Genomic DNA, 144,179 nt, shown 5'->3' on the forward strand with positions numbered 1-144,179 from the left:
AGTTTTTCTTGTGTCTTAATACAAAAAAAAAATAACCTACAAACTTTTTTTTTTTTTTTTCATCGCCATAATCTGACCCCTATAGCTTTTTTTTTGTAGTTGTGTACGGAGCTGTGTGAGGGCTCATTTTTTTGCTGGGCGATCTGTACTTTTCATTGATAACAGTTTGGGGTGTGTATGGCTTTTTGATCACTTTTTCAATCACTTTTTCTTAAATTTTTTGTGGGAAGTGAAGCAAAAAAAATAAAATAAAAATAAAACAGGCAAATTGGTCATTTTGACTTTTTTTTCCCCCCGTTACACCATTTAGGATAAATATTTTTATATTTTGTAGTACGGCCATTTTCACACGTGGCGATGCCCGTGATGTTTCTTTTTCGAATTGTTTATGTATTTTTATTTTGGGGAATGGAGGGCAATTTGAATATATATAGTCAGGTCCATAAATATTAGGACATGGACACAATTCTAACATTTTTGGCTCTATACACCACCACAATGGATTTGAAATGAAACAAACAAGATGTGCTGTAACTTAAGACTGTCAGCTTTAATTTGAGGGCATTTACATCCAAATCGGGTAAACGGTGTAGGAATTACAACAGTTTGCATATGTGCCTCCCACTTGTTAAGGGACCAAAAGTAATGGGACAGAATAATAATCATAGGTCAAACTTTCACTTTTTAATACTTGGTTGCAAATCCTTTGCAGTCAATTACAGCCTGAAGTCTGGACGGCATAGACATCACCAGACGCTGGGTTTCATCCCTGGTGATGCTCTGCCAGGCCTCTACTGCAACTGTCTTCAGTTCCTGCTTGTTCTTGGGGCATTTTCCCTTCAGTTTTGTCTTCAGCAAGTGAAATGCATGCTCAATCGGATTCAGGTCAGGTGATTGACTTGGCCATTGCATAACATTCCACTTCTTTCCCTTAAAAAACTCTTTGGTTGCTTTTGCAGTATGCTTTGGGTCATTGTCCATCTGCACTGTGAAGCGCCGTCCAATGAGTTCTGAAGCATTTGGCTGAATATGAGCAAATAATATTGCCCGAAACACTTCAGAATTCCTCCTGCTGCTTTTGTCAGCAGTCACATCAATAAATACAAGAGAACCAGTTCCATTGGCAGCCATACATGCCCACGCCATGACACTACCACCACCATGCTTCACTGATGAGGTGGTATGCTTAGGATCATGAGCAGTTCCTTTCCTTCGCCATACTCTTCTCTTCCCATCACTCTGGTACAAGTTGATCTTGGTCTCATCTGTCCATAGGATGTTGTTCCAGAACTGTGAAGGCGTTTTTAGATGTCGTTTGGCAAACTCTAATCTGGCCTTCCTGTTTTTGAGGCTCACCAATGGTTTACATCTTGTGGCGAACCCTCCGTATTCACTCTGGTGAAGTTTTCTCTTGATTCTGTTGTTAAGGGTGTTTTCTTCACCAGGGAAAGAATTCTTTGGTCATCCACCACAGTTGTTTTCCATGGTCTTCTGGGTCTTTTGGTGTTGCTGAGCTCACCGGTGCGTTCCTTCTTTTTAAGAATGTTCCAAACAGTTGTTTTGGCCACGCCTAATGTTTTTGCTATCTCTCTGATGGGTTTGTTTTGTTTTTTTCAGCCTAATGATGACTTGCTTCACTGATAGTGACAGCTCTTTGGATCTCATTTTGAGAGTTGACAGCAACATATTCCAAATACAAATAGCACACTTGAAATTAACTCTGGACCTTTTATCTGCTCATTGTAATTGGGATAATGAGGGAATAACACACACCTGGCCATGGAACAGCTGAGAAGCCAATTGCCCCATTACTTTTGGTTCCTTAACAAGTGGGAGGCACATATGCAAACTGTTGTAATTCCTACACCGTTCACCTGATTTGGATGTAAATACCCTCAAATTAAAGCTGACAGTCTGCAGTTAAGGCACATCTTGTTCGTTTCATTTCCAATCCATTGTGGTGGTGTATAGAGCCAAAAATGTTAGAATTGTGGCAGTGTCCCAATATTTATGGACCAGATTGTATATTCACACTCCGGCTCCCCCGATCCTCATTAGGGGGGTAAAAGTATGCGATTGACATTATTGCTGACCACATACATTAGTCCCTGGTGTCTGCTCCAAAGGCAGAACATATTTTTTTTACTATTGGAGTTTTGGGGCCCACTATGGTTAGAGCCTGTACCCCCCGGAGGATCCTTTGGTACTCTGGTGGGCTATCTGACAAACCAGAACAACACGTGAACAATGCAGATGTGAACAGAGCCAAAGATAAACCCACAGATGTTTCCTTCCTTATATTTCCTCTTGGCCGAGATATGCCGAGCGGCTTGAGATGACCAGTTTTGAAAAATCTCAATCCAAGAGGAAAGGAAAAGTCTGTATGAGCAGTGCCCTATAAATGAGTGACTTCTCCTCCAGCTTATAGAGTGGTGTCCCAGGACTGGACATATGGACAGGCACAGCCACATAATTCCCATGTCCTGAACAGAAGTATGGTAGATTTATGTGTGTATTACATTACACGATGCCCAGAAACTATTATTCCAAATACTGTCAAAACCAAATCACTATCTTCATGAAATATTATTCCATTCAAAGTGACTATTTTTAATTGTATATCATCTATATAGCTTTTCCTAGAAGCTTTTAATACTGATCACATACTACAAGAACAGAAGGTTCCTAAAATCGGGACAGATAAAGTCACCGCCTGCATGGCTCTCATACACTTATAACTAATTAAATTGTCCCTATAACCCTAAATCATCTGTATCGGAAGTGGGTGTAACTGGAATATCGAGCAGGTACATGGTAACAGAACAGCTGCATATTAGGCACTACAGATCGAGTTTCAAATATACAGATGGCAATAGAGCAGAGCCCATTAGTGGCCATTCATAATAACCAAGATTAACCAATCCACAGGCCGCATTGTACAGAGTTGTAATAGAGGTCCGAGGCCTCTACTCTACCGAGTTGTAATAGAGGTCCGAGGCCTCTACTCTACCCCCATCGGGAGGACTTTCCTGCTTGGAGAAAAAATATTGGCGTGCTCCATCAGACTCCATATGTTAGGGCAACTTTCTCCCCTAAAAGCAATGCTCCCAGGAGGGATGAGCTTCACACCCGTGGACTCTGGAGGTATCGGTATGGCTCTGTGCATAATCTTTAAGCGCTAGCATTCAGCTGATTTTTCTAATTCAGTAACATTAAATCCTTGTTAAAATTAGTCGTAAAAGAGTTTTATGCTGGCAATACACCGAAACAGCTAATGTGTATTGGATCTTCAGTTGTTGGCGAGGAGAAAAGGGACTGTTCATGTTAAATTCCAACATGTCTGATGCTTTTTGTTTCCCCAAAGGAGACAAGACAGGGGTGTCAAACAGCAGCTTTCTCCCCTCTCTCCTTCCAGAATACATGCAGACTTAGCTGAACAGAGCAATCATATGTATGGGGAGGCTGGGAGGAATTCCGCCAACTGTGTATGGCCCAGGCCAGTGGCTTCGGGTTGGAAGGAAAGTCTTATATACACACGCACATAGCAGCCTATATGATGCAATAGATATCATACGTTGGGGGGGGGGTGTTATCAGTAGTGTCATTGGATGCAGGATCGGTTAAACTGTTCTCTCTATTCATTTTTTTGGATCACATCCACAATTGGCTTATGTAAACCAGCAGTGCTACTCCCCAGGAATTCTATGTATTACCAATTACAGATGTAGCAGGGTTAACACTCAAACTCTTAACTCAAATTTCTTAACTCATCGTGTTATCTTGAAACAAAAGCCATTGAAAAGCAATTGAAGGTGTCTGCTTAACGCATTTAGTTTAGATAAGTCATCTCATAAAGCATGAGTGTTAACTCTACTACATCTGTATGTAACCTATTCCTTCCTGTCTCCCAACAGTGACATGTCCAAAACCCCAATTACCAGCTGGGATATAAATTTCATATTTGATACAGACTAAATCTGTACATTGCATCCTAACATTAAAATAGGTTAGTCTTTAAAATACAGACCTGGAATTGTAAGGTCAGGCCTGGAAAGATATTGCATTTTTGGCATCCACTAAAAATGACGCTTATAATTATAAAAACAAATCAATGCTAAATAATATTAGAAACATGTAGTGCTGCTTAAAACACCCAATAAGATGTAACCATTGCAAGGCATTGATGATCATGCAGAGTATAAAACGGAACGGGTGCTCGGGGTCCTCTGAGACAAAGGCTTCACAGGTGAGATGAGGTGGAGAAACACAATTTCAGTGTGTAAGGATTGGAGCCATCTATGGAAAGAAAAAAATAATATATAAGACATTTTAGCAGCAACTCATTTGATCAATAGGCTATAAACCCCTTTCGGACCTAAAAATCTTTTTTCAATTGGTCTTTATTGTATCTGAAGACTATCTTGCTTTCTGTCAGGCAGCTGCTCTGACTGTTGTATGTGAAGCCCTTATCTCTGAACTCTTAACAGCTCAAACACTTATTTGAGCTAAATTCTTATGAAACTGATAAGAATAAAATGTAAAGATAAGAAAATGCCCCAAAGCGGCCTTTTTTTTAAAAATGCCACTGAATAGCGGCCATCAAAATACATGTCCTACTTTTGGCCGTTTTCACGGCTAAACGGGCTTAAACGGCCACATAGACAGGAGTGCACCCGTCTACTGGCCGTTAAAAACATGTACAATAGGACAATGTGACCTTTTAGGGGTTAAAAAAAAAGTACTCGCCTAATGCAATTGAACGCGCAGAGGCAGTCGCTCCTCTCTTGATTGAAAAGGAGCTGCTAAAGAACCTGCTGGGAGGTCTTTTTCAATCGAGAGAGGAGCGATGTGAGTTTATTTATTTGCTAAATCAAAACATTACAGCTGGGGGACACTATGGGGAACATTATGGGTCACTATGGGAGACAATATAACGGCTGGGGGACACTATGGGGAACATTATGGGTCACTATGGGAGACAATATAACGGCTGGGGGACACTATGGGAGACATTAATACAGCTGCGGGCCACTATAGCGGACATTACTAATGCTGGTGACCACTATGGGAGACATTACTAATGATGGGTGGCACTACGGGAGACATTATTACTGCTGGGGTCCATTATAAAAAAAAAAAAAGCCAATTAAATTCCTCAGTTTTTCATGGCCATTTTTAACGGTCTGATAAAAACGTCCGTTAAAAATGGACAGTCATGTGCATGTAGCCTAAGAGTGAAAAATACTGTAGGGCTGTAAAGCTGTTGCCCCACCCCAAATGAAATAGCGCCACTCTTATTCATAGGCTGTGTCTGGTATTGCAGCTCATCCATAGCCAACTGAATGCTTTTTGCTTAATCGCCACCAATTATTTTTTTTATAAAAAGCGATCAAAAAGTGTTATGTACCCCAAAATTATACCAATGAAAACTACAAGTCATCCTGCAAAAATTAAGCCTTCATACAGTGCTGTAGAAAAAAAAAAAGTTATGGGTCTTGGGATGCACATGTATTTGGTATTGCTGTAATCGTACTGACCTAGTGAGTAAAGGTATCATGTTATTTATGGCGAAAAATAAATGCCGTAAAATTTATAACATACAAACTCAGTGGCAGTATTGCTGTTTCCCCCCCCCCCCATCTCCCTCCGGGAAAGAGTTAATAAAGTTAATCAGTAAGTTATGTGAACCCCAAATTGGCACCATTAAAAACTACAACTTGTCCTGCAAAAAACAAGCTCTTATACTGCTAAATAGATGGAAAAAAAAAAAGATCGAGCTCTTGGAGTGAGACGATGAAAAAAACAAAAAACGCTTGGTCAGTAAGGCCCAAAACAGGCTGGTCAGTAAGGGGTTAATCTAGGGATGTTGTGGATCGCATGCGGACCCATTATTTTCCATGGCGCTGCATAAAATGCGGACACGAATGGTATTAGTGTGCTGTCCGCATCTGTGTGGCAAATTATAGAACATGTCCTGTTCTTGTCCGTTTGGGGGCAAAAATAGGCATTTTGACAGTGGGTTCCGCAAAAATTGCAGGATGCACATGGCCAGGGTCCGCAAAACAGATACGGTTGTGTGAATGTAGCCTTACCCTAATATTTTTATATTATTTTTATTTAATTCTTTTATATACCAATTGGCAACTGTCTGACCATGCTCCACCCTCGTACATCCACAAACACCAACATCCTGCAATCAAATTCTTTCAGTAGCCTAAAGCCAGCACTCCTCACGGCCAGACCTTCATTTTTAGGGCAGTTTTCCTGGCTAGAAGAGGATAAGGACATGCAGTGCTCCCATGAATGCACAGGTCCTACACCCAACAAGTAGCTCTGATGGAACCCACTGGCGTACAATTGATCTATGGGGTTCCTGACACGGTGTCGGTCATTTTGAAGGAACGAATAGGGTGCCAGGCTGCACAAAGTTCCTGTCAAATATGTTGGGATTTAAAGGAAATATGAACAGAGCCAAACTTTGTTTTCTGCATTGTACATATGCTCTAGGCAGAATGACACAGGTCCTGTCACCCGCGCCGTTGGATGTGCTTGTCTTTTCAGTACTGGTTGATCAGGCAATCGCAGACTGGATTTGACAGAACTTACTAGGTACTCTGATCTGGTAGTGGTTTAATACAGTGAGCGCTTCCACTGCGTCAGTCTTTGATTCCCATTCCAGCAGACCGGACAACGTTTTTGAAGATGCTGTAGAAGACATACAAAGTGTTCAAATAGGGAATAAAGGTGATCACCAGGATAAGGAGTAATATTAAAAATATCATTTTACTGAAAGTACAATACTGAGTACTTGACTGGAACATACATTAGACTGGGCTTACACTAGAGACTATTATTATTATTCCATAGGAGCCACTGCTCATTATCAGCTCTTCACTCAGATCCATATGGGGAGAGGGGGCTGTTACCAAGTAGGCTTATGGGGACCCCTTATGTGCAATACTATGCATGTATTACTGCAGACTACTCTCTGATAAGGCTGTGTTCACATCATGTTTATCATATACACTTGAATGGATGCCTCAGACGGATGCCACAACAATGGCACGTCACCGTAGGGTTCCAGATTGAAAAGAAAGTATCCGTTTAACATATATATTTTTTTCTGCTCTCTGCTGGATAGAAATGTGTAGTGCATCATTTTTTCTGCCAAATATAATGTGGAAAAAAAAATATGTCATGTGAACACAGCCTTAGGGCTCATTCAGACGGCCGTATGCTATCCGCAAAAATGCGGATCCGTTTTTTTGCGGATTAGATACTGACCCATTCACTTCTATGGGGCCCTTTTCTATTCCACGGTTCCGCAAAACAAATGAAACATGTCCTATACTTGTCCGTGAAAATCAGGAGATGGCCCCATTGAAGTCTATGGGTCCGCAAAAATACTGAATGCTATCCGTTTTTTTGCGGATCCGTTTTTTTGCGGATCCGCAAAAAAACGGATAGCATTCAGTATTTTTGCGGACAGCATACGGCCGTCTGAATGAGCCCTTAGGCTACTTTCACACTCGCGTTTTGGGCGGATCCGTCATGGATATGCAAAAACGAATCGGTTACAATAATGCAACTGCATGCATCCGTCATAAACGGATCCGTTTGTATTATCTGTAACATAGCCAAGAAGGATCCGTCATGAACTCCATTGAAAGTCAATGGGAGACGGATCCGTTTTCTATTCTGCCAGATTGTGTCAGAGAAGACAGATCCGTCCCCATTGACTTGCATCCGTTTGGCTCAGTTTCAACAAGCGGACAGCAAAACTCTGCAGGCAGCGTTTTGGTGTCCGCCTCCAGAGCAGAATGGAGACTTAACTGATGCATTCTGATTGGATCCTTTTCCATTCACAATGCATTAGGGCAAAACTGATCCGTTTTGGACCGCTTGTGAGAGCCCTGAACGAATCTCACAAACGGAAAGCCAAAACGCCAGTGTGAAAGTAGACTTAGATACTGTATATTTTTCTTATATTCAACTGTACTGTTGAAATAAGTAAAGTTTGTTGAAACGACAGGGACTACAAACATTTTACTGAATTTACTATAACATTAGCAATATTGAATTTTACTAACGTTTGGCATCAAATATTTTGTACTTGATGAATTTTGGAACTTGGTGATCCTCACAGAGCTGCAATAAGAGAAGAAAATAATCATAAAATGTTACAAAATAGGAAAAATGATTAAAGGACATAAGTACAACCACTAATGATGCATGTATTATTAGTGACTATCCTATATTTTGGTACACCATCTCAAAATACTATCATTTTAACTATTCTAGTTTAAGAATTCTCTGTTACAAAGATAGGTGCTCGTAGTCCTGCTCTCATGCCATATGCTACCCTGCCTTAAAAATTAGGAAGCTGGGCTGGGAAAATATTGTAAATCTAACTTACCTTTTGGAAGATACTTTCTTCCATGCATAATGGAACGTTATAGTAGTGCAGAACACAAGATGGCGGTTGGATTATGTTTTTCGAAGCTTGGCCAGCACTAGTAAACCGATTATTCTTGCTCATTGCAAAATCTTTATAGCTACTTGTACCATCCTCAAGTTCAAATATCTGACTTGGAACAACGGAGTGCTGTTTTGACACACTAAAAAAAAAAGAAAGGATATAAGCATTAGTTGAGATTTTTAGATGGGCCTCATCACTAAAGCCCGAAAATGGTGACTATAACTTTTTAGGCACAGCAAATGTTCTACTTCACCTTTGTTGATATTGAATACAAATACTCTATAAAACAGCAGGTTTTAATAATATAATTGCTACATTGATGCTACAGCAGGAATATGTTTGATCCTGTACCCCATGCAATATGTTGGATCAGGTGTGGTGGTCTATCACCTCCCTGAGAGCTAGACCTTAGCCCTCTACTACATCAGGAGGGGTCAACATACAAGCTGACGAAGATGAATTATTAAATGGAGTAGCATAGTTTACTGCTCAAGCAATGATAACAGCCTTTAACCACTTCCCATCTGGGCCATTTGCCCCCTTCCTGACCAGGCCTAATTTTGCAAATCTGACATATCTCACTTTATGTGGTAATAACTTTGGAACGCCTTTACTTATCCAAGTCATTCAGAGATTGTTTTCTTGTGACACATTGTACTTCATGATAGTCATAAATTTGCGTCAATATATTTCACCTTTATTTATGACAAAATCCCAAATTTACCAAAAATTTGGAAAAATTTGCAATTTTCTAAATTTCTATTTCTTTGCTTTTAAAACAGAAAGTGATACCTCATAAAATATTTATTACTTAACATTCCCCATATGTCTACTTTATGTTGGCATCATTTTGGAAATGTCATTTTATTTTTTTAGGACGTTAGAAGGCTTAGAAGTTTAGAAGCAATTCTTCAAATTTTTAAGAAAATTGCCAAAACCCACTTTTTAAGGACCAGTTCAGGTCTGAAGTCACTTTGTGCGGCCTACATAGTAGATACCCCCATAAATGACCCTATTGTAGAAACTACACCCCTCAAGTTACTTAAAACAGATTTTACAAACGTTGTTAACCCTTTAGGCGTTCCACAAGAATTAAAGGAAAATGGAGATCAAATTTTTAAATTTCACTTTTTTGGAAGATTTTCCATTTTAATCCAATTTTTTCTTTAACACATCGATGGTTAACAGCCAAACAAAAAATATTTATTACCCAGATTCTGCGGTTTACAGAAACACCCCACATGTGGTCATTAACTGCTGTATGGGCACACGGCAGGGCGCAGAAGAAAAGGAACTCCACATGGTTTTTAGATGCCATGTTCCATTTGAAGCCCCCCTGATGCACCCTTACAGTAGAAACTCCCAAGAAGTGACCCCATTTTGGAAACTAGGGGATAAGGTGCCAGTTTTATTGGTACTATTTTTGGGTACATATGATTTTTTGATCATTCATTATAACACTTTATGGGGCAAGGTGACCAAAAAAATTAGTTGTTTTAGCACAGTTTTTATTTATTTATTTTTACAGTGCTCATCTGAGGGATTCGGTCAAGTGACATTTTTATAGAGCAGATAGTTACGGCTGTGGCGATACCCAATATGTATACTTTTTCTTTATTTAAATTTTTTAGATTTTCTTATGTAGGGGCTCATTTTTTGCGGGATGAGGTGACGGTTTTATTGGTACCATTTTGTGGGACATACGCATTTTTGATCACTTGGTGTTGCACTTTTTGTGATTTAAGGTGACAAAAATATAATATCGGACTGGGTCGATCATGTGATATATTTATAGAGCCGACCGTCACGGACACGGCAATACCAAATATGTCTATTTTATTTTTTCTATTTTTAACTTTTTTTTTTATTCCTTACTTTTTTAACACTATTTTTTTATTTTTTATTTTACACTTTTCGTCCCCCATAAGATCATACAAGACCTTTGAGGGACATTTACTTAACTTTTTTTTTCTTCACTGTTGACACTACGCCGTCATGGATTAAAATCCTGCAGGGCACGCAAGGTCACCCTGCTCATGCCAGCATATGTCCACGCCCGACTGAAGTTTGCCAATGACTATCGGGATGATCCAGAGGAGGCATGGGAGAAGGTCATGTGGTTAGATGAGACCAAAATAGAACTTTTTGGTATCAACTCCACTCGCTGTGTTTGGCGGAAGAAAAAGGATGAGTACAACCACAAGAACATTGTCCCAAACGTGAAGCATGAGGGTGGAAACATCATACTTTGGGGGTGCTGTTCTGCAAAGGGGACAGGACAACTGCACCATATTAACCACCTCAGCCCCCAGTGCTTAAACACCCTGAAAGACCAGGCCACTTTTTACACTTCTGACCTACACTACTTTCACCGTTTATTGCTCGGTCATGCAACTTACCACCCAAATGAATTTTACCTCCTTTTCTTCTCAGTAATAGAGCTTTCATTTGGTGGTATTTCATTGCTGCTGACATTTTTACTTTTTTTGTTATTAATCGAAATTTAACGATTTTTTTGCAAAAAAATGATATTTTTCACTTTCTTTTTTCAATCAAATCGTTTTTTATTGTTCAAATAAAGTTGGTATATCACAATATATTTTGCATCACAATTTTCTTGGTGTTTTCTCCCCTCCGCATCTCAAATATACACAATTTATAAAAAAACATTATCATATGTCCATATATTTGTTACATCTTCTACAATCATTGTACATAATGAATATACCAAAATAAAGACAAATCATTTACCGAGACATTTGACTGTTATAACCCCAACAACACCCACCCCCCCTCCCCCAACAGCCAAACCCCCCCCCCCGCCCCCCCAGATCAGAGCATGAGTTTCCTAGACCTTTTATATTACAACACGAGTGTGAGACAGCCATTCATTCCACAACTTTTCAAACTTCAAAGGACATCCCCTCCTAACAAACACTCCCTTCTCTAATGTTAACATATCATGCACCTTTCTCACAAATTCATCCACAGTTGGCGGACTCCCCTGGATCCACCTAAAGGCAATCAATTTCCTGGCCACATACAGTAGTCTCCCAACTGCCACCTTAACCGCCTCTCCCCCACCAATCTCCTTCACATATCCCAGCACACATATCTTAGGGTTCTTCTGCACCCTCAACTCCAGGTTACGATTAATCAAAGTCAACACCTCGTCCCAATATCTACTTAGCACTGGACAAGACCAAAGCATATGAAATAGATCTGCACCTTCCGCCATACATTTTGGACAATTATCATCAGTTCTAATCCCAATTTTCCGTAAAAACACTGGAGTTTTGTAAACTCTGTGGATGATAAATAGTTGTGACAACTTGCCCTGTTCACTTACAGACACTCTCGGAATTGCCTCCAATATATCTTCCCACTGTTCCTTAGGGATGTCCCCCAGATCCTTTTCCCATTTTCTCATCCTAGTAAGGGGGAATTCTACCAGAAATTTATCTAAAAGCAGAGTATACACCTGTGATATCAAACCTCTCTTTCCTCCAGCTGGGAGAACCAGTTTATGGACCACATCCACTTTTGCAATAGTGCATCCCTTCCTTATCGTGACCTCATAAGCGTGTCTCAGTTGCAGATATTGATAGAACCACACTTTGGGAATGTTGAATTCCTGCTGTAGACCTTGAAATGATTTAAATACACTAGTCTCAATCAATTGACCTATCCTCATTACTCCATGGGATTCCCAATTTCGGATTCCTGATAGAGAAGTTAATTCTGGCAACAGGTTATTGTTCCATATTGGGGAAAGCTCTCCTACCCCACCAACTCCCCTGATCAATTTCACCTTTGCCCACACTTTTTTCATAAGCTCTATAAGCGTCGCTTTCTCTCTTCCCCCATGCATCCCTGCACCTTCCAGAATACCCATAAGATCCCTACTACCCAACCAGTGTTGCAGTATCTTCCCCGTCACATAGCTAAAATTCCATCCAACCCTTGAAATGTTGACACTGAGAGGCTAAGAAATAAATCCAGGCGTTAGGGACAGCTAAGCCACCTTCAGCCTTGGGATATTGCAGCGTCTCCAGCTTAATTCTAGCTTGACCATATTTCCAGATGAGATCTCTAAATATCGAGTGTATTTTTCTAAATCTCTCCACTGGGATCCATAAAGGTGCATTATTCAATATATATATAGTAACTGAGGCATCATTACCATTTTTAGGAGATTCACTCTGCCCACTACTGACAAAAAGAGTCTACCCCATGTCCTTGCCTTAAGCCTGAAGGTATTTAGCAAAGGGGTTAAATTAAGCTCTTCAAAATCTAGCAGTCTAGGTGTTATATATAGCCCCAAATATTTAAACTTGCCCACCCAGGGAATCAAACTATCTGCCCGCACACCAGAGAGTGCCTGTCCGTCTACCGGCATCAAGGCAGACTTCTGCCAATTTATCCGAAGTCCAGAGAAGCCACCAAATTTATCTATCAAAGCCATGGCCGCATCCAGAGAGCCCCCAGTGTCACCCAAAAATAGCATAGTGTCATCAGCATACATTGCCACTTTGTTTTGCGTCTCACCATATCTAAACCCCACAATATGAGGTGACAGGCGAATAAGGGCTGCAAGTGGTTCAATTGCTAACGCAAACAACAAGGGTGACAATGGGCACCCCTGTCTGGTGCCCCTGGCCAAAGAGAAGCTATCTGACAGCCCCCCATTAGCTCTGATCCGTGCTTTTGGGCTTGAATACAACACTTTCACCCACTGAATAAATCGAGTACCAAAGCCCATGACTCTCAATGTTTCCCATAGGTAGTTCCATTCAACACTGTCAAACGCCTTAGCGGCGTCTAACGCAAGTAAGGCCCTATCTCCTCCGTTATCTGCTGGAATATTCAGACTAGCATATACTCTACGGATATTTATAGCAGTCGATTTCCCAGGCATAAAGCCCGTTTGATCCGGGTGCACTATAGTAAGTATTACCCTGGACAGCCTGTTCGCCAACACCTTCGCCAGGAGCTTCACATCTGCTGTTAGTAGCGAAATTGGTCTATAGGAATCAGGAACTTTGGGATCTTTCCCAGGCTTAGGAATAACTACTATGATAGCCTCCTGCATAGAATGTGGTAGCGAACCCGTCTCCAGAGAATATTCAAGAACCTTAAGTAATTCAGGGAGAAGTAACCCTTGCAATTTTTTATATACCTCCACTGGTATACCGTCTGCCCCCGGCGCCTTACCATTCGCCATCCCCCCAAGAGCTACCTCCAACTCCTCCAGCGTGATCGGCTCTTCCAGTCTCTCCCTATTCTCCTCAGATAACACTGATAGCTAAGCCTCAGCCAGAAATGCGGACAAGGCCTCCTCAGAGCTAGACTCCTTGGAAGCATAAAGAGAGACATAAAACCCTTTTAGAATATCTAATATCCCTTTTGTATCCTGGCTACTATTCCCATTGCCATCCATTAGCTCTTGTATACAAGAAGAACCCCTCTGTGCCTGAGAAACCACTGAGAGCAAATGCCCAACTTTCTCTCCCTCCTCAAAGGATCTTTGGCGGTAGAAACTACGCTTCCTATCCGCAGCCTGTAGTAGGTGACACCTCAGTTGTTCCTGAGCTACCTCCAGCGCCTCACTATTAGCCATGGTGGGGATTCTACCAAACTCCCTTTCAGCCTCAGTCACTTGTACATGAGCTTTAACATCCGCCTCTCTGGATTTAGATTTATGCTTACTTATTTCTTTGATCAATACCCCTCTCAGAAACGCTTTCATGGCATCCCATACTCCGTGAATTGAAGCCGTCCCTCCATTAATAGAAAAGTACTCCCTGATCTCCCTAGTAATCTCAGACAGATCCCCCAGTACATTCAGCCAATGCGGGTTACATTTCCACAACCTCGGTCCCTGCCTAAGCACGCCCAGGCACAAATCAACCTGCACCAGGAAATGGTCAGAAAACGACCGAGGATGATAAATAACATCTCTTATCAATGGCAGCATAACATCATTAACCAAAGCCAGATCTATGCGTGATAGTGAATGATGCGTAGCAGATCTACATGAAAACACCCGCTTATCAGGGTTGCGCAGCCTCCAAACATCAAGTAAGCCAGTTTCCCTCAGAATATTCTTTAGAGCCACACTCCCCGGTGATCCACTGGCACCTTCTACCCGACATCTATCTAAGGAGTCATTCAATGTACAATTGTAGTCCCCCACTAACAGCCACGGCAGTCCAGGGAAGTCCGCCACAAAGGTCATAATATCCCTTATTAAAGGGGAAGCAAAAGGTGGAGGCACATACACTGACACCAACACCACCTGGATCCCATCAATCTTGCACACTACACACACATACCTGCCCTCAGCATCCACACATTGCTTCAAATGTTCATACCTTATACTTTTATGCACAATCATACTTACGCCCCTGGAGTGAGAGGAATGGATTGCATGTACCACATGTCCTACCCAATTTTTGTTCAGCCACTGCACATTATCATTGGACAAATGCGTTTCCTGTAAGCAGCAGATAGCTGGCTGAAATAGACTCAAATATTGAAATATACATTGTCTTTTTCGTGCATCAGCCATTCCCCTCACATTCCAGCTCAACACTTTAATCACCTGTGTCATAATGAAAGATTACATCATGTTTGAATCTCACACTCCATACTAAAGTCACTCTCGCATAATTCACGCCCCTTACCCATCTCTGACCCGTCCCCCTCCCCCCCCGTCCCTCCCCCTCCCCAGTGATCAGACTACTTTGAACAGTAACCCCAACCCCCCCCCCCTCCCAAACATCCAACTCTAACGCAGGGCAATCTGTAAGCACCATGCCCAATGCTGAACAAAAATCATTTCTGATTCCAACACTCTCCCTCAGGTAGAGAATCCTCTCCACAACTGGGAAATACATTTCTTATCCCAACTTCCTACTCCTGCATCAGGATCTACCATGTGGTAGCAACACTCAATACACTTTATAACTGGTGTAACATTAAAGTGACATTAGGGTGCAGTCCTATGCATATAAAGTGAGCACAAACTGCAAACTGTTTCCTTCAGGTGTCCAGGGCCCCACTTCTCAATTGCCTCTCGTGAACGTCCAGCCACTGTGTCGCTTCATCAGGGTCCTCAAAAAATCTGGTGGATCCCAATGCCACCACTCGCAATCTGGCCGGAAACAACATGGCGTATGGAACTTGTAGTACTCCGAGCCTTTTCTTTATATCTATAAATCTGCTTCTCCTCCGCTGTACCTCATTGGAATAATCCGGATAAATGGACACTCTGACCCCATTCATGACCATCTCATCATTGTCCCTTGACTGGCGTAGGATAGTGTCCCGATCTTTAAAGTGTAGAATCTTCGCCAGTATGGGGCGAGGAGGCCTGCCTGGCGGGAGCGGCCGCGACGGGACTCTGTGCGCCCGCTCAACCGCGTACAGGGAAGATAGGCCCTTCTCATGGAATAACTGGTGCAGCCATTTCTCCACAAACTCTGTAGCATTGGTCCCTTCTGTTTTTTCTGGCATTCCAACAATTCGCAAATTATTCCTCCGCGATCTGTTCTCTAAATCATCCGCTTTGGCGTATAAGGCAGCTATATCTTTCCCATTCATTTTTGACGCCATTTGCAGGGGCTGAATAACATCTTCCAGTGAGGACACCCTCTTTTCCAGATCTGAAGTGCGCTCAGAAATCTTGTGCAGGTCGTGCCTGATTATGGACACATCTGATCTCAGGCTGCCAACTTGTACTGCAAGCACTTTGAGGGTACTGTTGCAGCTTGCCACTGCCACCATTATATCTTTCAGTGTGGGCTCCCTTATAGAATCAGCCCGCAGGTCTGCTGGAACTATTTCAGGGACCGCAGAATTGGGCACCGGCTGACCGGAGAAAACCGGGTCATCACCGTCCATGGATCCGTCCTCCTGGTCAGAGGAGGTAGGTATATCAGTCCCTTTATCACTGGCCGAATCGCCCACTCCACCGTCCAATCTGGCATATTTACTAAGTTTAGCAGCCGCACTCTGGCTCACCATCTCCTGCCGCGCCGACCCCTCTCCACTTCCGGCGCCATCTTGGATTTTCTCCATGCGGTCTTGTTTCGCCAGTTTGGACGATTTCCTCGGCATTTTCAGGCTCCGACTTTGTCACCGCAATTACCGGGCACCTTCCTCTCCTTAGGTAAAGTAGTTTCAGGCAGTTTGAGTGCGCTTTCACTGTAAATGAGCAGGATCTTAGCAGGAGCAGTGAAACGTGCGTCTTACTCCATGCACTCACAAGCCACGCCCCTCGATATTTTTCACTTTCAGTTGTAAAATTTTGCAAAAAAAACGAGATCCATATAGAAATTTTGCTCTAAATTTATTGTTCTACATGTCTTTGATAAAAAAAAAATGTTTGGGTAAAAAAAAAAAATGGTTTGGGTAAAAGTTATAGCGTTTACAAACTATGGTACAAAAATGTGAATTTCCGCTTTTTGAAGCAGCTCTGACTTTCTGAGCACCTGTCATGTTTCCTGAGGTTCTACAATGCCCAGACAGTACAAACACCCCACAAATGACCCCATTTCGGAAAGTACACACCCTAGTACACACCCTTTATGAACATATTGCGCTCCCAGTGAATACACCTACAACATTTTCAGTGACATTCAGTTTCCCAAATTGGTATAGAGCGCTAGAAGATAATACCCCCTCTTCCCAAATAACAGCATATACTTGAAGTTTCTTTGTGTGATATATATTATTGAATTTATCGACACTATTGAGTCATATGAATATAGTGTTGATCATATCTACCACAATATGTGACTGTAATGTTGTATATTATTGCTACATTGTTCTTATAAATTTTATTACTTGTATTTTATGGGGATATAATAAATATTTTCTGCACATGTCAATCTGGTTGCCAAGTGCATGAGTGCTCGCTCATTACTCTATTACTACATTTACCCTAAGGTATTCGCTGATGGGCATAGTGAGTTCATAGAACTTTTTATTTTTTGTCACAAGTTAGCGGAAAATGATGATTTTTTTTTCTTTTTTTCCTTTTCTTACAAAGTCTCATATTCCACTAACTTGTGACAAAAAATAAAAACTTCTATGAACTCACTATGCCCATCACGAAATACCTTGGGGTCTCTTCTTTCCAAAATGGGGTCACTTGTGGGGTAGTTATACTGCCCTGGCATTCTAGGGGCCCAAATGTGTGGTAAGGAGTTTGAAATCAAATTCTGTAAAAAATGACCTGTGAAATCCGAAAGGTGCTCTTTGGAATATGGGCCCCTTTGCCCACCTAGGCTGCAAAAAAGTGTCACACATCTGGTATCTCCGTACTCAGGAGAAGTTGGGGAATGTGTTTTGGGGTGTCTTTTTACATACACCCATGCTGGGTGAGATAAATATCTTGGTCAAATGCCAACTTTGTATAAAAAAATGGGAAAAGTTGTCTTTTGCCAAGATATTTCTCTCACCCAGCATGGGTATATGTAAAATGACACCCCAAAACACATTCCCCAACTTCTCCTGAGTACGGAGATACCAGATGTGTGACACTTTTTTGCAGCCTAGGTGGGCAAAGGGGCCCATATTCCAAAGAGCACCTTTCGGATTTCACAGGTCATTTTTTACAGAATTTGATTTCAAACTCCTTACCACACATTTGGGCCCCTAGAATACCAGGGCAGTATAACTACCCCACAAGTGACCCCATTTTGGAAAGAAGACACCCCAATGTATTCCGTGAGGGGCATGGCAAGTTCCTAGAATTTTTTATTTTTTGTCACAAGTTAGTGGAAAATGATGATTTTTTTTTTTTTTTTTTCCATACAAAGTCTCATATTCCACTAACTTGTGACAAAAAATAAAAACTTCCATGAACTCACTATGCCCATCAGCGAATACCTCGGGGTCTCTTCTTTCCAAAATGGGGTCACTTGTGGGGTAGTTATACTGCCCTGGCATTCTAGGGGCCCAAATGTGTGGTAAGGAGTTTGAAATCAAATTCTGTAAAAAATGACCTGTGAAATCCGAAAGGTGCTCTTTGGAATATGGGCCCCTTTGCCCACCTAGGCTGCAAAAAAGTGTCACACATCTGGTATCTCTGTATTCAGGAGAAGGTGAGGAATGTGTTTTGGGGTGTCTTTTTACATATACCCATGCTGGGTGAGATAAATATCTTGGTCAAATGCCAACTTTGTATAAAAAAATGGGAAAAGTTGTCTTTTGCCAAGATATTTCTCTCACCCAGCATGGGTATATGTAAAATGACACCCCAAAACACATTCCCCAACTTCTCCTGAGTACGGAGATACCAGATGTGTGACACTTTTTTGCAGCCTAGGTGGGCAAAGGAGCCCATATTCCAAAGAGCACCTTTCGGATTTCACAGGTCATTTTTTACAGAATTTGATTTCAAACTCCTTACCACACATTTGGGCCCCTAGAATGCCAGGGCAGTATAACTACCCCACAAGTGACCCCATTTTGGAAAGAAGAGACCCCAAGGTATTCGCTGATGGGCATAGTGAGTTCATGGAAGTTTTTATTTTTTGTCACAAGTTAGTGGAATATGAGACTTTGTATGAAAAAAATAAAAAAATAAAAAAAAGCAGCATTTTCCACTAACTTGTGACAAAAAAAAAAAAATTCTAGGAACTCGCCATGCCTCTCACGGAATACCTTGGGGTGTCTTCTTTCCAAAATGGGGTCACTTGTGGGGTAGTTATACTGCCCTGGCATTTTCCAGGGGCCCTAATGTGTGGTAAGTAGGTAAATGACCTGTGAAATCCTAAAGGTGCTCTTTGGAATATGGGCCCCTTTGCCCACCTAGGCTGCAAAAAAGTGTCACACATGTGGTATCGCCGTATTCAGGAGAAGGTGGGGAATGTGTTTTGGGGTGTCATTTTACATATACCCTTGCTGGGTGAGAGAAATATCTTGGCAAAAGACAACTTTTCCCATTTTTTTATACAAAGTTGGCATTTGACCAAGATATTTCTCTCACCCAGCATGGGTATATGTAAAATGACACCCCAAAACACATTCCCCAACTTCTCCTGAGTACGGCGATACCAGATGTGTGACACTTTTTTGCAGCCTAGATGCGCAAAGGTGCCCAAATTCCTTTTAGGAGGGCATTTTTAGACATTTGGATACCAGACTTCTTCTCACGCTTTGGGGCCCCTAGAATGCCAGGGCAGTATAAATACCCTACATGTGACCCCATTTTGGAAAGAAGACACCCCAAGATATTCAATGAGGGGCATGGCGAGTTCATAGCAATTTTTTTTTTTTTGGCACAAGTTAGCGGAAATTGATATTTTAAATTTTTTTCTCACAAAGTCTCCCTTTCCGCTAACTTGGGACAAAAATTTCAATCTTTCATGGACTCAATATGCCCCTCACGGAATACCTGGGGGTGTCTTCTTTCCGAAATGGGGTCACATGTGGGGTATTTATACTGCCCTGGCATTCTAGGGGCCCTAAAGCGTGAGAAGAAGTCTGGAATATAAATGTCTAAAAAATTTTACGCATTTGGATTCCGTGAGGGGTATGGTGAGTTCATGTGAGATTTTATTTTTTGACACAAGTTAGTGGAATATGAGACTTTGTAAGAAAAAAAATAAATAATTCCGCTAACTTGGGCCAAAAAAATGTCTGAATGGAGCCTTACAGAGGGTGATCAATGACAGGGGGGTGATCAATGACAGGGGGGGTGATCAATGACAGGGGGGTGATCAATGACAGGGGGGTGATCAATGACAGGGGGGTGATCAGGGAGTCTATATGGGGTGATCACCACAGTCATTGATCACGCCCCTGTAAGGCTTCATTCAGACGTCCGGATGCGTTTTGCGGATCCGATCCATCTATCAGTGGATCCGTAAAAATCATGCGGACATCTGAATGGAGCTTTACAGGGGGGTAATCAATGACAGGGGGGTGATCAGGGAGTCTATATGGGGTGATCACCACAGTCATTGATCACGCCACTGTAAGGCTTCATTCAGACGTCCGGATGCGTTTTGCGGATCCGATCCATCTATCAGTGGATCCGTAAAAATCATGCGGACGTCTGAATGGAGCTTTACAGGGGGGTAATCAATGACAGGGGGGTAATCAATGACAGGGGGGTGATCAGGGAGTCTATATGGGGTGATCACCACAGTCATTGATCACGCCCCTGTAAGGCTTCATTCAGACGTCCGGATGCGTTTTGCGGATCCGATCCATCTATCAGTGCATCCGTAAAAATCATGCGGACATCTGAATGGAGCTTTACAGGGGGGTGATCAATGACAGGGGGTAATCAATGACAGGGGGGTGATCAGGGAGTCTATATGGGGTGATCAGGGGTGATCAGGGGCTAATAAGGGGTTAATAAGTGACGGGGGGGGGGGGGTGTAGTGTAGTGTAGTGGTGCTTGGTGGTACTTTACTGAGCTACCTGTGTCCTCTGGTGGTCGATCCAAACAAAGGGGACCACCAGAGGATCAGGTAGCAGGTATATTAGACGCTGTTATCAAAACAGCGTCTAATATACCTGTTACGGGTTAAAAAAAACACATCTCCAGCCTGCCAGCAAACGATCGCCGCTGGCAGGCTGGAGATCAACTCTCTTACCTTCCGTTCCTGTGAGCGCGCGCGCCTGTGTGCGCGCGTTCACAGGAAGTCTCGCGTCTCGCGAGATGACGCATATATGCGTGACTGTGCGCAGCGCTGCCACCTCCGGAACGCGATCCTGCGTTAGGCGGTCCGGAGGTGGTTAAAGGGAGGATGGATGGGGTCATGTATCGTGAAATTTTGGCCAACAACCTCCTTCCCTCAATAAGAGCATTGAAGATGGGTCGTAGCTGGGTCTTCCAGCATGACAATGTAATTTTCAGGATTTTTTATTTAGATCCTGTCTCTCACAGTTGATGTGTACCTACAATATAAGGCCTTATGCACACGACCGTGGTGTGTTTTGCGGTCCACAAATCGCGGATCCGCAAAACATGTATGGCGTCCGTGCACGTTCCGCAATTTGCGGAACGGCACGGACAGCCTTTAATATAAATGCCTATTCTTGACAAGAATAGGACAGGTTATATTTTTTTAGCCGGGCCACGGAACGGAGCAACGGATGCGGACAGCACACGGAGTGCTGTCCGCATCTTTTGCGGCCCCATTGAAGTGAATGGGTCCGCATCCGAGCCGCCAAAACGGCAGCTCGGATGCGGACATAAACAACGGCCGTGTGCATGAGGCCTAAATTACAGACCTCCATTTTTTTGTAGGTGGGAAAACTTGCAAAATCGCCAGTGTTTCAAATACTTATGTTCCCCATTATATGTGATAATGTGTGAAAGGGTTAAAATGATCTCTAATCTATGAGATACCCAAACTGAAACAAGCCAGTAGTTGGTGTGTTAATTTCTTTCAACCACTTAACACCACATGACATACCTGTATGAGAGATGAGAGGGGAGGTGGAGGGGTGGGGCCACTGCACCACCAATGATAATTAACGTTTAATACATTACAAATGCAGGCAGCGGCAGAAACACATTGCCGGCACCCTGCCTCTGCTGCGATCTGTGGCAATTAACCGAGGTGTTTGGTGTTTTTTGTTTTTTTTTACAGTTTATTTAATAACTATTTCCCCTCTTAGGGGCTAGAACCTGGGATCTTTTAATCCCTTGTCCTATTCACCCTAATAGACCTCTATTAGGGTGACTAGGACTTCACACTCTCCCTGCTGCCCTGTGCATAGTACACACAGCAGCAGGAAGATTACTATGGCAGCCAGGGCTTCAGTAGCGTCCAGGCTGCCATGGTAACCTGTCAGAGCCCCAAGATTACACTGCTGGGGCTCCGATCACAAGCTGCCACTGCCACTAATGAAGAGGAGGGGACTCTGTGGCCACTGCCACCAATGACTTTAATACTGGGGGGGGCACACTGCGCCACCAATGGTTTTAATACTGGGGGGTGGGGGGGCGGACTGCGCCGCCAATGTTTTTAATACTGAGGAGGGCGTACTGCGCCACCAATGATAATTAACATTTAATACAGAAGGCGGATGTGTCGGCGCAGAATCACATAGCCGGCACCCTACCTCTGACAGGGAGCTGCGATCAACGGCAGCAGTTAACCCCTCAGGCGCGGCACATTGGCAGCGCAGCACAGGAGGGAGGGAGAGAGTGACTCCTTCTCCCCTGTGCTGCTGAGGGAACATGAGCGCACTGACAGCAGAGCGTTCATGATTCAGTGCGCTGGACGCATTATCGGCAAGGTTAGATGCCGATACTGATAGCTTTAAAAATCATGACTATCGGCTGATAATATCGGTAACGCTGATAATCGGTAGATCCCTAATTTAAAATGCTTCCATTTTCAGTGTCTGATGTGTATTCTCTCGTTTTAAGTATATTTAATTCAGCCACGGACAAATACAACAGTAACAATGGGAATACCTGCAGTTCTTGTTTTACTGAATTACGCACAATCAGAAGTCAGCACTCCCAGAAATGTTTTTGATTTCAACTAATAAAACTGATCCATTAAAAAAAAAAAAAAAATTCTACTGTACTTAAAGGGGTTGTGTCACTTCGCAAATAGCATTTATTATGTAGAGAAATTAATACAAGTCACTTACTAATATATTGTTATTGTCCATATTGCCTCCTTTGCTGGCTGGATACATTTTTCCATCACATTATACCCTGCTCGTTTCCATGGTTAGGACCACCCTGCCATCCAGCAGCGGTGGTCATGCTTGCACACTAAGGGCTCATGCACACGACCGTATGGCTTTTACAGTGTTTTGTGGTCTGTTTTTTACGGATCCGTTGTTCCGTTTTTTATTTCAGTTTCCTTTCCGTTTTTCCGTATGCCATATACATTATACAGTAATTACATAAAAAAATTGGGCTGGGCATAACATTTTCAATAGATGTTTCCGCAAAATTGGAACGGATACGGAAGACATACGGATGCATTTCCGTATGTGTTCCGTTTTTTTTTGCGGACCCACTGACTTGAATGGAGCCAAGCACCGTGATTTGCGGACAAGAATAGGACATATCTTTTCACGGTACGGAAATACTGAAACGGAATGCACATGGAGACACTTCAGTTTTTTTTGCTCAACCATTGAAATGAATGGTTCAGTATATGCACCGCATACTGAACTCAAATACTGTCGTGTGCATGAGCCCTAAAGAATAAAGCACTAGCCTATGTGCACTCCCATGGTAATGGCCACCAGAGAGACTGGTGCTTTTTCCTATAGTGTGCAAGCACGACCACCGCTGCTGGATTACAAGGTGGTCCTAACCATGGAAACGAGCAGTGTATAATGTGATGGAAAAATGAATCAAGCCAGCAAAGGAGGCAACATGGACAATCACAATACATTAGTTAAGAGGCTTGTATTAACTTTCTCTACATGAGAAATGCTATTTGCTGAAGTGAGACAACCTCTTTAAAGAATCTTGTTTTAAACTCCAAACAAGAATATGCTGGATTTAAATCTCAAATGAATTTCAATTGGTTACAGATATGTGTACAATAAAGGATACATAATACACGTACATGAAGGTTACACAGCCACGTCTGTCTTACCAAACATTAAGTCTCTTTCCAAAAACCTTCACGTTATTGAGATGAGTAACTGCTCTTTCCACAGCATACTCGTCACCCATCTCCACAAGGGCCGTGCCTGGAATAGTCTTCATGAACTTTACCTGCAATTCAAGAAAATGCTAATAATGTACCAAAGTCTGGATCATCATCCCGTCATTGGTTTTAAAATGCTGGATAAATGTATCTCCGTGAACATGACAATGAAAAAGACAATTTGATACAATCTGCACGTTTTGCCATACATTACAGCTATTAATCAGTAATAAACCTTATCTTTCTGAAGACTTATTCTCTCACGAGTGGTATGCTACAGGGTGGCCCACAAAAAAGTAGTCCCCCTCCAATATCTCCAAATCAAAATCCCTAATAGTAAATCAGTTTTAGTTGTCCATAGCAACCAATCAGAGCTCATTGTGGCCCCTCCAGGGTAGCAATGGCCATTGTGGCCCCTCCAGGGTAGCAATGGCCATTTTGGCCCCTCCAGGGTAGCAATGGCCATTGTGCTCCCTATGTATAAAAAAACAAAAATAAAAAAAACCCACAGTACCTACTCACCTTGTCCCGTTCCTGAAGCTCACAGTCCTCTCTCCTCATGCAGACACAGATGGCTCTGCAGCACGGTGTGGGCGGAGCTTATGCAGATTTTCGGCTGCAGGATCCTCCTACACAAGCCCGAAGTGCGATATGTGCCTGCAGGCTGAATAGTGAAGCAGGGAGAAGTCTCCCTGTTTCACCATTAAGTGCGCCGCCGGCCTGAAGGAGAGGAGGAGTGCAGGGAGCTTAGCGGGAAGTGACAGGGCCCAGCTCCCTGCGCTCCAGCAATGAGCGCTTCCATCTGTATTGATTGAAGCGCTCATAGCTTCTGGACTCTGGCACCCCCTGAGAGCCGGCACCCGGGTTGGACCTCCCCCCACCCCTCCCCTTAGCACGCCACTGCCCATCAGAAAATTCTCAGCACTGCTGACCTGTGGAAACTCACAAGATAAGGCTTCATGAACATGACCACATTTGGGATCCGCGTCGGATGCTCTTCCAATTCATTTCTAAGGGGTCCGAAAAAAACTAACAAACAAAAAAAAAAAAAACACAGAACGCGGATGTCATCCATGTCTTGTCTGTTTTGTGGACAAGAATAGTCATTTCTTGAGATGGGAGTGAGAAAATTGCAGAATGCACGTGGACAGTATCTGTATTTTGTGGATCCACAGCCTGCGGACCACAAAACTGATATGGTCGTGTGCATGCAGCTTAAGCAGACACCTTGCAGCCACCACCGTTCAGTAAAGGGTGTGGCAATAAGGATGACTGCTGGCTGTGTACTATTATCCTGGTTCAAAAGGTAAATAAATGGTAGTTAAGCAAAGTCCACCAGAGAGAAAGCTGCTCAAACTGCTCTGTTCTCCGATGCACAGTTGCTGCTCCAGTAGCAGAGGCTCTGCTAGGTGGCACAGGCAGATTGTCAGGGCCAGGTAAGATGTCTGGTGCTGTCAATCAGGCGACAGGGGGAGCCTCTTGAGTAGTGGGGACAGCCCCTCGCTGCTCAAGAGCTTTGATAAACAAATCAATTCATATGAATTCATTCACTCCTCTCTAGTTATGAGCCTTTCAACCTTTTTCTATACATTAATACATGAAAGATGAAATTTCATGATCCCATAGAAGTCTTTATTCACATCAATACTGTTCAGTACTTCTCTACAATGGTCTATATGGTGTTACATATTGCTGCATCTGAGTGAGAATTAGGCAGCAGAATCTCCAGTTTTCTCATGTGCAGTCTATGGGAGACATCATGTCAGCTAGTCTCGTCCCACTAGCTCAGGGAAAACTGACAATTAGGCCCCTTTCACACGGGCGAGATTTCCGCGCGGGTTGAACGCATTGCACCCGCACTGAATCCGGACCCATTTATTTCTATGGGGCTGTGCATATGAGCGGTGATTTTCACGCATCACTTGTGCGTTGCGTGAAAATCGCAGCATGCTCCTCTATGTGCGTTTTTCACGTAAAGCAGGCCCCATAGAAATGAATGGGGTTGCGTGAAAATCGCAAGCATCCGCAAGCAAGTGCGGATGCGGTGCGATTTTCACGCACGGTTGCTAGGTGGAGATCGTGATGGGGACCCGATCATTATTATTTTCCCTTATAACATGGTTATAAGGGAAAATAATAGCATTCTGAATACAGAATGCATAGTAAAATAGGGCTGGAGGGGTTAAAAATAAAATAAAAAATATTTTAACTCACCTTAATCCACTTGTTCGCGCAGCCGGCATCTCTTCTGTCTTCTTTCTTCAGGACCTGGGTAAAGGACCTGTGGTGACGTCACTACGCTCATCACATGATCCATCACCATGGTGACGGATTATGTGAATGACCATGTGATGAGCGTAGTGACGTCATCAAAGGTCCTCTTCCTCACAGATGAAGACAGAAGAGATGCCGGCTGCGCGAACAAGTGGATTAAGGTGAGTTAAATTATTATTATTTTTTTTAACCCCTTCAGCCCTATTTTACTATGCATTCTGTATTCAGAATGCTATTGTTTTCCCTTATAACCATGTTATAAGGGAAAATAATACAATCTACACAACCTTGAACCCAAACCTGAACTTCTGTGAAGAAGTTCGGGTCTGGGTACCACAGTCGGTTTTTTATCACACGCGTGCAAAACACATTGCACCCGCGCGATAAAAACTGAACAACGGAACGCAATCGCAGTCAAAACTGACTGCAATTGCGTACCTACGCGCGCGAGTTTGCCGCAATGCACCGGGACGCATCCGGACCTAATCTGGACACGCTCGTGTGAAAGAGGCCTTCGAGAGAGAGCCTGCAGAAGGGAAAATTGCTAAAAATGCCAGATACACACTTATTCCTCATGCACATACTGTGGATCCGCAAAATACAGATACCAGCTCTGTGCATCCTGCACTTTCCTCGGTACATATTGTAGAAATGCCTATTCTTGACCGAAAAACACACAAGAGTAGGACATATTCAATAATTTGAGGAACAGCCGCACAGATGTGGACGGCACACTGATGATTTTTTGCAGTCCCATAGAAATGAATGGGCCCACACGCGATCTGCAAAATACAATTTCCAATTGTCTTAGCTGTATTACTAGACCATCACATGCAGGTTTTTAGGAATTTTGGGCTGCAGCATAAACATAATGGGTAATTGCATCATGCACATGGTTGTGGCCATATTTTAGTCTGCAAAATACAGATACCTTCTGTGTGTATTCCATATTTTTCTACTTCCATCAACAGAAAGGCCTATTCTCATTCACAATATAGACAAGAATATAACCAGCTTTATAACTTGCAGAACAGCCACACAGATCCATAAAATACATGGATGTGTGCATGGCTCTATACAAATGAATGGGCCATTGTGCTAGCTGCAATAAAATATGGATAGCAGACTGAAGAAAAATACATTCGAGTGCATGAGCCCTAGTCTACAAATCCTTACTGTAAGAAAGGAAAGCTGAACACAGCTCCTCAGCCCGACCTTACCTTTTCAATGTTTCCATATAAGCAGAACAAGTTAAACACCCGAGAACAGTTCATCTTTTCTTGGTGGAGGCCACTAACCATGGCTACTGAACCAAGCGGAGGCCCACCATAGAGGTATGAAGATGTCTGAGGCAAAGGATAAGAAACCAGCTCTGGGGTATCTCTAGATCCCATTCTGTAGCGGTTTGGCAATGGTAACAATGAGCCATGATTTCCTATAAAGATACAGAGTTCCTGATTACTGAAAAATGCTTAGTGCACAATGTAGTCTACAACAAAGCACAAGTGAAATCAACATAATTGTGAAAACAACGCTTTTTATGTTATCAGCTGGCCAAACATACACAAAAATTGTTGCAGAATGCTCATTCAGCCAACCACTATTTTACCCAAGTCCACTATGAACATGCTCCTCCGGTCAGGTGTACATGTCTAGTTCAGTGAGAGTGGAACAAGCAACTTCCAGATGAACGGACAAGCTTGTTGATGCTACTGCTAAGCACCTTGAACGGGAGCTGTGCTGCGGGAACCTGGCACGGCCGCTGCACACTGGACAGAGCTGTGTTAGTTCCAGAGTCGATAGCTGCTGGCAGCAGATCATTAGGGTGCCAGGTGTTGGACCCCCACCAATCTCCAAAGGTCGAGATCTATAACCTGGAAAACCCCATTAACACTTATCTAATAAGATATAACAGCACAATTTCTAATATTTCTCCATTATTTAGACTGCTGACTAAATGGAATCTGCAGTGTACAGTGTAAATAGCGCCAATTATGTAATTTTTATCTTCATACTCACTTGCATTCCAATGCTGTGCTCCTACAAAACACATGTAAAATGCAGTCCTCTTTGAGTCCTCTATTATATGCATGAGCCTGGGAGTCCTCTCAATGCATTTTACTGCTGGCTTTAGGAGCACAGCATCAGAATGCAAACGAGTATGAAATGAAAAATAACATAACAATGACACTACACAGCACCTACTCTAGTTTAGAAAGTGTTACAGAGCTGACAGATTCCCTTTAAGGCAATACAGTTGCAAGAAAAATTAAATTAACCCTTTTGCCTGCATTTGGAATTCTACACTGATCACTAATAAAATGTGGTCGGAATAGGTCACAGTTCATTTTATTTTACTCACTTATTAGCGCTGACATATTCAGCAGCACATTACATACATTTCCAAAAAACCTTCTCCTTGACCCGTCCTCTGCCTTTGACACTGTCGACAACTCCCTTCTGTTACAAACTCTCATCTCTTGGCATCACTGACCTGGCCCTCTCCTGGATCACATCATACCTCACAGAGCGGACATTTAGCGTCTCCCACTCTGACAGCACCTCCTCGTCTAATTCCCTCTCTGTTGGTGTCCCGCAAGGCTCTGTCCTAGGACCCCAGCTCTTCTCTATCTACAGTTTTGGCCTGGGACAGCTCATAGAGTCCCATGACTTTCAGTATCACTTTTATGCTGACGACACACAAATATACCTCTCTGGTCCAGACATCACCACCTTATTATCCAGAATCCCACAATGCCTATCTTCCATATCCTCCTTCTTCTCTTGTTTTCAAAAACTTATGGATAAAACAGAATTCATCATCTTTCCCCCATCTTGCTCAACCCCCCAACAGACCTATCTATCACAATCAATAGCTGCACACTCTCCCCGGTCAACCAAGTCTGTTGCCTTGGAGTGACCTTGGATTATGCCCTTTCCTTCCGACCACACATCCAAGCCCTTTTCACCACCTGCCGCCTCCAACTCAAAAATATCTATCGCATCCACGCTTTCCTCAACTTTGAGTCTGTGAAACTGATTGTAGATGCCCTCATCATCTCCCGCCTAGACTACTGCAACATTCTCCTCTGTGGCCTTCCATCTAGCACTCTTGCACCCATCCAATCTATCCTCAACTCTGCTGCATGACTGATCCACTTCTGACCCTGTTACACCTCTGCCTCTCCCCTCTAACAATCCTTTCACTGGCTCCCCATTTCCCAGTGAATTCAGTTCAAAATACTAAGGCCTCTTTCACACAGGCGTTGCAGGAAAATGTGCGGGTGCGTTACGGGAACACCCGCGATTTTTCCGCGCGAGTGCAAAACATTGTAATGCGTTTTGCACTCGCGTGAGAAAAATCGCGCATGTTTGGTACCCAAACTTCTTCACAGAAGTTCGGGCTTGGGATCGGTGTTCTGTAGATTTTATTATTTCCCCTATAACATAGTTATAAGGGAAAATAATAACATTCTGAATACAGAATGCATAGTAAAATAGCGCTGGAGGGGTTAAAAAAAATAATTTAACTCACCTTAGTCCACTTGATCGCGCAGCCCGGCATCTCCTTCTGTCTCCTTTGCTGAACAGGACCTGTGGTGAGCATTCATTACAGGTAAAGGACCTGTGGTGACGTCACTCTGGTCATCACATGATCCATCACCATGGTAAAAGATGTGCTAACCATTGAGCCACCATGCTGCCTATCTGCTCATCTGAATGAGTTTGGTTTGGCAGCAATCACATGGATTTCTGCAAGCCCCATTCAAATGAACGGAACCGATTCTGCAACAAAATCTTCCACACGTGAAGGCACCCTTATAGACAAACAAAATCTAACTAAGCTAATACCACACAAACAATTGTCTTTAATTAAGCAACCATTCACAGTGCAGGGAAGAGAAAGCAATACCCCCCTCCTCCACAAAATGACTCCTGTAGATGCAAATACATTTTGTACAACATTGAGGAGGAATTTTAGACCATTCTTTCCCTGCAAAAGCTTGGCTTGGCTTTTGGAATGTGTAGAGATCTCCTATACCCTCTACGAATCCATACTCCACACACTCCACATACTCCAAGCCAAGTACGGCTGACAGAAGCCAAGCTCATTGAGATTGGCCGCAGTGGTTTTTTTTGGACAGCAGTGGCTTTCTTCTTAGTGTCCTTGTTGTTCAGTGTTTTTCTAATAATGGAACACTGAACAAAGGTTTTTGTAGTTTGTACAGTCTTTTTAGGTTAGGATTACTCCAAGAGCACAACAGGCAATTCTGAAAGAGGTGAGCAAACTAACGGGACACCCGCTTCTAGGGAGAGGAGCAACAGTCATAATTAGGGATGAACGTAGCGAGCTTCGGATCCAAGATCCCAAGTCGCTTTGCTCAAAACATCAGTTTAATGCTGTACAGAGATCGAAGCGAGTTATTCCCAAAGTCTAGTGAGACTTGGGTGAATAACTTCAGTATTTGGTTTTTAAACTTAAAAGCCATTTTAAAACTTGGATCCAAACTCATCTTCAGTTCCAGTTCAGGTACCAGCATTGTTGCCGGGAGTCAGCCCCCGCCGATCTGATATTCATGATCTATTCTGAGGTTAGGTCATCAATATTGGAAACCGGACGGCCACTTTAATGGGCAGTGATCTGCTCGTATCTACTTCCCTATATATATATATATTTGTGGTCCTGGCTACGGCACGAAGCCTGATGAGTGTGACTGAACCTAAACTAGCTAAAGTGGCTGGTGGTGTGCCTGTTGCCACGTGATGAGGGTAGGCCAAATAAAGGGGGCATACCCTGGGAGATGTAAGGAGAAGGGCCGGGAGGGAGGGGCGAGAGAGGACGTGCACCAGGGGAGCTGGGCGGCGGAGCTTAAGAAGCCCCCTACGCCCCTCCCACAAAAGCAGGCTGGATTCAGCCTGCTGAATTTGTGGTCCTGGCTACGGCGCGAAGCCTGATGAGTGTGACTGACCCTAAACTAGCTAAAGTGGCTGGTGGTGTGCCTGTTGCCACGTGATGAGGGTAGGCCAAATAAAGGGGGCAAAAATGCGAGTAGGAAAGGTTAGAAAACAACTCTTTATTGGAGAAGATGGAATTACAGAACCAAGTCAGAGAAAGCTGCGGCGATTTCGGCTTTTGGATGCGGGATGTATTGTGAGAAACAAGAGGACTTCCATCGACCCATTTTGCGTATGATGTGGGCCGGTACCCCATGTTTGGATGCGGCGGAGGCGGCTCCGATCCTGAATGAATGGCCCGTGATGGCCTGGGGGTTGAACCCTAGCCCTGACGCGAGGCTGCGAATGTGTTTGACGAACTGCGAGGACGTGAGTGGCCGTGACGGGAAAGGAAGGAGAGGGCTGGCGGGAGCCCGGTTGCCCAGGGTGATTAGTAACCTGTTGAGGACGGCCACGGGACACCAGGAGTTGGAGGTAGGGAAGTATTCTATGCGCACTGGGGGCCCGATTTGTGAAGTTTTGGAGACTGGCAAGGTGAAAGTGAAATGCTCGTGACTACGGGTGAGTTGGTTTAGAGCGGGGCCTGTGTTGTGAGGAGAGGTGCCGGTGAATTCCCCGGGCCGGAGAAAGCCGTAAAAGCTTAAGTAGAGGGCGGCTTTGAGAATGCAGCTTCTGAAAGGGCCAAAAGGACTGCCGTTTAGGGAGGATGAGAGTTTCCTGAACAGGTCCCCTGAGACAGGTTGCCTGGAGGGATCGGGTTTGTGAGAGCTTTTTTGAATACCCCGCAGTGTGGCTTTGATGGCGTGAGAAGAAAAGATTGGGTTGCTGTCTGGATGACGGATCATGAGGTGATGTTGGACCCCTGACAGATACGATCTGATGGTGCTGAAAGAGAGGTGTAGATCCTTGTGGCAGTATGCCAGGAAAGCCATGATGAAAGTGGTTTCGCTTACGTTGCCCCTGGGGTGAAGGTGACGAAAAACCTGGAAAGCTTTCCAACCTGACTGGTAATTTCTGGTGGAGTTTTCGGACAGGGACTTGCGGATGAGATTTTGAGCCATGGATAAGTGTCTGTCTAGTCCAGGATCAGGGAGCCGAAGTCCGGGGGGGGGGGGATCCCGATTCTCTCGGCTTGTGGCATGACCTGGAAGAAGAGAGTTAGATTTAGGCGAGACAAGGCATCCGCTGCGACGTTCCTGATGCCCTGGATGTGGGTGCAAGAAACATGAAAATTGTGTTTGAGGGCAAGCCAGGTGAGTTTGCGTAGGAAGCGCATGACTTTGGGTGAGCTGGATCTGCCTTTAGTGATGATGTCGACGACTGTATGGTTGTCGGTGATGAAACGTACTGGCATGTTACTCCATTCTTCGCCCCAGACTTGTGCGGCTGCCACGATGGGGTACGACTCAAGGAGAGGAGAGGACTGAATGGCTTGAGGGTCTGAGTGGATTTGGGAGGGCCAGGAATCGGCGAACCACTGGTGGCCGAACAAGGCGCCGAACCCGACGGATGCGGCCGCATCGGAGTACACGGTCGGACAGGTGGGACTCCAGCGAGGGACAAACATGGAGATGCCATTCCATGCCACCAGAAAGACCCTCCACATGTCTAGGTCGGCCAGGGCTTCAAGGTCCAGTTGAATCAGCGAGTCCTGGGTTGTGGCTGTCGGTAACAATTGGAGGAGTCTTGCTGTGAAGGATCGTCCTTGTGGCATGATGCGGGTTGCGAAGTTGAGAGAACCCAGTAGTGACTGCAGGTCGCCCTTGGTCATGGTTCTGGATCCTATGTGAGCGGAAATGGATGATTGGAGTCTGACTAGTTTGTCCTCTGGGAGTCTGGCTTCCATTCTGCAGGTATCTAGCGTGATACCCAAGAAGGTGAGGGCCGTATTAGGGCCATCGACCTTTGATGGCGCCACTGGGACTTGTAAGGCGGAGAAAATGCTAAGGAGACTTTCCAATCTGTCGGGCACGTGGTTGGGGTGCTCGATCAGCAAGAAATCGTCCAGGTAGTGTATGACTCTGGGACAATTACCGTGGTTTACCAGGATCCAATGGAGGGCCTGGGCGAACTGATCAAAGAGCCAGGGGCTGCTCTTTGACCCGAACGTGAGGCAGGTGGCGAAGAAGTACTGGTCCCTCCATTTGATCCCGTGAAACCCCCAGAGGTGTGGTTGGATTGGCAGGAGCTTGAAAGCGTCCGAAATGTCCGCTTTTGAGAGCCAAGCGCCTGCCCCAACCTGTAAGATGAGTTGGATGGCTTCATCCAGGGAAGAGTAGTGCATGGAGTATTCTTCTGACGGTATCAGGGAGTTGAGGCTCGGGACGCTGGATGCATGAGGCGCAGACAAGTCGTAGATTAAGCGTTTTTTATTGGTATTTTTCTTGCAGACCAGCCCGATGGGGCTCACCCTGTAGACCTGGAAGGGAGGGGTGGGAAAAGGGCCTATGATGAAACCCTTCTGCAGCTCGACCTGCAGAAGAGAATCCACCGAGGCCGGGTCCTCCATGGCCGACATGAGATTGGGGGTCTCCCAGGAATCCCGGGGCAGAGTGACAAGACCGGTGTGGAAACCTGTTGAAAAACCGGAACGCAGGAAATCAACGAAGGCGGGATCGTGGTGGGTATTGAGGAGGGAGACGAGAAGGGGGACATTAATGTCGGCTAGTCAGCTTTTGGCCGAGCGCTGGGAACAGGAGGACTAGGGATGGGCCCGGAAGCAGGTGGAACAAATGTGGAGCGCCTTACATTTGCTATAGTTGCAGAAGCTGGAATTGAAGTTATTGCATAACTGGTTTTTACCCAGGAACACAATTGGGCGACCTAATTTGTCCAGGAGCGGACCCGGCTTCTGGGGGGCAGAAGTGCTGGGCAACTGTTTGGGCTGGGATGAGGCGTGGGCGTTTGGGCACCAGTCGGATGCATGCAGAACTGACTGGCAGTTGGAGCAAAAAGGTGACCTGAGACCTGCAAAGTGTCTGCAGAATAGCTCCATGTCCAGAGAGGCCCAGTTGGTGATATGCCGGAACTGGGCGAGGGCTGCGGCTGCCTTCGCCGAGAACGACCGGTGATAGTCGTAGAAAGCGCATCCCCGCATGCGATGGTCCGATTTTACACCGTGTCATGCGTGGAGATGAGGACCGCTGCCAGGTTCACGTCCTTGCCTGCGAGTATGTCTCTGCGCAGGTTTTCGGGGACGAAAAAGGAAGGAGCTATTTCGGGAGCCCCGGACGACCTACCTGGGGAAGACGGCTGGGAAGTGGAAGGACCAGGGGCGGGACTGGAGGGAGCAGCAGGCGAAGCGTCCCTGCTTTCGACTGCCTGGAGCCTGGTGTTGAAGTCGCCCATGGCACTGGACATGTTATTGATAGCGGAGTGTAGTTGCGTCAGTGACAACTGTATGGTAGACATGGAGACCTGCTCCGTGGACTCTGTGGATGGCTCAGGAAACAAGAGTCGGTATAATTCGGCCTTTCGGGCTGTGGCCGAATGGTGGATTCCTCGCTTGTTCAGCTCGGAAATCATCTTGGGAATGGTCCATGTCCGATAAGAAGAGCGACTTGCTCGCTCCGATACCGCGGACTCTATGGTCGATAGAGCGTCCTCGAGATCGGAAACGTGGGACATGTTAGAGCTAAAAACGAAGAAGGAAAAAACGAAAGCTGGAGGGGAAGCGAGAGCGTCTGGGGGCGGCCGGAGGACGCGTGGTCCCCTTGTCGGGTGTGATTTATCAACTTACCTTAAGTCACAGGAGCCGTCTATGCCGCGAATAACGGGGACGGGAAAACTGGGGAAGCCGAGATTGTCACTGCTTCGCCTACAAAGAACGGTATATGATGCTACGATTGGCTATGCCGGGCGGCCAGAATAGCGAATCGTGTCCGTCTACTTACCTGGAAGATCGAAATAGATTTTTAAGGGAGCACTTCACGGAGTAGCTTAGCCACCTGAAAGAACAAGACCGGACGTGTTGATTTTGGAAAAACCATGGCTGGTGCGCGACCAGCGGTTTCCTGGGATATGACCGGGCCGGTGCCGGGAATGCCGCGTGTGACTGCTGCAGCAGCAAGCAAAGGGGTGGGAAGCGCGCCATGGGTGGGAAAGCATCCCGGCGAAACTGATGGAGTGTGCAACAAGGGGTCAGAGAGAGAAATGTGTGCCAGGGCGATCCTGGGTGGACGAGGTTAAGGAGCGGTTCAGGGTGTACCTTTGGAGAAGAAGGACAAGGTAGGGCCTGGGCGTACCAGGCCCAGGGTAGGTGTGTGAAAGCGAGGTGGGCGCACCACCTTGAAGACACATGGGTTGCGTGACCCGAGCGAAAAAACAAAGAGAGAGATGGACACAGACAGGTGATGCCGGATGGACGGAGGGAAACAGGTGTGGACAAGTGACCAGAGAGAGAGGAAAGAAAAGAGAAGAGAGCAGGGCGTTCCTGCGGACAGAAAGTAGTGGGTGTGCGAACCGGGTTTTGGGGGGGGGGGGGGGGGGGGGGCAAAAGCGGGAGGGACAGATGTCGGGCGAAGACCGTACTGTCCCTCCCCTGATGCAGGGGGTGGTTTTTTTTTTGTTTTTTTTCACTAAGCAAAAAAAGAGACCAGGAGGCGCACGGTCCCTGTGCTCAGAAGAAGGTCAGCTGGAGATACATTCTCTGCATTGGAGTCAGTGGGGGATGCGTATGTGCCTAATCAGCTGCTTGAGTATCCCCTGATCCCTGTGAGACTAGAGACCCCACGCACATCTAAGGACATGTTGGCGACAGGAGGAAGAGGGGGGGGGCAGCATGGCGGGGGAAAGATAGTTTACTATGCCCGGAAGGGAGAAGTAGCGCCACGGATTTCCGGTGGAAAGTAAACTGCGATACCATAGTTGGAATGTGTGAAATAGTGAGAATACCGTGCAGTAGATATATTGTGAACAAATAGACACATGCATTGCCGGGAGCTGGGCAGGGGCAAAAGCACTGAAGGCACCTCAGCATGCACGGAGACCGACGCGATTATGGGCGTTCCCTCAGTACCGAGCCATGCATGCTGATGTGACTGGGGTGATCAGGAATGTGATCAGTCTGAGCGGCTGCGTGGGAAACCGGCAATAGATATGTCTATGGCGTTTATTGGGGAATCAAGTGCGGTTATGTGGGGGCACTACACAGATATGCCCCTTGCATCCAACCTGTCCCCATATGCCCAATGTATACAGTAGTGGTGGGCCGCGCGGTTGACAGCGGTCAGACCGATAGCAGGAGTGAATGCTGGAGCCGGGCCCCACCCCGCCGACCCCTGACCCGCCGCGGCGCGATGCGTTCCACGCTGGGACGCACGGCGGGCGGAAGGGGCGGGAGTGGGGGACCAGACGCAGGCCGCAGCGATGGACCCGAAGGACGGAGCTGGCCGAGCGGTGCGTGGTCCTGCGGGGAGAGGTGGCACGGTGAGAGGGGGATCTGTGGAGACCCTGGGGACTGGATATGCCAATTCCGAGTGCGGGGGGGCAGGATGGATCGAGCCGGCGGCCCCTGCCGACTTCCGCCCTGCGGTCACGTGATGCGCTCCACGCTGGAGCGCATGGAGGCAGGGCGGGAGCGGCAGGCGAAGGAGCGGACCGGCGGGGGATGAGGTGGTGGCTGCGGGGTGGTGCGGACGCAGGAGGGGAATGAAAGGAAGCTGGGGGAACAACTTACCAGGGTAGCGGCGGGTTCTGTCGCGCAGAAACGCAGCACGTGCGGGCAGCTTGGCCGGAAGTAATGGACGGACGGGTGCAACTCCTCCTACCAAACGTAAAGGCGAGAGAGGACGTGCACCAGGGGAGCTGGGCGGCGGAGCTTAAGAAGCCCCCTAGCCCCTCCCACAAAAGCAGGCTGGATTCAGCCTGCTGAATATATACACAGGTTATTGGCTCTGTGATAACAATGAGACTACATTTTATTAGTGATCAATGAAGAGAGGCAGGTACTTCCAAAGGGTTCACTTACTTTTTCTTGCAACAGTATTTATGTAAGATGTATGTATCTACAAATCCTTTTTCTCCAAAATCATCTTTCGCCCCAAAATGTGACAGACTTTAGCCCTTCCCGTTTGCTCAAGGCTTCTTTAAGCATTATTTATACTGGCAGCAGCACTTATTAAATGGAAGCGGGAAAGCCAAAGCCTTGTCAAGAAAATTTCATAGTGGTAAATGTGGCAACACATTCTCATATACATATAATGTAATGACATTTTATTAATAGAAATACATACAACATAAATCAAACATCATATTAAAAATATAGCAGCAAATGCATAAAGTGCTATGACGGAAAAGAACTCCCATGCAGGTAAACTAGGTCATGGATATGAATATGCAAAATAAATAACCCAAGCCAAACTTGGCAAAAAGGTTTAATCCACAGCCTACTTCTACAAAAATATATATTCCTCTTGGGGTGCGAGGAGGCAAGGCGAAACGTGCGTCGGGGCGGTTGCTCCCTGCAGGTTTTGGCGAGTTTCTGATCTCTCTTCTACATGTATATACACTAATGTTTTGCCTACGTGTGTCTGGTGGCTAATGGATTGGATTATGTTCCTCCTTGTTCATGTGATTTATTTACACCAGGTTTGGGCATCTCATAAGGAGAATATATATTTTTGTAGAAGTAGGCTGTGTGTTAAATATTATTGCCAAGTTTGGCTTGGGTTATTTATTTTGCATATTCATATCCATGACCTAGTTTACCTGCATGGGAGGAGTTCTTTTCCGTCATAGCACTTTATGCATTTGCGGCTATATTTGAATATGGATGTTTGATTTATGTTGTATGTATTTCTATTAATAAAATGTCATTACATTATATGTACGTTGGTGATTCCTTGCATGGTGTCGCACATATTCAGCTAATTTGAAATTTGTTTGCATTGGATGTTCTAACATTCTCTTTCACCCCATACCAACCCCAAAAAAAGGTGACCCTAGTAGGACGTCTCATCACACCACTCACTGCAATGATTAGATAAGGATCTTAAAGTAGCATACCATATCCATCATATCTGTAGGATGACGGATGGTCGCCCAGAATGGCTTGTCGCTGGCGCCCCTTGCCCCGGTCTGAAAGAGAGCAAAATAAGTCGTGCATAGATCAACATATAAGAAAATCCTGGTTCTTTCCTCCCTCTTTAATGATAATCTCAATCATTAGGCGTTAACATAGGCTAAACTAACAGACCAATGGACTAGACATGGAGGAATACGGATCAATATGGATCTTTCCCATGCTGTTTTATAAGCATAAGAACATAAACAATCCCCGTTCCTGCACCTATGGTTCACTGAAGGACTACATTTTATCAGACAGAGCAAGTAGATATTTATAAGGAGTTATTTGTGGAAAATAGTCGCATTTTTACACCAAGACAAGGGATGAGGGCAGAGCGGGGGGTGTGTCAAGAGCCGTGGCCCGGTAGATTTACAACTTTTTGCCTGGAAAGGCAAAAAAGTAGATGAAAAACTACTATATTTTCACCTTTGCCTTGCACTGAACTCTCTGAATGCTTAGAGGGGATGTTCAGCTTGGAAAAAAAAACTCTGATCATACAGTAGATTCCCAAAAATAACCAACTGCAGGAAGCCCGCCATATGACAGGAGGATACACAAACTATACAACCCCTATAATACAGCCATCCGTGCATTCGTTTTCAGATTCATAACATACAAAGCAAATAGTGCCATCCATTGCGGAAAAATTACAAATTCGATACACAGGATGCTGAAGAAATTCGGATCTAACAATACCACTGAATATGGAATAGATACGGATACATTTAAGGCACAGAGATATACATAAGAGGAATACATTGTTCTCACATATTTTCTATAGTCACAAGTACATGAAGATGTAGTTTCCTTCATGGTGGACACATAACAGACTGGTGGGTGAGAATCAAATACACTTCAAAAATGTAATTTATACAGAACACGTAAATAAAGGGGGTGTGCTGCCCTATACCATCAATACCATGTCACTCTAAAGTGGACCTGCCAGCTTTTTTGACATGTCAATTTTAGGAAATACTTGTCCTTTGATAATATAAGATTGCTAAGATTGTGATTTTTCTCTTTTATTTCTCCTAGAAATAAATGAATACGCTGACAGTGGCTGTCCATTTTCGCACAGAGCTCTGAAGTGTAGTGTGCCAGCTTCACCCCAGATCCACCTCTGACCATTAGCCCTCCAGCCGCAGTGTGGCCATGCTAATCTCTACACTGCTCGGTACTTCCATTATAATCGTTGATCCAGGGAGTTATTCTGATTGCCTGATTGGAGTCGGGAAGGAATTTTTTATTCCCCTAAAGTGAGGAAAATTGGCTTCTACCTCACAGGGTTTTTTTTGCCTTCCTCTGGATCAACTTGCAGGATGACAGGCCAAACTGGATGGACAAATGTCTTTTTTCGGCCTTATGTACTATGTTACTATGTATAATCAGTCGTAAATAGCACTGTATGACATTGTGCCTGTTGGCCAGGCCACCCTCACCCAGCTTTCTGTCCTAATTGCCCCCGAAAGACCTGCCACCCTAGCTAGGCCCTGAGAATTTACTAAAACAGACACGTCAGGAGAGCCGACATTTACACTAGTACTGTATAACATTTCATATTAGCAACATAATATTTCAGGAATAGTAATGTAACAAATCACATGCTTCAAACAGTACCTTCTTCCTACTACAAGCGTCACCATTTCCAAAGAAGACTCCTTTCAAGAGGTCTCAGCATAATCCAATAATAACCTGTATTACATGGTTTCACAATTAACAATCCGCAGTTAACAATATAAAAGGTCAATGCTGAACAGAATTTATGCAGAAACAGGAAAATATACATTGTTTTTGTTTTTTTTCCTTCTAAAAATCAACCCAATAAACAATTTAAAACTGAACAGGATTACAGACAAGTATAAGAGACGTAAGAAAGGGGTCATATCCATTGACCAGTCCGGACACATTGGTAAGGACGGGTCATAGAGTATAAACTTCAGACTCGGCACAGTACCATCATTTTCTCGTCTGGATCTGACCCCCTTTGCTGAGATATGGCCCTCAATATTGGAGAGGTATGGCAACCACTGCATCCCATGGCCGGTGAGACCACTGCTGTGTGTACAAGTCCTTGTTGCCATTAGATGGAGGAGACTGAAGACAAGGCAGCAGGAACCAGAGCAAAGTGTAGTGGTGACGGCAGCAAGGACCTGTCTCATGACACCAGCCAGATCCTGCGAGATCACGCTGTCCCCTCCATCAGGGCCCAGAAGAAAACTCTACCTCTGGAGAGATGCAGCGGTTACCGCCCCCATGGCGAACCGCTGTGTATTTGCTTCTAGCGCACCTCAGCAGATGGGGGTCGGGTTCAGACAGAACAAGAAGGAAAATGCTCTGGGGGCCTCTGGCAATATGGTACTGTGCAGAATTTAAAGTTTATGTGACAGGTCCCCCTTAAAGGGGTTCTCATAATCAGCCTGTATCACCTATCCACAGGTTCAGTTATTAGTAAATTATCATCTGTCATGTGGATAGGTGATAAATGTTGAGTGTGGAAAAAACTGTTTGACTAAAAACTTTTTTTTTTTTTTTGTTTTTGTTTTTTTTATAGAAAATATCACACCCAGGTAAACTAGGTTGCAATAAGAACTGCAGACTTGCATTGCTTCATTATATCATTGTGTTTTGCCCTGATCTGTTGCTGCTGCTCTACACAACAATTACAGAAACACGGGATATGTGGATGCCATATAGATAGCACTACGAGGAGGAGGCCAGGCAATACAAACACACTGTGAACACTGGCTATTTCATGGTCAGATGTCTGAATGCTTGCTATGTGTTTCATCATACGCAGATACAGGGCTTGTTACAGTGTGATCATCACATGCCTGAAACAGCATAAAGATTCCCATTCAATGACTAGAAGCAGAGATTGTGGAAACGGTAAAGACTTACATGTCACTGTGCACGTCACGACACTGCGATGAGCGCGTGTGCGGCATGCGAGCGCTAAATTTTGTAAACAGCTAGCAGCAGCAGGACGACTGGACAAGAAACGCATTGGAGAAGGGTTGAGTAGAACACAATTTTTGTATTTTATACTATTGAAGGACTATTGAAGAAATTTTTTAATAAACTCTGACAACCCCATTATTGAGGCATACCCGAGGACCAGTAAGTTACTCACTTCTCTGGTCTCCAGTGTTGTCCAATGCAATACTTTTGGAATATGCTCACATCATTTAAAAAAAGGGTTTTCTGGGAATTAAGTATCCTCATTATAGGTAAGCACTATCTGATGGGGGTCTGACTCCCACTGATCAGCATGCCAAGCTCAGGGCTGTACACTGTATAGTGGCCTTGCTTGGTATTGCATCTCTCAATCCCATTCACTTGAATGGGACCGAGTTCCAGAAAGGTCACCGAAAGGGACCGACGTTACATTACCAGTCAGATATTGATGAACTACCCTGAAGATAAGTCAAGATTTAACTGTTGGAAAAACCCTTGAAGGGTTAGACTACGCAGCTTACACGTTCTTGGTTGCGCCCAAGTATCGCAGTGGGAAGTCACTGTAGTGGCGCTTGCCTAGAAATTAATGGGTGTCACGACCATGGTCATGGTCGTGACTCTGGACCCGCATGTGGTTGCCTGCGGTTTGGTAGTGGTCAACTACATGGTGAGAGCTACTTGTTTGTTGCCTCACGTGTGGTTGCCGCTGGCAACAAGATTGTGTTTGGCGGTATAGCATCCTGAGCGGTTGCTAGGCAGCTTGCTGCCAAGTGCATGCGGTAGCTCCTGGTTTGGTTTGTATGGTGTGCACTGTTACACCTTCCGTCACTTGTGGTTGCCCGTGGCAACGTGTAGTATAGTGTGCGTGTGTGGCAGTGTCTCGGCCTGCTGGCTGATTCCCAGGAGATGATTGCCACGCATGTCGTTGCCGCCGGTAAATGGTGCGGTGTGATATTTATGTGGGCACTTTCCCAGTTTGTTGTGTATGAGGTTTAGTTATGTATGCACTTTCCCATTAAGTGGTTTCACTTCCCTCCTTGGTGTTGGAAGGGTTAATTCCCTTTCCACTGTGTGTCTGTGGCCACTTTGGGCTATATAGCCTCAGTTGAGACCTGATGTCTGAGGGGTACTCCAGCCTTGTTTGTAAGCTGGAGGCACCCTCCTGGTCCCTTATACCATCTGCCAGTGAGGGCCACCCTTGTGGTCATAAATGTTTTTATGTGATGTTAAGTTGATGTGGCTTTCCTTTTGTTATTTAATGCAGCTATGGATCTGGGTTCCTGTCTGTATGTGTGTTGGCTGTGTCATTTTAAGTATTGTGTGGACGTCAGCGTGTCAGCACAGGGATCCAGTCAGCAAGGCTGTGGCAGGTAGGTGGAACTTGTGTAGTTCACCTGCCATATCCATAGGTCTGTTTTTGTATCCTGTTTCCTTGCAGCTTGGCCAGTGAGACTCCTGTTCCTCCGTGTCCAGGAGGAACGGGCTGTCTACCCACTTCCTAGCTCAGGGATCGGCAGAGGGTCAGTAGGGATCCGAGGTTCCTGAGCATGAGCCCTCCTACCTTCAAGGTCGGCTCATGCAGCTAGGAGTCAGGGTCAGATTAGGGAAGCTCTAGGAGGTGACCTGCTCCCTATTTCTGTCGTCCTGGCCGAGCAGCCACTAACATTTTCTGGCATCGCACGGCTGAGGGTTTTCCCCATCCTCAGCCGTGACAATGGGGTCACAGTGCAACTCACACGTTTGCCTCAACAGCGACCCCAGAATCTCAAAAAATTAAACACTTCTGGCTGCTACACTAAGATCCCACTGTGATCCGACTGATGTTTTGTGACTAAGATCGCAGTGTAGCCAAATCCTAATGGATACGGAATCATTGAAGAACATGCAGGGAACCGTGATATAAGTGAAGAAACTGGCACACCTATCCATCCTCCATTTAAAATTTAACATGAGTTGCTGGGCACGAATAATTTGTTTTTTTGTAATTGTTGTGTTTTATTTATTCTTTAGTCTTCCAAACTAAACTCAAATTGAGATTTGCAAGTCATGTAAACCACAAAGGAATAGGGATCTTGAGAAATGCATTTCACAACAAACCTAAAGAGGTATTCCGGTTTTAATTATTACATTTATTTACTTAGCGAATAGGATGATGAGCAATTTTCTAATATACATCTATTTAAAATTTTGCTTGCAGACTTTTATTTATATCCATACAGTAGCCTCTCCCTAAAGAAAAAAATGGTATGGCCCATTTTAGACCTGCAAAATGCAGCCATAGAGAGATGATAGGACTTAAAACTGGGTCAGGCATGTGAGCTATCATGTGACCCTCACAAGTATCATGTGACCTGGCTTTCAGTTAACTGCCCAGGTATCTAACATGTGAATAGTAGTATATTAGGGAGCAGAATATATTTTGTATTACTACCTGCAGCAGCACCTCAACAACATGTGTGTCAGTGTCTATGTAGCAGCAGATCTGTGTCTTGTGTTTTTTTTTCCACATTAAACTTTATTAATGACATGACATCACCTAGATACAGGCAGCCATTTTTTTCAACATCACAGCCATGTACATACACACAGTAATGTAGTTAAAGTAATACCCATTATAAAAATCATGATTCCACCACTAGTCCTATTTACTGATCACATGCATGTGTCCTGTGTGCTGACCCAGCACATGTATATCATGTAACACTGCTGCTTAATGAATGTCACAGATTAGATGATGTGAAGAGTGTCACATGACAGGCGCCATGGATACATTACATAACTGATACATGGGCTATGCCATTCTATTGCATATAGGGGTCAAATGCCTGATATAAGAAAGGTATGTAAGCAGCAGAATATTAAATACATGTATATTTGAAAATGTTTTGATTTCCTATTATATAAACAAAAAATTACAAACTGGAATACCCCTTTAAAGGGCCACTAGACTTACATACAAAATTTTAATTACATTCATATGTATGTTACATGTGCCAGTCTGTATTGAAATAACTGGACAAAATGATGCCAAGTCCCTGAAACTTATATGTATTTGTGAAGGCTACTGGTTCCATGGGAAAAACAATACAAATTAACTCATGTCACTCAAACAGAGACTCATCTGTAGACCGATGTTCAGCGGTTCTTGCCACTTGTCAGTACAGAGCAGGGTACTAGATGAGATTCCTTAGAAGCGGTCCAGGGGTACTGAAAACCCAGCAGGTGTATGGAGACTTATTCACAGGAAATGCTCCATGGGAAAAAGTATGCAAATATCCTCACGTCAGCCAAGTCAGAGGTCCTCCAAAAGGAAGAGAGACCCATCTGTACAGAACTGTTTTGGGCTTCTAGCTCCTCATCACAAGAACCCCCAACAAGCTGTCTACAGATGAGTCCCTCTTGCTTTTGGAGGCATCTCTAGCTTGGCTGATGTTTCTACCATTGAGCATTTCTTGTGAATAAGTCTACATAGACCCACTGGGTCTCTTCGATGGAAGCCAGTACTACCTGAGCTGCTTCTAAGGAATCTCACCTAGCACACCAACCCTGCTGTGTACTACAAGGGGTAAAAATGTTAACAAAACAGATGGGTCCCTCTTCTTTTTGGAGGAGTTTCTGGTGTGTCTGACATGAACTAATTTGGAGGCTACTAAAAATGTTGGCAAAAATACCATGGTATGATTACACATGCGCTCACATCTCCCATGAAGTCTAACTAAACAATGACAGAGGAAACATCTTAATAACGCAACATTGTAGAAAATAGAGAGCAGAAAATGACAGTACAAAATGTTCCCTCGTTTACGTCCCATCTACCTGGACTGCTTTTCTCAATGTTGCTAGAATTATACACCATAAACTTTTAGAAACCAGATGACTGTGCAGCTGACAGTCACATACAATGTGAAGATAAACCATTCCTCTAAAGTCCTGAAAATGCTGATTACTTAAGTCAATGTGCATCCAGGTGACAGCTTTCATCGAGCAATGACACCGTAATTCAATCCATGCAAGTATGCAGAGGGCCGTCAAAGGTCCATCTCTGGGAGCCTGTGGTGGTGATGATGCATGCAGAATGCAGTCAAAGTGAGTTGCAAGTCTGTGGTTTTAAGAAGGACATTTTCAGAGAGCTGATACCGATGTGGTGCATGGTAGAGTCAGCCTGCTGGAGGATCCTCCGCTAAACTTCTGAATGCCTTGTCCAGCTTGGGGGGAAAAGAAAGTCTTGTCCGTTGAGATGCAGCGTGCAAGTATATCGATTGAGAATACATTCCTTCCCTCAGCATACGCGAGAGGAGAAAACGGGGAATGAGCTGTTCAGAGAAACGGTACTGCGGGCAGGTCTGCGTGTGGGGGCTTCTCTTGGTATCTGAAAGGTTCACCACAGAGACCGCTACTAAACCACACCCTACAGGGCAGCTACCCTGGACCTTAACCAGATTGAAACCATACATTTACCCACATATGAAGCCAATATTCTGAAGCTCCTACCTCGTCTGTTCAAGTAGGGTTTGCTGTAATCCCAGCTATCATTGTCGTTCCGAATAACATTGAGGCGCGTGGGCTGTGTACAATGAAACGAGTAGTTAATGTCACAGCAGCTGCGGAAACGGAAAGGATGTAGACGGAGTAAACATGGCTTACCCTGGCATATTCTATCTTTAGTGTGCAGCATCCAGCATAAATGTCTGCTCCGTTCAGTGCAGCTTTGGCCTTCTGGGCACTAAGCACAGTCTCAAATGTGCAGTGGCGTTAAGGAACATGGATGCAGATAAAAGCAGAATCTTACAATAAACGGCAAGCTACAATTCATGAGCACGGCAAACTGCAATGTAATCAATCCTGGTAAATGATCAAATATTCAGGCCCACATCCTCACTAATTTGAAGGGAGAGTAAAAGTAGACAATCTAAGAACGCACCAACTTTATCACAGGGGCTGATGCTGGATGATAAATGTGGTGTCTCTCTATATTGTCTAGTCTGGTTTATACCACATATTGGCCGTCATTTATTATCCCCTTTAGGACCCTGCCATTTTTCACCTTTAGGACCAGTCCATTTTTTGCAAATCTGTCACTTTATGTGGTAATAACTTTAAAACGCTTTTACTTATCCAGGCCATTCTGAGACTGTTTTCTCATCACATATTGTACTTCATGACACTGGTAAAATAGAGTCAAAATATTTCATTTTTATTCATGAAAAAAATACCAAATTTACAAAAAAAATTGAAAAATTTGTACATTTCCAAACCTTAATTTCTCTACTTTTATAATAGATAGTAATACCGCCAATAGTTATTACTTTACATTCCCCATATGTCTACTTTATGTTTGGATCATTTTGAAAATTACATTTTATTTTTTTTGGGACGTTAGAAGCAAATCTTAAATTTTTTTTAGAAAATTTCCAAAACCCAATTTTTTAAGGACCAGTTCCAGTTATGAAGTAAATTTCTGGGGCTTAAATATTAGAAACCACCCACAAATGGTCCCATTTTAAAAACTACACCCCACAAGGTATTCAAAACAGATTTTACAAACTTTGTTAACCCTTAAGGTGCCCCACGAGAATTAAAAGAAAATGGGCATGAAATTTCAAAATTTCACATTTTTTTTTGCAGATTTTAAATTTTAATCAATTACCCTGAATCTGAAGTTTACAAAAACACCCCACATCTGCTCAAAAACTGATGTATGGGCGCACAGCAGGCTTCAGAGTGGAAGGAGCATCATATGGCTTTTGGAGGGCGGATTTAGCTGGAATGGTAATTGGGAGCTCTGTCGCATATGAAGACACGCTGAGGTGGCCCTACAATGGAAACCCCCAAAAGTGACCCCATTTTGAAAACTACATCCCTCAAGGAATCTTTCAAGGTGTGTAGCGAGCACTTTGACCTCAAAGTTGTTTCTTAGAATTAGGAAACACATGGCAGTGAAAATGAAAAATTGCATGTATGGGCGCACAGAAGGGCTCTAGAGTCAAACAGCAAAATATGGATTTTGCCAACCTGAATTGGCAGACATTGATTTTAGGTGCCATGTCGCATTTAAAAGATTGCTGAGGTCCCCAGAAATTAAAAACCCCAAAAAGTGACCTTATTTTGAGCACCCCCATACGAACATATTAAGTGGTGGAAAGGGCACTTTTGACCTAACCGGTGTTTCACAGAAATGAATATGTAGTGGTTGGTGAAAAGTGGATCTGTAAGCTATGCGTACTAAATCAGAGATGTAAGGTGGTAAAACTACAGGGTACATCATGGATTAAATTAAGTTAATACTCCATGGATGAGTGGTAGATTTTAAAACACTCCTGCATGCACAGGCCAGGTTTTTCAGGGCAGGTTTCGCAGTGATAAATGGTGTCTTTCCTTATTCCCCTTTTGGAACACATCTTTTTTGGGTCCTTCCCTTCCTTGCTGTCTGGGGGGCTTGACCCGGAAAATGTTGCCCTGGTACAACACGGCCACCATGACTTCCTGAAGTACTGGGACCCTTAGGGCCTTGATAACCACCTCTTAGAACTGAAGGAAAATTCCTGTGTGGCCTTCAGATTGAAATAGGACGTACACATTGCCATCTGTACAATGTGTACGGCCAGCTTTTTGTACCACAATTTAGTTTTTAGTGTGGCACTGTAGGGCTTCAGAAGTTGATCTGAAAGATCCACCCCTCCCATGTGCCTGTTGTAGTCCAGGATACAAACTGGTTTGGGGGTAGTAGTTGCGGTACCTCGTAAAGGAGCAGGGGAGCTAGTGTTAGTGTGAATGGTGGACAGTACAAAGACGTCCCTCTTGTCCTTGTACTTAACCACCAGCATCTTCTCATGGAGGAGAGCCCTACTTTCACCCATTCTCAGCGGTTGCCCTACCATGGATCTAGGGAGGCCTCTCTGATTTTTGCGCACTGTGCCGCATGTCACAGTACCTCTGGCAGTTAGGGACATGAATAGTGGTATGCTGGTATAATAGTTATCCACATAGAGGTGGTAACCCTTATCCAACAGTGGGTGCAGTAAGTCCCACACAATCTTCCCACTTACTCCTAGGATGGGGGGGCATTCTAGGGGTTCTATCCGGGAATCTTTCCCTTCGTAAATGCGGAACTTGTGGGTGTACCCGGAGCTACTCTCACAAAGTTTGTATATCTTACCCGTTTGCTAGGCAGGTACTGGCAGAATCTAATCCTCCCTTTGAAAAGTAATAGGGACTCATCTACACTGACATTTTTATCTGGGTTGTGCACCTCAGCAAACCTGGTGTTAAAGTGGTCAATGACAGGCCTAACCTTGAATAGACGGTCAAATGTCGGGTCATTTTGTGGTGGGCACTGTGCATTGTCGTTACAGTGTAGGAATTTCCTAATTCACTCAAATCGCTTCCGGGTCATGGTGTTACTGTAAATTGGAGTCTGGTAGAAAATGTCCGAACTCCAATATTGTCTAACGTTTGGCTTCTTTACAACCCATATGCAGCACGAGTCCCCAAAACTCATCAACTCTGCTGCACTTACTGGGGTTCAACTAAGGCTACATTCACACGTCCGTGGTGTGTTGCGGACCCGCAAATTGCGGGTCCGCAACACACCAGCCCGTCGCCCCCATAGAAATGCCTATTCTTGTCCGCAAGCTGCGGACAAGAATAGGACATGCTCTATCTTTTTGCGGAGCTGCGGACCCAAAATCGGGGCCGCGCTCCGCAATTGCGGCTGCAGACAGCACACTGTGTGCTGTCCGCATCCATTCCGTCCCCATAGAGAATGAATGGGTCCGCACCCATTCCGCAAAATTGCGGAAAGGATGCGGACCCATTTTGCGGACGTGTGAATGGAGCCTTAGGGGTCTAGCGTATGCTGATGTAGGGTTCTGATCAATGAATTGTTGGGTGTATAAATTGGTTTGGGCCAGCATTACATTTACAAAATCTTCAGAGAAGATTTTGAAAAAATCTAGTTCAGTGAAGCCTGCACAGTTTATCTGTATTCCGGAGCTGCCCACAAAATCCAGAATTTGGGGCTGATAATTGTCAGGGGGTGGGGTCCATAAGGGTTCACTGTGGGGGGCTGCCTCCGCTGCTACCCTGGGGCGCCTTCTAGAGGGTCCCTCATCAGCGGATGATGATGATGAGGGAGTAGAGGCATAGAGGAAAGTGGCATCCTCTTCTCCCTCACTGGCAGACTCAGTATCGGAGGCAAGCATGGCGTATGCCTTTTAGGCCTCTTTCACACTACAGTATGTCGATTTCAGTGTTTTGCTTTCCGTTTTTCACGGATCCGTTGTTCCGTTTTTTTGTTTCTGTTGTGTTTCCGTTTCGGTTCCGTTTTTCCGTTCCGTTTTTCCGTATGGCATATACAGTATACAGTAATTACATAGATAAAATTGGGCTGGGCATAACATTTTCAATAGATGGTTCCGCAAAAAACGGAACGGAAACGGAAGACATACGGATGCATTTCCGTATGCATTCCGTTTTTTTTGCGGACCCATTGACTTTAATGGAGCCACGGAACGTGATTTGCGGCCAAATATAGGACATGTTCTATTTTTCAACGGAACGGAAAAACGGAAATACGGAAACGGAATGCATACGGAGTACATTCCGTTTTTTTTGCGGAACCATTGAAATTAATGGTTCCGTATATGGACCGTATACGGAACGCAAAAAAACGGCCCGCAAAACGGAAAAAAAAAAACGGTAGTGTGAAAGAGGCCTTAAGCTGAGTATACTCGTTGGGACGGACGGGCCATTTTTATTTTATTGGGGTGTAACGTGCAAAATGTGTAAACCTTTATTTAGTGTGAGGGGTGTTTATGTTGTGTTTTCACACAAGAAGGGGCTTGTAATAAATTATAAATTAATTTTAGAAGATAAAAAAAAAAGGGGGAACATTTTTTGTAAAAAAAAGAATTTTTCTGCACAAAAAAAAAAAAAAAAAAAAAACAACAACAAACTTGCAGTGCAAACTAACTACCAATAACTGCAGGTCATTTTCACACAAAAAAATTAATAAAATTAAAAACCTCAAAAATGTGCAGATGTAAATGAGCACACTACTGATCTGTGCTCTGCAGCACGCATGCACACAGATCGTGCGTGCATGCAAAAACCGTAGTATAAAAATTCACTACAGTGTTAAAAAAGTGAACACTGGCTAAAAATTATATATATTATATAATTGTATGTATATATATATATATATATATATATATATATATACACACACATATATATATATATATATATATATATATATACATACATACACACTGTATATATATATATATAAGCCCTAACTACAATTTCTTCTTTTTGAACCCAAAAAAGGGAAAAATTGGCAAATAAATCAACAAAGATGTGAAAAAAAAAAAAAGCGCAAAAAATAATCCCCAGGTGCTGATCAGGCAGGTATGCACTGAACAGCTCTTAGTGGTCACAACTCGCACGCAGAAAAAGTGGTGGAGAGTTGGAAAATTGTAAAAATAAAAAATAAAATAAAATGAAAATGACCAAAAAAAGCACACGGACCAAATGGCGTTCTTCTTTTCTTCAGGAAAAGTTTAAATCACAGTGGTGGTGCACCACAAGTCCCAGCAAGCCAACAAGCAGCACAGAACCTCTCTGCATGCAGTCACCAGCTAGAATGGCTGCATGCAGGGAGGTTCAGCCTCTTCCTGTGCAGCTATAGCGTTGCCATTGGCTGGAGCGTTGTTCCAGCCAATCGCAGCGCTGGCAGGGGATGCCAAACACTGGTGTCCCCTGCCTCACCACGAAGGACACCAGAGTTGACCGGTTCAGCACCAGTCTCCTCCCCCTTACCCGCAGCTCCATACTGCTTCCGGTGATGTGATTTGCTGGTCTTCATTGACCGGCCAATCGCAGCGCTTGGAGCTGCAGGAGGGCCCGAAAGACACCATGCTGCCCTTACCTGGCATGGATGCCTGCCAGTAAGAGCAGCCATGGTGCCCCGATTTCCCTGCGATCCTGCCCCAGCACCCCAGCTGCGCCATACATGTACGGCGTCGGTCCTCAAGGGGTTAAGAGACTTGCGACTATTTTAATCGTAAAAATAGTTGCAAGTTCCTTTTTTTAATCAGCTGCACAGTAATATCTAGTCACGCGGCCGGTTTTACACAGTGTTTGGTAGTTGGGTGGGATGGGGTCGCAGCAGGGGCATGGTAGTCGCGGCCCTGGCAAATTTACTAACATTTACACCCAGAAACAGGGGCTGGAGCAGTTTCTCTCTCCAAGAAATTTTCGTCCACTAAAGCAGCTGTCCCCAACCGCCGGGCCGCGGCGATCAGGGCCGTCTTTATGACGGTACTAATGAAGCGCTTCCATTATGGAAGCGCTTCATTAGTACAGGAGGACCAGGAAGCGGTGAAGGATCTGTACTCACCGCTTCCTGGTCCTCGGCTCGGCTATCGGCTGTGCACAGCGTGAGGTCACTCTGTGCGCCATGATACACAGCAGACAGCAGGAAGAAGAGGATCGCGATGGTGACCAGGATAGGTAAGTGTTTTTTTATTTTTATTTGCGCTGACATAAGGGCTGATGGCTGACCTGGGGGGCTGACATATGGCTGACATAAGGGCTGGGGGCTGACATGGGGGGCACAAGGGCTGGGGGCTGACATGGGGGGCACAAGGGCTGGGGGCTGACATGGGGGGCACAAGGGCTGGGGGCTGACATGGGGGGCACAAGGGCTGGGGGCTGACATGGGGGGCACAAGGGCTGGGGGCTGACATGGGGGGCACAAGGGCTGGGGGCTGACATGGGGGGCACAAGGGCTGGGGGCTGACATGGGGGGCACAAGGGCTGGGGGCTGACATGGGGGGCACAAGGGCTGGGGGCTGACATGGGGGGCACAAGGGCTGGGGGCTGACATGGGGGGCACAAGGGCTGGGGGCTGACATGGGGGGCACAAGGGCTGGGGGCTAACATATGGCTGACACAAGGGCTGGGGGCTGACATAAGGGCTGGGGGCTGACATGGGGGGCTTATGGCTGACATAAGGGGCTGGGGGCTGACATGGGGGGCTTTTGGCTGACATGGGGGGCTGGGGGCTGACATAAGGGGCTGGGGGCTGACATAAGGGGATGGGGGCTGACATAAGGGGATGGGGGCTGACATGGGGGGCTTATGGCTGACATAAGGAGCTGGGGGCTAACATATGGCTGACACAAGGGCTGGGGGCTGACATGGGGGGCTTATGGCTGACATAAGGGGCTGGGGGTTGACATAAGGGGCTGACATGGGGGGCTTTTGGCTGAAATGGGGGGCTGACATAAGGGGTGGGGGCTGACATAAGGGGATGGGGGCTGACATAAGGGGCTGGGGGCTGACATGGGGGGCTTATGGCTGACATAAGGAGCTGGGCGCTGACATAAGGGGCTGACATGGGGGGCTTATGGCTGACATGGGGGGCTGGGGGCTGACATAAGGGGCTGGAGGCTGACATAAGGGGCTGGAGGCTGACATAAGGGGCTGGAGGCTGACATAAGGGGCTGACATAAGGGGCTGGAGGCTGACATAAGGGGCTGACATAAGGGGCTGGAGGCTGACATGGGGGGCTTATGGCTGCTGACATGGGGGGCTTATGGCTGCTGACATGGGGGGCTTATGGCTGCTGACATGGGGGGCTTATGGCTGCTGACATGGGGGGCTTATGGCTGCTGACATGGGGGGCTTATGGCTGCTGACATGGGGGGCTTATGGCTGACATGGGGGGCTTATGGCTGACATGGGGGGCTTATGGCTGCTGACATGGGGGGCTTATGGCTGACATGGGGGGCTTATGGCTGACATGGGGGGCTTATGGCTGACATGGGGGGCTTATGGCTGACATGGGGGGCTTATGGCTGACATGGGGGGCTTATGGCTGACATGGGGGGCTTATGGCTGACATGGGGGGCTTATGGCTGACATGGGGGGCTTATGGCTGACATGAGGGCTGGGGGCTGATGGCTGACATGAGGCCTGGGGGCTGATGGCTGACATGGGGGGCTGATGGCTAAAGGTTGGGGGGTTGATCTGAGGCATTGGGGGTCTGAATAACATTGGGGGTCTGATTGCTGGTCTGACCTGAGGTGTAATAAAAAATATTTTTTTCTTATTGTTCTACTCTAAAACCTAGGTGCATCTTATAGGGCAAAAAATAAGGTAAGGTGCAGCAGAGACCAGGTGCAGCAGAGACCCTAGTCAGTTTATATAGTCGTTATATAGTGTTATATATTTTAATATGCACCTTGTGTTTTGTTATGCGCGTGAGTCAGTCAGCGCCGACTAGCACCCCCTAAGCCCCGCCCCAGAACCCCTTCCCCTTCCCCCCCACCCGGTCCCTGGGAAAATGGTCTTGCATGAAACTGGTCCTTGGTGCAAAAAAGGTTGGGGACCACTGCACTAAAGGATGTTTGACCGCTTATCCATTCAAACAGGTTACGGGCAGCCTAAGAGAAAAGCTGAGATGATGTGCGTTATTAGCATTAGTGAACAGAATAAAAATACCGTAATATATCCAACCAAACTCCCTATGTATCTGCTGTCACATATTAATGTCCTTTATTCCTTCCATATATTTCAGAGAGCGTGTTTAAATGTAGCGCTGAAAGTAATGCAACATTTAGGGGGACATTTTTACAGCTATAATTTAGTAGTCGAGGTGGTACACTGAACATCAAACTTAATTAACCTTCAAACAAATATGTTTTTTTCACAATTACATTCAGTGGCTCCAGCATGACATATAATTTATGCCAACCATTTCAAAGCAACTGGTTATAAAGTAGTAATATCCAACCCTGTCCCAAAGGGCTACCTACTATATGTCCCTTGTGTGCTTGCTCTGTAACCTGGGCCCCAGGGGAACACAGGTTAATGATCAGGCAGGAGCCTTACCTTTGACAACAAGTCCGTTCTCATCTGTGTTCTGGGGGCACTTTGGTATCTTGATGGTAGGTTATATATGTATATATACTGTACATATGGGCTTGTAATATCTGTGACTTGTGTCCTCCTCATAGATATTTTGCAAAAAACAAGAACACATCCAGGGGTGGACTAGGAACTTAAAGAGGACCTTTCACCGATTATTACACTATGAACTAAGTATACAGACATGGAGAGCGGCGCCCGGGGATCTCACTGCACTTACTATTATCCCCGGGTGCCGCTCCGTTCTCCCGCTATGCCCTCCGGTATCTCCGTTCACTAAGTTATGGTAGGCGGAGTCTGCCCTTGTTCTTCTGTAGTGCTGGCCAATCGCATTGCAGAGCTCACAGCCTGGGAGAACATAACCTCCCAGGCTGTGAGCTCTGCGCTGCGATTGGCCAGCGCTACAGCAGAAGGGCAGACTCCGCCTACCATAACTTAGTGACTGAAATCTCCGCCTACTATAACAGTGAGCGGAGATACCGGAGGGCATAGCGGGAGAACGGAGCGGCGCCCAGGGATAATAGTAAGTGCAGGGAGATCCCCGGGCGCCGCTCTACATGTCTGTATAGTTAGTTCATAGTGTAATAATCGGTGAAAGGTCCTCTTTAAAGTAGCTCTGGAAAAAATACTAAAAGTGGCCCCTTTTTGTAGTCGGGTCCAAATTGATAGAAGGCAGGGCCAGTAATACCATATTGTGGCACATTATACCAGCCCAACAGAGCCAAATACCACAGTCCATCACAAAATACTGCCAGCAGCACAAAATACATCCCCGAAAAAATTCCACTGGCCAGCCGTGAGGAGGGCCCTGGCAGCCCCCTGGGCATCGGCCCACCGGGACATTTCCCTGTAAGGTCTATGGCCAATCCGCCCCCGAACACATCTCACAACTAGTTTTATAAAAGTTGTATTTTCTTTTGATAGGGCTTTTGTAGTTAAACAGAGACCACAAATTACGCTGTGTATGCAGGTCATGTGTGTATGTAGACCTACCCCTTGTCACATGGGTACATCCGAGGCCCCCATTAAATTTTAGGCCATAAAAGATTGACCACCACTTCTATAAAGGATATTCCACCATGGCTTGAATTCCATTTCTCTTAAAAATTACTATGCGTTCCACTTTTCCTACAGGGTTGCAGACAGAATAAAGGACATCCTATGGAAGAAAAAAAATACAAATTATTAAAAAAATGTATATATATTTATTTGCTGCTCAGATGTAAGCCTGGAGGTCTTCTGGCGTGTGATTATTTTACAGCCACTGTTTTGTAGTTAATGTTAATTCTGCGTGTGTCTTCTAGCTATACTGACACTACTATTTGCACAACACTCCTACTATAGGCACTGTGTGGAATATCAAGTCAGTGATGAGCACTACTGTTTGGAACAAATCAGACGTGTTAAGTGTGATACATGATCTGGACACTCAGATAACACAATTTTGTCTTGAGATTTGGTTTAAAGGTCCGGCTACATGGCGACATTAGTTGCATAATGCATTTCAATGGTGTCGCAATGCTACATGATATGACAGTCGCAAAAGTCCAATTTCTCTGCAACTGTCGCATTGCGACACCTTTGAAATACCGTACCTTATAATCACGTCGCCATGTAACCGGACCCTAAATGTGTGGCAAGTGTAATAAAGGGTGGGCCATTATCTAAAAAAATCTAATGCAGTTTCATCATTAAAAGGGTTGTTCAGTTTCAGGGCGAAACTGGACAACACATTGGGGTACATTTATCAAGCTTGTGTTTTTTTAGACTGCGATTAGACTGGAGTAGTGGATTCGCCTGTCAGGATTTTGCTGGCTATTTAATAAAAGCTGCAAAGCAGTTGATGAATGAGGCGCCTTTGTATTAGGCATCATGCACACGACCGTTGTTTGGGTCCGCATCTGAGCCGCATTTTTTGTGGCTCAGATGTGGACCAATTCACTTTAACGGGGCCGCAAAAGATGCACACAGAACTCCGTGTGCTGTCCACATTCGTTGCTCCGTTCGTGGCCCAGCAAAAAATAAAAAATAGAACATGTCCTATACTTGTCCGTTTTGTGGACAAGAGTAGACATTTCTATAATGGGCGGCCTGTTCCGTTCCGCTAATTGCGGTATGCACACGGCCGGCATCCGTGTTTTTCAGATCCACAATTTGTGGACCACAAAACACAGCACGGTCGTGTGCATGTAGCCTTGGTCAGGTCTATGGTGGTTCAATTTCAATTAGAAGGGTCTAATTAGCATAATTACCAAAAAGTCGCTCGTCTACCAGAGATTGTGACTTCTAATGCAAAAATAGTCGCACTTCACCATTCAAAACAGGCCAATAAAAATAAGCCTGCACTGCAGTGGAGTGAAGATTAGATTGCACACATTTCAGTCATAAAAAAAGGCGCACCTACATAAATAGATCGAAAAAAGTCGCAAAAATTAGACAACTGCAGAATTAGTCTAAATCTTCAAAATTGTCAAACGAGGTGCAAATGCCTCCAAAACAGGAGAACTCTCTGTAGTAAATGCGCCTAAAAAAATAGACTGCCTAAAACAGCATTTTTGCGACCCAAAACAGGCACAAACACTGTAATAAAAGTGCCCCTTTATGTAATGGATCATAACTTACCTGGCAGATCCCACCCTGACATTTTGGTTCTCCAGACCAGATTCTGTTTCCCTGGCTGCAGCGGTAAAACACATGACCACTGCAACCAATCTATGGCCTCAGAGGCCAGCGATTGGCTGCAGCAGTCACGTGCTGACGACTTGACATCACTGCTGCAGCCAGAAAAACTGATCCCAGCTGGGAGAACCACAGCAGCTGCGCCAGATCTGCCAGGTAAGTAATGATCACTTCTTTATTGCAGGGGGATATTTTGTGTCATCCCCCTACCCCTTAACGAGAGCAAACATTCATATCAACGGTCAATCTTGGTAACTGGCTCATTTGTAGGGTGATGCAGTTGTTTATGCGGCACATAAAACCGGGTGTAAACAGGGGCGTGCTGCTGACAAACAATGAAACTTGTATGGGGATGAACGACTGTAGAAACGATTGTTCATCCTCATACAAAGGGGATTGTTGATTGATGACTGCTGAATGTAAATGCAGCCGAATGAGTGGAAATGATCAGGAATGACTTCATCAGCCCATGTAAACTGTCCCTATGACTGTGAAATGGCAGCGAGCCCATAGCGCATCTCCCAGAAAGCGGTTAGTGCACCCCACCTGTTTGATGGTATAACACAGGGATGAGCAACCTCCGGCACTCCAGCTGTTCAGAAACTACAACTACCAGAGTGCTTCATTCAGCCCTACGGGGGTTAGCAGAGCAGCTGAGCATGTTTGCATGCTGGGAGTTGTAGTTTCACAGCAGCTAGAGTGCCGAAGGTTGCTGATCCCTGGTACTGTATAGCACATGTACTTCTCAGACTCACCACTGTAATTGGATAGAGGGGATTCTGGATGGAAAGAAGAAGGACTTTGTTGCCACCAGATGGGTCTTCAGTGTTCGCTGGTCTGGTAATCCGTTTGCTTGTGGAGTAGTTGAAAAATGCCTGTTGTCCTGCGATGTAGACTGGTTCTTTGCTAGCAAAAGTCACGCATTTCTTTGAAAATTCAGTATCCTCAAATTCAACCAGAGCTTGGCGCTTAAAGGGCATCATCATCACATAACTAAACAAGGCAAAAAAATTTAATAAAACATTAATACGATTATTAAGAATCTTTGGTTTAGTCATTTGTTCATTTATGGTTGCTAACTTGGACTGACTTTCTACATATTCCAGTAAATGGAACGTCCCCAGCAGCATATTTATGCCACCCAACACACTGCCATTCTCTATTACAATTAGGCAACTTGCACAGGAAAATGGGCATTAAAACGGGCACACATTTTTTTCATGGCCAATTTTCAACCATGTGTGCATCCATTTTCTGGCCGTCTGTTCATTTTTAACCACCTCAGCCCCCAGTGCTTAAACACCCTGAAAGACCAGGCCACTTTTTACACTTCTGACCTACACTACTTTCACCGTTTATTGCTCGGTCATGCAACTTACCACCCAAATGAATTTTACCTCCTTTTCTTCTCACTAATAGAGCTTTCATTTGGTGGTATTTCTTTGCTGCTGACATTTTTACTTTTTTTGTTATTAATCGAAATTTAACGATTTTTTTGCAAAAAAATGACATTTTTCACTTTCAGGTGTAAAATTTTGCAAAAAAAACGACATCCATATAGAAATTTTGCTCTAAATTTATAGTTCTACATGTCTTTGATAAAAAAAAAATGTTTGGGTAAAAAAAAAATGGTTTGGGTAAAAGTTATAGCGTTTACAAACTATGGTACAAAAATGTGAATTTCCGCTTTTTGAAGCAGCTCTGACTTTCTGAGCACCTGTCATGTTTCCTGAGGTTCTACAATGCCCAGACAGTACAAACACCCCACAAATGACCCCATTTCTGAAAGTAGACACCCTAAGGTATTCACTGATGGGCATAGTGAGTTCATAGAACTTTTTATTTTTTGTCACAAGTTAGCGGTAAATGATGATTTTTTTTATTTATTTTTTTTTTCTTACAAAGTCTCATATTCCACTAACTTGTGACAAAAAATAAAAAGTTCTATGAACTCACTATGCCCATCAGCGAATACCTTGGGGTCTCTTCTTTCCAAAATGGGGTCACTTGTGGGGTAGTTATACTGCCCTGGCATTCTAGGGGCCCAAATGTGTGGTAAGGAGTTTGAAATCAAATTCTGTAAAAATTGACCTGTGAAATCCGAAAGGTGCTCTTTGGAATATGGGCCCCTTTGCCCACCTAGGCTGCAAAAAAGTGTCACACATCTGGTATCTCCGTACTCAGGAGAAGGTGGGGAATGTGTTTTGGGGTGTCATTTTATATATACCCATGCTGGGTGAGAGAAATATCTTGGCAAAAGACAACTTTTCCCATTTTTTTATACAAAGTTGGCATTTGACCAAGATATTTATCTCACCCAGCATGGGTATATGTAAAAAGACACCCCAAAACACATTCCTCAACTTCTCCTGAGTACGGAGATACCAGATGTGTGACACTTTTTTGCAGCCTAGGTGGGCAAAGGGGCCCATATTCCAAAGAGCACCTTTCGGATTTCACAGGTCAATTTTTACAGAATTTGATTTCAAACTCCTTACCACACATTTGGGCCCCTAGAATGCCAGGGCAGTATAACTACCCCACAAGTGACCCCATTTTGGAAAGAAGAGACCCCAAGGTATTCGCTGATGGGCATAGTGAGTTCATGGAAGTTTTTATTTTTTGTCACAAGTTAGTGGAATATGAGACTTTGTATGAAAAAAAAAAAAAAAAAAAAAATCATCATTTTCCACTAACTTGTGACTAAAAATTAAAAATTCTAGGAACTTGCCATGCCCCTCACGGAATACCTTGGGGTGTCTTCTTTCCAAAATGGGGTCACTTGTGGGGTAGTTATACTGCCCTGGCATTTTACAGGGGCCCTAATGTGTGGTAAGTAGGTAAATGACCTGTGAAATCCGAAAGGTGCTCTTTGGAATGTGGGCCCCTTTGCCCACCTAGGCTGCAAAAAAGTGTCACACATCTGGTATCTCCGTACTCAGGAGAAGGTGGGGAATGTGTTTTGGGGTGTCATTTTACATATACCCATGCTGGGTGAGAGAAATATCTTGGCAAAGACAACTTTTCCCATTTTTTTTATACAAAGTTTGCATTTGACCAAGATATTTATCTCACCCAGCATGGGTATATGTAAAAAGACACCCCAAAACACATTCCTCAACTTCTCCTGAGTACGGAGATACCAGATGTGTGACACTTTTTTGCAGCCTAGGTGGGCAAAGGGGCCCAAATTCCTTTTAGCAGGGCATTTTTAGACATTTGGATACCAGACTTCTTCTCACGCTTTGGGGCCCCTAAAATGCCAGGGCAGTATAAAAACCCCACATGTGACCCCATTTTGGAAAGAAGACACCCCAAGGTATTCAATGAGGGGCATGGCGAGTTCATTGAAAAAAAAAAATTTTGGCACAAGTTAGCGGAAATTGATTTTTTTGATTTTGTTCTCACAAAGTCTCCCTTTCCGCTAACTTGGGACAAAAATTTCAATCTTTCATGGACTCAATATGCCCCTCAGCGAATACCTTGGGGTGTCTTCTTTCCAAAATGGTGTTATTTGTGGGGTGTTTGTACTGCCCTGGCATTTGAGGGTCTCCGCAATCATTACATGTATGCCCAGCATTAGGAGTTTCTGCTATTCTCCTTATATTGAGCATACGGGTAATGAGATTTTTTTTTTCCGTTCAGCCTCTGGGCTGAAAGAAAAAAATGAACGGCACAGATTTCTTCATTCGCATCGATCAATGTGGATGAAAAAATCTCTGCCAAAAAAAGAAAAAAGGACGGGAAAGGCGTCTGCCAGGACATAGGAGCTCCGCCCAACATCCATACCCACTTCAGCTCGTATGCCCTGGCAAACCAGATTTCTCCATTCACATCAATCGATGTGGATGAATAAATCATTGCCGGGATTTTTTTTTTTATATATACAAAGTGTTTGCCAAAGTATATGAACACCGCCACCTCCTCAGCTCATATGCCTTGGCAAACATATCTTTTACTGCAGAGGAGAAATCTCGTCTTGCAGCGCCGCATACACCGACTTGCGTGTAATCTGACAGCAGCGCAATGCTTCTGTCCGAATGCACATCAGTGCTGCAGCTGGTCGATCGGATGGTCCACCTGGAAGGTAAAAAAAACAAAACAAAAAAGAAAAAACCAGGCCGCAAAGCAATAACTTTATTAACTTTAGAACAGAACATATTAACTTTTTTAAACTTTTTTAACTTTTTTACTTACCGGTAATTTTTTTTTTGTTTTTTTTTTTTTACCTTTATAGAACAAACCTCTCCTTCCCCATGGGACAATGTGCAAAGCGCAAATCGCCCAAAGATGTGGCGAAGTACGTTATGCACTTTATCCCAGGTGAAAGGAGAGGTTTGCAGCAGCTGTGAGAGAAAGGGCCCTAATAGCCCTGTGTGCCTGTCCTGGTGAGATGTGATCCCTATGCTAGGTGTACCTGTGTGTGGTACTTCCGGAAACACTCTCCTAAGCATAGGGCAGGGTGGTCCGGACAGTCAGGACAGAAATAGCGGGTGTCACGCCTTATTCCACTCCTGCTACAGACACGACATTTTTTTCGGGGTGGCGGTTGGGTTGAGGTACCAGCAACGACACTGGGGAAATGTCGCTCGTGTAGACGGCTAACTACACTGGTGGATGGGGCCACGGAACCTCCTGGGTAAAGGAGGTTCTCGATGATCTCTTCCTGGAATTTGAGGAAGGATCGTGTTCTCCCAGCCTTACTGTAGAGAACAAAACTATTGTAGAGCGCCAATTGAATTAAATATACAGACACCTTCTTATACCAGCGTCTGGTTCTGCGGGAAACTAAATAGGGAGCCAACATCTGGTCATTGAAGTCCACCCCTCCCATGAGCGCATTATAGTCGTGGACTGAGAGGGGCTTTTCAATGACACGGGTTGCCCTTTGAATTTGTATTGTCGTGTCTGCGTGAATGGAGGAGAGCATGTAAACGTCACGCTTGTCTCTCCATTTCACCGCGAGCAGTTCTTCGTTACACAAGGCAGCCCTCTCCCCCCTTGCAAGACGGGTGGTTACAAGCCGTTGGGGGAAGCCCACGCGACTAGTTCGCGCGGTGCTACAGGCGCAAATCCGTTCTAGAAACAAATGCCTAAAGAGGGCCACACTTGTGTAAAAATTGTCCACATAAAGATGGTACCCCTTGCCGAATAAGGGTGACACCAAGTCCCAGACTGTCTTCCCACTGCTCCCCAGGTAGTCAGGGCAACCGACCGGCTCCAGGGTCTGATCTTTTCCCTCATAGATCCGAAATTTGTGGGTATAGCCTGTGGCCCTTTCACAGAGCTTATACAATTTGACCCCATACCGGGCACGCTTGCTTGGGATGTACTGTTTGAAGCCAAGGCGCCCGGTAAAATGTATTAGGGACTCGTCTACGCAGATGTTTTGCTCAGGGGTATACAAATCTGCAAATTTCTGGTTGAAATGGTCTATGAGGGGCCGAATTTTGTGGAGCCGGTCAAAAGCTGGGTGGCCTCTGGGACGGGAGGTGGTGTTGTCGCTAAAGTGCAGGAAACGCAGGATGGCCTCAAATCGTGTCCTGGACATAGCAGCAGAGAACATGGGCATGTGATGAATTGGGTGCGTTGACCAATATGACCGCAATTCATGCTTTTTTGTCAGGCCCATGTTGAGGAGAAGGCCCAGAAAAATTTTAAGTTCGGAAACTTGGACTGGTTTCCACCGGAAAGGCTGGGCATAAAAGCTTCCCGGGTTTGCGGTTATAAATTGTGTGGCATATTGGTTGGTCTCTGCCACGACTAAGTCCAAGAGCTCCGCAGTCAAGAACAGCTCAAAAAATCCCAGGGCCGTACTGATCTGAGCCGTCTCAACCCGAACTCCAGACTGGGCGGTGAAAGGGGGAACTACTGGTGCGGCTGAAGTTGGTGACTGCCAATCAGGGTTTGCCAGCACCTCAGGGATTCTAGGGGCTCTACGGGCCTGTCTGTGCGGTGGCTGCGACGGGGTAACTAGTGCACGTGCCACCGTACCAGCTTCAACTGCCCTTCTGGTGCTCGCTACTTCACCATGTTGTACGGCAGTGCTGGTACTAGGTCCAGGAAGGGCTGCGCTGCTGGTGTATGCCTCACCACGTGATCCGGCAGCGACAGCCCCACTCTGCTGCTCTTGAAGCGGATCCTGCATAACCTGTGGTCTAGCGACACGGGGCCGGGTACGCCTGGTGCTGCCAGGGACCTCAACCTCCTCGTCCGAACTTTGGGTCAGAGAGCCACTGCTTTCTACAGGTTCATATTCTGACCCGCTAGATTCATCAGATGAGGGTTCCCACTCCTCATCCGACTGGGTCAGAATCCTGTAGGCCTCTTCAGAAGAATACCCCCTGTTTGACATTTGGACTACTAAATTTAGGGGTATTCCCTGAGACTACCCAAGAAAAAAAGCAAGCCTGTCTTACAAAGGGGAGGCTAGCGAAGTACCGGAGGCCGCTGCGGTTGATAAAAAATATCAAAACTGATTTTTTTATCGCCGCAGAGCGTGTAAAGTGAATGTGCAGTGATCAAAAAAAAAAATTTTTTTGTCACTGCGGTGGGGCGGGCGTGGGTGAACGCACGTGTGGGCGACCGATCAGGCCTGATCGGGCAAACACTGCGTTTTGGGTGGAGGGCGAACTAAAGTGACACTAATACTATTATAGATCTGACCGTGATCAGTTTTGATCACTTACAGATACTATAAAAGTACAAATGCTGATTAGCGATACGCTAAACAGCGAATAAAAGTGACTGCGGTGCGGTGGGGTGGGCGCTAACTGACGCTAACTACCTAACCAAGGGGCCTAAACTATCCCTAAAACCTAACAGCCAATACTAGTGAAAAAAAAAAGTGTCAGTTTACACTGATCACTTTTTGTCTTTCACTAAGTGATTGACAGGGGGCGATCAAGGGGTTAATTTGGATGATGGGGGTGATGGATGGTGATCAGGGGCTAAGGGCAGTGTTTGGTGTGTACTCACAGTGATGTCTGCTTCTCTGCTGGATCCAACCGACGAAAAGGACCAGCAGAGAAGCAGAGAAGCCATATAACAGATCATATTTACTAATATGATCTGTTATCTGGCTTGTGATTCGATTTTTTAAAAATCAGCAACCTGCCAGCGACGATCATTGGCTGGCAGGTTGCTGATGAAATACTCCTCTAACTTTTGCCGGCCCGCGATGCGCATGCGCGGGCCGGCTGTGACCGAAATCTCGCGTCTCGCGAGAGGACGCGCCGGCGCGTCCAGGAGGAATGAATCAACCACCTCCAGGACGCGTCTGTGCGTACAGCGGTCCGGAGGTGGTTAATAGCCGATTTGCATGGGCATTTTTTTTAAAATAAAATCCCAACCCCTACAGTGCTCTCAGTATACATAATGTCCCCCATAGTGGCCCTCAGCAGTAATAATGTCCCCCATGATGGCCCCTAATATCTCCCATAGTGGTCCTCAGGTGTCATGTTTCTTTTTAGCAAAAAATAAATAAATCACTCACCTCATCCACTTGCACGCACAGAGGAAGTCGCTCCTCTCTTGATTGTGAAGGACCTGCGTTAAGCATGATGATGTCACCGCAGGCTCCGAGCTTGCATGGTGACGTCATTACACTGAACGCAGGTCCTTAGGCAGGTTCTTCACAATAAAGAGAGGAGCGGCTACCTCGGTGCGTACAAGTGATTGAGGTGATTTTTTATTTTTAATCCTTTAAAGGCCATGTTGCACTAGGACGTCCTGTTTTTTGATGGCCGCTATTCACTGGCCGTTAAAAAAAATACTTCATGTGAATAGCCTTATTGATTGCAATGGTTCTGAAAACAGCTGTGGCACATTTTTCCCTGTTGTGTGCATGTAGCCTTAAAAAGGTATTCCGGTAAAGTAACTTAATTTTTGAAAAACTGCATTAAGGCTGCGAGCTGTGACCCAACCAGAACCCATACCTATACATATAACCAGAGCTTTAATTTACCTTACAATCCATTTGTCCAGCTCCTGTGTGAGCCTGCAACACACTGAGTATCATGGCGCCTGATCTTCCCTCAAAAAACTACAATCCCCACAATCCCTAGCTATCCTGCTGTGAGTGTTGGTGTTTACTGATTGGCTGCCTGATATACAGTCCGGTCACGCCCCATCTCAGCAATCAGCAGCACACTGACACGCCCTTTGTTTCACAAGACATTTAGCTGGAGAATTCATAGCAACACACTGAGCATGCTCGACCTAATAAAGGCTCAGAACTACAGGTCGATGCCATGGTCATTTATGAGGAAACAGTGGGTAGCAGAGGAAGAAAACTACTTTTATAACTACGGAGCGGTAAATATGTGAAATTTACATTATATTAGGTAATTATTGATGATAAATTAGTCTAAAACATAAGTTATATTTATGGTAACCGAAATACCCCTTTATTATTTCTTACAATATTGTTGAAGCTTGCACTGCAGTTCTACAGTGGATCTGCTAGGACAGTGATGGCGAACCTTTTAGAGACCGAGTGCCCAAACTGCCACCCAAAACCTAATTATTTATCACAAAGTGCCAACACAGCAATTTACCCTGAATACTACAGTCCAGTATAGTCTATCTTCCATGTACTTTATTATTTAGCTATAATAGCTTGCATTCAGTGCGCTGCCTGTGCTGTTCATAGTGCGTCCTGCGCTGAATAAATTGCAGGAAAAGTCTAAGGCATATTGGTACTCCATAGACTTTTTCCAGGGTGCGGGTGCCCACAGAGAGGGCTCTGAGTGCCGCCTCTGGCACCCGTGCCATAGGTTCGCCATCACTGTGCTAGGAGAAGGCTTCATGCTGCAATGCACTTTGATACTTATTCACACCCTGCTGCACTGGGGAGATGGTTAGATCTTGGCCACATGACCAAACTGCGGATGGATGGGGGGGGTGAAAACAAGGGTAAAGCAAAAGGAAAAATTATTTACATAACGGTGGGGGTATTAGAAGATTAAAGAAAACACATTGGGGCAAATTTATCATAGACCTGGTTTTATGCTGGTCCATGATATGCCCTGCCGGAGGCTCTCCATCTCATTCACAACGAGGCTTCTCGTCATAAATTAGGTGCGACCCCAGCAGTCCATGCGCCTAAAACAAAATCTATGTCAGCCCCCAGTTGAAGTACGTAGATTTCAGTCTTCTTTTACGCCAGTTATCTGATGTAAAAGATTAATGGGCCAAAAGTCCTTGAAACGCCTCCCTTTTTGGGAAAGCGGCGAGGGTGGCGGAGAAGTGCCACTTGCACAACACACACATGTTTGCAACTTTTTTTACACCATAAAACTGGCGTGGGGGAATGATAAATTTCCCCCATTAAGTGAGTCTGTAAAAAGAGGCCCGGTCAGCTCTCCTGTTTAAAAAAAAAATACTTGTATTCCCCTTAAAATAGTAATGTCAGGGCAACTTTTCTTAAAAGTTTGCACTCTGTCACTCCTTCGTCATTTTTCTTGGTCATATATAAACAACTAGGTGCTACTATTCCAAGCGGCGTGACTGGACAGTGTCAGTGTGTGGGGACACCCCAAACAACAGGTATTTTACAATGGGCCAACCATGTAATGCTCGGACACAATGGTGGCTGTTTGCAGCAGCTCTCCGTTCTGCCAAAAAGGGGAATAGCACAAACAACCATTTCACAGTTACCATTACTGACGTAATCCCGATTGGTCGTGGGCCAACCTACGCTAAATAATTAGTGTAGGGGTTCTGCAGCTTTTTTTATGATGATTTATAGATCACGATCTGATCCTGGAGGTCCGACACCCAGGTCCTCCCGCCGATCAGCTGTTTGAGAAGGCAGCGGTACTGGCAGTAGCGCCGCAGCCTTTCTCGCTGTTTCCAGCAGGCCCAGTGACTTCATGACTAGTATCACTGGCCTGGGCACGGCTGACCCCCATACATTTGGATACTAGTCGTGATGTCACTGGGCCTAAGGTAAACCGCGAGAAGGCCGTGGCACCACTGCCAGCGCCGCTGCCGTCTCAAACAGCTAAATATCAGTTTAAAAAAGCTGCAGAATCCCTTTAACATCATGGCTAAATACTTTTCTTGTCATGCCTAGCAATCTGCACAGGATGCTGAGATGTGTGGTTCTGCTCTGCAGGGGTCTTGCATACTGGCTGCACAACTAACAAGTAGTATAGATGCGAGATTGGGCTTATCATAAATATTTCTCTATGTCCTTTACATGGAACACGTGTCACTACCAAAAGTTTTTTGTAACAAACTATCATCATTAAAGGTCACTATTGAAAAATATGAATTAAAGGGGTTGTGCCAAGTTTGCAAGTTATTCCCCCTATTCATTCTCTATGAGAAATAGCAGAGTACGGCGCTGAGGTATTTCCAGCTGATCCCATAAAAAATTAACGGTGCGTCAGGGCACATGCTCAACCTACCGATCCATCAGATGTGAGGAACAGGACCCTATTCGCGGGATTGTGGGGGTCCCACCATCTTGTGGGTAGGGGATAACTTACAAACTTGCCACAACCCCTTTAAATCAAAATTAGAACATTATTTTTCAGTGATATTTAAGACAAATAAGAATCCTACCATATGGTGCCAAATTTAGAAAGCGCCTCCACCAGGTCAGCCTCCACAACAGACTCACACAGCCCTCGAACATGCACTACTGGAGAGACTGACACTTTGTGATGGTTCCCACCTCCGTCCTGTAAACAAAAAGGGAATTATTCTTATTAGTGCAAGGTCACAACTGGTTATGTGTGTAACAGGTCTGCCAACCAGAACCCTGGTGTCCAAGGCAGATGGAGTCTACATCTCTCTCGCATATATAAACCAACAAGAAATACAATCAAATGCTAAATTTAAAGTGATTCGGTCACCAGGATTATGCCTATAGAGATGTTCATATGTGCAGTTAGGTCTCCTTCATCAAATTTTAAATATACTTGTGTTTCTGCCATCAATCGATGGTATTCATATGCTAATTACCTTCCTAAGGAGCCCAAGGGGCTGTCCCCATCGCCGTTGAAGCCCAGCTGAACCCCTTCTCCTGGAGCCCAGCAATGCCCCACATCCAATAATGCCCTCCTTCGAGCCCTGACGTCACTGCCCAGAAGCACCATAATCCCGCCCATGCTGCCAGCACAGGGAAAGAAGACCGCACAGGCACTTACATGCCATGTCCTTGGGCATGCGGGGCTGAAGGAGGGCATTACTGGATGTCTGGGCAGCAAACTCTGCAGAGATGAAACGTGGTCTGGAGAAGACAACTATAATGGCCTGAATTCAATGGAAAGAGAAGAACTCTAGAGGAGACGTCACCTGTAAGTCACTAAACGTAAATGATTATTCTGCCACTGACTGTCTGGTCAGCGCTGTAGTCACTCATATGGTCTACAGCGTGATGATGGCTGATAGAAACAACTCCCAGCATACTGCTACACCTATACTGGGAGCTGTAGTTTCACACTGTACAGTGCTCGATTCTGGTGCTGTATTCATGTAATGAGCTTGGTTCTGGTGCTGTATTCATGTAATGAGCTCGGTTCTGGTGCTGTAGTCATGTAATGAGCTTGGTCCTGGTGCTGTATTTATGTAATGAGCTTGGTTCTGGTGCTGTATTCATGTAATGAGCTTGGTTCTGGTGCTGTAGTCATGTAATGAGCTTGGTTCTGGTGCTGTATTCATGTAATGAGCTTGGTTCTGGTGCTGTAGTCATGTAATGAGCTTGGTTCTGGTGCTGTAGTCATGTAATGAGCTTGGTTCTGGTGCTGTAGTCATGTAATGAACTTGGTTCTGGTGCTATATTCATGTAATTATCTTGGTTCTGGTGCTGTATTCATGTAATTATCTTGGTTCTGGTGCTGTATTCATGTAATGAGCTTAGTTCTGGTGCTGTATTCATGTAATGAGCTTGGTTCTGGTGCTGTAGTCATGTAATGAGCTTGGTTCTGGTGCTGTAGTCATGTAATGAGCTTGGTTCTGGTGCTGTAGTCATGTAATGAGCTTGGTTCTGGTGCTGTAGTCATGTAATGAGCTTGGTTCTGGTGCTGTAGTCATGTAATGAGCTTGGTTCTGGTGCTGTATTCATGTAATGAGCTTGGTTCTGGTGCTGTAGTCATGTAATGAGCTTAGTTCTGGTGCTGTATTTATGTAATGAGCTTGGTATGGCACCACTACTACTGTATATTAAATAGCACACTGCACATGCACTTCATCCTCTCCATTTACTGTAGTGGGACTTCATAAAATTGAGGAGACGTCACCTGTAAGTCACTAAACGTAAATGATTATTCTGCCACTGACTGTCTGGTCAGCGCTGTAGTCACTCATATGGTCTACAGCGTGATGATGGGTGATAGCATTCTCTTTTGGCACCACTACTACTGTATATTAAATGGCACACTGCACATGCACTTCATCCTCTCCATTTACTGTAGTGGGACTTCATAAAATTGCCGAGCCAGCGCTCAGCTGTTTTCAGAAGTCACAGAGGATGAAGGCACATGTGCGACTTGCTCTCCATTTAACTTTGGGACACCATTCCTCCAAAAGTGGGACCTATTGATGTGTCATAAATGTCCCATATTGTTACATTTTTAATTTGATGCTACTAATTTAGTGTATTTAATTCCCTATAAATTTGGTAACGGAGCTGTGCGCCAAAAAGACTTCTCGCACAGGATGCCATGTAACCTAAGGCCAGCCCTGCACAGCTCCCTCCCCTGTATGGTAACTGTGCTGGGTTATTGCAGTCCACCTCCCATTCAAGGGAAGTAGCATTCAAGAATCAAGATACCACAAAGGCCACCTGGAACATAATATACATGCATGACAACCCCTACTAAGGAGGGGTCAGACTGCCCTTAAGCGAACAGAGCATATCCTCATAATATGCCATGTGTCTACAAATGCGGCAGCGGCTAGTTAATGTTACCATGTAGACCTAGATGTGGTGGTTTTACTAATTCACTAAGTGCCTAGATAATTAAAGACCTAGTCAAAAGGCTTTGTAGATTGCAGCCACAGATGCAGATTGTTTTAGTTTTCATTTTACCATTTACACTATGTGGGTTTCTGGACAGCAATATTCACCCTCACACAAGCGGAGCAATCAGAGGAGATGCAGAGGGAAGGTCTGTGAGGCCTTGTATCCGAATAACTTTAAACCTTTAAGGACATTCACTGTATTTGTAGCCACATGTGGCCAGCTCAGAAGCCGAGCGGGTGCTGTAGCCGTCGGGTGCCTGCTGTTTTACACAGCAGACACCTAGATGCATTGTCTATGATCGATGATAACGTTAATCACAGACTTTTAACCCCTCAGATGCCGTGGTCAATTTTGTGCATGGCGTCTGTGTGGTAAAATCCCGAAGGCGCTGTGCCGAGATCAAGGGAGGCATTCGGTTGCTGTCGAAGCCTCAGGCTGTCTGAAGGCACCTATAAGCCCTGACGCAGGAACATAGGCTGAAATGTCTATGGGAAAAGTGATCAGATGATTGCATGTTAAAGTCCCCTAGGGGGCATTACAATAAATTTTAAAAAGTCAAAAACTGTTTTTACAAAATATATATAAAAATTTAACTCCTCCCACTTTACCCGTATTAAAAATAAAGATCATGAGCATAGCTATGTCCCAAAATGTCCATACTATTAAAATATAAACGTGCTTTTTTCATCACTTCACCTCCCCAAAATTTTTTTAGAAAAAGTGATCATAAAGTCATACATAGCGCTGCAGACGTAAATATAAAAAAAAAGTTATGGAATCAGAATATGCCCAAGCAATGAATTTGTTGTTTTTTTTAAATGTTTTTTTAAAAGTATTAAATCACAAAAAAAACTATATAAAATGTGTATTGCTGTAATTGTACTGACCCAGAGAATAATGGTAACAGGTTTGACAGCATTAAAACAAAACCCATAAAAGTAAAGCGGAATTGTTTTTCCAATTTAGATTTTTTCCAGCTACGTCATATGCAATATAAAATGGTAGGAAGTACAACTTGTGCCACAAAAAACAGGCCCTTATACGGCTATGTGGAAAAAAAAAATAAGTTATGGATCCAGGAAGGGAGTAAAAACAAAAAACCGCTGGGTCCTTAAGAGTCACCAAAAAAAAATCGACTGATCTACTGGCGAAACGGCTTTGGGTCAGGAGTTGGCCGAGAGATCTTTGCACCATTCAGGGTATGTTTAACCCCTTCACGTCTGCAATCTGTATATATACGTGATAGCTGCACATGCCCCGTGCAGCTACCGCGTATATAAACGTTCTGGCAGCTCTTTAATCCAAGCGCTGCAAAGCGCTTGGATTTAAGCTTCTGCCCCTGCCCTGCTGCTGTCACGGACAGCATACAGTCTAGTAATGCCGGCAAGGGGCCAATCAGAGTGGCCCCTTGCCGGCAATCGATCCGATTGGTTAGTCTGTGCAGACTAACCAATCGGATCGCGGCAGTGTTAAAGTGCCGGTTTCAGGCTCTGATCTGCGCTCTGCAGATCAAAGCCTGAAAGCAGATAGTGTAACTCATGCCCCCCGATCTGTGCCCCTCCAAGCCCTTAATGCCGATCTGTGCCCCCCCATCTGTGCTCTGCTGATCTGTGCCCCTCTCCTGCTCGGATGGCATGCGGTCCGCTCCCTCCCCGCCCCCTGCATTAATTTTCAAGCCGCCCCTCCTGCCCCAGCCTCCCTCGATATCCTCGATATTGTGGGCAGCCTCCCCCCCCCCCCCCCCCCTTTCCAGCGCTGCCCCCCCCCCCCGATCCCCCTGCTGTGTGCGATGGCGGCGGCTCAATTACTGAGCCGCCGCCATCAGCAGAGAGTGTCAGCTCTATGCTGACACTCTCCTGTAACCCCTATAGATGCCGCGGTTGCGGCATCCATGGGGTTAACAGAGGGAGGGAGCTCCCTCTCTCCACCATCGGGGCTGCAGCGCTGTGATTGCAGCACCCGATGGTTGCCATGGCAACCGGACGCTTTGCAAAAGCGTCCGGTTGCCATGGCAAAGGCGTCCAGTGCTGCCACCTACAGGCAATCTGGAAGTACTATACTTTGGAATGCAAGAGCATTGCAAAGTATAGTACAACTATCAGCCCCACTGGATCTTCAAGATCCAAGAGGGAACTGATAAAAAAAATAGTGAAAATAATAAAAGTAAAAATAAATAAATAAATAAAAATGTAAATTAGAAAAAAGAAATTGCCTTTTCCTATAAAAAAAAATGAAAAAATAAAATAAAATACACATATTAGGTGTCGCCGCGTCCGTAACGACCATCTCTATAAATATATCACATGATAGACCCCGTCAGATAAACACCATAAAAATAAAATAAAAAAAACAGTGCCAAAAAAGATATTTTTGTCACCTTACATCACAAAAAGTGCAACAGCAAGCGATCAAAAAGGCTTATGACCCCCAAAATAGTACCAATCAAACTGTCACCTCGTCCCGCAAAAAATGATAACCTATTTAAGACAATCGCCCAAAAAATAAAAAAAGCTATGGCTCTCAGACTATAGAGACACTAAAACATCATTTTTTGGGTTTCAAAAATGCTATTATTGTGTAAAACTTAAATAAATAAGAAAAAATATACATATTAGGTATTGCCACGTCCGTAACGATCTTCTCTATAAAACTATCACATGACCTAACTTTTCAGATGAACACTGTAAAAATAAATAAATGAAAACTGTTCCAAAACAGTCAATTTTTGGGTCACCTTGCCCCATAAAGTGTAATAATGAATGATCAAAAAATCCTATGTACCCAAAAAAGGTACCAATAAAAACCTCAACACTTTCTGCAAAAAACGAGCCCCTACACAAGACGATCGGCACAAAAATAAAAAACATATGGCGTTCAGAAAACCAATCCAGCAAAATCTGCCTTCCAAAAACCGTATGGCATTCCTTTCCTTCTGCGCCCTGCCGTGTGCCCGTACAGCAGTTTACGACCACATGTGGGGTGTTTCTGTAAACCGCGGAATCAGGGTAATAAATTATGAGTTTTGTTTGGCTGTTAACTCTCAATGTGTTAAAGAAAAAAAAATTATAAAAATGGAAAATCTGCCAAAAATGTGAAATTTTGAAATTTCATCTCCATTTTCCTTTAATTCTTGTGGAACGCCTAAAGGGTTAACAAAGTTTTTAAAATCAGTTTTGAGTAATTTGAGGGGTGTAGTTTCTACAATGGGGTCATTTATGGGGGTTTCCACTATGTAAGCCCCATAAAGTGACTTCAGACCTGAACTGGTCCTTAAAAGGTGGGTTTTGGAAATTTTCTTAAAAATTGTAAGAATTGCTTCTAAACTTCTAAGCCTTCTAACGTCCTAAAATAATAAAATGACATTTCCAAAATGATGCCAACATAAAGTAGACATATGGGGAATGTTAAGTAATAAATATTTTATTAGGTATGACTTTCTGTTTTAGAAGCAGAGAAATTGAAAGTTGGAAAATTGTGAATTTTTCCAAATTTTTGGTAAATTTGGGATTTTTTCATAAATAAAGGTGAAATATATTGACTCAAATATATGACTGTCATGAAGTACAATGTGTTACGAGAAAACAATCTCAGAATGGCATGGATAAGTAAAAGTGTTCCAAAGCTATTACCACATAAAGTGACGCATGTCAGATTTGAAAATTTTGACCTGGACATTGGGGCATCAATGACCCTTGGTCATGAAAGGGTTAATTGTGTTCCTTCCATCTTAAACCTCAGTCTCCACAATCGCCTCTGTTGCATTGTGTTTGGGGCGTTGCTGCTATGAGACTTTGAGGTATGCTCTTTCAGCTAGTATTCTTTTTCCCTGTATTTTTTTGCACTGATCTCCCGGCCTCTCCTTGGGTTCTGCTCCTCATCTGTGTGTCCCGCCTTGTGCTGCCTGTTTTATAATACATGTATGTACTGTTTATATATTTACAATAAAGCTTTTTGGATTTTCATACATACGAAAGTTAGTTTCAATTTGTTGGTGATTATTATGACTCCTTGGGGGGTCCGATGTTTTGATATCAATTCTGTCCGGTTAATATTGGTTGACCTGGGTCCTTAAGAGGTTAATAGTAAATGCTTAGTAACTTCTTCTAGCATCCTGGCATAATAGTATGGCTCAGGGTGCAGGTAGTTCCAGCTAGGGTTGTCACGATACCAAAATTTAGCTTTGATTTCGATACCATAGAAAAGTATTGCGATACTCAATACCACGCGGAAAAAATTAAACACCAAAAAATCAACCAATGACTTTAATACTGGGGGGGCCACACTGCGCCACCAATAAAAATAACTAATGTTTAATACAGATACGGGAGGCAGGTGCCGGCGGCAGAATCACATAGCCGCCACCCGACCTCTATGACAGGGAGCTGCCATTAGCATCAGTTAACCCCTCAGGGCACCTGCCTCCTGTATCTGTATTAAACGTTAGTTATTTTCATTGGTGGCGCAGTGGTCACAGCCCCTCCTCCTCCCCTTATTGGTGGCAGCGGAAGCAGCAGCACAGGGGGAGGGAGAGACTGCTTCCTTCTCCCTTGTTCTGCTGAGGGACCATGGCGCAGTAGCGCAGCCTAGTATCGGTAAAAGGCAAATCCCGGTATCGATACCGGTACAAAAGTATCAATTGGGTATCGATATTTCAATACCTGGTGCAACCCTTGTTCCATAAAAAAAGATTCTACAGTATCATCTAGCACCTGGATCTGAATTCTTTTGTAAATGCATGTAATTAAAAAATTTGTGTAGCCAGTGAACTATTCAATAAAATGTATCTTTATAGCACCAACTGCTATACAGATTTAAAAAAAATATATAATTTGTCCTGCTCACTGAGATGGTCGCACATGCTCAGTTTCATTCTTCAACTGCCTCCTGAGCTGTGATAGGGAGAGGATGGACACGCCCCCTTAGCTGCAGCAGAAAAGACACTCCCCTTTAGATTCCAGCTTGATATAAATCTAGCAGAGCAATGAATGGGGAGATCTCTGGATCCATGTGAGGATCAGGGCTGGTTCTAGTGTTAGAAAGAGATTATTGTGTAATATAGTATGTCTGATTTTCATTTTTTACACTAGTCATGGGATAACCCCTTTAAAAGGGTTGTGCCACTAATATAAATATATCCTGCCCAACAGATATTGCTGTTCTATCACTTTTCCCAAATACTACCATTTATCAAAACTGCCTTAGTCTAATGTTATTGGCCTACCATTGCAGTCTGTGGCAGATCGAGTGTTCAGTTGCTGTAGGTTACGTCCTGCTTTGGAGCCTTGTAATGTGGGAAGCATCATTTTAAGAACAAGGGGCTTGGTTAGCTTCACATCATCTGCTGATATCAGGAGACATCTCACTGCCCTAAGGCATGATGGAACAGCAGATGAATGACAAACCAGGAAGGAGGATTCCATCATGGGAGATAGGAGAAAACTGCAAATGAGGTCAATTTGGAAAAAGAAAAAAAAAAAAAAAAACTGTCCAAGGAGGAATGGGAGCTATAGTAATCAATGAAAATAAACTTTAGAGTTAGAAATTGTTTATAGCACAGTGGTGTTGGGGGTTTAGCAGTCCGTGTGAGCAAATTGTGACAGTGCCTGTGAGACAGAGTACAGACTGCCAAAAACATGAGATGAAAATGCTTGCCCTATGCTTGTTGAGGGTTGGATTCAGATGCAAGCCAAATAAATTAGCAAATGGCTTGTCATTCAATTCCCTGATCTTGAGTTTAAATTTGGCTCTGAACTAGAACGTCACCGAGGGAAAGTACTTATGTAAGTGAATGTATTACCTGATATAAAGTCAGCTAATAGTTAAAGGGGTGTTTTTCCCCATCACATTAGCCAATTGCAGACATCACATGCTATAAATGTTTGAACAATTTCACAGCAAATATATTTTTTCTCTTCTTTAATTACATTTAGATAAAATGAGTTAAACATAGGTATTCCCGGAGACAGCGTCTTTACATAATGATCGTCTCTGAGTGCTAGAGAGCTGGAATCTGTAGCTTTGATTGAGATGCCAACAATATTAAGTGCTCTGCAAATATAAAGAACAAACTAAATCTACAATCTGAACTTCAAGTCCAAGCACATCGTATTGACCCTCGACACGTAGCGCTGCTGTATCCTGGTCATTTACTTCCAAACAATGGTAATGACCGGCTTGCCACGTTTACTGCTTGCAGTAATACCTCCTAAAAGCCAGAAGTGTAGCATAGGGGTTACCTTTTTATAATTGTATAAGAGCAGGGCCGGCGTCATAACCCGGCATCCCCGGGCAAGTGCCGGGGCCCAATGCTCCTGGGGGGGCCCACTGAGCTGCTATGAGCACTTCCATCAATACAGATGGGAGCTCTCACTGCTGTCATTTCACATACGCAGTACCCCTCTGGTGGGCCCTCTGAGCTGCAGAGACTCAGGACACGCCCCCTCTACACAGGACACACGCTGCCTGAGGAGACTGGAGAGAGACCGCACGGCTGGAGCTGGAGCAGAGAAGTGTGAACACAGTCTGTAAGTCTGCACTGTGACTGTCTCTTCTCTGTGGGACAGAAGGAAAGGGGGGGGACACTGCTGCTTCATTCTATTTAGTTGTGTTACTGTTTTATTAAGCTGATTGCCTCCATGACACCTGCCCCCCCCCCATATCCTGCCCCCCCCCCCCCCTATATCACCCTTATGGAGCCCCTGCTGTCTCCTTTCCTCCCTCATGTATCCAGGGCTCCTGTCCCACCCTCCTATCTCCTATTGCTGCCCTGCACAGACCTCCTGCCACTACTTGTATGAATCCCCCTCAGAGCCCCTTCAACCTACTTGCTGTGTCCACCCCTCCTGTCCATCCAGGGCCCCGAGCCCCTGTCTCACTCCTCTGCCTCTCATTATGGTGGCATCTGAACCGCATTCACCATAAGGACCTTCTAACATCACAGGGTCATGTGACTGTGCCCCCCACCCCGTACTGTGCCCCTTTATACCCTGCATTGTGCCCTCTTACCACACCCTGTGCAGTGCCCATAGTCATTACCTGTACTGTGCCCTCTTATACCCTTTTATCCGGTCACTGTATGGTGGTTTTATCCTTGTATGGCGGTGTTATCACTATATGGCGGTGTTATCACTATATGGCGGTGTTATCACTATATGGCGGTGGTATCCAATAACTGGATGGCCATAACTGTATCCCTTTCTGCCCACACCACTTATTTTAGACCTGGCATGAGCGGGGAAAGATACAGATTGCGGTGTTAAGGACCTTTGCGCCACATCTGTGTCAGAAATACGCCTAATATAGACGTATTTCTATATAATAAATGACCCCCTAATCGTATGATTATTCGGGGGGTGGGGCTAATATCTTTATATTATATAGATTCTAGTGTACTATACTGTGCCCTGTATTTTCCAGTAGAAAATGATCCTTGGGAAGCACAGTCCTCATCCCTGAACACCAGGACCAGGCAGCGCTCTGTCAGTACATGGCGGCCTCCCCTCTCCTCCATGCTGCTCCGCTGTGTACTGGGGCTTATTCTGACACTAGGGCCGGGTTCACATCACATTTTTGCCATCCATTTAATGCATACTGAAAATGTATGCATTGACAGATGCCTCAGACTGATGCCGTACAGTGACTTCCGTTCACCATACAGTTCCATGGTAAAAAAACATATACGTTAACGTATGCATTTTTTACTTGACTCTGCAGGATACAAAAACGTGGAGTGCAGCACATGTGTATACATCAAACCGATAGGAAAAACGTAATGTGAACACACATTGGGGGGGAGGGGGGCGTACTAAATTTCGCTGTGGGGCCCAGTCAGTTCTAGCTCCATCACTGCACATCTCCTTCTCTCCTCCAGGCCTGGCTCACTGCTGCAGCGGGCCGGAGGAGAGAAGGAGCGCAGGGAGCTGCGGTTAGTGAATGACAGGACCACCAGCTCCCCTGCAATGATAGGTATGTGAGGGGGCCACTGGGGGGTCATTCATCACACTGTGAGGGTCCCTTACACAGTATAATGACTCCCAGTGCCCCCCATTTAGTATAATGATCCCCATTGACCCTCCATTTAGCATAATGACCACCAGATCCCCCATTAAATATAATAACCCCTCGTGCCCCCTCCATACAGTATAACCCCCAGTGTGGGGGCGACTGGGGGTCATTATTCTGAATGGAGGGTCACTGTGGGGTCATTATACTGTGAGGGCCCTTTACATAGTATAATGACCCCCAGTGTCCCCCATTTAGTATAATGATCACCAATGACCCTCCATTCAGTATAATGACCCCCAGAGCCCCCTCCATACAGTATTCCCCCCGTGTGGGGGCTACTGGGGGTCATTCAGGGCCGGCTCCAGGTTCATGTGGGGAGCTGGGAGCTGCGGTTAGTGAATGACAGGACCACCAGCTCCCCTGCAATGATAGGTATGTGAGGGGGCCACTGGGGGGTCATTCATCACACTGTGAGGGTCCCTTACACAGTATAATGACTCCCAGTGCCCCCCATTTAGTATAATGATCCCCATTGACCCTCCATTTAGCATAATGACCACCAGAGCCCCCATTAAATATAATAACCCCTCGTGCCCCCTCCATACAGTATAACCCCCAGTGTGGGGGCGACTGGGGGTCATTATTCTGAATGGAGGGCCACTGTGGGGTCATTATACTGTGAGGGCCCTTTACATAGTATAATGACCCCCAGTGTCCCCCATTTAGTAATGATCACCAATGACCCTCCATTCAGTATAAATACCCCCAGAGCCCCCTCCATACAGTATTCCCCCAGTGTGGGGGCTACTGGGGGTCATTATTCTGAATGGAGGGCCACTGTGGGGTCATTATACTGTGAGGGCCCTTTACATAGTATAATGACCCCCAGTGTCCCCCATTTAGTAATGATCACCAATGACCCTCCATTCAGTATAAATACCCCCAGAGCCCCCTCCATACAGTATTCCCCCAGTGTGGGGGCTACTGGGGGTCATTATTCTAAATGGGGGCGACTGGGGGTTATTATTCTGAATGCAGGGCCACAGGTGGTCATTATACAGTGGGGGGGGAATTGGGGGTTCATTATACTGTGTGAAGGGCCACTAGTAGTCATTATACTGTATAGGGGCCACTGGGGGTCATTATACCGTGTAGGAGCCACAGGGGGACATGTCAATGTAAAAAAATGCCTCATGGGGGCCCACTGGGATTTATCGCCCAAGGGCCCACATGAACCTGGAGCCGGCCCTGTATAAGAGTGCTGAGACCCTCACCAGTCAATGGAACGAGGAGAGAGAAGCATGGACTCCAGAAGAACTCCTAGGGGGAGATTTATCATTTCCCTAAAAAGTCGTATCCTATGTGTTTGCGGCTTTTTTAAAAAATTTTCATTTTACACCGCATTTTACTGCTTTCCCTAAAGGGGCGTGGCAAGAGAGCGGGCATGGCCAGCCGCCCAACACATTTACCTTAATTTACGCCAGTTTTATTGTGCAAATGAAGCCAGAAATATACAGCCGCTCTGAGCTGTCGAAGATTGCTGTGTAGGCGCACGGACTGCAGGAGAATGCTCTTAATCTATAATGAGTCTTGTCATAAATTAAGTGCCTCCTCCGGTGGCGCAGGGGATATCAAGCACAGAAAGCACTGGTCTTGATAAATCTCCCCCATAGAGTTTCTGTTGAGCGCCTATGTGAGCGTTCTCTCTTCTCATTCCAGCGATTGGTCGGGGTTTAAGCACTCAGAACATCACCGATAAAAACCTTTTCATATGTTGCTATGTGATAAACATTTTTTTGAAAGTTTAGTGACACTTTACGTTGTTATTTTTATAGTTAGGTGTTGATACAAATGTAGCAACATCAATTACTTGTACTTTTTCTATTGTCCATAATGAAACACATAAAATTTATTTTTATTTCATTCTGTAAACTTTATTGGTTTGTTTTTGTTTTAATTTTTTTTTTGTCTTGCTGCTTTGACTGCTTAGGATAGCATCTAACTGATGCACTGATTGCATGCACCAATTTTTGTCTGTCTGAAACCCGGCACTCATTCCGGGGTCGGGGGGTGAATAGCAGTACCTGGCTAGGCTGGATCCAATGAAGTTCGGCAGGCTGTGCTCTGCAGGAATGGTGTGTACCTACTAGGGTTGCACCAGGTATCAAATTATCAATACCCAGTGGATACTTTTGTACCGGTGTCGATTCGATACCGGGATTTGCATTTTACCGATAATAGGCTGCACTACTGCGCCATGTTCCCTCAGCAGCACAGGGGAGAAGGAAGCAGTCTCTCCCTCCCCCTTGTGCCGCTTCCACCAATGAGAGGAGAGAGGGGAGGGGGACACACTGCGCCACCAATGAAAATAACTAACATTTAATACAAATACAGGAGGCAGGTGCCGGCGGCAGAATCACATAGCCGGCACCCCACCTCTATGACAGGGAGCCATCAGCGGCAGTTAACCCCTGTCAACTCAAGTTAACTCCGTGTCATAGAGGTCGGGTGCCGATTGATTCTGCCGCCAGCACCCGCCTTTTGTATCTGAATTAAACGTTAGTTATTTTCATTGGTGGCGCAGTGAGCCCCCCCCCCAGTATTAAAAACATTGGTGGCGCAGTGCGCCCCCCCCAACCGCCCCAGTATTATAATCATTGGTGGCAGTGGCCACAGGGTCCCCTCCTCCTCATTGGTGGTGCAGTTTCAGTTCTGATCGGAGCCCCAACAGTGTAATCGTGGGGCTCCGATCGGTTACCATGGCAGCCAGGGCGCTACTGAAAGGGATTCTGTCATGACATTTTAGGCCTATAACCTAAACATATGGCCAGGTCCGTACTAATAACCTTAATCCGAAACTGTCCTTATTAAATGTGCCTGTGGCTCTATTAGCACATAAAACAGGTTTTTATAACCTGTCATTCACCTACCTAAGGTGCCCAAGGGGACGTCGCTTCATACAGAGTGCCCGGCTGCACCCATCTCCGTCTGGTGCCCAGCGCCACCTTCCCAGTTGAAATCGCCGCCTTCCTCACCTCAGCCCAGCCTCCGCAATCGTCCGGTCCCTCTGCCAGATCCCGTGCGTGCGCACAAGGCATAACCTGAGGGACCAGACGATTGCGGAGGCGGGGCTGAGGTGAGGAAGGCGGCGATTTCAACTGGGAAGGTGGGTGACTTATCTTTGGGGTCATCTAAAGGCAATTGTCTATGCTGTGAAGATACGACATGTGCAGCACCTGAAACTACGGATACTGGAAGCCTGTGCTAGCATTTCTCCTGCGGTGTTGCTATCAGTGTGTGAAGAGTGGGAGAAGAGGGTTGCATTGACAATCCAACACAATGGGCAGCAAACTGAACACATTTTATAAGTGGTCAGAAACTTGTAAATAACTCATGAAAGAATAAAGTTACGTTAAAACCAAGTACACCATTGTTTTTCTTGTGAAATTCCCAATAAGTTTGATGACCCTCTTCCTATTGAAAAAACAAAAGTTGGATTCAAAATGGCCGACTTCAAAATGGCCGACATGGTCACCACCCATCTTGAAAAGTTTCCCCCCCTCACATATACTAATGTGCCACAAACAGGAAGTTAATATCACCAACCATTCCCATTTTATTAAGGTGTATCCATATAAATGGCCCACCCTGTATTATGACTAAGTGCGGCTTATTAATGGCACAACACAATGGAACTGACATTTCTATACTGGCCTTGATATCCCCCTGCGCCGCCAATGGATGCGCTGAATTTATGACCAGGCCTCATCCTAAATGAAGTGTATCCTCCAGCAGTCCATGTTCGCGTAGATTTCAAACATCATTTAGGCTAGAGCTACACAGTGACAATAAGTCATGTGACAAAAAGGGTACAACTACATTGGGACATGCGTCACGTGACATTCATGTCGCACCAATGTCGTGCAACATGTTTTGTAATGATAGTCAATGGTGTCGCACTGCAACATATGACATGCTGTGACTGCGACATGACAGTGGCACAATAGTCCAACTTGGATGGTGTCACAGTTGCAGAATTTCACAGTACAACGCCATTGACTATCATTATAAAAAAAATGTTGCGCTACTTTTCTGCAACAAATTTCTCTGCGTATCCCGAGCCTTACAGCAGTAACTTGGCATAAATGATAGTAATGTGCCCCCGCCGTACCCCTTTTTTGGAAAGTGGTCAGGACGGTGTAGAAACGCCACTTGCTCCTAGTTTTAGGCTACTTTCACACTAGCGTTAGGTTTGTCCATTAGGGGAATAGCATGCCAGATCCTTACTAATGCTTGCACAAGTGTGCTGCCGGAAGTCCAATGGGGCCGGGCCTGGGGTCCGGCGCAGCACAGCAAACATGCCGAGAGGCGGCCGGACAAAAACCACAGTATGTTCTATAGTGTGCTTTTTTTCTCTCCATAGAAATGAATGGGCTTGCATGAAAAACTGAAGACATCCACATGCAATGTGTTTTTTACTGATGGTTGCTTCGACATGTTGAGTGTTATTCTTCAGTTTTTCTTCACGCCCTTGAAAAACGCATCAAAATCTGATTGCATCCACATGGAAAAACTGAAACACTGAACAAAACTGATAAACCATTCATTTTTTCCCTGAACAGATCCTGACTCTTTCCGTATCGCTCGTGAGAATGAGGTCCTACTGAGCTGGTTTATGACCTTAAAAATGTGCATCACTTGCTTTTATCTATGAATGGAAAGGAAGTGGTGGAACTCTACAGCGATGAAACTAGTGGTGGAGACCAACAACCACTGACAGGTTAAGAAGCCATTTTCTGAGCCTATTCAGTGCACCCGATCAGTAGATCCTGCACTCAATCTAGCAGATAGACTTTGTCGTGCATGTTTTAGCTATGACGGCGGTGGATGCTTGCACAGTACAAGCGAATGCCTCATCTCCTCATCTGAAATGATGGCTTCTGTAGCCCTTTTTAGTCACCACCCTCAGCGCTACCCACGTCGTGACAAGGATAAGATACATGTACACAGTATGAGCCGGGCAGTGATATTCTATCATACTCTGCCACAGACAAATATACAAAATCAGCACTTTTTATCTTTTGTTTCTCCCTCATCTCCTCATGGATTGCAAGCTCTTGTGAGCAGGGCCCTCATTCCTGGTTTTAATTCTTGATTTGTGCGTTGCTGAGTTATTTATGACTGTTTGTAAAACGCTACAGAATATGTTGTCTTTATATAAAGATTAATTATTATTTTAGAATTTTTAAGCTCATAGTTTAAAAAAAATTAAATTTTACATTTTTTTGCAATTTTTTTCTTTAGTGTAGTATTTCCCTAAAATAGATTTGAGTTTGTCATGGTCTACTATACATTTATATCTTACATTACCAGTTTAAAGTAATCAAGTCTTGGCTACTAGAACAACAACATTTAGCATGGGAATGTCTCGTGGGGCGAGTTAATTATTTTGTGTATTTTTCTATTTCTTTTTACTTTTATTTTGCTATTTTTTGGCCTGTCCCTCAAAAGGTCAGAAACGATCGACGCTGGACTTTTTTTCACACTATACTCCGGCACTTCTACTGTTACTGGGGCTCCACTGTGCTGGGTCTAACGAAGCCCAGCGTCAGCCCCCTACTACTAGGACCCCAGTCACATGACCACAAGACGATCAGACCCAGCATTAAACACTGTGTATTTACCGTAAGAACACAAAAGACAGGGCTGCCAGTTAAAAGTCCAGCTCATGAATATGATATGGGGTAGGGTTAGGGACCTAGACATATATTTACAGTGGGCCAGTGACTGGCTGCAGCGGTCAAGTGACCACAGATGGGACATGTCACTACTGGTCCAGCAAGTACCAGAAGCGGTGGGGACAAGAGCTGTGGTGCTAGGAAGACAGGACTTTCAAATATTGATTGCTTGGGGTTTGTATTTCACCATTTCCTGCCTGTCATTATTCTTACTACTCTGCAGCATCCTACCTTTTCTTGTCCTGTTTCAGTACAGTAATAGCTTATAAGACACTAGCTTCTTTCCTCATAAGATGCAAACAGCCAAAACTATTCAAGCCAAAATGACCTAAAAAGTTAAACGCAGTAAAAAAAAAAAAATATATATATATATATATCTATCTATATCTTAATTGTCCATGTTTCTCTCCATAAAATCACTGAAGCCTATATCACAGGGGTAGGCAACCTCCGGCACTCCAGCTGTTGTGAAACTACAACTCCCATCATGCATACTTGCTCTGCTCTTCTAAAAACTCACATAGAAATGAATGGAGCATGCTGGGAATTGTAGTTTCACAACAGCTGGAGTGCCGAAGGCTGCTGATCCCTGCTATATCATGTCACCTCTGCCAAATCCCAGCCTTATGCAGAGCTCTGAATGTAACTGGGAACACACCCAAGCTGCTTGGCACACCCAAAGGGAAATGTTGTGCAACAAGCCAACAACTTCTGTAGCCTGAATAAAAACAACTAGATACAGCAAAAAAAGAAAAATAATTTTTTGCATTACCAGTTCAGCCGAGATGGGTGATCTTTGAGACACAGACCTACTGAAATATTACTGAAGGTTCCAGGCCACATGGCTACTTGAAGTTAGCCACCTGACCTGTATGTGATATTTTTATTACCGCAGACACAAAGATAACTCCTATACCGTAATTACTATTGTCATTAATGGTCTCAGTTTCTGTTTCTGTAAATCCCATGGGGTTTGCATGGAGCGGCAGGAGGCCTATGGTGGCCATGGCAACTGGAGGCCGAAGGCTAGTTTCACACTAGCAGTACATTTTTCCGTCAGGCTGCAGAGAAACAGCCTGTTGAAGACATTGTATCCAGCATAGCCGGACAAGGTCAGGGCACTGCCAGGCCCCATTGACTGTAAAAGGACTTGGTGGGGATCCGGCCTGTTTCCATTATTTGCCCCAGGATTCAGCCGCATAGATATTTTTGTCTGGCAAAATCCCAGCACTACTGCCGGAGACAAGCCAAATCCCTGCCGAGTCCTATTATAGTCAATGGGCTCTGGAGGGATCAGATATGATGTCTTCCGGTGGGCTGTTCCTCTGCCGAATCAGCCTTCTGGAAGAGTATACCACTAGTGTGAAACCAGCCTAACAAAGGCCTTCAGGGTTTGCCAAATACAAAGCCTATTAAGCTCCGTCAGAGGCCGGCAAACAGTGAACCTAAGGCCTCTTGCACACGACCGATGACATCCGTGTGCATTCCGTATTTTGCAGAACGGAACAGCTGGCCCCTAATAGAACAGTCCTATCCTTGTCCGTAATGTGGAAAATAATAGGACATGTTCTATTTTTTTGCAGAACGGAAATAAGGACATACGGAAATGGAATGCACACGGAGTAACTTCAGTTTTTTTTTGAGGACCCATTAAAGTGAAACGTTCCGCATACGGTCCGCAAAAAAAGCCAGAACCGACACGGAAAAAAATACGTTTGTGTGCAAGAGGCCTAATACTGACAGGTAAAATACATTGGAAGCTCAAGAACCCTAATGGGACTCAAAGGGGTTGTCTAGCTTTGGCAGCCTGTCTGGCTGTCCCTCCCCCACACCAGACCTGCAGAGGGACGCATACTTACCTGCTCCCCACCTCTGGATTCCTGCTCCTTCAATCCACAGCTGCTGTCTTGGCATTCCAGTTCCTACTTGCCATCTTCTGGAGTGGACAGGGGTCATGTCTACCACAGCAGCTAATGACTAGCCGCAGCAGTGATGTGTCCCCCAAGTGGCACGTCATTGAGTCATTGCCTGCTTGGGAGCAGGGTGGATTTGACTTAAATCAAAATGATTTAAATCACGATTTAAATCACTAGTCAGTAAGGCTTGATTTAAATCATAGTTTTCTACATAAAGACTAATTCTTGCTGGTATAACTTATAATATGCAAGTAGATGAAGATTTAAACAACTTTTCATATTAGTTTGATTAGGTTGATTCTGCATTCATAGGTTTGTAGAAGTTAGGATTAAGGTATTTTTCTCAACTCTGTTCATGTTATAACATTTTTGCTGTGAAGAAGAGGCATGTGATCTCTGCTGAGTCAAATTCAGTTTTGAGAACTGCAAAAGTAAACCAAGCATCTGTGATAATATCTTGTAGGCAGAGAAACTGCCCAATAATCTTACAAAAAACTCTGGAAGAGCATGACATTGTGAATAGATTAATGGAATTTATTTACCAAAAAAATTACACATATAGAAACATAGAATGTGTCGGCAGATAAGAACCATTCGGCCCATCTAGTCTGCCCAATATACTAAATACTATGGCCCTATCTTATATGAAGGATGGCCTTATGCCTATCCCATGCATGCTTAAACTCCTTCACTGTATTTGCAGCTACCACTTATGCAGGAAGGCTATTCCATGCATCCACTACTCTCTCAGTAAAGTAATACTTCCTGATATTACTTTTAGACCTTTGCCCCTCTAATTTAAAACTATGTCCTCTTGTAGCAGTTTTTCTTCTTTTAAATATTCTCTCCTTTTTTACCTTGTTGATTCCCTTTATGTATTTAAAAGTTTCTATCATATCCCCTCTGTCTCGTCTTTCTTCCAAGCTATACAGGTTAAGGTCCTTTAATCTTTCCTGGTAAGTTTTGTCCTGCAATCCATGTACCAGTTTAGTAGCTCTTCTCTGAATTCTCTCCAAAGTATCAATATCCTTCTGGAGATATGGTCTCCAGTACTGAGCACGATACTCCAAATGAGGTCTCACTAGTGCTCTGTAGAGCGGCATGAGCACCTCCCTCTTTCTACTGGTAATGCCTCTCCCTATACACCCAAGCCTTCTGCTAGCATTTCCTGCTGCCCTATTACATTGTCTTCCTACCTTTAAGTCTTCTGAAATAACGACCCCTAAATCCCTTTCCTCAGATACTGAGGTTAGGACTGTATCACTGATTTTATATTCTGCTCTTGGGTTTTTACGCCCCAGGTGCATTATCTTGCACTTATCAACATTAAATTTTAGTCGCCAGATTTTTGACCATTCCTCTAGTTTTCCTAAATCCTTTTCCATTTGGTGTATCCCTCCAGGAACATCAACCCTGTTACAAATCTTTGTGTCATCAGAAAAAAAGACACACCTTACCATCGAGGCCTTCTGCAATTTCGCTGATAAAGATATTAAACAATATGGGTCCCAGAACAGATCCCTGAGGTACCCCACTGGTAACAAGACCATGGTCTGAATATACTCCATTGACTACAACCCTCTGTTGTCTGTCCCTCAGCCACTGCCTAATCCATTCAACAATATGGGAGTCCACGTACAGCCTTATTCTACATAATTAAAAAAACGAATCTTTATTTCATGATGGAATAACCTTTGGATGGTAATATATTTTCCTCAAAAAGCATTTTATATAAAAAAAAAATCAGATTTAAATAAAAAAAAATCAAATTATTATTATTTTTTTTTTAATCTGTGATTTTTATCCACCCTGCTTGGGAGACACGTCACCACTACGGCCACTCATTGGCTGCAGCAGCACACATGAACCCTGTCCACTCTGGAAATTGATAAGCTGTTACCGGAGCACCAAGACCAAAGCGGTGGACTGAAAGAGCCAGAACCCACCCTGGGGAACAGATCAGTATGCTTCCCTCTGTTGGTGGTGGTGTGGTAGCCAGAAAGGTTGCCAAAGCAGGACAACCCGTTATCAAAAAGTTAGAAAAGTAAAAAACTAAATATTTGCAAAAAAATTGAAAGTTAAAATTTTGAGTTTGAAAAATATTACCCAGTCCTTTATTAAGGGAACAAATATGAAAAGATAAAATATACTACAAATAACAACCCGATTTAAAAAAGGATCACATTACTTATTCTGCATTGTAAAAAGAATAAAAAAATTAAAATAAAAAAAACAATTGCTGGTTTTGATCAAAACACTTCCCAAAAATGGTATAAAAAGCAATCAAAAAGTTGAAGGTACCACTAAAATGGTATCAGTAAAAATAACAGCTCATCCTGGAAAAAAACAAGCACTCGCCAAAAATGCATCAACAGAGAAATTATGGGTGTTAGAATATTAATTTGGTATGGTCATAATTGCATCAACCTACAGAATAAAGTTATCATATAATTTACCCTGTATGGTGGGCCCCATAAAAAAAAAAACATTGATAGAACTGCTATTATTTGGCCACCTTGCCTCCCAGAAAATGGAATAAAAATCATATGTACCCTAAAATGGCAACAATGGAAATTACAACTTGTTCCACAAAAATAGCCCTCATACATTTCAGGAAACAAAAAAAATAATCAGGTAATTTCAACAAAATCCATGCTTCAAACGGCACTCCTTCCCTTCTGAGACTTGCCATGTCCCCAAACAAAAGGTTATGACCAGCGGCCTGACAGCAGAGTAAGGGTACTTTCACACTAGTGTTTTTTCTTTTCCGGCACCGAGTTCCGTCAAAAGGGCTCAATGCCCTCATGCGCAGACCGAAAAAAAGGTGAAAAAAATAAATGCCGGATCCCTTTTGCCTGGTGACACTGGAAAGACGGATGCAGCATTTCAATGCATTTTTCTGACTGATCAGGTATTTTTAAAACTGATCAGGATCCTGAACAGTCTTACTAATGTCATCAGTTGGCATACGTTTTGCCGGATCACTCTGCCGCAAGTGTGAAAGTAGCTGACCACAGTATCTACAAACAGGTCAGAAGGCTGGCTGATTTTTTTTTAAGCCTGAACCCTGCGTCAGTAGTTTCTGACCAGACATGGGGTATTACCTTACCTGAGAGAAACTACGTAACAAATAACAGGGTACTTTTTCCTCTTTTTGCCCGTTTTGAAAATGAAACTTTTAGGGTGAAAGCAACCTACTAATGGAAAAAATATTTTTCATTTTTACACCCAATGTTAATGAATTCTATGAAAAACCTGTGGGGTCTAAATGGCCACTACACCCCGTATATGAATTACTTGAGGGGTGTAGTTTCCAAAATGAGATCTTTTGAGGATGGTTTCTTATGTTTTGTTACCTCAAGACCTCTACAAAACGGTCTGAAAATCACCCTAGCAAAAAGAAGGTTTGAAATTCAAGAGGTGCTCCTTCATTTTTGAATCAATTAGCAAGAGCCAGAATAAGGGTAATAAATATAGAATTTTGTTTCTCTGTTATATCTTCCGTGTTACAGAAAAAAATTTACTAGAATTTAAACACTGCAAAGAAAATAAGACTTTTAAAATTTCACCTCCATTTTGCTTAATTCCTCTGAAGAGCCTAAAGGGGTAAGACACTTCCTAAATGTGGTTCTGAATACTTTGATGAGTGTAGTTCTTACAGTGTGAGGAATTTTTGTGGGGGGTTTTGTAATATACAGTCATATTAAAGTCCCTTCAGACCTCAACCAAAAATTTGGAAAATAGCTGTTAAACCTTTAACCTTTCTAAAGGCCTAAAAATAAAAAAAAGTGTAAGACATAATGCCAACTAAAAGTAGACATACAGCAAATGTTTTTTATTAACTTGCATTTAATTTGCATATTATGACTGTCTTACAAGGAGCTAAATTACATTTTTGAAAATTCATAATTATTTTTCATACATAAATGCAAAACATTTCCACCAACATGATGTATAATGTGCCACAAAACACCTATCTCAGAATCACATGGATAGGACAAAAAAGCTCCAAAATTACCACCTAAGTGTCGTCAGATTTGAAAAATGGGGCCGTCACATGAAGGCCAAAATTTGTGTGGTTTAAGAGCCTTTTCCCTAAATAACATTTATCACTTATTCAGGGGTGAAAAATCAGACTGTTGGGATCCTCACTGCTCTTATAGGGTGAGCAACTAATGGGTGATGTATGGAGCAGTGGCCGAGAATTGTGTAGCCTACTCCAAGCAAGTCTACAGGACACATGGAAATTGCACCATGACAAATACGGATGACCCAGCTCTGGGCATGTTTCTGTAAATAGCAAAGACGATGACAGATTTTTAATATGATGTGACACTGTTCCTGGCAAATGATACACGGCTGAAGTATCCTGCTCTGATTGTGCCTGTAACTGGCAAGTGTCCATGGACACAGAGTGAAAGCCCGCACCCACAGTATTATTCCATCTAGAAAACCTTATAAAGACATATTAACATGGACAGGTAGTGACACCCCACTACTGTCATCAGAGCAACACCCCTCCATGTGTTAGCACACAAGGTTTTTTTTTTAAAAAAAAAGACACGCTCAGCAAGAAGCGGATGTAAAAAACAAAAGCGCGCTGCACTGCTTACTTCATTAAAAAGTATTTATTAAAAAATACAATAAAAAATAAAATAGAGGCTAGCTACGTGTTTTAGTGGCAGGCTGCCACCTTCATCAGGCAGTAGCCAGCATCTCAGAACCTCGTCTGAGGCCTCCAGCTAACAAGCGCAGAAGCCTGGTGACTCCCCCGGCTGGGACAAACTTCGCTATTATCTAGTGTTGTGCGTGGTTTGCACAACACTTTATGTAAAGGTACCTCAAACTCTAGTCCCGTTTGGGGTCTTTATAGTATTTCAGAACATGTAGTTTTGTCATGGCATCAGCATTAGTAAACTTTAAAGAATTAGTCCTAAGAAACTCCTTAGGCGTTCCTGGATCACTTTGCTGCCTAATTTCCACACTTCCTGTCCTCAGAATTACTCACACAAATTTATGCTGACAACTTACATCTCTGCCCTCCACCTTGCCAAACAGACCTATTTCACGACCCTGATCTCCTCGCTATCCAATAATCCAAAAAACCTATTTGACACTTTTCATTCCCTTCTTAGTCGAAAAGTGCAGGTACCCATGAAAGACCCCCGAACTGAAGGTCTGGCCATCTACTTCAAAGAGAAAATGAAGAACAAGAGAAATTCGCTCCCAGACATGTCATCAATCCACTTCCTCTCTGTATCTCCCCTGGTTTAGGGTACTTTCACACTTGCGGCAGAGGACTGCCTGCCGGATCCGTCAAAACGTATGCAAACTGATGGCATTTGTCATCCGGAAAAACGGATCCGGCATTTATTTATTTTTCAAATTTTTTGTGGTCTGAACATGCACAGACCGCAAAAACAAATCCGTTTTGCCAGAACAGTCGGGGCCGGATCCAGCATTAATGCATTTCAATGGGAAAAAATGCATGTATTCCGGAATTTTGGACGGAGGTAAAACCGCAGCATGCTGAGGTATTATCTCCGTCCTGAAAAGTCAAAAAGACTGAACTGAAGACATCCTGATGCATCCTGAACGGATTGCTCTCCATTCAGAATGCATTAGGATAAAACTGATCAGTTCTTTTCCGGTATAGAGCCCCTAGGACGGAACTCAAAGCCGGAAAAGAATAACGCTAGTGTGAGAGTACCCTTACTCTTTACATTCGACCCACTCATAGAAGAAGTCTCCAGGCTCCTCTCTTCTTCTCGCCCTAACACATGCACTACTGACTATTACCTCACAACTACAACTCCTCTATTCTCTGTCCCCAGTTGTCACTACTCACTTAACTAAAATCTCTCTCTTCTGGAACCTTGTCCTCCTCTTTAAAACATTCTGTCATAACCCCATTATTGAAAAAAACTTTTCTTGACCTGTCCTGCACTACTAACTACAGCCCAGTCTCCCATCTCACCTTCATCTCTAAACTCCTGGAGCATCTGCTCAACTCTCACCTCATCTGCTCTCTGTTAACTCTCTCCTTGATCCATTACAATCTGGTTTCTGCACTCTACAAACTTACAGAAACTGCCCTCAAAGTGACCTCCTGACAGCCAAATGCAACGGTGAATACTCTCTACCAATTCTTCTGCATCTGTCTGCAGCATTTGTTACTGTAGACCACCGTCTCCTACTCAGAATGTTTTACTATGTGTAGGCAACGTAGTTGCCGTATTTGTGGGAGGGGAGGCTCCCGCTCTTACTATTTAAGGCACCTCCGTGCCCTTCCCCCCTGGCGGCTTCCTCCACGATTCCCGGCTCGACAGCGTGTGCGTCACTTCCGGATCACGTGGTGGATCGCGTCCGACGGCCGCCGTCCAGTGTCCATCTCCCCACCTACTGCAGCGCTCATCTCCGCTCCTTCAGCCGCACCTGGCCAGCAGCCATCCAGGCACAGGTAACGGGCGCATGCCCCTGGCTTCCCGCCCCACGTTCAGGCGGCGGACGGTTCAAGGCGGCTTCTTACACCGCTCCTCCACGATTCCCGGCTCAACAGCGTGCGCGTCACTTCCGGGTCACGTGGGGGATCGCGTCCCACGGCCGCCGTCCAGCGTGTACCATCGCTCCCCTCCCCACCTACAGCAGCGCTCATCTCAGCACCTTCAGCCGCACCTGGCCAGCAGCCATCCAGGCACAGGTAACGGGCGCATGCCCCTGGCTTCCCGCCCCACGTCCAGGCGGTCGGTTCGGCAGCCGCACCACTCCTCGCCAGGCAGCTATGGTACCGGGCGCATGCAGCCGACAGCTTCCTCCTAGCGGCGGTACCACTTGTCTAGTACACGTCCCGGACCGCCGGAGTATGCTGTCGGCTTTCACTATTGCCGTCTTCACTCGCCCACCACTTCTCTAACTCCGGCCGCAGGCGTCGATCCCGTGATGGCTCTCTGCGCGCTGCCGGATTTCATACCCCCTGAGTTACAGTACCCACGCAGTCACAGGGTACCCGGTCCCTTCAATCACGCGTGCACAGTCGGGGGTCAGACACCATGTACACATGGCACGTACGGCACCATATCGCCACATTCCGTATCTCATCTGTCCGGCGCACCGCAGCTTCTGTGTTGCCACCCGTTTCGTTCTTGATATCGCAGTCCGGACAGTATGTAATTCAAAGCATACTCACGCCGGGCATATGTCGTTATTCAGCTGCTGGTTCCGCGCACCCCGCGCTGCAGCAGCGCACGGGCGCACATACTTGTCAAGACGTCCGATTACGGGCATGCTGTAGTCAGTACTGTCTATATCATTGATGCTTTTTATCCCTTAATAGGTGTCATCTCAGGCTTCAAGGGCTCGTACGGTCAGAGTATCGAACTCCTACAAACCCTGGTGCAGGTAGATTTCAGTAACATAGTTAGGTCAGGCTTAAATTTCCAAAGCTGTCCTGATGCTTTGTTTCGTTCACAGTCTAGTAGGCACATACTTCGTTCATCAGGATTCGGTAAAGGGAATTTATTTTGTTTGCTCTCCCCCCTTTCTCTCTCCTCTCTTCCTCGCTCTCTCCTCACCAGGGGTTCATGTACAGCTAAAAAAATTAAAAAAAAGAAAAAAAAAAAAAAAATTATTATAATTTTTAATTTTGGTAGAAATATAAGGGGGGTCTCCCCACGTCCTCAGATGCACACGCAGTCCCGGCACGTTCAGCCACGGTAGGTCTGTCACGTTCTCAGACCCACAAGCAGTCCCGGCACGTTCAGCCTCGGCAGGTCTGTCACGTCCTCAGACCCAGTTGATAGTCACGGCATATCTCAGCCGCCCCACTTCTGACACGTGCTCAGACTCTCACGCCAATTCCGTCACGTTTCAGCATTTGCCAGTTCTGTCACGTCTGCAGACTCAACGTAAGACCTGTCACGTCCTCAGGCAAAGCGTCAAGTCTGTCACGTCTTCAGACTCGGTCAAGTCCTGTCACGTCTTCAGGCACACGCGTCAAGTCTGTCACGTCCTCAGACTCAGTCTAAGTCCTGACACGACCTCAGGCATACGCAACTCTGTCACGTCTTCAGAGACAACGCAAGCCCTGTCACGGCTACAGGCGCCAGTTAGTCGCAGCTTGGTAAGGCTTTCCGCTCAAGCGTACAGGTCTCCTGTCTCACACGCATCCCCCATTACCCACTCACACGCAGTCGCGGGCCCCCTCGGACATCAGCAGTCATGGCTGTACATGCCCCGTCCTGGGGTACACAAGGTGGCAGGGGGTGTTAAGGTACACGAGTGTGGTGCGTTATTTCCTCAGGCACAGCTTGCACGGTTAGTCTTTCTTCCCTAACTAGTTCACCAGGGTGCATGGTACAGGCAATCGTCACGTTTAGCTAGCCATCGTGTCACGCATTTCATGTATTCCAGATGGAGCTGCCACACAACCAAGTTCCGACTGCATCTGCGTCTTCCCTAGCCAGCGAGGACGTACAGTCAGAAAGAGGCATGACCCCCTCCTTAAGGTCTTGGACCATATCCAGGATAACTACGGAACTCTTACGCAGAGGAATTCCCTTCCCTGCATCTGCTAGAAAGGCTGAACTTTTTCGTTTGCTACAGTCCGAACCAGGCTCCAGTCAAGAGTTGCTTACGCCCAACACCATTCAGACTTCCATCACCCAGTTACACGCGGCAATTAATAACATGGCGTCCTCCATGTCCGGCTTCCAAACCAGACTAGAGGAGATTCAAAACAGGGCTTCCACCTCCAGCGCTGGCGCCCCTACACTCACGTCTCCATCAGTCCCCTCCACGTCTGCGGCGACCCCCCCCCCCCAACTTCCCTAATGTCGCACCATCGCATTTCATTCCGGCCAACGTTAGGCAGGATATTCTAGACGGTAAGGATGTCAATTTAGCCTGTCTGCTTATCGCTACACACGAGGTACCCGACAACAAGACCATCGCCTGCGGGGAGGTGTCTGTCATCCTCAAGTCACGGGACATCCGGCTAAACCGCAAACTCAGTATTACTGAGTTTGTGCTGGCGTTTAGCCTATTCCGGGACGTCATCTGTTCCGTGTCGCCCAGTCGCCGTGAAGAATTTGACCTATACCTCTACAAAGTAGTAGACCTAGGCCACAAATACGGGGGCACGGCCTTCTACGAGTATCATAGGTCTTTTTCTGCAAGGGCAGCAGCCTTGCTCACACAGTTCCAGCACACCGTCGACTGGGCAGTGACGGACACCGAGCTTTTTTGCCGCCATTTTGCTGGCTTGAGAGCCCCCGCTTGTTCCACCTGCAGTTCACACTCCCACACCGCAGAGTGGTGCGTCTCCAGCAATCCTCCGTCAGGCAGCTCCCAGACTAGGCAGGCACCCGATAGCGTCATGCCCAAATCCGCCACAGGGGTCGATAAATTAGGCAGGCCCATCAAGTACCTAGGCAAATCGCAAATTTGCAACAACTTCAATCACACAGGGTGCTTCTACAGCCAATGCCGGTTGCTGCATTTATGCACCAACTGTTTCAGGGCCCACCCCAAGACAGCGTGCCCTCAGAAAAGCCTTCACCCGGCGTGACTAGGCAGGGTCCATGTTGACACGCTAGCCACATTCCTGGCCGATCATCCTGACCAACAGTGGGTGAGGTTCCTCCTTAACGGTTTTTCCGTAGGTTTCCACACAGGCCAGATATCCCTACCACAGACCACGTACGAATGTAGGAATTTGCTGTCTGCCGTCAGGAACCCCGAGGCGGTCAGTGGCCTCATTCAAGCAGAGGTGGCAAAGGGCTACCTGATAGGCCCCATGCGCCAGCCCCCTTTCGAACGCTGGAGAATTAGTCCGATAGGCATGGTTGTTGGCAAATTCTCCAATAAAAAACGCCTGATTTACGACCTGTCAGCTCCACATTCTTCTAACGTGCCTAGCCTTAATGCTCTTATTCCCTCCGAGGAGTTTGGCATGAAATATGCGTCCATAGACGAGGCAATTCAGGTCATACTGTCTTTGGGGCAGCACACGTGGCTGTCAAAAGCAGATATCACCGACGCTTTTAAACTGCTGCCCATTCATCCCCAACTATGGCAGTGGCATGGCGTCAAGTGGGACGGGCTGTATTATTTCGCTAACTGTCTCACTTTCGGCTCAAAATCAAGCCCCTGGCTGTTCGATCAGTTTGCCAGTAGTCTACACTGGATCCTGGAGCACACCTTCAGTGCCCATCACGTCATCCACTATCTAGACGACTTTCTGCTGATCGAACCTCCGGCACGGCCTCCAGGTGATCTAGGTGTTTTGACCGAAGTGTTCAGCAAACTCAGCGTTCCAGTAGCAAATCATAAGCTTGAGGGCCCCCACACCAGTTTGACCTTTTTAGGTATCCAACTAGACACCGTTTCGTTGCAAGCTAGTTTGCCTCCGGACAAACTACATAGAATCAGAGATAAAATCCATAAGTTAGCTTGCGCAGGCATTTGTTCCAGAGCGGAGCTCCAAAGCATGCTCGGCATGCTCAATTATGCCATGAGGATCATCCCGCAGGGCAGGACTTTCATCTCCAGACTCCTTAGCCTTCTTCCATCAGCCTCCGACCAAGATAGCCAGGTGAGGCTAGATCAACAAGCTCTGGCCGATCTAGTGATGTGGGACCGGTTCCTTTCCAACTGGAATGGTATTTCATTGTTTATTCCCTCAGTGTCCAGCCACTCCCCCGTTCTCCACGCCGATGCTTCATCAGCTCTGGGCTTCGCTGCCATTTACGGCAACCACTGGATGGCCAGCGCTTGGCCACCTGAGGTGGCTTCCATACCTGGGTTTTCTCAGTCATCCTCGTTGTTCGAGATTTACCCCATTGTCGCTGCAGCACAGGCGTGGGGAGCTCACTGGCGCAAGAGCACAGTGCTGATTCTGACCGATAATGAAGGTCTGGCAGCACTGATCAATAAGGGTAGGTCAGACTCCAGTGAAATCATGGCTTTCATGAGACAGTTTATCTGGTTGGCCCTACAGTACCAGTTTCATTTCGAATGTGCACATATTCCTGGCAAGGTAAACGTGGCAGCAGATGCTCTATCTAGAGGTAAACTGCAATTTTTCTTTCAGATTTCACCAGAGGCGGACCCCGTACCAACCCCTACACCATCGCACAACCTGTTAGTCATGCCTTGAACACGCACCTGGCCACTGCCAGGCTCCTCATGCAGAGGTCCTTGTCCGAGAACACGGCTAGGACGTACAAGACGGCGTGGTCCCATTTTTCCAGATTCCAGATTAAGTGTCCACAGCTGGCCATGGACGATATCACATATTTACTCGCATTTATAGCTTTTTGCCACTCAGACCTCAAACTAGCACACGGCACGATCAAGTCATACTTAGCCGGTATACAACACTACTGGCACATCTCCTACCCAGATAGACCCTCGCTATTCTCCGCTCACCCTGTTAAAACAATCCTCAAGGGCATTCAGAATTCAGCAGCCGTTAGCATAATTTCCAGGAGACCCTTCTCTGGGGACATGTTTAAATCCTTAGCGGCCATCCTAGATACCAACCCCTTCGGAGTTAGGACTAGCGCCTTAGTTAAGACCGCCTTGTATCTATGCTTCTACGGCTTCCTACGACCCGGGGAATTTACGTGCCCCGTTTCCCGCCATACTTTCATACAGAAACAACATTTACAACACTCAGGCTCCCACTATGTGCTCACACTTTATCATACCAAGACGACCAGACCCGGCGAGCCCACCAAGGTTAAGTATTTTCCCACAGGCAATGTATGGTGCCCGGTCGCAGTGTTTAATGAATGGTTGGCGCTGATCAAACCCGACGCTCCTCACTCCCCATTGTTGGCTTACGACTCCAGCCCACTCTCTATACAGACCTTCCTTAGGTTCATCCGCGCCTTATTGCCAGGAGTAGGCGTGGATCCATTGAGCATCACCGGCCATTCATTCAGGATAGGCGCAGCATCAGCCGCCTCTAAAAACAACGTACCGGGGCACATTATAAAGAGGTTAGGGCGTTGGAAGTCATTGTGCTACACTCGTTACATCCCCAACCCTAAACGCGAGATGTCTTTAGCTTTCCGTAATTTGTTACTGTAATATGTGTCAATACAGTATTTTGTTCACATTACTGTGTCGTGTACTTTTGGCCCCTTTAGGCTACCCTTTACAGCAGTTCCGCCACTACTCTACTGCTACGCTTAGGCCACAGCTGTTCTGATAGTCGATCCGAGCACAAGTGTAGGCAACGTAGTTGCCGTATTTGTGGGAGGGGAGGCTCCCGCTCTTACTATTTAAGGCACCTCCGTGCCCTTCCCCCCTGGCGGCTTCCTCCACGATTCCCGGCTCGACAGCGTGTGCCCCTCCCACCCTACCCCTTTTTTCATCCTTCCCATGGGGCGGCCCCCTTTAGGCTACCCTTTACAGCAGTTCCGCCACTACTCTACTGCTACGCTTAGGCCACAGCTGTTCTGATAGTCGATCCGAGCACAAATCAGATTTAAAGGGCTTCTGTCACCCCACTAAACTCATATTTTTTTTTTTGTGTACTTATAATCCCTATCCTGCCATATTGCCATACATTATGTTATTAATAATTTTCGTTCAGTAGATTTAGCAAAAAAACTTACTTTTATGATATGCTAATTACCTTTCTACCAGCAAGTAGGGCGTCTACTTGCTGGTAGCAGCCGCAGAAAACCGCCCCCCTCCTTCTGTTGATTGACAGGGCCAGCCGCGATCTCCTCCTCCGGTGGCCCTGTCAGCATTTCAAAAATCGCGCGCCTGTGTTGATTCGGCGCAGGCGCTCTGAGATAAGGAGGCTCGCCTCCTCAGCACTCCCTCGGTGCGCCTGCGCCGATGACGTCTTCTCTTTCGGTGACGTCACGGCGCAGGCGCACTGAGGGAGTGCTGAGGAGGCGAGCCTCCTTATCTCAGAGCGCCTGCGCCGAATCAACACAGGCGCGCGATTTTTGAAATGCTGACAGGGCCACCGGAGGAGATCGCGGCTGGCCCTGTCAATCAACAGAAGGAGGGGGCGGTTTTCTGCGGCTGCTACCAGCAAGTAGACGCCCTACTTGCTCGTAGAAAGGTAATTAGCATATCATAAAAGTAAGTTTTTTGCTAAATCTACTGAACGAAAATTATTAATAACATAATGTATGGCAATATGGCAGGATAGGGATTATAAGTACACAAAAAAAAAAAAAGTTTAGTGGGGTGACAGAAGCCCTTTAAAGACACTGTCCTCTCTTGGTTTTCTTCCTATCTCTCTGGCTGCCCTTTCAATCTATCATTTTATGGTTCCACTTCCCCTCCTCTTCCTGTTGGAGTTCCTCAGGGTTCAGTCCTAGGTCCTCTGCTCTTTTCTCTCTACACAGCCCCTATTGGGCAGACTATCAGCAGATTGGGTTTTCAGTACCATCTCTATGCTGATGACAGCCAACTATATACTTCAACCCGTGACATCACCCCTGCCGTACTTTAGAGCGCCAGTGACTGTCCGCTGTCTCTACCATCATGTCCTCCCTTTATCTAAAACTGAATCATTCAAAAACGGAACCTCTTGTGTTCTCTCCATCAACTAAACTACTTAAACCTGATATCTCCATCTCAGTGTGTGGCACCATCATCACACTTCTTTGCCCCCTATATTCAATCGCTTGCCCGCTCATGCCGCCTGAATCTCACCTCAAAAACATCTCTAGAATCCACCCTTTTCTTACTGTGGAAACAACAAAAACTCTCATTGTTGCCCTGATACAGTAATCACAAGGAGAATGGAAGTGATTACTAATTGATATCCCCCTCACCAGACTTACCCCTCTTCAATCTATCCAGAACGCAGCAGCCAGACTCCTCTATCTGTCTAACCTCTATTCCGATGCCTCCACCCTGTGTCGGTCATTACACTGGTTGCCCATACAGTACAGGGTTCAATTTAAATAGCTCATTCTCACCCACAAAGCTCTCCACGGTGCTGCACTGACCCCCCCCCCTTCCCACACACCTATACCTCCTCCCTCATTTCTGTCTACCACCCTACTCGTGCTTTACTTTCTGCAAATGACTTAGGCCCCTTTCACACGGACGAGTTTTCCGTGCGGGTGCAATGCGAGAGGTGAATGCATTGCACCCGCACTGAATCCGGACCCATTCACTTCAATGGGGCTGTGCAGATAAACAGTGATTTTCACGCATCATATTGTGCGTTGCGTGAAAATCTCAGCATGTTCTATGTTGTGCGTTTTTTCACGCAACGCAGGCCCCATAGAAATGAATGGGGCTGTGTGAAAATCGCAAGCATCCGCAAGCAAGTGCAGTGCGATTTTCACGCATGGTTGCTAGGAGATGATAGGGATGAGCAAACCCAGACCCCATTAAAGTAAATTCACTGTATTATTTTCCCTTATAACATGGTTACAGTAGGGGAAATAATTATTTGACCCCTCACTGATTTTGTAAGTTTGTCCAATGACAAAGGAATGAAAAGTCTCAGAACAGTATCATTTCAATGGTAGGTTTATTGTAACAGTGGCAGATAGCACATCAAAAGGAAAATCGAAAAAATAACTTTAAATAAAAGATAGCAACTGATTTGCATTTCATTGAGTGAAATAAGTATTTGAACCCTCTAACAAAAAAAGACTTAATACTTGGTGGAAAAACCCTTGTTTGCAAGCACAGAGGTCAAACGTTTCTTGTAATTGATGACCAAGTTTGCGCACATTTTAGGAGGAATGTTGGTCCACTCCTCTTTGCAGATCATCTCTAAATCCCTAAGGTTTCGAGGCTGTCTCTGTGCAACTCTGAGCTTGAGCTCCCTCCATAGGTTTTCGATTGGATTAAGGTCCGGAGACTGACTAGGCCACTCCATGACCTTAATGTGCTTCTTCTTGAGCCACTCCTTTGTTGCCTTTGCTGTATGTTTTGGGTCATTGTCGTGCTGGAACACCCATCCACGACCCATTTTCAGTTTCCTGGCAGAGGGAAGGAGGTTGTCGCTCAGGATTTCACGATACATGGCTCCGTCCATTTTCCCGTTTATGCGAATAAGTTGTCCTGTGCCCTTAGCAGAAAAACACCCCCAAAGCAAAATGTTTCCACCCCCATGCTTGACGGTGGGGACGGTGTTTTGGGGGTCATAGGCAGCATTTTTCTTCCTCCAAACACAGCGAGTTGAGTTAATGCCAGAGAGCTCTATTTTGGTCTCATCAGACCACAGCACCTTCTCCCAGTCACTCTCTGAATCATTCAGGTGTTCATTGGCAAACTTCAGACGGGCCTGCACATGTGCCTTCCTGAGCAGGGGGACCTTGCGAGCCCTGCAGGATTTTAATCCATTGCGGTGTAATGTGTTTCCAATGGTTTTCTTGGTGACTGTGGTCCCTGCTAATTTGAGGTCATTAACTAACTCCTCCCGTGTAGTTCTAGGATGCTTTTTCACCTTTCTCAGAACCATTGACACCCCACGAGGTGAGATCTTGCGTGGAGCCCCAGAGCGAGGTCGATTGATGGTCATTTTGTGCTCCTTCCATTTTCGAACAATCGCACCAACAGTTGTCACCTTCTCTCCCAGCTTCTTGCTAATGGTTTTGTAGCCCATTCCAGCCTTGTGCAGGTCTACAATTTTGTCTCTGACATCCTTGGACAGCTCTTTGGTCTTTCCCATGTTGGAGAGTTTGGAGTCTGCTTGATTGATTGATTCTGTGGACAGGTGTCTTTTATACAGGTGACTAGTTAAGACAGGTGTCCTTAATGAGAGTGACTAATTGAGTAGAAGTGTCTAACCACTCTGTGGGAGCCAGAACTCTTAATGGTTGGTAGGGGTTCAAATACTTATTTCACTCAATGAAATGCAAATCAGTTGCTATCTTTTATTTAAAGTTATTTTTTCGATTTTCCTTTTGATGTGCTATCTGCCACTGTTACAATAAACCTACCATTGAAATGATACTGTTCTGAGACTTTTCATTTCTTTGTCATTGGACAAACTTACAAAATCAGTGAGGGGTCAAATAATTATTTCCCCCACTGTATAAGGGAAAATAATAGCATTCCTAATACAGAATGCTTAGTAAAATGTCGATTGCTTAGTAAAATGTCTTCTTTCTTCTTCTTTCAGGACCTGCAAAAGGACCTTTGATGACGTAATCTTCTATCTTCATTCAGCAGGACCTGCGCTGACGTCACCGCGCTCACCACATGGTGAGCGCGATTACGTCATCAAAGGTCCTTTTGCAGGTCCTGAAAGAAGAAGAAAGAAGACTATGCCGGCTGCGCAATCAAGTGGATAAGGTGAGTAATATTTTTTTTATTTTTTAACCCCTCAATCGAAATTTTTGTAAGCATTCTGTATTAAGAATGCTATTATTTTCCCTTATAACCATGTTATAAAGGGAAAATAATAAAATCTACAGAATACTGAACCCAAACCCGAACTTCTGTGAAGAAATCCGGGTTCAGTTTTTTATCACGCGCATGCAAAACACATTGCGCCTGCGCGATAAAAGCTGAACAACGCAATCGCAGTCAAAACTGACTGAAATTGCGTACGCAGTTGCGCTGGTTTCCCGCAATGCACACGCGACCCATACGGAGCAAATTCGGGACACCCGTGTGAAAGAGGCCTTACAACTAACATCCACCTTAATCCGAACCTCTCACTCCCATCTTCAAGACTCCTCCTGAGCTGTACCAGTTCTCTGGAGCGCCCTACCCCAAGAAAGTACCGTAGGTAAATTTACAACATCCACAGTTTAAGGGGCTCAAAAAAAAATAAACACCCCTCTTCACCATCATTCTTCTGAACCTGATCCATCATTAAACACTATCTACCACACACCATGCACTCAGAAGCTCTACAGATACCGGCTGGTGACGGCTCATGCAGCCATATATCTGCTCCCCTATTGTGTTAATATGGCCGGACCATTGTACAAATCAAGCACCTTTACCTTCTGTGTCACCCCTATCTCCTCATAGATTGTAAGCTCTTGTGAGCAGGGCCCTCAATTACATTCGCGTGAAAAAGGCCTTAGGCTTCATGCACTTGGCCGTGCCCGGATTTCGATCCCCAGTAGAGATACCTTCAGGGTGGATTCTGCATTAACAGACAGGGCTACTCTCATCCGCAATATGGAAAAGAACAGGACATGTTCTATAGGCAAACCGGAAAGACAGATCCGCAGAAAACACGATCTGTGCGTGGCCCCATAAAAAAAAAAAAAAAAAAGGGGCAGTGTGGTGTCCGAAAAAAATGTGGCTCGCACATGGATGAAAAATACGGTCATGTGCAGGAACCCTGCGGCCGGACACACTGCAGTCTCATGGGAATGTATAATTCCTTTCTTTATATTTCCCATTCCTTTCCCATAGATTGGTTGCTATGGGCAACTAAGCCAGTATTCCTTTAAACCAGTTTGCTAAATCGCCCCTAATGTGTCCATAGAGCGTATAGAGCTGGAGGATAGTATATACATTAGGCTATGTTCACATCTCTTTCAGGACCTCCTTTGCAGATTCCATCAAAAAAGGACTATTTGGGCTGATAAAATGAAGGAATCCCTAAGTCAATGGGGGTGAGGTTCTGTTACGTGCTGGATCTGACACTTCCATTATTAATATCACTAGTGTGAAAGAAGTCCAAGCTTATCAACCTAATAACACAAAGATGTTGATGAAGACACGTGACCACCTCTCCAGCCCCAGCACTCGTTCTGGAGAGCCGCTGTAGACGCTTAGGCCTCATGCACATGTACGTGTGCCGGCTGGGCCCGTATTGCGACCTGCAAACAGCGGGTCCGCGATATACGGACCCCAGCCATTTGTGCACTGCATCATGGATGCGGAGCCATTCACTTGAATGGGTCCGCAATCTGGAAGGTCGGGTGCAGAACAGAGGCACGGAACTTTCCGAGCGCTCCCAAGGGGTTTCTCTCCGTGCCTCCTGTTTTATTTTTTGGTAGTGCGGACGGATCATGGACCCATTCAAGTTGAATCCGTCTGCGGAAACCACACGGATGTTGCCCATGCGTTGGGGAATGAACGGAACCCCTAATATCACGGTGTTAGATCACATGTAACGTGTTCCTCCAGGGCTTCATACGTGAAATGTCATGAGACTGCGATGAACCGCACATGGCAATTAATTCATTACAATACATGTCTTACCGTGGACGCAGTGTGACACTGAGGTTTAGCCCCTTGAATGATATCACACTGAAATGTAAAGAAGCACGCATAATTCTGTAGCGCAATCAAATGCGAGATCACATCAGGTGCGATCAGTCACTCTGGAGGCCATCCTAGCATGGACTTCATGTTAAGTACCTGGCAATTATGTCACCTAAACTACCGCAGATGGGTATGTCACCTAAACTACCGCAGATGGGTGCAGGTGGGTATGTCACCTAAACTACTGTAGATGGGTATGTCACCTAAACTACTGCAGATGGGTATGTCACCTAAACTACCGCAGATGGGTATGTCACCTAAACTACCGCAGATAGGTATGTCACCTAAACTACCGCAGATGGGTGCAAGTGGGTATGTCACGTAAACTACCGCAGATGGGTATGTCACCTAAACTACCGCAGATGGGTATGTCACCTAAACTACCGCAGATGGGTATGTCACCTAAACTACCGCAGATGGGTATGTCACCTAAACTACCGCAGATGGGTATGTCACCTAAACTACCGCAGATGGGTATGTCACCTAAACTACCGCAGATGGGTATGTCACCTAAACTACCGCAGATGGGTATGTCACCTAAACTACCGCAGATGGGTATGTCACCTAAACTACCGCAGATGGGTATGTCACCTAAACTACCGCAGATGGGTATGTCACCTAAACTGAGACAATACTGGAAATCTGTTCCTAACAGCACAAAACAGACCCGCCACACAGGACCCGGGACTATTATTGGTAAGCACTGCACACGTACCACGTGTCTGTACACACAGCGGCCTGCAGCCATACATGGGATCATGTTCAGCTTCTATACATCTCGAATAATGAATTATTCCTACTTCCCTGTGATTAGAACTCTGATGCTTCTACAATGTAGCTATAGCGGGTAGCACCCATCATGTGCCAGCTACGGGCACCTATACACAGTTTACAGTCCACCGGGGCATACAGGAGCTCAGGTATAATATATATATATCTATCACAAAGTACAAAGCCCAATACATGTCTATATACATAATACCGCATGGCTGTGTGATGTGCAGACAATGAATGATGAGCACGTACAAGGCATGCATGTAGCACAGCACGTACAAGGCATGCATGTAGCACAGCACGTACAAGGCATGCATGTAGCACAGCACGTACAAGGCATGCATGTAGCACAGCACGTACAAGGCATGCATGTAGCACGTACAAGGCATGCATGTAGCACGTACAAGGCATGCATGTAGCACAGCACGTACAAGGCATGCATGTAGCACAGCACGTACAAGGCATGCATGTAGCACAGCACGTACAAGGCATGCATGTAGCACAGCACGTACAAGGCATGCATGTAGCACAGCACGTACAAGGCATGCATGTAGCACAGCACGTACAAGGCATGCATGTAGCCCAGCACGTACAAGGCATGCATGTAGCCCAGCACGTACAAGACATGCATGTAGCCCAGCACGTACAAGGCATGCATGTAGCACAGCACGTACAAGACATGCATGTAGCACAGCACGTACAAGACATGCATGTAGCACAGCACGTACAAGGCATGCATGTAGCCCAGCACGTACAAGGCATGCATGTAGCCCAGCACATACAAGGCATGCATGTAGCCCAGCACATACAAGGCATGCATGTAGCCCAGCACATACAAGGCATGCATGTAGCCCAGCACATACAAGGCATGCATGTAGCCCAGCACATACAAGGCATGCATGTAGCCCAGCACATACAAGGCATGCATGTAGCCCAGCACATACAAGGCATGCATGTAGCCCAGCACGTACAAGGCATGCATGTAGCACAGCACGTACAAGGCATGCATGTAGCACAGCACGTACAAGGCATGCATGTAGCACAGCACGTACAAGGCATGCATGTAGCACAGCACGTACAAGGCATGCATGTAGCACAGCACATACAAGGCATGCATGTAGCCCAGCACATACAAGGCATGCATGTAGCCCAGCACATACAAGGCATGCATGTAGCACAGCACATACAAGGCATGCATGTAGCACAGCACATACAAGGCATGCATGTAGCCCAGCACATACAAGGCATGCATGTAGCACAGCACGTACAAGACATGCATGTAGCACAGCACGTACAAGACATGCATGTAGCACAGCACATACAAGGCATGCATGTAGCCCAGCACATACAAGGCATGCATGTAGCACAGCACGTACAAGGCATGCATGTAGCACAGCACGTACAAGACATGCATGTAGCACAGCACGTACAAGACATGCATGTAGCCCAGCACATACATGCACATACACATACACATACTGCCCAGCCCAGCACATACATACATGCATGTAGCACAGCACGTACAAGACATGCATGTAGCACAGCACGTACAAGGCATGCATGTAGCACAGCACATACAAGGCATGCATGTAGCACAGCACATACAAGGCATGCATGTAGCACAGCACATACAAGGCATGCATGTAGCACAGCACATACAAGGCATGCATGTAGCACAGCACATACAAGGCATGCATGTAGCAAAGCACATACAAGGCATGCATGTAGCACAGCACATACAAGACATGCATGTAGCCCAGCACATACAAGACATGCATGTAGCCCAGCACATACAAGGCATGCATGTAGCACAGCACATACAAGGCATGCATGTAGCACAGCACATACAAGGCATGCATGTAGCACAGCACATACAAGGCATGCATGTAGCACAGCACATACAAGGCATGCATGTACAGGACACACAGTACATGTGTACATGACGGGGGAATACATGTATCCCTCACCCCATGGCCGGCTGCGCCCCGAGCACTGCTCTCTGTAGCGGAATAGGACTCCTCATGCTCCTCCGATGTATAGTCCAGCTCCCCGTCCTCCTGACAGCTTTTCAGTCTCTTGGGCTGACTCTCGTATTCGCCCTCTTCGTACTGCTCGGAGGATGAGGACGACGACATGTCTGCGGCTCCTTTGTCCCGCACTGACTGACACTACACACTCAATGTCCATCCAACCGGGAGCGGAGGACGGGCTCGCTCGAGTGGGCGTGGCCCATCAGCCGCTCTCTGGAATCGAACACGCGCATGTCGCTGTGGTAAACCTTGCGCCTGCAGTCACAAGGGGCAGGGCTGGAAGCCAGAGCCACGCCCCCTTACTGGCTGCTTTCTACCAGTGGAATTTATGTTGCCATGGCGACCGTGTTTTCTGCTCGCCGCTAGGTGTAATGGCGGCTGAGTCCTGACAGAAGTCGCTTATTGATGGAGTAGTCAGAGAAGCGCACAGTGCTGCTGCCTGCATATTACATGAATAACACACTCCAACAGGAATTATCTCTTACATAGTATTTTTTATTTTAAATTGACCTGGTCATTTAATATGAATACAGAGAAGACTGGTAGTTAAATACTGTGTAAGTGTTGAAGTAGTATACATTCAAGAGCAAGACAGAATGGGCTTAAAGGGATTGTCTGACCTAGGAGCTGACAACACCAATGCTCCTAAACTGTACCCCATCGGAAAATAAACACCTGTCCCTCCTGCTGCGCTACCTTCACTGCCCCCATTCCCACCGGTTTCCACAAAACAAGGACATGGCTTGTTCCCATGACTGTTGCAGCCCCTTTAACCCAACCAGGACCGTTGCCGTACACGTAGAGAAGAGATTTGAGGTAAAAAAATGGCACCTACGCCCCCCAGATGCCTTGGTCAATTGCTTTCCCCAGGAGCACTGCGCTCCCAGGACCTGAACTGCTTCCCTGAACCGCGGAGATTGAGGAAGCCGTTCCTTTACTGTAATAGCCTGGGTCTCTCCGAAGGAACCCAGGCTATTGCAGCTGTAGTTCCCATGAAAGCTTGCAGGTGGCAGAACCCCATAGGAAAATAATTGATCTCCCATACACTAGGACAGGGGTCAGCAACCTCCGGCACTCCAACAAGTGTTGTGAAACTACATCTCCCATCATGCACACTTGCTTGGCTGCTCTCTAAACTCCCACTCAAGTGGAAGGAGCATGCTGGGAGTTGTAGTTTCGCAACAGCTGGAGTGCCGAAGGTTGCTGATCCCTGCACTAGGAGTAAACAGGGTGTTGACCACAGCACTCTTCCCTTCAGAGGCTTTCGTGGGTGCACGTCACCTGGGTTGGTCTCCTTCCACCAGAAGGCCTGTATATCATTTATATTGTGTATAGTAGGAGACAGCACGCCAAAAGGTTCGTATAATTTCTTCTTTTATTTAATCCATTAAATTCAACACCAGTGGTAAAAGGTACATTTCAGTGCAGCATATTCATCAGTGCAACGCTTCGGGCCCTTTAGTGGGTGCCCTTTTTCAAGCTGATCCGATGCTCGGCCATGTCCATATGAGGCGTTCCTGATGATCTCCCATACACTGCAATAGTAATTCATTGCAGTGTAAGGGAAAAGCGATTTGAAGATCACATATTCAAGTCCCCAAATGGGAACTAAATAAAGGAGTAAAAAAATGTTTTTAACAATATAAAAAAATTCACCCCCTTTTCCCATAATAAAAATAAACAATAAAATAATAAAAATCATAGGCATTGCCATGTCCTTTTCTTTTAAAATATAAACATATTTATCCTGTACAAAGGATGATTTGCAATTGTTTTGTCGCTTCACATCCCAAAACAATTAAATAAAGAGTGATCAAAAAGTCATAAACACTGCAAAATGGTACTATTAAAAATACAGATTGCCCTGCAAAAAAATAAACCCTCATACAGCTCCGTAGACATAAAAAGAAAAAAGTTATGTAGGTCAGAATATGGCGATGCAAGAAAAAAAACTATTCCAAAGTTTTTATTTTCCAGAAAAACTATACAAATCTGGTATCGCTGTTATCGTAATGACCCAGAGGATCAGTTTTACCGAATAGCGAAAGCCATAAAAACGAAACCTGTAAAACTATGGCAGAATTGCATTTTTCTCCCAATTCCACCCATTGGGAATTTTTCTCCAGCTTCCCACTACTTTGTATCCAACATTAAATTGTGCCATTAGAAAGTACAACTTGTTCTGCAAAAAACAAGCTCTCATACGGCTATGTGAATGGAAAAATAAAAAAGTTATGGCTCCGGGGACGCCAGGTGTGAAAAGCGGAAATGCTAAAACAAAAATTGGCCTGGTCCTGAAAGGGTTAATAATTTTACTGTCAGAGGCGGATACCAACAGAAGTGGGCGCCTTTGCAAGCACAGTATAGGGGTCCTTGATTTCCAAGTGCAACAGTGATGGCGCACATTGTATAAGCCCTGGAGCTTACACTAGTTCTCATGTTGCCAGCAGCATCCTGACTGACAATAGTTGTGATGTCACAGCAGCATATCTACCTGACTGACAATAGTTGTGATGTCACAGCAGCATATCTACCTGACTGACAATAGTTGTGATGTCACAGCAGCATATCTACCTGACTGACAATAGTTGTGATGTCACAGCAGCATATCTACCTGACTGACAATAGTTGTGATGTCACAGCAGCATATCTACCTGACTGACAATAGTTGTGATGTCACAGCAGCATATCTACCTGACTGACAATAGTTGTGATGTCACAGCAGCATATCTACCTGACTGACAATAGTTGTGATGTCACAGCAGCCTACCTACCAGACACTAGTTGTGATGTCACAGCAGCGTACCTGACTGACAATAGTTGTGATGTCACAATAACTTACCTGACAATATTTGTGATGTCACAATAATTTACTATTAGTTGTGATGTCACAGCAGCTTACCTGACTGAAACTAATGGTGGAGTCACAACAGCCTACTTGACACTAGTTGTGATGTCACAATAACTTTCCTGACAATAACTGTGATATCACAATTATTTACCTTACTGACTCTAGTTTTTCTGTTTGTTTTCTACGCCATTCATTGTGCAGCATTATTAGCAGTGCCAAGTAATAATGTGATACTTTCAGTTGGTGTTGGTGCTGTGCCTATGGTGCGATATTGCCCAGATCCACGGTGGGCTTTGTCTGGCAGGGAGGCTGCTGTTTGGCAGCCGGACTGCCCCATCCGCCTACAATCCCCCCGGGGAAGGTTCTGTGCTGCTGCATCAGCGGTTTCTAAGCTTTGCTGCACCTTATAGGCCCCTTTCACACAGGCGAGTTTTCCGCGCGGGTACAATGTGTGAGGTGAACGCATTGCACCCGCACTGAATCCGGACCCATTCACTTCAATGGGGCTGTGCAGATGAGCTGTGATTTTCATGCATCACTTGTGTGTTGCATAAAAATCATAGCATGTTCTATATTCTGCGTTTTTCACGCAACGCAATGAATGGGGCTGCGTATTAAGAATGCTATTATTTTCCCTTTTAACCATGTTATACGGGAAAATAATAAAATCTACAGAACACCTAACCCAAACCCGAACTTCAGTGAAGAAGTCCGGGTTCGGGTCTGGGTACCACATTCAATTTTTTATCACACGCGTGCAAAACGCATTGCACCCGCGTGATAAAAACTGAACAACGCAATGCAATCGCAGTCAAAACTGACTGAAATTGCGTGCGCACTTGCGCAGGTTTTCCGCAATGCTCACGTGACGCATCCGGAGCAAATCCGGTACACCTGTGTGAAAGAGGCCTTAGGCCTCATGCACATGACCGTTGCGGCCGTTTTTCCGTTTTCCGTTTTTTTTTCGCGGACCCATTGACTTTCAATGGGTCAGTGAAAAAAATCGGAAAATGCACCGTTTGGCTTCCGCGTCCGTGATCCGTTTTTCCAGTCTGTGAAAAAAATATTACCTGTCCTATTTTTTTCACGGACAACGGTTCACGGACCCATTCAAGTCAATGGGTCCGTGAAAAATCCCGGATGCACACAAGATAGTCATCCGCGTCCGTGATCCGTGTCCGTGATCCGTGTCCGTTTTTCCTATCATTTTCAATGCAAACTTGACGTCGTTTTTTTTTTCACTTTTCATGTCCGTGGATCCTCCAAAAATCAAGGAAGACCCACGGAAGAAAAAACGGTCACGGATCACGGAACAACGGAAATCCGTTTTGCGGACCGCAAAAAAAAAACGGTTGTGTGCATGAGGCCCTAGAGTAAGTAACTACTTGGGAATTTATCAACAGATTTCTGCTGCCCTATCTATAAAGTAGACCTCCTGATTAGGGTTGAGCGAACCCGAAATGTAAAGTTCAGGTTCGTACCAAACTTTAGGATTTTTGGACCGCGGACCCGAACCCGAACATTTCAGTAAAAGTTCAGGTTCGGGTTCGGTGTTTGGCTATTTTATGGCGCTTTTTGAAAAGCTGCAGAGCAGCCAATCAACAACCGTTTAACTCTGTGCCCTTAGAAGCCATCACAGTGGCCAGAGCAGCATGTGACCCAGCCTCTATATAAGCTGGAGTCACGTAGCGCCGCACGTCACTTTGCTGTTACTAGTGTAGGGAGAGGATGCTGCTGCTGTGAGGGAGAGAATAGGAAAGAATCTTTAATCAGGAGTGCTTGTTAACTCAGCAATCTACCTAGATTTAGTTTTGTGGGTGCAGTGCACAATCTTTTTAAGCTGCCCTGAGCCCAGTCTGTTAGTTAGGTGGGCGGCGGCAGCCATTTTATGCAAGCTCAGTGCACCAGCAATAATAATCTGGGTTTACAAAAACACCCATTTTTGGCAATATCCTACATCTGGTGCCTTTGCAGCATTTGTCAGTGTGCAATTTAAGCTAGAAATACAGCAATAATTTTCTGGGGTTTAAAAAACACCCTTTTTGGGCAAAATACTCAATTTTACAGCCCTTGCTGCATCTGTACGTGCGAAGTTCAAGCGTTATATACTGCTGTCATATTCTTTTATTAAAAAAATATTTTTGGGGCAAAGTACTTAACCACCTCCGGACCGCCTAACACAGATTCGCGTTCCGGAGGTGGCAGCGCTGCGCACAGTCACGCATATACGCGTCATCTCGCGAGACGCGAGATTTCGCTCAAAGCCGGCCCGCGCATGCGCATCGCGGGCCGGCAAAATTTAAAGAACATTTTAGTCACCAGCCTGCCAGCAACGATCATTGGCTGGCAGGCTGGCGATTTTCAAAAAATCCAATCACAAGCCATATAACAGATCATATTAGTAAATATGATCTGTTATATGGCTTGTCTGCTCCTCTGCTGGTCCTTTTCGTCGGTTGGATCCAGCAGAGGAGCAGACTGAACTGTGAGTAGCACCAACAGTACACTGTAGCCCCAGATTACCCCCCTGCACCCCAATTAACCCTTTGATCACCCCTTTGATCGCCCCTGTCAATCACTAGTGAAAGGAAAAAAAGTGATCAGTGTAAACTGTCACTTTTTTTTTTTCACTGGTATTGACTGTTAGGTTTTAGGGATAGTTTAGGCCCCTTGGTTAGGTAGTTTAGCGTGAGTTAGCGCCCAGCCCACCGCACCGCAGTCACTTATTCGCTGTTTAGCGTATCGCTAATCAGCATTTGTACTTTTATAGTATCTGTAAGTGATCAAAACTGATCACGGTCAGATCTATAATTGTATTAGTGTCACCTTAGCTCGCCCTCCACCCAAAACGCAGTGTTTGCCCGATCAGGCCTGATCGGTCGCCCACACGTGCGTTCACCCACGCCCGCCCCACCGCAGTGACAAAAAATATATATTTTTTTGATCACTGCACATTCATTTTACACGCACTGCGGCGATAAAAAAATCAGTTTTGATATTTTTTATCAACCGCAGCGGCCTCCGGTACTTCGCTAGCCTCCCCTTTGTAAGACAGGCTTGCTTTTTTTCTTGGGTAGTCTCAGGGAATACCCCTAAATTTAGTAGTCCAAAATGTCAAACAGGGGGTATTCTTCTGAAGAGGCCTACAGGATTCTGACCCAGTCGGATGAGGAGTGGGAACCCTCATCTGACGAATCTAGCGGGTCAGAATATGAACCTGTGGAAAGCAGTGTCTCTCTGACCCAAAGTTCGGACGAGGAGGTGGAGGTCCCTGATAGCACCAGGCGTACCAGGCCCCGTGTCGCTAGACCACAGGTTATGCAGGATCCGCTTCAAGAGCAGCAGAGTGGGGCTGTCGCTGCCGGATCACGTGGTGAGGCATACACCAGCAGCGCAGCCCTCCCTGGACCTAGTACCAGCACTGCCGTACAACATGGTGACGTGGCGAGCACCAGAATGGCAGTTGAAGCTGGTACGGTGGCACGTGCAGTAGTTACCCCGTCGCAGCCACCGCACAGACAGGCCCGTAGAGCCCCTAGAATCCCTGAGGTGCTGGCAAACCCTGAGTGGCAGTCACCAACTTCAGCCGCACCATTAGTTCCCCCTTTCACCGCCCAGTCTGGAGTTCGGGTTGAGACGGCTCAAATCGGTTCGGCCCTGGGATTTTTTGAGCTGTTCTTGACTGCGGAGCTCTTGGACTTAGTCGTGGCAGAGACAAACCGGTATGCCACACAATTTATATCCGCCAACCCGGGAAGCTTTTATGCCCAGCCTTTCCGGTGGAAACCAGTCCAAGTTTCCGAAATTACATTTTTTTTGGGCCTTCTCCTCAACATGGGTTTAACTAAAAAGCATGAATTGCGGTCATATTGGTCCACGAACCCGATTCATCACATGCCCATGAGCGAGCAACCCGTGTCATTGAAAAGCCCCTCTGTGTCCACGACTATAATGCGCTCATGGGAGGGGTGGACTTTAATGACCAGATGTTGTTTCCGTATTTAGTTTCCCGCAGAACCAGACGCTGGTATAAGAAGGTGTCTGTATATTTAATTCAATTGGCGCTGTATAATAGTTTAGTTCTCTACAGTAAGGCTGGGAGAACACGATCCTTCCTCAAATTCCAGGAAGAGATCATCGAGAACCTCCTTTATCCAGGAGGTTCCGTGGCCCCATCCACCAGTGTAGTTAGCCGTCTACACGAGCGACATTTCCCCAGTGTCGTTCCTGGTACCTCAACCCAACCGTCACCCCGAAAAAGATATCGTGTCTGTAGCAGGAGTGGAATAAGGCGTGACACCCGCTATTTCTGTCCTGACTGTCCTGACCAACCTGCCCTATGCTATGGAGAGTGTTTCCGGAAGTACCACACACAGGTACACTTAGCATAGGGATTGCATCTCACAGGACAGGCACACAGGGCTATTAGGGCCCTTTTACTCACAGCTGCTGCAAACCTCTCCTTTCACCTGGGATAAAGTGCATAACGTACTTCGCCACATCTTTGGGCGATTTGCGCTTTGCACATTGTCCCATGGGGAAGGAGAGGTTTGTTCTATAAAGGTAAAAAAAACTGAACAAAAAAAAAAAATACCGGTAAGGAAAAAAGTTAACGTTCAGTTCAAAAAGTTAAAAAAAAGTTTATATGTTCTGTTCAAAAGTTAATAAATTTATTGCGTTGCGGCCTGGTTTTTTCTTTTTTGTTTTGTTTTTTTTACCTTCCAGGTGGACCAACCGATCGACTAGCTGCAGCACTGATGTGCATTCGGACAGAAGCATTGCGCTGCTGTCAGATTACACGCAAGTCGGTGTATGCGGCGCTGCAAGACGAGATTTCTCCTCTGCAGTAAAAGATACGTTTGCCGAGGCATATGAGCTGAGGAGGTGGCGGTGTTCATATACTTTGGCAAACACTTTGTATATATACAAAAAAAAATCCCGGCAATGATTTATTCATCCACATCGATTGATGTGAATGGAGAAATCTGGTTTGCCAGGGCATACGAGCTAAGTGGGTATGGATGTTGGGCGGAGCTCCTATGTCCTGGCAGACGCCTTTCCCCTCCTTTTTCTTTTTTTGGCAGAGATTTTTTCATCCACATTAATCGATGCGAATGAAGAAATCTGTGCCGTTTATTTTTTTCTTTCAGCCCAGAGGCTGAACGGAAAAAAAAAATCTCATTACCTGTATGCTCAATATAAGGAGAATAGCAGAAACTCCTAATGCTGGGCATACATGTAATGATTGCGGAGACCCTCAAATGCCAGGGCAGTACAAACACCCCACAAATAACACCATTTTGGAAAGAAGACACCCCAAGGTATTCGCTGAGGGGCATATTGAGTCCATGAAAGATTGAAATTTTTGTCCCAAGTTAGCGGAAAGGGAGACTTTGTGAGAAAAAAATCAAAAAAATCAATTTCCGCTAACTTGTGCCAAAAAATTTTTTTTTCTATGAACTCGCCATGCCCCTCATTGAATACCTTGGGGTGTCTTCTTTCCAAAATGGGGTCACATGTGGGGTATTTATACTGCCCTGGCATTTTAGGGGCCCCAAAGCGTGAGAAGAAGTCTGGTATCCAAATGTCTAAAAATGCCCTCCTAAAAGGAATTTGGGCACCTTTGCCCACCTAGGCTGCAAAAAAGTGTCACACATGTGGTATCTCCGTATTCAGGAGAAGTTGGGGAATGTGTTTTGGGGTGTCATTTTACATATACCCATGCTGGGTGAGATAAATATCTTGGTCAAATGCCAACTTTGTATAAAAAAATGGGAAAAGTTGTCTTTTGCCAAGATATTTCTCTCACCCTGCATGGGTATATGTAAAATGACACGCCAAAACACATTCCCCAACTTCTCCGGAATACGGAGATACCACATGTGTGACACTTTTTTGCAGCCTAGGTGGGCAAAGGGGCCCACATTCCAAAGAGCACCTTTCGGATTTCACAGGTCATTTACCTACTTACCACACATTTGGGCCCCTAGAATGCCAGGGCAGTATAACTACCCCACAAGTGACCCCATTTTGGAAAGAAGACACCCCAAGGTATTCGCTGTTGGGCATATCGAGTTCAAATTTTTTTTTATTTTTTGTCACAAGTTAGTGGAAAATGATGTTTTTTTTTTTTTTTCATACAAAGTCTCATATTCCACTAACTTGTGACAAAAAATAAAAACTTCCATGAACTCACTATGCCCATCAGCGAATACCTTGGGGTGTCTTCTTTCCAAAATGGGGTCACTTGTGGGGTAGTTATACTGCCCTGGCATTCTAGGGACCCAAATGTGTGGTAAGGAGTTTGAAATCAAATTCTGTAAAAAATGACCAGTGAAATCCGAAAGGTGCTCTTTGGAATGTGGGCCCCTTTGCCCACCTAGGCTGCAAAAAAGTGCCACACATGTGGTATCTCCGTATTCAGGAGAAGTTGGGGAATGTGTTTTGGGGTGTCATTTTACATATACCCATGCTGGGTGAGAGAAATATCTTGGCAAAAGACAACTTTTCCCATTTTTTTATACAAAGTTGGCATTTGACCAAGATATTTATCTCACCCAGCATGGGTATATGTAAAATGACACCCCAAAACACATTCCCCAACTTCTCCTGAATACGGAGATACCACATATGTGACACTTTTTTGCAGCCTAGGTGGGCAAAGGGGCCCATATTCCAAAGAGCACCTTTCGGATTTCACTGGTCATTTTTTACAGAATTTGATTTCAAACTCCTTACCACACATTTGGGCCCCTAGAATGCCAGGGCAGTATAACTACCCCACAAGTGACCCCATTTTGGAAAGAAGACACCCCAAGGTATTCGCTGATGGGCATAGTGAGTTCATGGAAGTTTTTATTTTTTTGTCACAAGTTAGTGGAATATGAGACTTTGTAAGAAAAAAAAAAAAAATCATCATTTTCCACTAACTTGTGACAAAAAATAAAAAATTCTAGGAACTCGCCATGCCCCTCATGGAATACCTTGGGGTGTCTTCTTTCCAAAATGGGGTCACTTGTGGGGTAGTTATACTGCCCTGGCATTCTAGGGGCCTAAATGTGTGGTAAGGAGTTTGAAATCAAATTCTGTAAAAAATGACCAGTGAAATCCGAAAGGTGCTCTTTGGAATGTGGGCCCCTTTGCCCACCTAGGCTGCAAAAAAGTGCCACACATGTGGTATCTCCGTATTCAGGAGAAGTTGGGGAATGTGTTTTGGGGTGTCATTTTACATATACCCATGCTGGGTGAGAGAAATATCTTGGCAAAAGACAACTTTTCCCAATTTTTTATACAAAGTTGGCATTTGACCAAGATATTTATCTCACCCAGCATGGGTATATGTAAAATGACACCCCAAAACACATTCCCTTACTTCTCCTGAATACGGAGATACCACATGTGTGACACTTTTTTGCAGCCTAGGTGGGCAAAGGGGCCCATATTCCAAAGAGCACCTTTCGGATTTCACTGGCCATTTTTTACAGAATTTGATTTCAAACTCCTTACCACACATTTGGGCCCCTAGAATGCCAGGGCAGTATAACTACCCCACAAGTGACCCCATTTTGGAAAGAAGACACCCCAAGGTATTCGCTGATGGGCATAGTGAGTTCATGGAAGTTTTTATTTTTTGTCACGTTAGTGGAATATGAGACTTTGTAAGAAAAAAAAAAAAATCATCATTTTCCGCTAACTTGTGACAAAAAATAAAAAGTTCTATGAACTCACTATGCCCATCAGCGAATACCTTAGGGTGTCTACTTTCAGAAATGGGGTCATTTGTGGGGTGTTTGTACTGTCTGGCCATTGTAGAACCTCAGGAAACATGACAGGTGCTCAGAAAGTCAGAGCTGCTTCAAAAAGCGGAAATTCACATTTTTGTACCATAGTTTGTAAACGCTATAACTTTTACCCAAACCATTTTTTTTTACCCAAACATTTTTTTTTTATCAAAGACATGTAGAACAATAAATTTAGTGCAAAATTTATATATGGATGTCGTTTTTTTTGCAAAATTTTACAACTGAAAGTGAAAAATATCATTTTTTTGCAAAAAAATCGTTAAATTTCGATTAATAACAAAAAAAGTAAAGATGTCAGCAGCAATGAAATACCACCAAATGAAAGCTCTATTAGTGAGAAGAAAAGGAGGTAAAATTCATTTGGGTGGTAAGTTGCATGACCGAGCAATAAACGGTGAAAGTAGTGTAGGTCAGAAGTGTAAAAAGCCTGGTCTTTCAGGGTGTTTAAGCACTGGGGGCTGAGGTGGTTAATATTGCAGCCTTTGCTGCATCTGTGATTGTTAAAAACAAGCATGAAATACTACAATAATTTTCTGGGTTTTAAAAAAACACCCATTTTTGGCAATACCCTCCATCTGGGGCCTCTGCCGCATTAGTCAGTGTGCAATTTAAAGGGACACTGACAGGCCCAATAAGCATATTTAGGTATATATATATGACAGTACAGGTCTTATAAAGTGTATTAAAATCATCTAAGTATCCCCCCTGCCCACCTTATAAATACAGTAAACTGAAGTTTTATAATCTGCTTGAATCGTCTTCAATCTGCCCAAGGGGCGGCGTTTCACCTCCACTTGTGCCCAGCCAGCCGCCCCCAACTGCCGTTTTGAAGCGCCGCCCAGCTCATCAATATTCACTTCGCTGGGCGGCTACTACTGTCCCCGACTTCACAAGATCCGGCGCATGCCCAATACAATCCTATGGGCATCGGCCTCCGTCTCATCTTTAGCGCATGCGCACGGCACCCTCACTAGTGATGTCGCGAACATAAAATTTTCAGTTCGCGAACAGCGAACGCGAGCTTCCGCAAATGTTCGCGAACTGGCGAACCGGGCGAACCGCCATAGACTTCAATAGACAGGCGAATTTTAAAACCCACAGGGACTCTTTCTGGCCACAATAGTGATGAGAAAGTTGTTTCAAGGGGTCTAACACCTGGACTGTGGCATGCCGGAGGGGGATCTATGGCAAAACTCCCATGGAAAATTACGTAGTGGACGCAGAGTCGGGTTTTAATCCATAAAGGGCATAAATCAACTAACATTCCTAAATTGTTTGGAATAACGTGCTTTAAAACATCCAGTGTGTGTATACGATCAGGTATGATGTTGGCACTGGCAGTGGGCACACTACAGTCAGTGGAAGAGGGCCTGACACACTGACTGGCAGCAGGCAAGCAACTGAATTTAGACTACTGTCTAAAAATTAAATGCCTTATTTATCGGCAAGCTACTGTGCCACCCGGTATCAGTGGTTGGCACTGGCAGTGGGCACACTACAGTCAGTGGAAGCGGGCCTGACACACACTGGCAGCAGGCAAGCAACTGAATTTAGACTACTGTCTAAAAATTAAATGCCTTATTTATCGGCAAGCTACTGTGCCACCCGGTATCAGTGGTTGGCACTGGCAGTGGGCACACTACAGTCAGTGGAAGCGGGCCTGACACACACTGGCAGCAGGCAAGCAACTGAAATTACACTAAAGTGTAAAAATTAAATGCCTTATTTATCGGCAAGCTACTGTGCCACCCGGTATGAGTGGTTGGCACTGGCAGTGGGCACACTACAGTCAGTGGAAGAGGGCCTGACACACACTGGCAGCAGGCAAGCAACTGAATTTAGACTACTGTCTAAAAATTAAATGCCTTATTTATCGGCAAGCTACTGTGCCACCCGGTATCAGTGGTTGGCACTGGCAGTGGGCACACTACAGTCAGTGGAAGCGGGCCTGACACACACTGGCAGCAGGCAAGCAACTGAATTTAGACTACTGTCTAAAAATTAAATGCCTTATTTATCGGCAAGCTACTGTGCCACCCGGTATCAGTGGTTGGCACTGGCAGTGGGCACACTACAGTCAGTTGAAGTCGGCCTGACACACACTAGCAGCAGGCAAGCAGCTGAAATTACACTAAAGTGTAAAAATTAAATGCCTTTTTTATGCAAAGTCCTGTGCCAGCCGGTATGAGTGGTGGGCACTGGCAGTGGGCACACTACAGTCAGTGGAAGTCAGCCTGACACACACTGGCAGGCAACTAACCTTAGATTAAAGTGTAAAAATTAAGTGCCTATTTTTTAAGCAAAGTCCTGTGCCACTCGGTATGACAGGGGTGGGCACTGGCAGTGGGCACACTACAGTCAGTTGAAGTCGGCCTGACACACACTAGCAGCAGGCAAGCAGCTGAAATTACATTAAAGTGTAAAAATTAAATGCCTTTTTTAAGCAAAGTCCTGTGCCAGCCGGTATGAGTGGTGGGCACTGGCAGTGGGCACACTACAGTCAGTGGAAGTCAGCCTGACACACACTGGCAGGCAACTAACCTTAGATTAAAGTGTAAAAATTAAGTGCCTATTTTTTAAGCAAAGTCCTGTGCCACTCGGTATGACAGGGGTGGGCACTGGCAGTGGGCACACTACAGTCAGTTGAAGTCGGCCTGACACACACTAGCAGCAGGCAAGCAGCTGAAATTACATTAAAGTGTAAAAATTAAATGCCTTTTTTAAGCAAAGTCCTGTGCCAGCCGGTATGAGTGGTGGGCACTGGCAGTGGGCACACTACAGTCAGTGGAAGTCAGCCTGACACACACTGGCAGGCAACTAACCTTAGATTAAAGTGTAAAAATTAAGTGCCTATTTTTTAAGCAAAGTCCTGTGCCACTCGGGATGACAGGGGTGGGCACTGGCAGTGGGCACACTACAGTCAGTTGAAGTCGGCCTGACACACACTGGCAGGCAACTAACCTTAGATTAAAGTGTAAAAATGAAGTGCCTTTTTTTTAAGCAAAGTCCTGTGCCACACGGGATGACAGGGGTGGGCACTGGCAGTGGGCACACTACAGTCAGTTGAAGTCGGCCTGACACACACTAGCAGCAGGCAAGCAGCTGAAATTACACTAAAGTGTAAAAATTAAATGCCTTTTTTATGCAAAGTCCTGTGCCAGCCGGTATGAGTGGTGGGCACTGGCAGTGGGCACACTACAGTCAGTGGAAGTCAGCCTGACACACACTGGCAGGCAACTAACCTTAGATTAAAGTGTAAAAATTAAGTGCCTTTTTTTAAGCAAAGTCCTGTGCCACACGGAATGACAGGGGTGAGCACTGGCAGTGGGCACACTACAGTCTGTGGGCCTGCAGCTCCTCACACACAGGCAGGCCAGGCAACTGCAATATGTATATAAAGGAAAAAAAAAAAGCAGACTAATGTTGCAGCCCTAAAAAGGGCTTTTTGGGGTGCTGTCAGGACGCTGTCCTTACAGCAGAGATCAGATGAGTCTTTCAGGACTGGAGTGGACACTGAATTCACTAGCCTAGCTATCGATTTCCCAATTAAATCAGCAGCAGTTACAGTCTCCCTCCTCTCACTAAGACTGCAGCTTCAGAATGAATCTAAAATGGATGCTGTGCAGGAGGTGGGAGGGTCTGGGAGGGAGGGTATGCTGCTGATTGGCTGGAATGTGTCTGCTGACTGTGAGGTACAGGGTCAAAGTTTGCTCAATGATGATGTATAGGGGGCGGACCGAACATCGCATGTGTTCGCCCGGCAGAGGCGAACGCGAACAAGCTATGTTCGCCGGGAACTGTTCGCCGTCGGATAGTTCGGGCCATCTCTAACCCTCACTGGCCGGGATCACATCGCGCCTGCGTACAGTCTGCATCTTAGAGGCCGCTTCAGCCTCTGCATTATGCGCATGCGCCGGGCACTGTTCAGCGCAGCGCTTCAGAGCGGGGACAGCAGAAGCCGCCCAGCAAAGTGAATATTGATGAGCTGGGCGACGCTTCAAAATGGCAGTTGGGGCGAGGCTGGCTGGGCGCAAGTGGAGATGGAACGCCGCCCCTTGGGCAGATTGAAGACGATTCAAGCAGGTTATAAAACTTCAGTTTACTGTATTTATAAGGTGGACAGGGGGGATACTTAGATGATTTTAATACACTTTATAAGACCTGTACTGTCATATATATACCTAAATATGCTTATTGGGCCTGTCAGTGTCCCTTTAAGCTAGAACTATAGCTATAATTTTCTGGGTTTTAAAAAACACCCTTTTTGGGCAAAATACTCAATTTTACAGCCCTTGCTGCATCTGTACGTGCGAAATTCAAGCGTTTTATACTGCTGTCATATTCTTTTATTAAAAAAACACAACTTTTGGGGCAAAGTACTTAATATTGCAGCCTGTGCTGCATCTGTGATTGTTAAAAACAAGCATGAAATACTACAATAATTTTCTGGGTTTTAAAAAAACACCCATTTTTGGCAATACCCTCCATCTGGGGCCTCTACCGCATTAGTCAGTGTGCAATTTAAGCTAGAACTATAGCTATAATTTTCTGGGTTTTAACCACCTCAGCCCCCCTAGCTTAAACACCCTTAATGACCAGACCACTTTTTACACTTCTGACCTACACTACTTTCACCGTTTATTGCTCGGTCATGCAACTTACCACCCAAATGAATTTTACCTCCTTTTCTTCTCACTAATAGAGCTTTCATTTGGTGGTATTTCATTGCTGCTGACATTATTACTTTTTTTGTTATTAATCGAAATTTAGCAAAATTTTTGCAAAAAAATGACATTTTTCACTTTCAGTTGTAACATTTTCAAAAAAAAACTACATTTCTATATAAATTTTTCTCTAAATTTATTGTTCTACATGTCTTTGATAAAAAAAAAATGTTTGGGTAAAAAAAAATGGTTTGGGTAAAAGTTATAGCGTTTACAAACTATGGTACAAAAATGTGAATTTCCGCTTTTTGAAGCAGCTCTGACTTTCTGAGCACCTGTCATGTTTCCTGAGGTTCTACAATGCCCAGACAGTAAAAACACCCCACAAATGACCCCATTTCGGAAAGTAGACACCCTAAGGTATTTGCTGATGGGCATAGTGAGTTCATAGAACTTTTTATTTTTTGTCACAAGTTAGCGGAAAATGATGATTTTTTTTTTTCCTTACAAAGTCTCATATTCCACTAACTTGTGATAAAAAATAAAAACTTCCATGAACTCACTATGCCCATCACGAAATACCTTGGGGTGTTTTCTTTCCAAAATGGGGTCACTTGTGGGGTAGTTATACTGCCCTGGCATTTTAGGGGCCCTAATGCGTGAGAAGTAGTTTGAAATCAAAATGTGTAAAAAATGCCCTGTGAAATCCTAAAGGTGCTCTTTGGAATGTGGGCCCCTTTGCCCACCTAGGCTGCAAAAAAGTGTCACACATGTGGTATCGCCGTACTCAGGAGAAGTTGGGCAATGTGTTTTGGGGTGTCTTTTTACACATGCCCATGCTGGGTGAGATAAATATCTCTGTCAAATGACAACTTTGTATAAAAAAATGGAAAAAGTTGTCTTTTAGAGAGATATTTCTCTCACCCAGCATGGGTATATGTAAAAAGACACCCCAAAACATATTGCCCAACTTCTCCTGAGTACGGCGATACCACATGTGTGACACTTTTTTGCAGCCTAGGTGCGCAAAGGGGCCCAAATTCCTTTTAGGAGGGCATTTTTAGACATTTGGATCCCAGACTTCTTCTCACGCTTTAGGGCCCCTAGAAATGCCAGGGCAGTATAAATACCCCACATGTGACCCCATTTTGGAAAGAAGACACCCCAAGGTATTCAATGAGGGGCATGGTGAGTTCATAGAAGATTTTTTTTTTTTTTGGCACAAGTTAGCGGAAATTGATATATATATATTTTTTCTCACAGTCTCCCTTTCAGCTAACTTGGGACAAAAAGTTCAATCTTTCATAGACTCAATATGCCCCTCAGCGAATACCTTGGGGTGTCTTCTTTCCGAAATGGGGTCACATGTGGGGTATTTATACTGCCCTGGCATTTTAGGGGCCCTAAAGCGTGAGAAGAAGTCTGGAATAAAAATGTCTAAAAAATTTAACGCATTTGGATTCCGTGAGGGGTATGGTGAGTTCATGTGAGATTTTATTTTTTGTCACAAGTTAGTGGAATATGAGACTTTGTAAGAAAAAAAACAAACTATTTTCCGCTAACTTGTGCCAAAAAAATGTCTGAATGAATCTGTATGTGTTTTGCGAATCCGCGGTGTCCGTGTTTTGCGGATCCGCAGATCCGCAAAACACATACGGACATCTGAATGGAGCCTTACAGGGGGGTGATCAATGATGGGGGGGTGATCACCCCATATAGACTCCCTGATCACCCCCCTGTTATTGATCACCCCCCTGTAAGGCTCCATTCAGAGGTCCGTATGTGTTTTGCAGATCCACGGATCCATGGATCGGATCCGCAAAACACATACGGACGTCTGAATGGAGCCTTACAGAGGGGTGATCAATCACAGGGGGGTGATCAGGGAGGCTATATGGGGTGATCACCCCCCTGTCATTGATCACCCCCCTGTAAGGCTCCATTCAGACGTCCGTATGTGTTTTGTGGATCCGATCCATGGATCCGTAAAACACATACGGACGTCTGAATGGAGCTTTACAGGGGGGTGATCAATGACCGGGGGGTGATAAGGGAGTCTATATGGGGTGATCACCCCCCTGTCATTGATCACCCCCCTGTAAGGCTCCATTCAGACATCCGTATGTGTTTTGCAGATCCGATCCATGGATCTGTGGATCCGTAAAACACATACGGACGTCTGAATGGAGCCTTACAGGGGGGTGATCAATGACAGGGGGGTGATCAGGGAGTCTATATGGGGTGATCAGTGTGGTGCTTGGTGCTACTTATTACAGAGCTGCCTGATCAAAACAGCGTCTAATATACCTGTTAGGGGTTAAAAAAATCGCATCTACTCATCTACAGCCTGCCAGCGAACGATCGCCGCTGGCAGGCTGTAGATCCACTCGCTTACCTGCAGTTCCTGTGAACGCGCGTGCCTGTGTGCGCGCGTTCACAGGAAATCTCGCGTCTCGTGAGATGACGCGTAGATGCGTGACTCTGCCTGAGTGAGCCGCCTCCGGAACGCGATCCTGCGTTAGGCGGTCCGGAGGCGGTTAAAAAACACCCTTTTTGGGTAAAATACTCAATTTTACAGCCCTTGCTGCATCTGTACGTGTGAAATTCAAGCACTATATACTACTGTCATTCTGTTATTCAAAAAGCTTGAAATATTTCAATAATTTTCTGGGTTTTAAAAAAAAAACATTTTTGGCAAAACCCTCCATCTGGGGCCTCTGCTGCATTAGTCAGTGTGCAATTTAAGCTAGAAATACAGCTATAATTTTCTGGGTTTTAAAAAACACCCATTTTGGGCAAAATACTTAATTTGCGGCCTTGTCTGCATCTGTCAGTGTGAAATTCAAGCGTTATATACTGCTGTCATGTTCTGTTATTAAAAAAAACACCCTTTTTGGGCAAAGTATTTAATATTGCAGCTTTTGCTGCATCTGTTATTGTTAAAACAAGCTTGAAATACTTCAATAATTTTCTGGGTTTTAAAAAAAACACCCATTTTTGGCAATACCCTCCATCTGGGGCCTCTGCCGCATTAGTCAGTGTGCAATTTAAGCTAGAAATACAGCTATAATTTTCTGGGTTTTAAAAAACACCCATTTTGGCCAAAATACTTAATTTGCGGCCTTGTCTGCATCTGTCAGTGTGAGATACACGCTTTAGATACTGCTGTGCTATTCTGGTATTAAAAAAACACCCATTTTGGGCAAAATGCTTAATTTGCGTCCTTGTCTGCATCTGTACGTGTGAGATACACGCTTTAGATACTGTTGTTTTATTCTGCTATAAAAAAAACACCTATTTAGGGCAAAAATTTAAATTTTTAAGCCTTTGCTGCAACTGTCATTGTGAGATACACCCTTTAGATACTGTTGTTCTATTTTGCTATTAAAAAAAACACCTATTTAGGGCTAAAAACTTAATTTTGCAGCCTTTGCTGCATCTGTCATTGTGAGATACACGCGTTAGATACTGTTGTTCTATTGTGTAATAAAAAAAACACCCATTTTGGGCAAGATTCTAAATTTGAGAAATATGAGGGGAGCATCAAATAAGGGACGTGGCCCGGTCATGGTGCTGCTGGTGGAGCTCCTGTTGCAGGAAGAGGACGTGGTCGATCTGTGCCAGCTACACGCACAAGTGAAACCCCTTCCTCAAGTGCGAGTAGGCGACAGAACCTGCAGCGGTATTTGGTCGGGCCTAATGCGGCTCTACGAATGGTGAGGCCAGAACAAGTACAGGCGATAGTAGATTGGGTTGTTGACAGTGCCTCCAGTTCCTTTACATTGTCTCCCACCCAGTCTCCTGCTGAAAGATCAGAGTTGGCACCTGCAGCCGATGTTCATCAGCCTTTCACCTCACCCCCTTGCAAATCAGCCAAGCAGTCTGAGCCCCAAGTCATGCAGCAGTCTCTTCTGCTTTTTGATGACTCTGCTAGCAGGGTTTCCCAGGGCCATCCACCTAGCCCTGCCCCACAAGTGGAAGAGATTGAGTGCACCGATGCCCAACCACTTATGTTTCAAGATGAATACATGGGAAGACCATCGCATCACGTCTCGGATAATGACGAAGTTGTGGCTTTTGAAAGTGTGCAGACCTACAAGGAGGGCAGGGGTGAAGACTGGGTGGAAGATGATGTGGAGGACGATGAGGTCCTCGACCCCACATGGAATCAAGGTCATGCGAGGGACCTATGTAGTTCAGAGGAAGAGGCGGTGGTTGCACAGAGCCACCAGCACAGCAGAAGCCTTATGGCGTTGGCTGTCCCACAGTACGTCGTGCCCAGCCACCACTATTTTTCCAGGCGTGCCATCCCTTCCCTGCACAACGAAGTAGGGGACAAAATCAGGTGTGCACTGCGCAACGCCATTTGTGGCAAGGTCCACCTAACTACGGATACAAGGACCAGTAAGCATGGTCAGGGACGTTGTATCTCCATAACAGCACACTGGGTAAATGCAGTGGCGGCTGGGCCTGAGGCGGATAGCAGTTTGGAGCATGTCCTTCCACCACGAGGATTGCAGGGTGCTTCAGTTTGCCTCCTGTTGCTTCCTCCTCCTACTCCACTTCCACATTCTCTACCGCCTCCTCATCCAGTCAGCGTAACACCTTCACCACCAACTTCAGCACAGCCAGGGGTAAACGACAGCAGGCAGTTTTAAAACTTATCTGTTTGGGGGACAAACCCCACACCGTGCACGAGCTGTGGACGGGCCTTGAACAACAGACCGATGAGTGGTTGGTGCCAGTGAGCCTCAAGCCCAGCCTGGTGGTGTGCGATAATGGGCGAAATCTTGTAGCAGCTCTGGACTAGCCGCTTCGACGTACATCCCTTGCCTGGCGCATGTGCTGAATTTGGTGGTGCAGAGGTTCCTTAAAAATTACCCCGACATGTCAGAGCTGCTGCAGAAAGTGCGGGCCGTCTGTGCGCGCTTTCGGCGTTCTCACCCTGCTCATGCTCGCCTGTCAGCGCTGCAGCGTAACTTCAGCCTTCCTGCTCACTGCCTCATATGCGACGTGCCCACAAGGTGGAACTCCACTTTGCACATGCTGGCCAGACTGTGCGAGCAGCAGCAGGCGATAGTGGAGTTTCAGCTGCAGCACGCACGAGTGAGTCGGTCTGCGGAACAGCGCCATTTCACCACCAATGACTGGGCCTCCATGTGAGACCTGTGTTCCTTATTGTGCTGTTTCGAGTACTCCACCAACATGGCCAGTGCCGATAACGCAGTTCTCAGCGTTACTATCCCACTTCTATGCCTCCTTGAAAAAACACTGCTGGCGATGATGGAAGAGGATGTGGCACAGGAGGAGGAGGAGGAAGAGGGATCATTTCATAGGGTTTCTGGCCAGTCATACACAAGTGGCTCCGAGGGTGGGTTCCAGCACCCACAAACACGAGGTACACAATTGTCCAGCCAGGGCACAGTTCTGGAGGATGAGGAGGTGGAGGATTAGGAGAAGGAGATGGAGGAGGAGGAACCGTGTTCACAGCAGGGTGGCACCCAAACCAGCTCATGGCCATCACTGGTGCATGGCTGGGGGGATACAGAGGACACAGACGATACACCTCCCACAGAGGACAGCTTTTCGTTGCTTATGGGCAGCCTGGCACACATGAGCGATTACATGCTACAGTGTCTCTGCAACGACCGCTGAGTTGCCCACATTCTAACTTGTGCTGATTACTGGGTGGCTACGCTGCTGGATCCCCATTACAAGGAAAACGTACCGTCCTTAATTCCGTCACTGGAGCGTGATCGTAAGATGCGTGAGTACAAGCGCATGCTGGTAGACGCGCTGCTGGTGGCATTCCCACCTGACAGCGGGGGCACAGTGGAAGCACTAGGCGAAGGCAGAGGAAGGCAGAGGAGGGCACCACCAGCACCTCAGAAGGCAGGGTTAGCATGGCCGAAATGTGGAAAAGCTTTGTCAGCACGCCACAACAACCAGCACCACCAGCTGATATGGAACGTCTTAGCAGGAGGCAGCATTTCACCAACATGGTGGAGCAGTATGTGTGCACACGCCTACACGTACTGAATGACGGGTCTGCCCCCTTCAACTTCTGGGTCTCCAAATTGGGCACATGGCCTGATTCGCCGATAACCGTGATCAACATGGTAGGCTCAGAAAAGAACATCGAAAGTTGATAGAGAAGATATCCAAATGGATCGTAGACGTCACGGGGACGTGCGATCAGGCAGAAGTTATCTAGAGTCAACAAAGTGCAGTAGGACCTCTCCTGGCTAACGTTTCCAAATCCAAAATACCCCAGTGACATTCCTTATAATTTTTTATTAATCATTCCAATAACAGGGCATCTTAAGAGTCCTGTATTGTTATTTATCGTCACTACCTCCCTAATTTGGGAGTGGGTAATTGCAACGCGCCACCTCCTTTCCTTCAATTCTTCAGTTTTAATAGCTTCTCCCTCATTTCCACTCGATCACAATTAAATTTCATCCATTGATCTCCCTTGGATGGGGTCTCTTTTTCTCACGCTCCCTCTCCGACGTGGAACCCTGATTCGCCGGTAACTGTGATCAACATGGTAGGCGCAGAAAAGAACATCGAAAGTTGATAGAGCAGATATCCAATTGGATCATGAACATCACGGGGACATACGACATGGTGGGGCAGTATGTTTGCACACTCCTACACGAACTGACTGTTCGCAATAGCGGACAAGAATAGGCATTTCTATAGGGGTGCCGGCCCAGTGTATTGCGGACGTGTGAATGGGCCCTAAGGCCTCGTGCACACTACCGAAAACGGAAAGGACGGATTCGGCACATAACTGAGCCAAACGGAGCCTACGGACCCCATAGACTCCCATAGACTATAATGGGGTCCGTTAGGTTTACGCTCAGAAGATTTTGGAGCGGAGACAAAAGTAGTGCATGCAGGATTTTTATATCCGCTTCAAAAATCTTCCTCTGGGCGTAAACCTAACGGACCCCATTATAGTCTATGGGGTCCGTAGGCTCCATTTGGTTCAGTTATGTGCCGAATCCTTTCTTTTCGTTTTTCCCGCTCCTATAACGGAGTAGGAGAATGGAAAGGCTGAACGCTGATGTGAACGAAGCCTTAATGTGCCTATAATTTAAGCCATTTATAGGATTAGTAAAGCTGCCCAATGAGTTTTGTTAAAGTCATAGGGGATTCCCTGATAAATACGCTGTGTGATCACTGCCCAACAACCACCAGACGTCCATCTACTGAAGATTGGATCAGCAAAGATATATAAAATGTGCAGTTAGATACCTGCATTTAGTTTAGCTTGCTCTGAGTTGCAGTAAGGGCACTCTATACTTCACCCACCTGTTGCCAGGTCTATGGTGCGCACACCACCCATGCTCTTGCCACCCAATTCTCACTCTAGGCAGGCCATAGAGAAAACAACTCACTTGTAGGCTGACTACTCTCGCCATAACTTATCATACTACAAATGCAGTATCCTACTGAGGGACAACCCAAGTTGCAATACGGAACATGGACAATTAGACTAGGACTACAAGGCAACTTGTTGTCATGCAACAGAAGTTCTAGTATTATATTGAAATATGATATCTTTGTGTTTGAGCACAAAACATTCCACCAGCTCAGGTGAGTGGCTATGGGTAGTCCCTGTGCTCCTATCTATGCTAATCTTTATCTGGGTTGGTAGGAGAGGGAGGCTGTATTCAATGATAATATGGCCGAATGGACATCATCGATTTTACTTTGTATAAAATTCATTGATGATGTCTTGGTTCTCTACAATAGAAACAAGGAGCTACCCACAGGATATCCTGAGAGAGGCTTATCAATAGTGATGAGCGGCAGGGGTCATATTCGAATTCGCGATATTTCGCGAATATTTTGTAGAATATTCGTTGAATATTCACAAATTCGAATATTCGTTATATTCTACGATTTTTTTTTACTCGAAAAATCGGCAAGGTAATGATCGTGTAATATGCGAATTTTCATCATGCGAATTTTAGTAATGCAAATTTGTCTAATAGTTGTAATAGTTCTTTGTCTAATAGTTGTAATTTTTTTCTCATCTGAAGTTCAGATTGGAAAAAAATTACAACTATAAAAAAAAAGAATATAGCACTATATTAGCTAAATTGCACTAAATTCGTTTTTTTCCCCGAATATTTGCTATATTGCTATAACTTCGTTTTTTTGAATATTCGTAATATTCTAAAACAAGAATATATAGCAATATAGTGAATATTCGAAAGAAAATACGAATTTAGAGCAATTTAGCTAATATAGTGCTATAATCTTCTTTTTTTTTATAGTTGTAATTTTTTTCCAATCTGAACTTCAGATGAGAAAAAAATTACAACTATTAGACAAAGAAGATTATAGCACTATATTAGCTAAATTGCTCTAAATTCGTTTTTTTTTCGAATATTCACTATATTGGTATATATTCTTGTTTTAGAATATCACGAATATTCGAAAAAACGAAGTTATAGCAATATAGCAAATATTCGAAAAAAAACCCGAATATAGAGCAATTTAGCTAATATAGTGCTATAATCTTCTTTGTCTAATAGTTGTAAATTGAAAAAAATCGCAATAAAAATTCGAAAGTTCGCAAACACTACTCCTAAAGTCAAATATACTGCAGCCTTCTCATTGGCCCACAAGCTAGAAGCAGGGTGGGATCATGTATACTGATTAAAAAAAAAATTGAATATTCGAAATTACGAATACCGTATATATCACTATATTCGAAATATTCGCGAATTTTCGAAGTACCTATATTCGCGATAAAAATTAGAAATTCGAATATTCGTGATCAACACTACTTATCAACACTCCGTCAGCTGTAACCGTGACGGTCTGTTGTGCACAAAGAAGCACACAACAGACAATGATGTGATCAGTATAATTGGGACATATGATGCAGCCAGTAAATTAAGGGCCTCTAAAAACCTACTGGTAAATTCTGAGGTCTGACCCTGACCTTGGTAAATTTGTAGGTGAATAACCTAAGGGATCGGTTGGTCCACAGCTTCTACCAGTCTCCGAACCAATCAGACGTGGTTGGCTTATACACTCACAAGTACCCAAAGATGTGGGGCCTGCATTGTGCTTTAAAACAGGGAAATCATTTATCAGCATGAGGACGGTCATTCATACCACATCAGATCATTCTTTAACTGTAAAGCAGTGGGAGTATTATATGTGATGACCTGTGCTTACACAATCCAATATGTGGGAAGAACCAAGAGAGAGTTTAAAAGACATTTAGATGATCACCTAGGGGACATAAGAAGAGGAGGTGATACCCCAACAGCGTGTCACGTGTCAGAAGAGCATGATGAAGATGCCTCATTGGTCAGGTTCCAGGGGATCGAACATATGTGGAGATTACCAAGGAGAGGCGATGTTGACAAAATGTTACTGCAGAAACATGCATAATGGACGTTTACTTCACAAATGGTCAAACTACTGGACCTCAATTATTCAATGTCATTTGCATGTTTCTTATGAGGACTGTTATCCAACGTTATAAGAATACCCAGGCCTTATTCCATAGTTAGGCTTCACACTTGACCATTTATTAACAGCTTTAACCTGTGATGCCAATATATTACATTTAGGCATTAAAATGTGAATCTGTAAACACAGTAATAGACCTGTTATTCTCACAAGTGATGGCAGTGTCTAATTTCACATATAAATAGCCTTTAGATATGTATTATTGCATGCTAAATTCCAGTGATACTTATTCTGACCTATATGTATGAGTTGCTAGGCCTTGAACCCCCTTATGTATAGGCAAATACAGCCATGAGTGCTGTCCATGAGCGTATATCCAACATAAGTATCTTTTCATTGGCCTTATGTCACTGGAAGCCATGGCCCTTGGGTGACAGATTCCCTTTAATGCACTTTCAGGCGTGGCACAGAAAATTATGCATAATAGAACTGACAGACACTATACACACTTTATGGCCTTATCCACATGACCATATGTATTGTGTTGCATCCTTTTTTTTTTGCAGACCTATTGACTTCAATGGATTCATGGTCCACATTTTGCAACCAAGAATAAGATATGCTCTATCCTTTGTGTAACGGACATACGAATGTGGAAAGGACTCGGATCCTGCGTGTGCTTTCTGCATCCCTATGTCTGTTCTGAGTCTCGACACATAATACGAAACATAGCATGTTGGGACTGGTGTGAGGGACATTTGTAGGGTGTAGGGCCGTTTTGAGGGCTAGGATCCGGTCGGGGTCGACCTATTCAGGGAGGGTACTCTGCATAGGGCGCAATAGAGTTCACTCTTCTCATTGTTTAGGGTTATGTAGGAACAGTAATATTGCCTATTGTCATTCATTTTTTTAGCAATACCCAGTGCGTGACCCAAGTCCGGACCGCACGTCCATATGTGACCTTTAAGCAACTGTTTTGGTCTGCTTAAGGGTCCATTCACACGTCCGTGTGTGTTTTACGGATCCACGGATCCGTGGATCTGCAAAACACGGACATCGGCGATGTGCGTTCCGCATTTTGTGGACCGCACATCGCCGGCACTTAATAGAAAATGCCTATTCTTGTCCGGACAAGAATAGGACATGTTCTATTTTTTTCAGGATCGGAATTAAATGGGTGAAATAAATGGGTCTGCAATTCCGTTCCGCAAAATGCGGAACGAAATTGCGGACGTGTGAATAGACCCTATGGGTCCATTCACACGTCCACAAAAAATGGGTCCGCATCCGTTTCGCAATTTTGCGGAACAGGTGCGGACCCATAAATTTTCAATGGAGCCGGAATGTGCTGTCCGCATCAACATTTGCGGATCCGCACTTCTGTTCCGGAAAAAAAATAGAACATGTCTTATTCTTGTCTGCAATTGCGGACAAGAAAAGGCATTTTCTATGAGAGTGCTGGCGATGTGCCATCCGCAATTTGCGGATCCGCAAAACACATACGGACGCGCAAATGGACCCTTACAAGTTTAACTGGTAGGACCAACCCTGGTTTCTGATTGATTACCCTCCAGTATCTTAAGTATTATCATTAAAAGTTATATTTTCACAATTCCACCCTCCTTTGTTATTGGTCTCTCAAACAATCAAAAACTCATTGGAAAAAAAACATAAAAAAAATGTAACTGTGTCTACAGGTGAAACATGATAAAAATTTTGTTTCACCATGTAAAAATTGCATGGGCAATTACCACGACTGCAAAACCGCGGCAATCATACATTCACCATAAGCAAAATATCTCTGTTGTGGTGCAGCAAAAACTCAGCACCCATGATGTATATAGCCTCCATGCCATGGAAATGGCTTCTTCAATTTTAAATATATAATGATGAATAGATAATTAATTTTGGTATTAGATGAATAAGTAGTTGAAAATATTTTTTTTGTAAGCATGTAGTTACGAACTTAGTTATGACAAATTCATTCAGTCGGAGAAGTATAAATCCATCTTTAGGAAGCTGTGCATATGGATATGGAGGATATGGAGCTCTGTGATAGAAGAAGTTCTTACGTCCATATGGCGGTATGATGAAATGAATTTGTATTTTAGACTTAAAAGTGAAATCATGTTGCATCTGTCTACACAAATCTGGCATCCTCAGGACTGTGGATGTACCAGATTATGGAAAATTCTTGGCTCTCTAAATTTCAAGGAAATTATTCTGTTTCACTCTTCCTCGCTACTGTCAGCATACCATGGGTTTCATGTAAATCATTTTATCTGGAAAGGATAGAAGCTAACCTAGATTTAATTGTAAAAATAAATAAAATGAATGTATTCCTTTTTGTGCTGCCTCCCTTTGTATAGTTCTGGCATGTGGCTAAGACATGAACAAGTGTCAGCAAACATGTAACCATTACCACAATTACGTGTACCAGACCGCTTCTTCCCTTGCATCCTGTATTACACATCGTCTCTTTCCCTGCTCCTCTCCAGTTCCTCAATTTGGAATACCAAAAAAGTTATGTCTGACTTGCCAACCTATCTTTATTTTTATTGCTCAAATAATGAAGCAACTATGTGGAACTATTTTCCTCCATGGTAACAGACTACAAACAAACCCTGTGTAGTCTGAATCTTCGCCAACCAACCTTCATATTTTTTTGCTAAAAAATAAAGCAACTACAGTATGTGGACCTATTTGTCTCCATGGTAACAGACTACAAACAAACCCTGTGTAGTCTGAACCTGCAGGATTACTCCCTTTCATCTGTCCTTTACCTTCCTAGAGTATTTTGGAAAGAAGTAGAGGACAGATGGGAGTATGACTGTAGGATCTGGCTACACAGGAGTGTGGACAGAGTTTGTGGTCTATTACCATGGAGATAAATATGTCTGCATAGGTGCTAATTTTTAGATGCATAGGAGCAATAGAAAAGTTTTATAGTGAGGGATTGATTGGTATTCTACAATGAAAAATTGCCATGTGCTCCAAATTATGATCTCCTGAATCATACAAGTAACATAATTTACGCTCTCAGTGACCACAATGTCTAGTCATCTTCGATTTTACACAAAAAGCACTCTGCAGTGAGGAAAAAGCGAACATGTCATTTAGTCATTGCAACATACAGTCCCGCACAGGAAGAAGCTCTAACATGGCTAACTATTAAAGCAGATGTCAGAATGTACAATGAGGCCAGAAAAGTAACAACTTAGAAGGGTGATGGCCCTGGAGTGTATCACAGTGGAAAATGTTAAAGAAGTTTTCCGGTTCACATCAGTATCCTTTAAAATAATCATTTATGAATGTCACGAACCAGCGGGTGTGAACCCACTGTGCCACGTGTCCTACCTCCTCTAAGGGCGTTGTCTAAGTGAACCCCTCGATCTTCACAGTACCCCTGATGGTGGGGATAGACTTTCCCGAGGGGAACACCAGGTCGCTACCTCTTGAGGAGGATAAGCACACGAGGCAGCTGGTCCAGGCAGATCAGGAGGTACCTGAGAAAGATACCAGAGGTATAGGCGTTGTCAGCAGGCAGAGTCGTAACCAGGAGCAACAGTGCAGGACCGAAGGATAAGGCAGAGGCGAAGTCAAGCAGGCAATAGGTCAGGGCAGGCCGCACAGATACAAGTCAGTCAATCCAGGTTGGCAAGAGGAGAGTCAAGGCAAGCAGGCAGGGATCAAACAGGTAGCAGAGTCCAGGAATACAAGTACGAGTCAGAAACACAGGAACACAAGTGGATATCAAGAACCTTAGCAGGACACAAGGACCTTGACACTGAGGAATCTGGGAAGGTGACTGAGCCACTTATTTATGTGCAGGAGGGCTAGGATTGGTTGGCGAGGTCACATGATCCAACCCATAAAATCCAGCCCTTAAAGGGTTTCTATCACTTCGTTTCACCTATTTAGCTTTCAGACACTAGCGATCCGCTAGTGTCTGCTTTATCTAACCATCCTAATATAAGAGCTTATTGTCCTGCCGTTTAGCTAAAAAAATAACTTATATAGATATGCAAATGAGCCTCTAGGTGCTATGGGGGCGTCATTAGCACCTAGAGGCTCCGTCTACCTTAACAAACTGCCGCCGCCCAGCGCGTCCCTCCAGCCCGCCCATCTCCTCCGGAATGCGATGCTCCTCGTATTCGGCGCATGCGCAGTGAATGTCTGATCGCTTCCCTGCTCAGACATCTCCACTGCGCCTGCGCCGATGACGTCATAGTGCTCCGAGGAACAGGCGCAGTGGAGATGTCTGAGCAGGGAAGCGATCAGACATTCACTGCGCATGCGCAGAACAGAGACGCGCACGGAGAGGATCGCTTCAGCTGGAGATGGGCGGGCTGGAGGGACGCGCTGGGCGGCGGCAGTTTGTGAAGGTAGACGGAGCCTCTAGGTGCTAATGACGCCCCCATAGCACCTAGAGGCTCATTTGCATATCTATATAAGTTATTTTTTTAGCTAAACGGCAGGACAATAAGCTCTTATATTAGGATGGTTAGATAAAGCAGACACTAGCGGATCGCTAGTGTCTGAAAGCTAAATAGGTGAAACGAAGTGATAGAAACCCTTTAAGGAAATGCTGCAGGAAACAAGCAGCAAGCATGCTGTGGCCAGGGCCGAAAGGAAACACTGGCAGCAGATCACCGCTGGGAACAGAGAACCGGTGGTAGGCAGAGAACAGCGGTGCACTGCAGCCGCTGTTACAATGAAGGTGGCTGTAATTTTGTAATATGTTTCTTTTACCTTTATTGCTCATATCTTCCATTCTGGGCTGTGGTCACATGACCATGTCCATGCAGCTCTTTCTTATTTCCTGTGATGTCATGTCTATAGGCGTGTCAAAGCAGCAACAAGGGCAGTGATAGGTGAGTGTCGATCTAACTAGCTGGGTAGGAGGATCTATAAACTAGCTGGGTGTTGTTAGGGGCGTTGCTGGCAGAGAAAGGAGAGGTGCATCATGGGTTTGGTTGGATACAGCAACAGAAAGTGCTACATACAGGATGGACACAACCAGAGGGATTCGTTTACATGGTGAAGACGGGTCAGGAGAGTCCAAATTGGAAAAAAAAGCATGGGAAAATGTATAGGAGGTAAGCAAATACATGAACATATCTGTTAAAACCACAGTAATCATTGAAATGTGTAAGGCTACTTTCACACTAGCGTTCGGAGCGGATCCGTCTGATGTTTCATCAGACGGATCCGCTCCGATAATGCAGACGTTTGCATCCGTTCAGAACGGATCCGTCTGCATTATTACTTAGAAAATTTTCTAAGTCTGAAAGTAGCCTGAGCGGATCCGTTCAGACTTTACATTGAAAGTCAATGGGGAACGGATTCGCTTGAAGATTGAGCCATATAGTGTCATCTTCAAGCGGATCCGTCCCCATTGACTTAATTGTAAGTGTGGACGGATCCGCTCGCCTCCGCACGGCCAGGCGGACACCCGAACGCTGCAAGCAGCGTTCAGGTGTCCGCTCACTGAGCGGAGCGGAGGCTGAACGCTGGCAGGCGGATGCATTCTCAGTGGATCCGCCTCCACTGAGAATGCATTGGGGCCAGACGGATGCGTTCGGGGCCGCTCGTGAGCCCCTTCAAACGGTGCGCACGAGCGGACACCCGAACGCTAGTGTGAAAGTAGCCTAAGAGGTATCAGGTAAGAGTTTGTATGTGATACATAGTACACAGTATGGTATGCCTAATGAAGATTACTAAATCACTGGAACTGGCTAAGGTTTCTTTCACACGGGCGAGATTTCCATGCGGGTGCAATGCGTGAGGTGAACGCACTGAACCCGCACTGAATCCGGACCCATTCATTTCTATGGGGCTGTGCACATGAGCGGGGATTTTCACACATCACTTGTGCGTTGCATGAAAATCGCAGCCTGCTTTACTTTGTGCGTTTTTCACGCAACGCAGGCCCCATAGAAGTAAATGGGGCTGCGTGAAAATCGCAAGCATCCGCAAGCAAGTGCGGATGCGGTGCGATTTTCACGCACGGTTGCTAGGAGACGATCGGGATGGGAACCCTATCATTATTATTTTCCCTTATACCATGGTTATAAGGGAAAATAATAGCATTCTTAATACAGAATGCTTAGTAAAATAGGGCTGGAGGGGTTAAAAAAATAAATAAAATTATTTAACTCACCTTAATCAACTTGTTCGCGCAGCCCGGCTTCTCTTCTGTCATCATCTTTGCTGTGCAGTAGGAAAAGGACCTGTGGTGACGTCACTGAGCTGATCACATGGCCTGTCACATGATCCATCACCATGGTGATGGATCGTGTGATGGACCATGTGATGAGCGCAGTGATGTAATCAAAGGTCCTTTACCCAGGTCCTGAAGAAAGAAGAAAGAAGAGAAGCCGGGCTGCGCGAACAAGTGGATTAAGGTGAGTTAAATTTTTATTATTATTTTTTTAACCCCTCCAGCCCTATTTTACTAAGCATTCTGTATTAAGAATGCTATTATTTTCCCTTATAACCATGTTATAAGGGAAAATAATACAATCTACACAACACCTAACCCAAACCCGAACTTCGGTACCAAACAAAACGCATTAAAATGTTTTGCACTCGCGCGGAAAAATCGCGCATTTTCCCGCGACGCACCCGCATCTTATCCAGCCCAAATCCATGATGCCCGTGTGAAAGAGGCCTAAGGGTCTCGCTGCACCAGCGCTGTGAAGCCGGTAAGTAAGCTTCTCTTTATAGGTCTGGCCAATTGTGCATTCTCACAACCTATTTAAGTACTTTAAAGGGATTCTGTCACCACATTTTACCCCCTACAGTAAAACATAGCTACTTGTAGGACTCCCTGAGCTGTATTAAATGATGCCCTTATTAACTAATAGTCTTGATTTATTTCTTTATAAAAATCTATTTTAGTGATATGCTAATGACTTACATAAGGTGCCCAAGTGGGTTGTCCTTTCCTAACTTGGTGCCCAGCTGCACCCCTCAGTCCGGTGCCCAGCATCGCCTTCCTGAGTCCAGCGCATGCGCACTTTGCTCGACGATGCCATTACCTGTAGTCCGCACGGGCGTAGACTACAGCGTGTAGTGCGCACGCGCAGGATTTCAAACAGGCTCAGGGATTACGTCAGCGTGCCGGCTCTTGAATATATTATATTAGAGGCGGTGCGAGACTCAGGAAGGCGGTGCTGGGCACCGGACTGAGGGGTGCGGCTGGGCACCAAGTTAGGAAAGGACATCCCCTTGGGCACCTTATGTAAGTCATTAGCATATCACTAAAATAGATTTTTAGAAATAAATAAATCAAGACTATTAGTTAATAAGGGCATCATTTAATACAGCTCAGGGAGTCCTACAAGTAGCTATGTTTTACTGTAGGGGGTAAAATGTGGTGACAGAATCCCTTTAAGGCCTCTTTCACACGGGCGCGAACAAGTGGATTAAGGATTAAGAAGTGGATTTTTTTTAACCCCTCCAGCCCTATTTTACTAAGCATTCTGTATTAAGAATGCTATTATTTTCCCTTATAACCATGGTATAAGGGAAAATAATAATGGACGGGTCCCCATCCCGATCATCTCCTAGCAACCATGCGTGAAAAATCGCACCGCATCCGCACTTGCTTGTGGATGCTCGCGATCTTCACGCAGCCCCATTCACTTCTATGGGGCCTGCGTTGCGTGAAAGACACACAAAATAGAGCATGCTGCGATTTTCACGCAACGCACAAGTGATGCGTGAAAATCACCGCTCATGTGCACAGCCCCATAGAAATGAATGAGTCCGGATTCAGTGCAGGTGCAATGCGTTCAACTCACGCATTGCACCCGCGTTGAAATCTCGCCCGTGTGAAAGAGGCCTAAGTCTCTCCTGATATGTTTTATGCAGAGAAACACTTCAGAATTTTTTTTACATATAAATCAAACTCGGCAGTAATATTCTAGTGTTTTTTTTTTTTTTTATCCCAGCTTTTTTATTTTTATTTTACTTATATAATGCAGACATATTCCGCAACGCTGTACATTATGATTTCTTGCTGTCATCCATGGTGCTCGCAATCTAAATTCCTGATCTTTATAGGTTTGGAGTGTGAGGGTTATCCTGCTCCCTACAAGCAAAGTGAGAAACTAGGAAATGATGGGCTGCAGCTCTCAGCATTGGTGGATGACTGATATTTTAAGGACACTCTGCTATAGCTCATTTATTTAAAGTAGTCGGCCAAACATCCTGCCATTAAGCCTCATAGGCCGTAGGCCACTAGGTCCAAAGCCTATGAGGCTGTAAAACCTGCAGGTGATCACAATGACATCATTGAGACCACCTGCACCAGGTCTGAGGTTGCACAATGACGTGGTCACGAATGCCTGTGTCCTGGCGCAGGCGTTCATGATCACATAATGCCTCGCCTGGGAGCCGCCGCAGGAGGTCATGGTGATGTCATCACAACCACCTCCATCTGGACATGGCAACTCATTGGTGCAATGGAGCAGGAGTCAGGGGAGCATTTTTTTTTATATATGTCGGCACTTCAGAGGGGGGGCATTTTATCTGGCGCTACAGGGGTATCATAATACAGGGGACACTACACAGGGCATTCTAACTACTAGGGGCACTACAAGTTGCATTATAAATACTAGGACTACTATGGGAAGCATTATGACTACTAGAGCTACTACAGGGGCATTATAAATACTGGGAGCAATATAGGGGGGCATTATAACTACCAGGGACACTATAGAGGGCCTTATTACTACCGTGGGTTCTATACAGGTGCCTTATAGATTGCAAATAAAAAAATGGGGATTAGTCAGCAGATCCCAGTGCGCAGGTGCACGTCGCCATGGCTGGAAGCACAAAAGCAAAAATAAACACAATGTAACAGTACTCTGCAAACACAAATAACAATGTAGATACAATAGTGCTATACTCACTATAGAGAATCTACTAATGGTAATGCTACATTAGAAATGTGAGATTCTTGGCAAATACATTTTGTACAAAATTATTTTTGACAGTCTTCCAACAGCAAGGTGATCTCTTTAGGACGGGAAACTACACTAAATATTACCTCCTCTGGTGCCATACTGGCCTCCATTAAATTCTGGGAATGCAGGTTCCACCCACTTGCTGAGCCCAAACTCATTGGTGCCACCATGGCCTCCATTAAATTCAGGGATGCAGACTCCACATACATGCTGAGTCCACTCTGTATTTTACCTTACCTTATTGGTCTCCAATAAATGCAGGGAGAGCAGGCTACAGCTTTATATTTGCACTAATTAAAGGCGTTGTCCAGGTTACTTTTTTGTTCTTTGTATGTTTCTAACTAGGCAAATATAAGAGCTTTACAATGCACTTACTTTATTTGCAGTGGCTGCTTTTCAGATTTCACTGAGGGTCACATGACCTATGATGTCAGCTTCTCTCCCTGCTCTGATGATGTTTTCTGCACAAAGCCTGAGAGAGCAGATATGTCTGTACACTAGTTGTCACTGTGCTGGCCACGCCCCCTTGCACTTTCATCTGCCCTGTGTCTCCTTCTCCCTGGATTCTTCAGGAAACTTTAACCCCTTCTGCAGCAAACATTCAGGGATCAAGGCTTTGCTGAGTAGCTGCAGGCAGTGAAGAGACAAAGGGTCTTCCCTCCTCATCCTGCAGACAAAGAGCTGACAGAGTGGAGGAGATCTGCAGAGCATTGCACAATAACAGGCAGGGGGAAGATTCTATGTGTATCAGCAGTATCATTGTACAGCTGGGACTTATAGTCCTACACATACAACTTACTGCTGAGTATCTCAGCAGTCAGACATTTCACTCAGAGCAGACTTTTATTCACTCCTTTTGCAGAGCAGGGGGAGGGTCAGGTTATTGTTATTGGCAGGTAAACAAAAGGCCAAAAGACAACCAGGGAAATGAGGAAATAGATTTTATTTATTTTTTTGTCTAAAACTTTCTTATCTTATGTATATATTGCTGACCATCAGATTTACAGTGCTGTATTATTATTTTTTAGTAAAAGTAGTAGTGGCTACACTTGGTGAGTGGCTATATATAGGTGCTCACTTCACTACCCACCCCAGGTTGTAGCAAGAAGATTAAATTGTTGTGTATAGATGGAGGGCACACAAAATATCTGGGGCAATGTGGACTGAACAATAAATATTTATTAATATATATATAAAACCTATTTATACATAGATAGATAAAAAGTCAGCAATCCGTACCATAAGGGATAAATATTAAAACCAGAGTCATATATCTGCAGAATAAATATGATACTTCAATAGTTGGTCAATGTCAAATAATTGCACTTGGTTATAAGTGAACAGATCGTTCATATAAAGCAGCGTATCTGTAAAGAAAATGTCCTGCTCAGCAGATCCACACCTCTTCAAGATCTCAAATGAAAGCACCTGTTTTCCTCACAATTTTAACAGCACTCCGTGGTTCACTTTTCACACCCAAACTTGTTATAATGCGGACACATACACACAGATATTTTTTGTGTACATTACCGGTCCGGTGGGTGTTGTGGCTGCCCAATTGGAGTTTCACTGCGGGACTGAGGAGTCGGTGTTGGATCTTTCAGTGTGGAGTCACGTTCTACTCTCACTACGTGGCGTCCCACGTGTGTTAAAGCGAATCGCGTGACTCAGTCCATCAGCTGTATGATGATACTAGTACTAGTAGTCTCTGAAAAAGCTGGTGCCAGAAGAGAAGAAAAACGGCCAAAAAAGTAACTTTTAAACGATGAATCCTTATTGTATAGCTTTGATAAAATGGCTCCTTGTTGGTCTTTGCTGTGTACCAAACGCGTTTCGGAACAACACTGTTCCTTCTTCAGTGGTCAACAGCAAATGACTGATATGGAGGTCTTTTTATAAGGTGTCTGCCCCAATTGATTGTATTTCAGCTGTGTCTAAATCAAAACCTGGGTCGAATCTGAATCCTCCAATATATGACCGATAATAGACCCTATATATCAAATGTGGTCAGTACAAAGACTTTGCATTAAAACATTAAATAAAATTACATCCAAACACTTATATACTATTAATGTGCTTAAATTAAATAAAAAAATAAAAATAATAATAATGTCTCTGGCATTGGGTCAATTTCTTCTAACCTTTCACAGTATATAGATAGATTGCTGCAGCCGTTCATTAAAACTATTCCATCTTACATTAAGGATACCACCGATATTATTCATACACTGGAAGAACTATCATTTGAGGATCACTGGATTATAGGTACTCTTGACGTGAATTCTCTGTACACTGCGTGCAGAATTATTAGGCAAATGAGTATTTTGACCACATCATCCTCTTTATGCATGTTGTCTTACTCCAAGCTGTATAGGCTCGAAAGCCTACTACCAATTAAGCATATTAGGTGATGTGCATCTCTGTAATGAGAAGGGGTGTGGTCTAATGACATCAACACCCTATATCAGGTGTGCATAATTATTAGGCAACTTCCTTTCCTTTGGCAAAATGGGTCAAAAGAAGGACTTGACAGGCTCAGAAAAGTAAAAAATAGTGAGATATCTTGCAGAGGGATGCAGCACTCTTAAAATTGCAAAGCTTCTGAAGCGTGATCATCGAACAATCAAGCGTTTCATTCAAAATAGTCAACAGGGTCGCAAGAAGCGTGTGGAAAAACCAAGGCGCAAAATAACTGCCCATGAACTGAGAAAAGTCAAGCGTGCAGCTGCCAAGATGCCACTTGCCACCAGTTTGGCCATATTTCAGAGCTGCAACATCACTGGAGTGCCCAAAAGCACAAGGTGTGCAATACTCAGAGACATGGCCAAGGTAAGAAAGGCTGAAAGACGACCACCACTGAACAAGACACACAAGCTGAAACGTCAAGACTGGGCCAAGAAATATCTCAAGACTCATTTTTCTAAGGTTTTATGGACTGATGAAATGAGAGTGAGTCTTGATGGGCCAGATGGATGGGCCCGTGGCTGGATTGGTAAAGGGCAGAGAGCTCCAGTCCGACTCAGACGCCTGCAAGGTGGAGGTGGAGTACTGGTTTGGGCTGGTATCATCAAAGATGAGCTTGTGGGGCCTTTTCGGGTTGAGGATGGAGTCAAGCTCAACTCCCAGTCCTACTGCCAGTTTCTGGAAGACACCTTCTTCAAGCAGTGGTACAGGAAGAAGTCTGCATCCTTCAAGAAAAACATGATTTTCATGCAGGACAATGCTCCATCACACGCGTCCAAGTACTCCACAGCGTGGCTGGCAAGAAAGGGTATAAAAGAAGAAAATCTAATGACATGGCCTCCTTGTTCACCTGATCTGAACCCCATTGAGAACCTGTGGTCCATCATCAAATGTGAGATTTACAAGGAGGGAAAACAGTACACCTCTCTGAACAGTGTCTGGGAGGCTGTGGTTGCTGCTGCACGCAATGTTGATGGTGAACAGATCAAAACACTTTTGAGTGTCCTTGCAACGAAAGGTGGCTATATTGGTCACTGATTTGTTTTTGTTTTGTTTTTGAATGTCAGAAATGTATATTTGTGAATGTTGAGATGTTATATTGGTTTCACTGGTAAAAATAAATAATTGAAATGGGTATATATTTGTTTTTTGTTAAGTTACCTAATAATTATGCACAGTAATAGTCACCTGCACACACAGATATCCCCCTAAAATAGCTAAAACTAAAAACAAACTAAAAACTACTTCCAAAAATATTCAGCTTTGATATTAATGAGTTTTTTGGGTTCATTGAGAACATGGTTGTTGTTCAATAA

General features: G+C 45.0%; 1 protein-coding gene across 1 annotated transcript; it reads right to left on the reverse strand.

Moving 5' to 3' along the window:
- Positions 1–4,162: 4,162 nt before the first annotated feature.
- Positions 4,163–106,852, reverse strand: HNRNPLL (heterogeneous nuclear ribonucleoprotein L like). Its single transcript, XM_040429578.1, has 13 exons — positions 106,602–106,852; positions 67,571–67,689; positions 57,754–57,991; positions 55,393–55,478; positions 46,031–46,127; positions 45,878–45,950; positions 38,371–38,442; positions 27,630–27,844; positions 24,082–24,203; positions 8,417–8,618; positions 8,091–8,148; positions 6,607–6,705; positions 4,163–4,296 (listed from the first exon to the last, which is right to left on the reverse strand). The coding sequence occupies exons 1-13, from the start codon at positions 106,767–106,769 to the stop codon at positions 4,241–4,243; spliced, it is 1,605 nt and encodes a 534-aa protein (XP_040285512.1). The 5' UTR covers positions 106,770–106,852; the 3' UTR covers positions 4,163–4,240.
- Between the last annotated feature and the right edge of the window lie 37,327 nt (positions 106,853–144,179).

Source organism: Bufo bufo, chromosome 4, assembly GCF_905171765.1.
Source record: "Bufo bufo chromosome 4, aBufBuf1.1, whole genome shotgun sequence".
Lineage (NCBI taxonomy): Eukaryota > Metazoa > Chordata > Amphibia > Anura > Bufonidae > Bufo > Bufo bufo.

Excerpts from the sequence above, each read along its gene's own strand:
- HNRNPLL (XM_040429578.1), bottom strand. The coding sequence starts at position 106,769 with ATGTCGTCGTCCTCATCCTCCGAGCAGTACGAAGAGGGCGAATACGAG. Across the intron at positions 57,992-67,570 it reads TCTAAATTTGGCACCATATG|TTATGTGATGATGATGCCCT; the intron begins GTAGGATTCTTA and ends TGCCTTGTTTAG. Across the intron at positions 38,443-45,877 it reads ACCCTACTTGAACAGACGAG|ACCGGGGCAAGGGGCGCCAG; the intron begins GTAGGAGCTTCA and ends GCTCTCTTTCAG.